General features: G+C 33.0%; 1 protein-coding gene across 1 annotated transcript; it reads right to left on the reverse strand.

The window, feature by feature from the left end:
- Positions 1–30,558: 30,558 nt before the first annotated feature.
- LOC149411689 (homeotic protein empty spiracles-like) lies at positions 30,559–108,257 on the reverse strand. The gene is made up of 3 exons (XM_089647020.1): positions 107,288–108,257; positions 65,043–65,215; positions 30,559–32,873 (listed from the first exon to the last, which is right to left on the reverse strand). Exons 1-3 carry the CDS (start codon positions 107,625–107,627, stop codon positions 32,643–32,645), a joined length of 744 nt encoding a protein of 247 aa, XP_089503146.1. The 5' UTR covers positions 107,628–108,257; the 3' UTR covers positions 30,559–32,642.
- Positions 108,258–144,179: the final 35,922 nt, after the last annotated feature.

Genomic DNA, 144,179 nt, shown 5'->3' on the forward strand with positions numbered 1-144,179 from the left:
AAATGTAAGTTGGCATTTGTCGACAGATTTTGCTCTATTTTAAACGAGATTTTTATTATACAGGGTTTTCCAATAAGATGTGTTATTTTGATATTCGATCGTAAAAGATCAATGGTTTTGTTGCTTGTGTGGCACGTAGCGCCGTTTTGTTGAAAGTAAACGTTGTCCAGATCAATACCATCCAATTCCGGCCATAAAAAATCATTAATCATCTCTTGATAGCTCAATCCATTCACCGTAACTGTTGCTCCAGCCTCATTTTAGAAAAGTAAGGTCCAATGACTCCGCCGGACCATAAACCGCACCAAACAGTCACACGTTGAGAATAGAGAGGCTTTTCAACAATAACTCTTGGGTTTTCCGAGCCCCAGATGCGAAAATTTTGCTTGTTGACGAAGCCACCAAGGTGGAAATGTGCCTCATCACTCAAGATGATTTGCATTTGATTCACTCAAGTGAATTTTAATAATTTCAATGCGTTGTTGAAGCGTGTATCGTGTATGTTCCATTTTTATTAATGGCGTAGTTTTTACTTGTCAAATGTCAAAAAATGACAGCTTCAAAAGTAACATCTATCGAATTAGCGGGCTATTCAAAATAACACCTCTTATTGGCAAACCCTTTATATTTTCACAATTTTCGCTTAATTATAATCTTTTTTTTTAATTAACCTACTCCCTCTAACATTCATATTTACATGTCTCCCTTTCAAACAATCTTCCTTTTCTTTTTGAACGCTTTCTAGCTTTAATTTCCGATTGAACTCCAGATGAGATAAGCCACGAACTGTCACTGCGCAGAAGTAAAGACACGAACTTATAACAGTATTATTGAAACCTTATAAGCGTTCGTTAATTGTGCCTAATTTTCTTAATCCACAATTTTAAAAATTAACAAATCTTTTTGTACCTAACTCACTTTAGAAGTAGTGTCTGTCTGTCCTTGTGTATTTGACTCCAGGCGTAAAGCTTTTCTCAAAAGTCTTATAATAAGCTTTGTAACTGAAACGCGACAATAATCTCCTTACCTGACAAACAAAGACTCATAAGCGGCCAGTTACCCTTGCAATAAGCTTAGAGGTTTAGGAACAACAGTTTGACAAAGGTGAAACCTTCCCTAGTAATGATAATTGTATTATAGTCTCAAATTTGCTAATTTCCAGGCGGCAAACTATAGTAAAAATCGCAGTGACTTTTGTAGAAATTGTCTTATACTTTTTGAGTTAAGCTTTGTTCTTCTGTTTGTATACTAATCTTCTATTATCCAAATCTAAGAAACTATTATCCTATGATCATGTTAGTAGGAAATTTTGCAGTTATTACTATGAAAGTTCAACCATGCTTGAAGTGTTTTGGAGAAAGGTGACTTCTGAGTAGAGTTGTCAATTTGTTGTTTGTGCTTTCTAGTTTCTAATATTTTGCAAATCAATTCGTTTTATTCTAGATGATCAAATGAGTTTGGTTGCTGAGTTGATAAATGATTGAATGAAAAGTGATTAAATATTTGCATCTTAATCAAAAAAACCTTCTGCTTTGGCCTCCTCAAGCACCATGTTTATGGGATTACTTCAAATAATTAATAATACCTCCAATCAGTGACTAATTGCAAACAAAATAAAGATAGTGTAAATAATTACAAGATAATGATTTTCACCTCAATACTGAAAGGACTTATTTCTGATCATTAGCGTTATCGCATCAACACCACCTGTGTAAAAGAAATTATTTAATGATAGACATAAAAAAAATAATTAATTAAAAGCAATTAACCGGTGAACACTTTCTATGCAACAGCTGACATGTCATTTATTTAAATTTCAAACGAAAATATAATATTAATTGAAACATTATTCAATTCGTGTGATGTAATTAATTATAAACACATAATGAAAACCATATACAGGGTATCTGGTAAAACACAAACTGCGCGAAGAAAAATGAGTACTGCTTGTCCATTTCCTAATAAAATATTAGTCGTTCTTAATACATCTGAACACGTGTTAACGCAGGTGGCCTTGTCCGCTTACAAATAATGGATGAGCGCAAATATTTTAATTTTTAAGAACACGTGTTCCGACTTCCTCATAACATATTCGTGCTTTACTGCTAGTTTGTTATGAAACTTGTTAATTCATTCGTTATAGTTCTCCAGTCCCGTTTTTAACAGGAAAACAAATAATTTCACCAGATTTTTAATAACAGTAAGTTTTCTCCACGTGTTTTTCTCTGATTCTGATTGTTATGAAAAAAAAATTGAAATATAATACGCAATATCACCGACTAGTATTTTGGAAATTAATAACATTATCAAATATTAAAATGATGTTTACTTTCAAAATTAAATGTTTATTTTTTAATAAAATTTGAAAGCGAATTTCGCCTCCTTTCAAAAACAGTGTTTAGTTTTTGGATACGTTCAGAAATATTCCATTTATTTGTACTTAGTGAAAAAGTGGAAATACATACAAATTCGGACACATATTTAAAATAATTTATTTTACGACAGATTATTCGTCCAATTACAGTACAATCTTCTCATTCTGACACTCCATTTAAAGTACAACCTTCTCATTCTGACACTTTTAACATTTACAGTACAATCTTCTCATTCTGACACTCTTAAAATTTACAGTATAATCTTTTCATTCAGACTTTCTTAACATATACAGTACAATCTTCTCATTCTGACACTCTTAACATTTACAGTATAATCTTTTTATTCTGACACTCTTAACATTTACAGTATAATCTTCTCATTCAGACACTCTGAACATATACACTACAATCTTCTCATTCTGACACTCTTAACATTTACAATAAAATCTTCTCATTCTGACACTCTTAACATTTACAGTGCAATCTTCTCATTCTGACACTCTTAACATTTACAGTATAATCTTCTCATTCAGACTTTCTTAACATATACAGTACAATATTCTCATTCTGACACTCTTAACATTAAGGACGGGTTGTTTCGGAGAATCTGAACAATTCATCAAATTTCAACGTTCATTTTCAAGTTCTGTGAAAGACTTATTCAAGTTCTGTTTTTATATCATTGTAGGCTAGTTGCTTGACAAAACTGAAATAAAAACAGAACTTGAAAAAATCTCTCACAGAACTTGAAAATGAACATTGAAATTGGATGAATTGTTCAGATTCTCCGAAACAACCCGTCCTTACAGTACAATCTTCTCATTCTGACACTCTCACTGGGGAAATAATTACACGAAAAGAGTCTTAGTGCTATTTAAAGAGGAATTAAATTAAATGCATCCATTGTTTCACAACTTTCATTCAACAGCCTATTCCTCGGGTCATGCAATGTTGTGCTAGAACGTCTATTCTGCCGTGTGGTATCTTGAACAAGTCATGGAGACTACTACAGCTGAAATTCTCGGACACGTATAAGGCATAGCATTCCGACAGGAATGGGCTATCAACAGAGTTATGAATTATATTATATCTAAGTATTGGAAGATTTGCATAAGGTCTGTTTTCTAAACTTAATCTATTTGCTGTTCAAGTAAGTCTATATGGTGCATGAACCTCGGATAAGTTCTGATATAAACGTGCCTAAGGATTTTTTTCTGGATTTCTCCATCATTTTCATATATTTAGTTTATTCATTGACCCCGTACAGGATGTCATCTTTGGGGATGCTGGGTGGAGGGTCTTTTTTAGTGAAAAGAAGGAGAAGAAGTTCTAAAAAGGAAATAGGAAAAAGAGGTGGGTAGGAATCTAGGGTTCAGTGTTACAGATAAATGTCCAGGAGTTACAGATAAATTATCTATCCCTCCCGTTTCGGCGCAAGGCGAAGGGTCAAGAGAGACCAGTTAGAGAGGTCAAAGGGTCTCCGCAAACCAGTCTCTCCCGATCCAGCACACCACGCAGCTGATGGGCAGGCGCATCCTGGACACACCTCACCCGATGAACCCGGGCACCCCTGCTAAATCAACAAACGTAGCGATCCGCTTTCGATCCATTCATTAAATGGTTCCCAGGGCTGCGGTGTTTTGCTCCTTATAAAGTCATCAGACATGGCTGCCATTGTATCTAGGTCAATAAACAAAGCCAGAAATCTAAAGGGTTAAAAGTAAATTTATTAACTCGTGAGAGCGGGTTCAATGGCGCCATAAATATATTTATTTTAGATCCGCTGACGTCACATAGTTGTCAATATCTCCTCGATTTCATCCCACGCGGTTTCGGATGACGTCAGAACCAAGTCGGTGGTTGCATACATTTTTCAATCATTTTTATTTATTAATAACTCAGTCCCATGAAAAATCACAGGCATTATAAATGGTTCCATGATAACTCAAAACAGTGACAATTCTACACACTTTTAAAAAGTGGTGTAACGTCATTAGAAACGATGAAAAAAAAATTTTACCTAACCTAACTTACTTAACCCAGTTAATAAAGTTTTTTTTTTCATCACTTTCCATGACTTTATATAACTTTTTAAAGTTGTGATGAATTATCATTGTGATGATTTATCCGGTCACCATTATAAATATCGTTGGATTGATAATATTGTTGCGTGTTAGCAGTGAAAAATCACAAAATCTGACCTGTCAAGATTAACCCTAAGATATTTAAACAAAAGAAATACACATTTCAAATATAGAATTAAATTTTAAATCTCAAATATTGATAGTTCGATCGTCAATATAAACATACCTATGTAATGTTTGATGTCACACGACGAAGTGAGCTAACTTAAGATAAGTAAGTAACTGGTTTTGCTCTCGTGGTATTAGGAAGAAATGACTGTACAAAGAATTTTCCCACCAGAATCAAATGTTTTTTTAGGATGAAAAGTAGCTTATGTCACTTCGTAGTCCTCCAACTATCCCAATGCAAAAATCATGTCGATCGGTAGCTCTGTTGCCACGTGAAAGAAGGACAAACAAACAACCAAATACACTTTCGCATTTATAATATTAGTTAGTATACTAGCAACAGAAGGAAAAAATAGCCTATTAATCCATTAGAAAAACTTACCGTAGAAGTGGTAAGATTTCGTTAAGAAGGGCAGCTGCTGGCTTTAGTCAATGTTGGTTGGCATTACCCAAGACGTATCAAACATTCGCTTAATTTATTCATGGCGCAAGCCAATTACTTGATTATATAAATATTTTTTAGCCGCAACAACTAGATAATTAATCAATCACTGATTATTTCTGTCATCCGGATAATTTGTCGTCAAATTAAAGTTAACAACATTACAAATATGTTTATAAACCAAGGATGGCGATAAGGTTTAAATTCCTGCTTAACACCATTCGCCTGTTTTGATTTATGCAAGAAAAAAACATGGCCAAAAAGTACCTTTTATTTTATTTTGTGGATGTTCAGGCATAAATATTTAAATTTTTTCCGATCATTTTATAAATAACTTAATTTGCCACATTATACAATAAAATAATAACCGAAAATGGATTCGTAAGTAGGAAATTTTGAACTTTAAAGCAGTTTTCATAGGCTTTATACATTATTTTTTTCTGGGCTTATAAAAGAACTTATCTAAAAAATACTCGATTATTTCAAAGGCCAAGATGTATTCTACTCGCAGTATTTAATTAAAGCATCTGAAACATTTCTAGGCGACTAAATTTTCAAACCAAAAACACATGATTTTGCATTACTATGTATGGCATCGCCTTAATAAGCCGGTTTTTGCAATGGCAAAAAAGACGTACATATTGACAGCTTATTCGACACCTCGGAAGTCGCGGCAAAAGTAGCGGCTTTTGTCAACAAGCTGTCGGAATCATACTCTGGCCGTGCTCGCAAATACCGCTAACTGGCCATTGATGACGTATTTCGTCAATATCATATTAACTGAGGCTTTATCGATCTTTGTACTAGACCTCCAGATCATGCATCCTATTGGTAAGTGCGGAATTTAAATAAATTCTAGCACATGTATGTCAGGGCAAAGCTGGATAACGTTCCATCCTCTACACCAAACCATACAGCAAGATTGATAGTTTTAATTAACTGTTATTGATTAATACAGGTAGGTACATATCATTAATTTATACACAGGAACAAGGCTACTGTCATAATGTGATTAATAATTAAAGCCATACATTATTAATTAGCTTAATTAATTCACGTTGCTGATTAATAATTTCCAGTGAGCTGTCAAGTGTCAGTATAAGTAGGCCAATTGCAAGTTAGTAAGAGGAAGTCATTTGATTTTTAATGATGCATAAATGTTGGCCAGCGTTATTAATTATTAAATTCTCTTAATAAATTAATAACGGTTTTTGTAAAATTCATTTCAATCTATTACAATGATTGATTTTGGGTTATTTTGACCAGTCTATATCCTCCTTCTATAACCAAGGTTTGGACAGCGTTACAGTGTCCAACATCAGGATGTGTAGTTGGGGTGGTGAGTGTTTATATATGTAGAATTGATACCATGTTACGCGCGTTAGTCCTCTTAGGGCTGGTATACCAGTATGATAATAATTTATATTATATATTCGGCGTTTTTTTTGGTGTAGCCATCTACTACCGCATACCAAAAACTATTAAGATTAGCCCCGTGACGTCGTTCCTTATTAATATTAAAAGTTGTTTTGGTGGAGTTTAATTGCTTTAATAATAAGAAGTGCTTGATGCGTTTTGAACGACAATAATACTCTAAACCACTAAGCTGACGGCCGGCATAGTCCAGTGGTAACGCATTGGACTTCCATTCCGAAGGTCGCGGGTTCGAACCCGGCGTGCGCAAATAAAAAATTTATTTGATTAATTTGTGTTATTTCACAATTAATTAATTAAAATAATACCTATATAGTATATTTGCGGCACGTTCCAGAGTGGAAGATACTACCAGTATCGCCCTGGTGTAAGACCACCATTCAGAATTGAAACGTTGCTCCAAATGGCTTTAGCCGTGTTTAGTGACTAGATCTGAATAGCCAGGTACTTCCTCACCTTCCTCTTTCCCTTCCCCACTTACCTTCAGCCTCACAACATCTCCCAATTGGGGATGCCATAGTGTCACTGGCTCCAGACGGGAGCAGTTGGGACTCTTGTGAGGTATTCACTATAAACAAAAAAAAATAAAAAAAAAGCTATTAAGGTTGTCAAAAATAAATATAATTAGAAAGTATGATAGACTCAAGGCATTTTTTATTAAACCTTTCAATGCGTAAACAATGAGGTAACTGTGTTATGTAACTATGTAGTTATAAAACTAAATAGCTGAAAATGAGTGAACTGGGTTCTGTAACTATATAGTTCTAAAACTAAATAGCGGAAAATCTGTCTTTTTGTGTTAGCAAATTATAATTAGTTATCAGAAATTTGTATACAAAAAACTAAACATCGTTCCGCTCGGTAGGGGTACGCGCGCGATGCGGTATCGATGCTTTTCGGAGTCCGAAATTTCGACGACTAGAAAATGAAAAAAAAAAATCATTTGACATTGAAGTATGCACAATTTTCTGTTACCATCGCATTTATTTTCAGTTCGCAAAATCAAATCTGGCCTGATATGATAACGCAGTGTTCTCAATACAAGGCGCCAAAGTGTTTTCTTTCAAACAGAAAAAAAAAATCGAAAAAATAATGTTGACATCGTAAGATCCTATTTTTAAAATAATATACAAATAGTTATCTCTTTTAACTAAATCTCGAAATTATGTAATATTCTCTTTGCTAATCGATCATTTAGTATGGAATAGTGGTATGGGGAGGTGCATCCCTATCAGCCATAGATTCACTATCCAAGGCTCAAAAATTAATCATTAAAGTTATATTGAAAATCCCCATAATAACAAGCACTGTAGATATATTCATCAAATTTCAAGTACTAGATGTTCGACAAATTTACACAAAAGCCATTTTAACTCATCTATATAAAAACAAAACAAGTAAATTATACTTATATACACAAACACACGGTTTAAAAGCGACGAATTTTTACAAATACCCAAAATAAAAATAACATTTGATCAAAGAAATTTCAAATACAGTGCCACAAAAATATAAAATAATCTACCTGACAAGATAAGACAATTACAAAATAAGACAGTTACAAAATAAGATCATTACAAAATAAGACAATTACAAAATAATACAATTACAAAAGAATACAATTACTAAATAAGACATTTAGAAAATAATACAATTACAAAATAAGATAATTAAAAAATAAGATAATTAAAAAATCTGAACAAATTTAAAATCTTGGCCAAACATTGGCCCATCAACAAAGGTCGTGCGATATTTACTCAACTCACACAAATCTAAATTAATCTCTAATTAGTTTACTATTATTGTCACCAAACACCAATACCAATCCGAATTACATAAATCTATCAAATATTTTTACTTCCAATTTATCAAAAAATGTACTTGTCGAAATTAACCTTCAAAATGTAGGTAGGTACCTATTTTAAAAACAAAATATTTGAAAACTAGCTTGTCTCAACGTGGTAAAAAATATGTGTTAACCCTAATAATATAGAAATAGCTGTTCAAATAATAAGTTTGAAAAATTACACCCAATAACTTTGGATGAATCATAAATAGCAGCAGACACATACCTGAACGGATGACGAACCTCGTGCTGGCACTGTTGGTGGACGCGGTGGACTCTCTCGCTGCAGCAGCTAGTCCAGTTTCTTCATCACTTAGGATTCTTGCTGCAGAGTCTCCATCTTCTATCTTCGTCGAACGTCACAGCGGTGCTACCAAGGTCTGTTATCTATGTGAGGATATTATGTCAACGCTTTATTAGCAGCAGACACATACCTGGATGGATGACGAACCTCGTGCTGGAACTGTTGGTGGACTCTCTCGCTGCAGCAGCTGGTCCAGTTTCTTCACCACCTAGGATTCTTGCTGCAGAGTCTCCATCTTCTATCTTCATGTCACCTGTTCCTGTTCTTCATTTTAGTTTACTTAATTTCACTTTATTTTGGTAATATTTATATTTTTTGTAACACCTGCATCAACTGTAAAGCGCCCCTGAGGTGATAACTCACAAAAGCGGCGCTATAAAAATTGTCCAATATTATTATTATTATTATTATACGGAAACTGGAAGGAACGAAATCTGTTGAACAAATTGTTACTGCAGAAAGCTGACAGACTGGTGGGCAGAGGTTGAACGTCGACTAGCAGCACAATTAATTGAAATTAATTTTCTCAGGAGGTGCCTACCAACTTAGTCCATTATCAGAACAATTTATGCTTATTGAAAAGGTCTGTAGGTACTTTAAACAAAAGATACCTACTTTATTGCGACATAATTATTTTATATCTTCGTCTACAATTGTCAAGATGACATGCTAAATGATCGAAGGTATAGTGCATTCCATAAAAATGATAATATTGTCACCTCCCCAATTTTGAAATAATATGTGTACGTGAAGATTTTCACTTGAGCTTGTTTTTTTAGTAAGAATGTCACTCAAAATTAAAAAAACCCACCCCTTATAAAGCTTCTTCCACTGCGACATTTATGCGTTAATAAATACGTTGTCTTTTTTACATTAGCTCCATACAGGAGTCCTTGAGGAAAATAATTTCCCTCAGGGCTGTCATCTTTGGGGATGATATGTGGAGGGGTTTTTTAGGAAAAGAAGGAGAGGAAGATCCGAGAAAGAAAAGATAAAAGGGCTGGGGTGGAATCTGGGGTCAGTGTGTCAGATCTCTCTCAAAAAATCTCTCCAAATCTATCCAATTAATAAGACCTAGGCAAACCTCATACTTTGATCCTTGAAAATGAGTATTGCTGCTTTATTAAAAATCCGTTAAAAACGGGATAGCAAGCCTTATAAAATTTAGTAGTACACAATGACGAAATGCGAAAATATTTTATTTTTTGTGAACACGTGTTTTAATTATTGTTTAAAAGGAAACCTGTCGGTTCATTTGTTAAAGGCATCCAGTCCAGTTTTTAATCGGAATACAAATAATTTAAAGAGTTTTTTTTTTAAATATAAAACAAAAATTATCAGTAAGTTTTCTCCGTGTAGTAATAACGAATAAATCATCAACAATAATAAAACACATTTTTTTAATTTTGGTTTGTTTATATTCAGTTGTTCCCTTCGGTATAATGAACGGAGAACAATAATTACATTACCCTTCTCCATAGGAGCTGTCAATTATTGTTATTAGGTCTGTCAGACATCTTTTTGAGAAGTTAGTTTATCGTCCCGCCGCTAGATGGTGTGTGGTGTCCATTTCGATTCGTTATCCAACTTTAATTGTTTAAAAGACTAAAAGGTTACATTTTTAAACGTCTCCGTGGCAAGGTGGTTAAAATCATTGTAAGAGAGTCTGGAATTCGTGGTTTCACTTGTTGTCCAAATCAACGGCTCGCATTGTGTAATTTAAAAAGTAAATGATTGCGAAATAATGGTCATTGATTTTAAAACCGACATTTTGGTTTGGTTAAAGAAATATTTGTACTCTAACGGAGCGAATTATCTTTTTATGCATCCTGTCTGGGGAATTCAATGCATGGGCCGCGGACAACAAGAAAACACGGGTTTTGAATGTTTATTCCCGAAAGCGTTTAGACATATGAAATTCTCTCATAGATGTGCCACTTCAAGAAGGATTATTTCGGAATGTAGTTATTTAGGTGTGATTTCGTTATTCTGAAGGACAAAATCATTGCTTTTCCAGGGCAGTTAAACATTTTAGATTTCTTTCTCAGAGCGCAAGCCGTAAATATCTTGATGCAGTGGGTATATAATTTTTAATTTGTGTGTTGTTTTCAACATGAACTAAATTGCAAAGATCTGTTACATATCGACCCAGCGTGGAATAATCCACTTATCGTGTACCGATACGTTGCTTGAACAGACTTTAGCTATGTTTCGTGGCCAGATCTGAATAAGGAAATTACTTCTTTACCTTCCTTTCCTCCATTTCTTGTTTCTCTCAACCACCTTGATTCCAGAACAATCCTGAGAAAAGGTATGTTATGGTATCACTATAAACCTAAATTTCTCAAAAATTGATTTCTAAATTCCCTTGTTGTCCATCAGCAGTTGGAACTATTGTTTAGTTGGTATCAAATAATTTCAGAGAAAGATTTTGTTACTTTTTCTGAAATAAGATTACTTATTTTAACTCTTATTTTTATTTTATCTTCTGACATCTCTAATGCACAGACGTAATGTAGGCATGTTGAGACTGGTATTTCAACGGAGCCTGCTCGAATGAGCTGCACGGAGAAAAAAGAGTACCGCTTTTTTTATGAAGGCGCAGTTAAAAATGTTCCTCCATGACCATTTTGTAATAAAATATTACTCATTCAGAATATATATGAACACGTGTTCACGCAGGTGCCCTTGTCCGAATAAATATAATGGACGTGTTGCGAAAATATTGTTTTATTTTGAAGAACATATGTTCCGACTTCCTCATAACATATTCGTGTTTTACTGATGTTATGAAATTAGTTCCGTTCCTCTAGTCCCGTTTTTACCAGAAAAACGTATAATTTGACCAGATAGATAAACGTATTATTTTGATAAGTTAATATTTCATTTCAGTTAGTTTTCTATACCAGTGCACGTACGCAAAATTCGACGGACACAGATTGAACACCCGATCAAAGTTGAAGTTGGCTTCAAGATAAAGAATCGTTCCTTCGATCCGTTTTTGTGTAAGTCGGCTCACATGTGGAACTAGCTACCGTCACATGTTTTCCTCCTTCATATAATCAAGGCCTAATTAATAAATCCCTTCCTACAGTTCCTACCGTTACCCGCCTCGCAACCCCTACCAGTTATCATTCTGTATATACAAGGTGTATCGGCACGTACCCGACAAACTTTAACCAGCTATTCCTTAGCACATTTGGAGTAAAAAATGTTATGGGCACTTTGCTGTCCGGTAACATTTTTTTTTAATAAAAAAATTATTATTCATATTTTCACCACATGTCACCAATTTTTTATCCTTTGTCAAAGTTTTAAAACCCGTCTGGCGATATTTTGTTCGAGTTTCGTTGAATAATGTACGTACGTACCTACATTGGCGCGCTTTTACAATCACAACTAAATGGCACAGCACCATTCGTCTCATTTTCAACTATTATTATTTAGTGTGTACGAAAGAGCGAGGACACTTTTTGACGCACTTGCTAATAACAGCTGTTGAACGCGAGAAACAAGGCAAATGACAGTGACGGAGTGTGGATTTTTTATTTATTTTTTGTTGTTAATGGAAAAAAATGTTACCGGACAGCAAAGCGCCCATAACATTCTTTACTCCAAATGTGCTGAGGAATAGCTGGTTAAAGTTTGTCGGGTACTTGCCGATACACCCAGTATAGTTCCCTTAGACTTTAAACTGTGCAGACAGCTGGCGGTCTTGTGAGGCGCACGGAGAAAAATTAGTGTATCGCTTATTTATTAAGAACCTCTTATAATTATTGGTAATCCATTTAAAAACGGGATTTCAGGCCGTTACATGAAAAACTTTTTACAAATTACAAATATATCGGAACACGTGTTAATGCACGTGTTCCTTGATAATATATAATGACCAATTTGCGAAAATATTAGGATTTTTATGAACACTTGTTTCGATATCGTGATAATATATTCGTAATTTACGAAAAGTTTATCACGATTACTAATAATTTGAACAGATTCTTAATAAATTGTGTAAGTTACATAACATATTGTAACATATTAAATTTATATAATAATAATAATAAGTGTCTATTCCGATATGTGGGGAGGATACATACAGCATAAAAATATTATCTAAAACAAAACGAACAAAAAAAAAAACAGATGAATTTTACATAAAACAGAATAGAATGATAATAATAATAATAGTAAGTTGAAGCCATTAGAGAACCATTACTATAATAGGAGCTAGTATTTTTCTGCGTCAATGCTGGATGATGGAGTGAGGCGGGATTCCATGGTGAGGATATTTCCAGAACTGCTTATCCTTTCCCCCATTCCTGCCACCCTGGATCTAATAAGGGCTGCATATCCAGGAACTCTCCCCTCCGTGAACCTACGGGAAGCGTTGCAGTATCTAGGGAGACAAAAAATTGTGCGGAAAGCGTTATTGAATTGGACTTTCCATACTACCCTTTTTGTAGTTTGCCCATAGTTCGCACGTGTACAACGTTGCGCAGAAGAAAAAGAAGAGCGTCCTTTTAACAGCGGTACTGCCAAGGCGAAATCTTCTACTGAGCATGTTTGATTTTACGCTGAGAGCTCGTCTTTGTCTATCGATATCATCATCGTCCATCAGATTACTGGTGATTATGTGTCCAAGGTATTTAGTTTCTTCGGACACCTTCAAGTTATATAAAATGCAGTATCTATATTCGCTTTCGTCAAAGCATGTTTAACACCTCTGCAAAACCAGTGGTTGTTCACTATTCGAGCCGTGAAAGCCCTCGCCTCAACAATTAAATGATACAAATCTTGATTTATATTATTTATTTACAGTTTCTCGATCGCTCGGATAGGGCCGTGGCCGACATTATTGGTTTGCCCATCGACGGCAAAGGAACGGAACGCCCTAGGAACAATTCACAAGGGACCTAAATCAATTTTTGCCAATTGAAATCAATAAAATATTCACAAGCAAAAATTGATTCCTTTAAATGAGAGTTTGATTTCAAAACGGAGAAAATTTTAGTGCTCGCGAAAATATGACTCATAATGAGACGCATTCAAGAAAATTATCGGTACAATATTGTATTTGTATGCCTTTCTCGAAAGAATTCAGTTTTTAAACGAACAAAACTATTTATTCACAATCATATTGTTTATGTACGGGCGCAAACAAATAATTTGTCTTAAGGCGATGCACTACGTCGTGTAATATTTTAAATTGAGCCGGTATCAATAACAACCCTTACGTAGGTGGCGATAAGGTTTAAATTCCCGCTTAACACCACCCGCCTGTTTTGATTTATACAAGAAAAAAACATGGCCAAGAAGTGCCTTTTATTTTATTTTCTGGATGTTAAGACATAATTTTTTTTTTCGATCATTTGGGTTCGTAAGTAGGAGATTTTAAACTTTAAAACGGTTTTCATAGGCCTTATACATTATTTTTTTCTGGGCTTATAAAAAGACTTATCCAAAAAAACTCGATTATTTCAAAGGCCAAGATATATTATACTCGCAGTATTTATTTAAAGCATCTGAAACTATTCTAGGCGACCAAATTTTCAAACCAAAAACACATGATTTTGCATTACTGCGTAGTGCATCGCCTTAATGTATGTACTTAGTATTTTTAATATTAAAATTATTTTTTATTTTGCTGTAAGTACTTAATTTCGTTATATTTACTTACTTTATATTTTTTACTTATTATTATTACTAACTTGTTAGTATTTAACCATTTTTCGTTTATTTATTGTTAATTTTTATTAACTTTGTTAATAAGTACGTTAATTATTGTTAATTTTATGTAAGAAAGAAAGGGACGCATACATGGTTTGGGCATGTAGAGCGAATGAGTGAAGAAAGGAGTGTAAGGAGAATATATGACGCAAATGTGAATGGTAGCAGAAGTCGGGGACTCCCGAGGAAGACATGTCATTACCGAATGAATCAGATACTTGAGTCGGACCATGTCAAGAGTCAGAATAATAGAAAAGTGAATGAGGCAAGGATTGTGTGCCAAGACCGAGTTGTTTGGCGGTCCGTCCTCTCTGCCTACCCCTGCGGAAAACGGCGTGATTGTTAGTTAGATAGTTAATTATTATTATTGCTATCTCTCTTGTCATTGGCAGTATGGTCACCCTATGATTATGGCTGATAAGCCAACACAGGTACTTTGTAATACTTATTTAGTCAGTAAAATGTTATCGTTGCCAGCTTTAAACTGCCCAGATGTAATTTTTTTAGTTTGAATAATTGTTGTAGTGCTTATTTTTGTAATAAATTTTGTAGGTGCAAATTTTTAAAATTATATTTAGTTACATGTATTTAAAAAAATATATATTTGTAAAATATTTAGCTGCATATCTCAGCACAGTAATTCCCTAGTGAGACGATATGCTTGTAATTTTATTGTATGGTACGATTTTTTTTCATAAATTAACAACAGTATATAATAAGGCGTCGTGAAAATATTAAATATTAATGGGCTTGGTGTGGGTCCATTTCAATACATTTGTTGATGCTGAGGCGGTTTTTTTCTCGTAAGCATTCAGAACATAGGCACATTGTGTTATTTTTATAAAGTTTGCGCGGGTTGTCATCGTGTGCTTGAAGATGTACGAGTACTTTATGAATATTAAGTCCACAATGACTCTGCGGGAATTTTAGTTTTCTTTCCTTCAAGGCAAGACATTAAACACCATTGGTGAATGGGTGTTTCTTTATCTTCTGCAAATTTCCTACGTAATTTGAAATTTTTATTCCTAATAGTTGCATTAGTATTCTGACGTACAAAGTACCAAATGTCCCTCAGTGAGCGTCTAATGACTACGTGAAATGATTGCCTCAAGATTCAAGACACACCATTCGGATATAAAATTAAATTCTTACAGAGAAAAGGCCTGGAACCTGAACTGAAACCTCTGACGTTGTGATACAAACCGTGGATGCCCTATTATTCCAAGAAGAAGTGTCAAAGATTGGGACTTAATTAAAGCAATCATCCCAAATCACAACACAACCACACATAATATCCAATTCCCATTAATTCCAATAATATTATAATCTTCGTCTTGAAGGACCGTAACACATATTGGTGAGTAGATTGACTGCGTTGTTAGTGGGTTGGTTTGTTGGTTCTTCGATCCGGACCATAACATGGTACAATAAGTTATTAGTCTTATAGTAACTTTTCAGATGTGATTTTTAAAGCAATTGGCCCCGCCACACATTTCTACATCGTTACCAAATGTTAATATCTTCGGTCGTCTCGAAGGACCATAACGCATGTTTACTGATAGGTTGGCTGCTTGGTTGGTTTATTGGTTCTTCGATCCGGATCATAACATGGTATGATAATTTATTAGTGTTAAAGTGACGCCACATTTGAGAGGCAATATTTCAAGCAATTGCGAAGGATGATAACGCATATTAATGGATGTTGGTTTGTTGGTCCTTCGAGCTGGACCATAACGAGGTATGATAAGTAAGTCGTGTTATAGTAACTCCACTCAATCGGACCAAATCACAGAATCATCATATATTTTCTATAATGACCATAATGAGTATCACCTGGTAGGTTGGCTGATTTGTTGGTCCTTCGATCCGCATCATAACGTGGTACGATAATTTAGTATTGCTATAGTAACTCGACTGCTAATATGTGATATCCACTCGTATTAACACAAAAATGTTAATATCGTCGTCTCAAAGGACCACAACACATATTAATTGGAAGGTTGGCTGGTTGGTTGGTTTGTTGGTCCTTCCAACCGGACCAGAACGTTGTACGATAATTTACCAGTGTTTTAATAACACCGCTTTTAATAAGTGATATCCACTGGTATTTCCATAGAAATGTTAATATCATCGTCTCGGAAGAACCATAACGCACATTGCCTGGCTCTTTGGTTTGTTGGTCCTTCGTGCCGGACCATAACGTGGTACGATAAGTTAGTGGTGTTATAGTAACGCCACTGCTAAGAGGTGATATTTAACTAACGAGACGCCGGGGGGCGCCTGGAGAGCGGGAGACTGGGACTACGGACCGGAGACTGAGGGGCAAGGGTACACTGGGTGAAATAGGAGGAAATATTTTAGTATTGAAAAAAATAATAATTAGAACAAGTCCAGTGAAAAAAATATTAAAGATATATGGAAAAAGCACAAGGATGCAGAATAGGTAATAAATGCAAGATTTATTTTATATGAACACAATAGTCCTAACTGTTCCCAACCATCTGGATCATGTGAGACTATTGTATCCCCAATTTGTGTGTGTTGTGAAGCTGGAGGTAGTGAGAAGATGAGGTAAGAGAGGGTCACCAAATATGGTAAAAGCTACTTAAAGAATATAAAAAAAAAACAAATAATAAAATACCTGAAAGAAAACATTAGAGTGAAAAGCAAAAAACTCCAACTAGTGAAAAGTTATAAGAGTAGAAGAACCCAACATGTCAAAATTAATCACCATACTAGCAAGCCACTGCCAATTACATACGGAGTTCCACAAGAAAGCATACTAGGGCCCGTTCTATTCACTAGTTACATACATGAGGCTGAGGAGAGAATGGATGGAAAGGATATGAAGAGCAAGGTTAGAAAGTACTTACCTAAATACGGCTGATACGATGGTCGTATTTCGACAGGGCGATACTGAGATTATAGGTGTTGCGGGTTCAATCTTCTTCCATCGTGAAACCAATATTTCTTTCAAAAAAATAATTATTTGTAAGGTTTTTCGTATTCCAAGAGTATTCCTTTAAAAAAAATCATCGACAAAATAACTAGTATTTGTATGAACTGTGATTGTTTATAATTTTCTTTTTTATAATTAACCTAAACCAAAATTCCCTCTGAAAGTATAATATCTGTAAGTAGGTACTTAAACACTTATCTACCTACTTAATTACTAACCATATATTATTTATATTTTCAGATAAGGAATTATACATTTTGTCTAAAGAAAGGTCACTATCTAAACGACAATTCTTTTTTCGAACTTTATTCAGGCAGGTAAGTACCACAATATTGAAAGAAGGTGAATAAGGATGTTAAAATACACACGACAATTTCGCATTTGAAAAATGAATCTTTACTGAACCATAGTCGAAGTTAGCCATCCAGTGAAAATAAAATTGCTTGAATAATAAATTGGATGCAGCAGATTTTCGAAAACGGAAACGGAACGTACAAAAAAAATTACAAACACATGAATTGCCAAACGGTCGAGTTAAAATAGTGCTTTGAAACGCCCAGTCAATAATACGTACACTGGTATTTAAGGTAAAAGATGGAAAATTATAGGTAGGAATTTGGAACGTATGATATTTGTGAACCAAAGTTTTCACATTTTTATAAAAATAATTGGACTAGTTACAAACATAATGGATTTCGCACAACAAACTCCCCTATCAAGAATCTTGTTTCCATGACGCAAAACCATTAAATCCACAATAATAACATTGATTACAACGCGTTTAGGATTACTGTACCATCCACGAATGCCCAACCATTATACAGTGTTATTAATTACATTTTCAGACAGGTTTTTTGAGCTAAGGTCTGCGTATAATATACTCGGACCAAAAGGCAGCAACCGCCGATCGTTAAAGATATTCATAGTCCTTTTTAAAACCAGGATATCCTCAAAATGGTTATTACGTATAATTATCTGTACTCCCTAATCTCGGGTTAAGCAAACTTCTTTTCAACTCTTTTATTATTTTTTTCTTCAATAATTTACGATTCAACGAAGCCTGTCGACGTTCTGTTGTTAAAATAATATTACTTGGATTTGTTTTTCTATTATTTTGAAGCTTTTTAAAGGTTTTAATGATGGTTTATGCTAATTTTCACACACTATGTTTTTAAGGATCTAAAATGGCCAACATAGGCGTGACGACGAGTATGAATAATATTAGTTATATTATTAGATATGATTTATGACTTACTTTGCACTCTTAATCGTCTGCAATCTTCATAGATGATGGCAGTGCGTAGTGCAATTAGTACTTAATTATTGTTTTCATTTTATGGATCCATCTAATGATATGAAGACATGAGTGTTTTGTTACAAATACAGGTGATTAATTTAAAAACATTTTTGTGATTATTCTACATCCCAATATCCAATTCAAATCGCATTTTCCTATACTAAAAGTCTTACCTTGGAAGTAAAAAGAATTTTAAACAGAAGACCAACGCTAGTTTTATTCATTTGTTACTAACACACATATGTCATTGGTTTTATGTTTCGAATTTTCGTCATAGTTAACCATTTAAGCCAAAAGAAGTTAATTAAAATTAACACGAACTTTGTGACGTTTTTCCCGTTACGGTAGTAATTTAGAAAAGCCATGTTTTTGTTTTTTTTTATAGCTTGTAGTCTTTCCTATGGCGGGAATTTTTTCTGCTCGGTTGAAATTCTTATTCCCGCAACAAAAACGATAAATATTTTGACATCTACTGATTGTGAGTTTCATCGAATTTCTGCCGTTATTGATTATTAATTTAAGGTGAGATATCAATAGTTTCTACTCAAATTACAAATATTATAACGCATAAAGATGTGACATATAATAATAACATCAGTTCAATTCACTGTTCACAGTCAGTTGACAGAATATCGTAAATAGATTTTAATGTTCATTCAAATTATCACTGGATTAATATTATAAATTATTTATTTATTTCTGAATGAATTTTAGTATAAATGTTATTTGTTTCAAACCTTAGAGATTATCACTACATTGTAAATGTGTATTTTGACATGAAACAGTTATTTGTATTACTTTTGTGTTATGTTTATTTTACCTTACAATTAAAAAATAGAGATTTTATCAAGCATTACATATTTTACTTATGTGGAAACAATAATGCGGGTGTAAAAGGGTTAAGAGTGCATATTATTTCGCTGCTCTTATCACCAATCTCGTGAAAAGTCCATTAAATAGTATCTAAAAAAATAATTCCCAAGTTCAATATTATCGTATGGTGAACGTAAACAGAGTTTGTGTTGTGAAAACATAACATTAATGGTTATTGTAGAAGGTTTACACCTCTAAACTAAAAGTGACCAATTGAATCTTCAAGAAACCAGCTGGAAACCAGGCAAAGTCTTTTTTTTTCCTTTCTCCCCATATTTCCTTGTGATATTATTCAATGTACCTGCGCGTTCAACACACTCTTCTGTCCTGTTCAGGGTGGATCAGTGCAAAACAAACGCTAAGCAGAATTCTTGCCTGAAAATACTATGCAATAATTACAATAGCGTATTAAGCAAGGTGGATATTTTCAGTTGCGAACATACCGAATACAAGAGGTCCATAAAAGAATATTTCTCTGATGGTTTGTGAATAATGTTATGTTTCTATTGTCTATATTTCTATTATGATTTGATTTATATCTACAACCTCTCTCCATGCCTTTAAATGTATCGATAAATGTTTTGTTTTCCATATTTTTGGTTTTATGTAATCTTTTGTTTTGTATAAATTTTTGATTTCATATTCCTGTCTTACAAATTTAATTTACTTATTCCTTATTATACTGTCTCAGTAGAGGTAAAGTCACAAGGAGGAAATCCACAATTGGTTTTATTTTGGCTTTATAATACTTATGTATAAACTGAAATAAATGTAAAGTGACGTTTTCCTGAAAATTAATGAATAAATAATAACACAATCGATTCAGCTTCTATTTTCATCTACATAAGGTCCATTTCAAATGCCAATCGGGCATTAAACAGTAGGCATTAGAAAATTATCACACTTTAAACATTTCAAAAACTTTTTAACACCGTAAATATTACCTAACCATCATCGCTTTAAATAAATATTAGCAATTTTAAGGTTTATAATTTGCTTGCGAGTATTTAATGATGTGTTAAGCGTTAAATTTATTAGCCTTTGAGACTTCAGTATTTTAGGTAATCGAGAGATGTAGTGTCGTGGTATGGCTATTGTGATGTGTTTGGGAGTAGTTTGATTGCCTTGAGAGGGGCTTTTCGTTTGAGAATATTTCTGAGAGTTTGAGATCCGTGGTATTGGGATGTGTTATGGTGGGTTTTAGAAAGGACTTTCGTTTTAGGATGAGGTCTTGAGTTCGAGAACCTTTAAAAAGGCTTTCGTTTAGGGATTTTTGTGAGTTAATTGCCCCCAAAAGGGTATTTGATTTTGGAAAGAGTTTGAGAGCTTGAGATGCTGTCTCTCGACCAGCACTCTAAAGGTCGCGTGCTCAAATCCCGGCGTTCTCAAGTATATTGCATTTGATTATTTTATGTTATTCAACAATTTAGTAATTAAAAATAACATCTATTTATGTAGAATATTTGCGGTACGTCCCAGAGTGGAAGAGACTCTCAGTATCGACCTGGTTTAAGACCACCATTCAGAACTGAAACGTTGCTTCAAATGACTTTAGCGATGTTTGGTTACCAGATCTGAAAAGACAGATACTTATCTATTTTCCTCTTCCCCATCTCCTTCCCCTCCCTCTACTCCCTTTCAGACTCACAAAATTCCCCAGTTTTTGGGGATGCAATAAACTCACTGGTTTCAGACGGTTGGGAGAATTTAAGACTCGTGTCCGGTATTAAAAAAAACAAGTAGAGTCTTGGAAAAGGTTTTTGGTTTTAGGAAATGCGTTGAGAAATGAAATGATTTTCGTATGTTTGGGTTCATTGAAATAATATTTTTTTACTTGTATAAAGTGAAGCAATAATCTTGCTGTGAAAAATCATAAATTATTTTGTTATTTCTGAACGAATCAATATTTTATTAAATTGGAATAACTTTTCGTTTAATAACTTTTGAAGTTTATACCCATCAATGTAATATATCATTGAAGAAGAAGATAATACTAATATATCAAAAGGAAACATGAAACAGAACAAGACACAGAAAAATAAAAAAAGGAACGGTCACAACTCGGAATCGATCCCAGGACATCTATCTTGCCCAATGGGGCTCCTAAAAACCAAAACAAAAAAAAATTGTTTTGGTTTTTACATTGATGTTTGGGGATGCTGTGTGGAGGGTCTTTTTAGGAAAGGAAATTCTGGAAAAAACTTATGAGGTTTGGGTAGGAAACTGGGGGTGAGTGTATCCAGGAGTGAGGGATGTATGAATCCATCCCTCCCACTGCGGTGTAAGGCGAAATTCTGAGAGTCTTAAAGGTCTCTTTTAACCAGTGTCTACCGATTAGGCCTACCACGCAGTAGGTGGGCAGACGCATCTATCACCAAGACCCAGATGAACCTCAGCCCATGATCCCGGGCACCCCTGATAAGTCACCAAACGTAGCGAACCACTTAGGGTGACCTATGGCACAAGTGTTGGTTATCCAACAATCGTACCTGCCTCCCAAATTGGCAATGTCGTGGTAAGATAGAGTTCCTGGGTTCGATTGCCAAGTGAAACGTTTTGCTTTTAATTTTTCTGTGTCTCGTTCTGTTTTATGTTTCTTTTAGATTTATTATCTTCTCAATGATTCACTATTCAATCAAATTAAACACATTCTTTGCACCATTTGTATTCATGGTTATATTATTATTAATTGTAATAATGCGTAGACTAAGGTTTCTGACATACAAAGCAGGTACCACCATAACACTTTATAAAATACGATGTTTTACGAAGCACTAAATAAACTAACTGACGTACGCAAAGTTTAAATAATAATTCCCTTTTAATTTATTGAGTCATGGCTAGTTAGTGAAGCGTCTACTAGCCTCTATTTACTTAACTGCTCGTATAATGATAACCACGGCATAACTAGTAGTTTAAGTATTCCACTAGTATACATAATAGCTGGGTGTTGTATAAAGCAGCATCGTCACAAGAGGTGGTTTATCTCTTTTTATTGGAATTGTTTATATAATTATCTAAATATCAAGCAAGAAGATTTTGATTAAAACAAATTTTAAAATTTTAAACATATCATTATTTTGACAAAATATTAAAACTTACATATAAACACAATGCGATTACAATAAGGAAGTTGAGTGAAAAATATTTTGACTTATAAAAAATATGTTCATGTAGATCAAAAAATATCGATTCTAAATATATAAATATATTTCTATATTATTATTCTTAGAATTAGTTAAACGTTCTTGAAAAAGCATTCAATAGCAATAGACTGTATACGCTCCACGATTGGTCGAAAGAATTCTGACGTCACATGTGTCGTGACTTGTACGTACAACGGATCACCTATGGTGCATCTCTTTCTATTACATGAGAGATGGTCGGTTTAGATGAGAGAGGTGTATAGGCCAAACGTTTATTTGGGTTTGTCAAATATATGTACGTATTTGTTGTTATTATTATATGAAATGGATTTCTAAAGATACATATTCGTATAGTGCTTTATAATAATATGTTGTTTATTGCATAACTTAGAAGTTTTTATTATTATACATGTCACATAACATGTGATACACTTCAGGCCGCCCAGAAAAGTCTCACAGTGAACTGGGCTGTAAACCGTTATTTTACTTTTGGTCTTTACTTTTCTGCGCGGTGGTCCTGAATTCGCGCGGGGCAATACCGTACAAGTACCGTACCGGGCGGGAAAAGCAAATATTCTAACTTAAAATATTAATTTAACTATGAAATCTTAATTTTCTTTTTTTTAATAACATCAATTCTAATAGATGGTTAACATTGGTAAAAAAATTACTGGAATTCCTTGTTGAAGAATTAAAAATTTTTCCATACAAAATGCTTAAGCGACGTGGTTTTCACAGTTCGAATGACGTCACACCCACACCCCGCCTCTAACCGCTCGGATTCCGCTCGTTTTGGCGGGCTTGATAAAATTTAAACTTTGAGAATTAATTTAATTATGAAAACAAACTTTAAAAAAAAAAATACCAGTATTTAAGTTTGATTGCATTGATAAAAAAATTGATAAAAAAAATAAAAATAATGGACTCAACTTCCTTATTAGATAAATTGGAAAAATTGTTAAGCCCCCGCATTCCCAATTTCTATAGATTTATAACAAGTTTTTTTTTAACTCTTTCAGTTATTAAGCTCTAAAAAAATTATACGTTATTTTTGAAGATACTATCGATACATCTGTTATGCCAAAACGTTATCAATTTAAAATTCCCTTGAAAGAAAAAAAAATCGCAAAGTAAGCTATGAAAATTTAAAAAAAAACAAGTTTTGTTTCAGAGATTTTTTGCTTAATATTTATCGTTTTTTTTAATATTGGCACGATCCTTCTAACATCCGAATTTACATATCTCCCTTTGAAACCATCTTTGCTCGCTTACTACGGGACCTTAATAGTCAATTAAATATTAGTAATCTATGCATATCTTCACCGATTAGTTTGAAGTTTTGACACAACTTTATTTACCTATATTATATAGATGTCTTTTGTGACAGGTAAAAACATCAATTGGACAAACATGCTTTTTTTTTAAACAGCGCCATTTGTTTGCATGTAAAAGCAACACGGGCTATTGTTTTTATATCTACACAGAAAAACTAAGCCACAGCAAAGTGTTGGGCGGTACAGCTAGCACGCAAATATTTTACCTAATGGATTTATTTTCAATAATATTTTTTCTTATAGGGGTATCTCTCTTCGCTTCTTTATTCTGTTGTTTTAATTTATAAAAGATTTTGTCACTTGAAAACTATATTTTCAATTTGGGAGGTGGGTATGGTTTATGGGGTATTTAACTAGACGGTATGATTTGAGATTTTCACGGCCAAAAGTATTAAAGTGATTTGTTTTTGGGGTATTATGCCGTGTTGCGCTACCTCCTTCTTTAGCCAACGTTTCGGACAGCATCGCAGTGTCCATCATCAGGGCAGATGTGTACACATCTGGGAAATACACGAAAATGGGTTCGTAAGTAGGAGATTTTGAACTTTAAAGCAGTTTTCATAGGCCTTATACATTGTTTTTTTCTGGACTTATAAAAAGACTTATCTAAAAAATACTCGATTATTTCAAAGGCCAAGATGTATTCTACTCGCAGAATTTAATTAAAGCATCTGAAAAATTTCTAGGTGACCAAATATTCAAACCAAAAACACATGATTTTGCATTACTACGTATGGCATCGCATTAAGATAAATATTAGAGTGATTTGTTTTTGGGGTATTATGCCGTGTTACGTTACCTGCTTCTTTAGCCAATATTTCGGACAGCATTGCGGTGTCCATCATCAAGGCAGATGTGTACACATCTGTGTACACATCAGTCTTTTTATAAGCCCAGAAAAAAAAATATGTATAAGGCCTATGAAAACTGCTTTAAAGTTCAAAATCTCCTACTTACGAACCCATTTTCGGTTATGATTTTATTGTATAATGTGACAAATTCAGTTATTTATAAAATGATCGAAAAAAATATATTAATGCCTGAACATTCACAAAATAAAATAAAAGGCACTTTTTGGCCATGTTTTTTTCTTGCATAAATCAAAACAGGCGGATGGTTTTAAGCGGGAATTTAAACCTTATCGCCATCTACGTAAGGGTTGTTATTGATAGCGGCTCAATTTAAAATACTACACGATGTAGTGCATCGGCTTAAAAAGTACTGTAAATTTAAATAGAATACTTTAGCAAATGACTTAAAATAATAATGAACAAAATGACACACCCCCCATACACACAAGGCTAGCTTTATTATGGTGGTACATATCACTTATAAAATAATATGAAATAATTACAAAATTCTATAAATTATGTAACATTATTTTTTGTGAATAAATATTTTGTATTTTTTTTAATGCTAAACCTGCCCTAAAGTATTTAGCGATTTTCCAAATTATTTGAAATTGTAAACTTTTAAATGCAAAGATAAACAATTGGCTTGGCTTCTCTTTTTATAAAACTGTTTATATTTTGTGTCTGACCATAATAGAAAAGATACATAGCGAGTTCTATCGGGTTGTGCCATATGGTGACAGATATAGCACTACGCGACCCGAGTGGTTAAAATACACAGACACAATTCTGAATCTTTAATGCAACACTACACCATACGTTAAACTCACAGAAACTTAAAAATCTACATACTCCCTGAAAAAATTACCCAATCTTTCATTAAAACCTGATCCAGTGTAATAAGTTTGAGGAGGTAGGGCCATCAATAATAAGTGGACTGATGGTGTGTCTTATATAAACACTAATTAATCTCTTCCACGCTTAGCAGCGAGGTTACAGATGATTACTTTTTTGGATTAATTAAATTTCCTATTCTTTATTGTCTGAACTCAAGTCGTGAGCGTCTGTTGAGAGATAATAATGTGATGATAAGTGAGTGAAAAGGATTCTGTGATACGATGAAATTTTTAACAAGCTTGTGAAAGATGGTGCATCCCAGTAGCGGCTCCTGATTTTTGGGTGTACCTATCAGAGTGCTAATATTACAAAAAATGGCATTATTCGGTTTTTTATAAAGATTTTTTTGCAGCGCACGGCCAAACTGAATATTCCCGAAAATCTTCATACAAAAAATTAAATTTCTGAAAAAAAAATCGTTTTGGATTAAGGCGATGCCATACGTAGTAATGCAAAATCATGTGTTTTTGGTTTGAAAATTTAGTCGCCTACAAATGTTTCAGATGCTTCAATTAAATACTGCGAGTAGAATACATCTTGGCCTTCGAAATAATCGACAATTTTTTAGATAAGTCTTTTTATAAGCCTAAAAAAAAATAATTTAAAGGCCTATGAAAACTGCTTTGAAGTTAAAAATCTCCTACTTACGAACCCATTTTCGGTTATGATTTTATTGCATAATGTGGCAAATTAAGTTATTTATAAAATGAACGAAGAAATATTTAATATTTGTGCCTGAACATCCACAAAATAAAATAAAAGGCACTTTTTGGCCATGTTTTTTTCTTGCATAAATCAAAACAGGCGGATGGTATTAAGCGGGAATTTATACCCCATCGCCATCTACGTAAGGGTTGTTATTGATAGCGGATCAATTTAAAATATTACCCGACGTAGTGCATCGCCTTAAACAACATAAAAAAGTCGAATTTTTCAAATTAAGCAGTCTATCACATTCAAAATAACGTTGGTGCATCCTGGAATAAAAATTATTGTTATTATTATAAAGCTTTAAAAAAATAGCTAACAGTAGATTCAGAATTATTCTATGAGCTAAGTCATCTAGATAACAGTATTAAGAGGAATATGGAATTTTTAAGAATATCAACTGAAACGATTATTGGCATATAATCCTAAGTTTGAAAAAACGTTTTGAGCGTTTGCTTGTCATAATCTGCCATATTTGTCGAATCATAAAAGTTTGGGTTAAATGGCTAAATCTAGGTGGATTCATTAAAAGTAAGCAGTTAATTATCTCATAATGAAATTATAATATGTTAAATGTATATACATAAAAGCTCGAGTGGTTAATTTTTTAATTCTTTATTCAACCCACAAATAACACCATTTGTGTATGTAGAAGTGTTTCCGCGTAGCGCGTATTAATCAGTTTAAGTATAATAATGTGGTTTTTGGTGTTTAGTTTTGGTGTAACCGTCATATACCAGATACTAAGAACAATTGTGTTAAAAGAAGGAGGAAACACAACACGGTACACCGAACAATTAATAACGATATAAATTTGAACTGTGTCATTATAAAAAATATTTTTCTTTAATCTATTGGAATGGAAAGTATTAGGAAGATAGTTTGACAACATTTTAACGTTATTTTATGGCATTATAAAAATTTTCAACTGTTTAAATAATGCTTAATACAGAAATCCAAAAACACCACATTCAGGAACGTATCATTTTGGCAGCAAAACAAAAATGACACATTTTAATCCGTTGTTGAAAATTCATTAGTCACCATAATTTTTTTTTTTTTTTCAAAATAAAACTTTCTAAAATAACGTATTCCTGCTACTCAGATTAATCCTCTATCTGTTTTTAATCATTGATAATACCACAAAATCACATAATTGCCGCGTTTAAAATAATATACCTAGTTAATAATTGAACTGGTTTTGGGTTATATTTCACATTAATAAAGAGCCTTCGATAAACACGAACTCGTGCGTAATTAATGACTTTTGGGAAATTTAATAGCCGTTATGAGTTATTAGGCTTCGTTTTGCAGTAATTAATGGCGCGATCTTAGCTTAGCCTTATAAACTAAATATCGTTATTTATTTTTAAAATAAATTTTCATTTCGATTTTTAATTTCAAAACGAATACTATTGAACAAATAAACTAATAGAAATGTATTATTCTTTGCTTACGTCTCTCACATGATCATGCATGATTTTACCACACATACGCCTCAGGGATCTCATTTCTACAGCATTCAGTCTACTTTCATCCTTCTTCTGCCAGTTCCAAGCCTCACTGCCAAACATCAGTGTAGGTATCACTACTCCATTGTGGAATTTTTTTTAGTACTCCATTAATACTTTTCTCATGATTTCCTTGTGAGATTGTTCGTTACTTTCTAATATTGAGTTATTTATTTACCATTTTTATTTGTTAATTTAGAAATATCACCTTTTACTTTAGACTTCAGACTTAGACCTTTTATTATATTTTCATGTTCCCATAACAAAATAAGCATTGAATCTATCAGCGCCATGTGAACCACCTTTCTATTTACTTGAAACTTGGTAAGAATATATTAATATTTGTATAACGTCTTCGACATAACTCCTGTAGAGTCTTTGTTACAATACTTCTTGTCGATGTAAGCGCCGTAAATAAGAATTGTTTTGAAAGATCGCTTAGGTGGCTTGGTCACGTACTACGAAGGACGAAGAAAATAGTGCCTCTTTTACTGCCTATTCAAAATTATATAAGAATGATTATAAACTTTCTTTGTTCTGTTTTCTTATTGTATGCAGTATTGTATCTACTGTTGGGTGCATGTACAAATCTTAAATACCACCTGTGTAATAAGTACCAATAGGAACATACTCCATGGAAGTATGTACTTAACCATTGGATATGTTGATGGATTAATCTAATAAGGTAAAGTGACTTAAAAATGACTATGTGCACCTTTCAGTAATTGGTTTTAGAGCCAAATTTGTTTCGAGAAAAATATTTTCAAAAATAGGGGGAAATCGGGGAAATGAAAATCAATAATTTATTCGACAAGACATGTTTTTTATTTTGTTTTTGATGTCTTAACAGTCCATTTTACCTTCAAAATATCATCATAACTACCAAAATGTACACAGCAGTATATCAAACACAAAAATCAAGTTTAACTGGATAGGTAATTCAGTTACAGCGAGGTTAACAAAAGTCGATAAATACATTTTCTTCAATATCGACTGAAGCATCTCTTTAGTAAACTGAACAATGATGTATAATGCATAAGTTAGGTTTAAGAAGAATAAAAATTACTCAATCTCAAACCTACAAACAGAATTTGCGGCAATTGATTTACGGTCGTTATTTCCAATCAAACTTAGCATTCGCTTAGCTACAGTTTTGGCTATGCTCACACGAACAACATCGCTGTTTCCAACGTGGTCTAGCGAAACTTTCGTTTAATCGATACATTTCATATACGGCATGCAAATCTGAATAATTTATTTTCAATTAATAAATTAGTATCTTTATAGTTTAATTTAATTAAGAAATCTATTTACTTTAACGTAATTTTTTGTAAATTTAAAATCATTCCGCTAAGTTAATCTGTGTTGAAAGGATGTCAGATAAAGTCAAATATCAACATAATAACTTAACTCAGCCGCAGCTATAGAAATATTGGAAACAACGAACGCAAGAAAAATTTCTCCTAGTCTCAGCATTGTTTGATTGTTCATCAAATCAATCTAGTGTATTAAAAATCAATTGGGAAAATTTTCGCGATGTATAATTTTTTATTACTTGATGTAAATTATGTTTTCATTGTAATATTACATTTTTTACAAGATATGGCTATTGATAAATTGATACATTTACTGAAAAGACAAAAATCGATTTTACAAATAACATATTGTTTACTCTCACAATTATTGTAATATTTATCATTAATTTGTCAATTATTTACAATTTTCATAAATTATGTTTTACGTGACGTAATTACCAAGTATTTACAATTATAAATTTTACGATTTCCTTGAAATACATTTAGTTTAGTTGTTTTCACATAACAATTTTCCTAAATTATTGCAATGGATGCTAAAAGAATATACATTTTTTGTAGGTATAATATACGCACTAGAAATACCAACAAACTAAATCAGATGGTTGTTACAACGACGGAAATTTAAACTCTTTAAACTCCAAATCTTCCAAGTACCTTAGCTATCTAGACAACCTATAATGCTGTTATTAACCGATAGGTTAACATTTTACGAATGGTTGACTATTAGCACTAAAGTATAAAAATCATATAAAACCATAAAATATCTAAACCATTGAATCAAAAATTTAAAATTAAAGTTAGTTTTGGCAAGACGAGCATCCTTAATCAGAATTCATATGAGAGTTTTTTTAACGATATTTATAATAAATTTAATGAGAATTTTAGTTATAGTATTTTAACATCCAATTGCAACAATTGATAATCACTGGGAATTCAAATTCACACTTAAAATTCTTTATTCATAAAGTAAGTACACATCGTCTATCTAAAGTCTTAAATATATTACAAAATAATATCTATAACGCAGAGTATTTACAGAAATGTCTTAACATTATTTGGCACTGTCTTATTTCCTAATAGTAATGATGAGTCCTTTTTTATTTAAAATACACAATACCTTGAAGTTATACAAATTTATAAAAAATTAATGAAGGTTCCTCTTTTTTCAAAAAAGGAATAACACAAAAATTAATGAAGGTGTTTCCTTTTCAAAAAAAGAATAACACACAAATTAATGAAGTGTTCTCTTTTTTCAAAAAAGGAATAACACAAAAATCAATGAAGTGTTCTATTATTGCAAAATAAGGAATGAAAACAATTCATGGGTCCTTTTTCAAAGAATACTTCGTTTTTAATTAAAATTTGAAAAACATTGTGAAATATTGCTACAGATTTATTTTCAGATAGTAATAAATCATTTTAATTTTGTTAATTAATTACTTTTATTATAGAGCTGACGATTAAGAGACCATTAGTAACTTATTTTGAATGGGAAAACATGATTCTAATGTGGGTTCTTTTTTCATCAATAAAAACCAATGGATCAGTGTTAATTTACTAATGGATCCTGCCATTTAAACAAATAGCCTCTTTTATCACAAAATTAATTGAAAAACTCGTTTAATTATGAGGATTGGCAATATATTCCACTATTTTCATTAATTAATTCCAATGGGTACCAGTACCGGACAAGATTATGGCAACCGGAGATGTGCCCCGGGCGCAGTATTTAAGAGGGTATCAAAATGAATTGCCTAATACAAAATAAAAAATTGAAAATAAAAAGATTAAGTATTTTAAAAATACAAATATGCATATTACCCTAATGAATAATCTGCAATTTTTTACGACCTCAGTGGCAAGACTGGTAAGCTCCTTGGCTTTGAATCAAAGGTCGCCGGTTCAGTACCCGGCACGTCAAAGAAAATATGTTTTTTTTAGATAAATTTTGAAAAAATAGGAATATTTGAACCAAAATTCATAATCGAACAGATATCCATTTAGAATCTAAATGTTGGCGTAGCTTAAAATGCCTTTTGAATTGTTTAGTGACAAGATCTGAAAAAATTTTCGAAATTTTTCATTCTGATTCGAAAGCATTTTTAAAATGGGGAAATGATACATTTTGAAATATCTTTTGGATTAAAGTACAATCTCACAGGACTCAAATTAATGACATTCTTTCTGTGCCTCCTAACCTTTCTGCAAAACGATAAAAAATGTTTTAAAAGTTACGATTCAAATAATACAGCCTGAAATATTTTACATCATTTAAAACAAGTTCTCTTAAAAAATTCACAATTTAGCATCCTTAGGAACTAACGGAAGAAAACAAGAAAAGTTTACATCATTATATACTTCATCAATCAATAGTTATAGGTAATATAATACACGTTTAAATAAATTATTTACTTTTTAATTACTGTTCAACAAACATTCCACAACGAATGTTCGTCAAACACGGTTTCACTCTATCAAGTGTCTGTATTGTTTATCAACTGTTTTGCAAATTAACTAAAATATCACTGGTTTTGATGGTTTTTTCTTGCACTGTCATGTTATGAATCTTCTTTTGTGAATTATTGCAATCAACTGCGGTTACTCTTCCCCGAAGTCGAAATCGCATATTAGAGATTTGGTTCAGAAGTATTCAAAGTATGCAGTTAATGTACTGTATATTGATTTAAAAATTAGGATTTTATTCAATCAAAAGGGTTTAGATCACATTACTGTACTTTTTTTATGTTCACAAATGATCTAATATCTAATTTTAAACCCCATTAGACGACGCCATATGCATCCAGCGTGTTTTGGGAAAGACCTATATCACCATATCGCTCGCCATACAATCCAATACTGACATGTCATAGGAGACAGATTATATGTTATACTTTTGGGCGTGATTTGCTGGCATGGCGATATTTGAAAATGATGCTACCCGTAAGCAGGAGCTGGGGTTAGATCAATTAGGGAGCTACCGTGGTCACGCGGCTGTCAGTTGTCAAGGTGACAGATCCCATTAAAATAAATGATATTCCCTTGTCGCTCCCACTCTAGACATGCCAAGATTGTGAGGGAGAGGAAGAATATAGCTTTGTGTGACACTAAAACATATAATATGTTTAGGCCACGCCCAAAAACGCTTGATGCGTACAGCGTCGTCTGACACAGGCTTACTTCAATAATTCCAAATAAAAATCTTGGATAAAACAAAATTCACAGATTTTCCGAGATATTAAAGTTAAGACAATTTTTATAAAATGTGCATCTTTATGATCGAAACCAAATAAATTCCAACTTTGTATTGCAAAACCCATCAATTATATAAACAAATTCATCACTTTTAAATTCAATTCATTAGCTATCTTCATCAACCTTCGTTTTCACTCTCTGTGAGGCATTCATCGTCCATTTCCATATCTATGAGTTCCTCTTCTTCTTCGTCGTATCCTTGGCTGTCATATCGTTGTGTTCCATCGTCGTCTGTACTGGATTTGGCTCCTGATCCTCCTTTGGATTGTCCAGATTGTGAGGACTTGGCTTCTTCTTCTTGTTGCATCCTTTTGTGTTTCGTCCTTCTGTTTTGGAACCACACTTTCACCTGAAACAAAGAGAACAAGATGATAAGTAAATTATTTTTTTACGTTACAATCTTACATGGCGTTGTAACTTCTGGTTTGTCTCAAAACTCTTTAAATAAATAAAATCTCCGGGATCAACAAAAGACTTTATTTCCCTTTTTTGGCATAGTAGTACATAATTAACTTTTATGTAAGTATAAACATATTAAATATTTCATTATCACTTTCAGAATACGCGGTTTTGTAGGTAATGAGACCATTTTTTAACTTCTTGTTGATCCTTCTTTCGCATTGGTACCATTAATACAGAAATACGAAATTATTCTTCAACCTCATTTTGCATATTGGTTTAAAATATTTAATTTCGTTTTATGTATATATTTCCAACACCTCCAGTGCCACGTGTTTAGAAGTAATGAGTTTTCAGTAGACCAGCAATGGTTCGTTAATAAAACATAAATGTAACATTGAATTGTATTGTTAATATACTATGTGGGTTCTTGGTGCAATTCTATAATTCAATAATAAGCTAAATCAGATTTTAAGTAATGAATACATTTTCCTACATTAAAATTATGTTTATAAAAAACTAGCAGACCCGATAATGCTTCGCTATGGCTATTGATTCACTTGAACTTGCCATGTCTACCTCGGGCTTTTTGAACTAATCTCTAAACACTGCTGGTACTAATAAGAACAAACTCTTTAATTTTCAGTGATATCGGCATTGTAGTTTTGAGTCTATTATAGAGCACACACATATGACCATTGCCTTTTATTTATATTTTATGTGTAACTTTTTTTTATTCGGTGCCCTGTTTTTATTTTATGTACCTATTTATTTATTGGACAATTTGTATAGCGCCGCTTTTGTGAGATATCACATCAGGGGCGCTTTTCAGTTGATGCAGGTATTACAAAAAAATATTAATACTACATACATTAAGTTAAGTAAAATGAAGTTCAGGAACAGGCGACACGATGATAAAAGATGGAGACTCTGCAGCGAAAATCCTAGGTGGTGAAGAAACTCTGGATATTGTTACTTTGTCTAATTTATTTTTCTTATTATTTATCTGATTTCTATTTTTTTATTTCAATATGGAATGTACTACATTTTACTACCCCTGAACTGAACACATCTTGGAATAAACTATATATTTTTTTAATTAACTTATTATTATCATCATCATTTCGTTATTATTATAATTTTTTTACTATGAAAACACTCGCATTTAGGAGTTTGCCAACCTAATTGTATCACTCTTTCATTTGAAATATCTACTTCCAGTTAACAAAAACTAAGAAGTAATTTTTCAGGCCATTCGTATGCTTTGATATCGGAGAATTCGCTATATTTAATGGTTCAGCTCCTTTGCACATAATTATCCGACTCCTATTAAAAATGGAATATCACAACATCGCAAGGCCTCGTTATAAATAAAACATTTATTTTCATCGGATATCAATAATTTTCAGCGCTGCCAATATTATTGCATACAACTGGTTCGCACTTCGCAACCCGGCGGATAGATGTAGCTGGCTGTGTTGGCTTCCATTGTACGGATGCATTCCGGTGGCAGCCATTTTGATTCCAGCTTTCCCGCGAGAAATAAAACCGCGGCAAAAGTTGGCTGAGGTACCTACCCACTCGCTCAAGGGACGGACTCGGATAAAACACTAAACCAAATTTGATAAATTTTTATTATAAAGTTTGTCACATTTTTTAAATATATATTTCGTTTTGTTTGCTTTTACCTTAATATAGAACAGATATTGGACTTGCAATAATTTTCTTTTGGGTCTTAACTGTTGAGATTGCAGTTTTAATAAGTTCCTGGCGTTGCCAGGCTTTACAAATATTTTTTGAAAATATTATTTAGACAGAGGCCTTCCTCTTGTTTTGAAGATCAATAATCTAAAATGTCATCAAAACTGTAGCTTTGCATAAAAATCAAATCCACGCCGAAGATACTATTTTTATATAAATATAAAAAGATTTTGAAACTCTTTATTTATATGGAATTTTCAGCATTGTTATCCGATATCACGTAAATATTCAGATATGAAAACGACAAAAATGAATTTACTCTTAAGTACGTGATTTAAATTGATCAAAATGATTTGATTTTTCAGCTTTAAAACAACTATCATTATCTTAAGTTTGTCAGCTTTTTACAATGTGATAGCTGAAACGCAATTGATTGAATCGACATTTAACAAGGAACTTTCAAATGTTAAAAATAAAAAATGGCGCTGAGTGGTAATTTTATGACTTTGACACACGTAAATTTTTGTGTATCAACTGGACCTAAGTTCTACAAGTTGGCGTAACGGTTTTCATGACAGCAGCGGTTTCTGATATTTCTTTAATTGTTAATATTTTCTCACCATTTAAAAAATTGTCTCTATTTTTTACTTGTAAATTCTTTAAACTAAGAAAAGAAATAGGAAACGCAATTATTTAACACTATGAGATGTCTATATTATTAAATAATCTGTTTGTCGTGAGGAAATATGTTGACGCTTTTAAAATAGTGATGCTCAGTGCACCACTAGTAACAACTTGTCCGCCCAATCCGGGTCTGTTTCAGCACTTATGTAAGTACTTAATAGCTCCCTCTGTGTGTGTAGTTGGCAAGTTCGTAGCAATTTATCAGCAGCCAAATGGCATGTGAAATGCACTGCTAACGTTTTTATTGTAGTGCAAATATTCATTGAAAGGTACTTTAAAGACATGCATATATATTCTTTAATATCCAGAACATCATACACAAAACACAAAATGTTAGTCAGTGTGAATAATGTATTTAACGATATTATATGTGAAATTAGATATACCAATAGAAGTTATGGACGTTCTAGGTACTCGTAAGTGTTAATTAACAATGTGCTGCCAACGTTTTTATTGAACTGCAAATATCCATTGAAAGGAATATCGTATAATTTCCAGAACATCATACACCAAATACACATTTTGGTAGGTATTCAGTGTATCAATACTGGATATACCATACACCTAGCAGTTATGGGTATTGTTATTGGATATTATTCGTAGCATTGGATATGCTTGTAGATGTTATGGATAGTGTAAGTACTCGTGAGAAATAAATGCATTGCCAACGTTCTTATTGTACTTCGAATATCCATTACAAGGTATATCCTTAAATATTCAGAACACCATACGTAAAAGACATATGATATGTATTCAGTGTGAATATTGGATATACCTGGCAGTTATGTGTATTGTTATTGGGTTTTATCCGTGGCATTGGATACATTAAATTTACGTAGAAGTTATGGATTAAAATACGGATACGTGAGCAACTTCAAGCGTTATTGAAGGCTATCGATTCGAATGTATATTTTATCGTATCTATATATCGGAGTTCACAAGGAATATTTTTTTTGATGCTGGGGTGAATTTGATAGGTAAATGATTTATTTGTTTTTTATTTACGGATATCTTTGACATTGCAGAATTTTGCATTGCATTGAAATTGAATCAATTCGCACAGAATTTATTTATTTGACATGGAAAAAAAATAACCAAAAATTCAATATTGTTTACATGTTGCATTTACATCCGGAGGTCGTGTGTTCAAATCCCGGAGTGTGCAAGTAAATTTTATTTAATTAATTTGATTTGTTTCACAATCGATAAAATCAAATATTTAAAAAATATTTGCTGCCCGTTCCAGAGCGTAAGATATCTACTCTCAGTATCCAAAAAGACCACCGTTTAGAAATGAAATGTTGCTTGAAATGGCTTTAGACGTCTTTGGTGATCAGATCTGAATAGAAAGGTACTTTCCACATTCCTCTTTCCCATCTCTTTCCAATCCTTACAATCCTCAGTATCACAATATAAAATATCTCAGTGTTCGTTTGATTACTTACTTATTAGTTTATTTTTAATATTCCTACGATTTTAGGATAGCCATTATTTGAAAGTCTATCAAATGCAACATTCAGAACAATGTACATATACCTTTGTATAGGTCTGTCAAATGCAACATTCAAAACAACGTACCCATACCTTCGAAGTTCTGTCAAATGCAACATTCAGAACAAAGTCCCTATACGTTTTCGAGCTCTGGAATCATAATATTCGAAAGAATCTTTAATTTTTTGGTCACTATATTACTAATAATCTGACGTTATTTAAATTCTTACTTCTCTTGATGGTATCTGGAAAAAAAAATCAACTCATAATAAACATTTTCTTTTTACTAAAATACTATAGGTATTATTTTAAAATGTTTTTTAAAACTTGTAAAAAAAACTGTTTTCTTGGTTTGGCCAGGATTAAATTTTTCTTCTCGGGAACTGGAGTCAACCGCGTTACCGACCTTCCCAGTTGCTTAATTCATACATTAATATTTGGCTAATTTATATAGCGCCGTTTTCGTGAGAAATCACCTCAAGGGCGCTGTAAATGTAAGTGCTCTAATTTCGTCCGATTTCAGAGAAATGAGAAATGATTGCAACCAAAAACATTTAGAATGCATTGTCATCGATAACGAGTCAGAAATAACAGTCAAGATAATAACAGAAAAAATTTAAAACAGAAATTTCTGGTCTGTTTAATTGTATAGTTAGTATAAGGAAAGAAATAGTAAAATTGGTAGTTGACTTAATAAATGCAATTTTAAATAAGAGGAAATTCAACAACGAAATAAATGATATGAATCAGTGGTTATGTGATAAAAGAATGATTCAATTTCCGACCCGTTAATCCATTACCGCAAATTAATCTTTTGATTTCATCATTTTATTTTTTAAACACTATTTGTGGTCAACAAAGTCGGAATTTCTCGATTTCCCACAATTAGTTTGGTTTTCTAGATTTAATGAATGAATCTAATTTTAAATCTGATCACGTATAAAGTGGCTAGTAATTTGATAAGATTCCAATACACTCACAAAAAGATGAGTCATTGACCAAATGGTTTTGCTTCTAATAGAATATTTGTTTATGGGTTTTCCAATAAGAGGTGTTATTTTGAATAGCCGCTATTTCGGTAGATGTTACTTTTGAAGCTGTCATTTTTTAACATTTGACAAGTAAAAACTACGTCATTAATAAAAATGGAACGATACACGCTTCAACAACGCATTGAAATTATTAAAATTCACTTGTGTGAATCAAATGCAAATCATCTTGAGTGATGAGGCCCATTTCCACATCGGGAGCTTCGTCAACAAGCGAAATTGTCGCATCTGGGGCTCGGAAAACCCAAGAATTATTATTGAAAAGCCTTTCTATCTTCAACGTGTGACTGTTTGGTGCGGTTTATGGTCCGGCGGAGTCATTGGACTTTACTTTTTTGAAAATGAGGCTGGAGCAACAGTTACGGTGAATGGGTTGCGCTATCGAGAGATGATTAATGATTTTTATAGCCGGAATTGGATGGTATTGATCTAGAAAACGTTTACTTTCAACAAAATGGCGCTACATGCCACATAAGCAACGAAACCATTGATCTTTTATGATTGAATATCAAAATAACACCTCTTATTGGAAAAACCTGTATTTAAATTTGTACAATTTCAATGTTTGAGGGGGGCACAAAAGAAAAGCAAGTGAGAGAGGAGTAAGAACTTTTGTAAAAATACTCCCTCTGGTAGGTACTATTCACTTGCGAAAATTCAGCTTTCCCCTAATTTGTTCCAGTTCAATACATTCGACTGGGCTACTTCTAGTGTTGTTTATTTACTGTATGAATACATCTTATAGCTCGATTGCAATCATTTTTTACACAGTTATTTATTCAATACATAAGAACTTAGGAATCAATTAGTTATTATAAAATATTTATAATTAGAGATAATATAAGAATCATTCTGGTTGATGACTGACTAATATTTAAAGAACGAACAAATTAGTAGAGCTATACTACTCAAAGCTCATATTTATAGAAAGTTATATATTTTGCTTGTAAGTACCTCCATATATATGTACGAAAATATAAATATATCATCTGAAGATGGATTCATACAGTTAATGCCTTTGGATAGCGAAATAGCTGTCAAGCGTAATAATATCTATGCAACAGAATTTTCTTATAAATAACTTAATTTTTTTATTTAAATAATAATAAACTTGATAGCATTAAATTTAAATAGTTATAATCATACATAATAGAACAGAAAAGCTGATTTTAGATCGTTGTATAACTAAATTATGAAGAATCTCTTCCAATTCATCGTAATCCGGTTAAAAACGGGATCGCAGACCCTTAAAGAATGAATTGATAGGTAAAATTGTTTTCTTTATTAAATATAGTGCATCTTCTTCATGCTTGTTTATTCTAGTCAGTTTATCCCAAAACCTGGTACGATTTTTACGGTAGAATGACTATTGTGTTTATATGGTCATTTTAAATAAAGTTTTAAGTTATTTAATGAATTTCTATACTTAGCACCATTTAGATTTCAAAAAATTAATATAACATTTGTAAATTTTATCGTGTCGCGTCATAAAATATTTCACGGTTTAACTGTCAATCTTCCTTACCACAGTTGTACGCAGACTTTTGCGTTTGCACTAACACAGTAAAATATATTATAGAAGTTTATAGTAGATTAGAGATACCTTCATCCACATTGGATTCACGGCGCTAGTGATAAGGAAAAATGGTTTGAAAAGCCTCTAAAATCTACCCCATGTGATTATTTGCGGCCTCCATGGTCAAGGGATACAATCGAGACAATCCGAAGGTCTCTGGTTCAAACCAGGCGTACGCAAGTAAATTTTATTTGAATCATAATATGTGTTATTTCACGATTGAATCATTAAAAATAATATGAGATATATTTTCTGTACGTTCCAAAGTTGGAGATACTCTGAGAATCTCCCTTGCATAAGACCACAATTCAGTATTAAAACGTTACTTGAAATGTCTTTAGCCATGTTTGGTTACCAGATCTGAATAGCCAGGTACTTCCCTACCTTCCTCTTCCCGACCTCCTTCCCCTCCCCGCTATCTACAGCCTCACAACATACCCCAATAATGGACGCCATAGTCGCACTGGCTCCAGATAGTAAAGAGCAGTTAAATACATAATAATAATTCTAGCTCCAAAGCTCGAGAATATGTTTAGTGTAGTTGAGTTTACATCGCATTTGGATCACACCCAGGCATCGTGTGTTCAAATCCTCGGCTAGCTAAGTCCTCCATCACAACACAAGCAATTATTTCCACTTTCTTTGGTGGTAGTAGGAGATTTTAAAATATTATACAAAAAAATAAAAAAAGATAACAGATAAAGAAATATTTATCCTTGCAATACTAACGTATGACCGCCACCTTTATCATTACTTTACTTATTCATCATTCGTTGACTATTCGAATAAATTATTAAATAGTCGCTCTCCTCACAATTATTACAGGTTTAATGTCATGTTTACTTTTGCATATATAATTCTGAATAATTACTCTGATTAATGACTTGAGCTCTTATTTAGCTCAACACGACGCTTGTTATTTTATTTTACATTATACACACAAAAATAATACCTTCGTTTACATTAACATAATATTTAAGGCTTCCTAATAATTCATATTAACAGGTAAAACTTCCATTATAAATAAAATAAAGCACTGAAGTGTTTTCATAAATAACGACATTACCTGATTTATATAAAATTGTTCTTTATATGGGGATCTATCGAAGTGTAGTTTTTACACATATAACGATATTATCTTAAATATGTGTGGGTCTATAAAAGATATAGTATTCTGCATTAAATTTACTTTGTGGTCAGATTGGAACCTGATCTGAAAGAAGCATTTAATGCGATTGTGAAAGCTGTAAACGAGATAGGCTTAAAAGCTGGTGTTCACACGCCTGTTTGCGTTTCACCAACTGAATTGTCACCACTCAAAGATGATAAACTTGTATTTGTATCATTGAGTGAGGATATTTAAGATGAAACCTTTTTCATGTGGCAAAACGATTAAGGCGATGCACTACGTCGTGTTATATTTTTAATTGAGCCGCTATCAATAACAACCCTTACGTAGATGGCGATAGGTTTAAATTCCCGTTTAACACCATCCGCCTGTTTTGATTTATGCAAGAAAAAAACATGACCAAAAAGTGCCTTTTATTTTATTTTGTGGATGTTCAGGCATAAATATTTCATTTTTTCGATCATTTTATACCTAAATAAATTACTTTGCCACATTATAAAATAAAATCATAACCGAAAATGGGTTCGTAAGAAGGAGATTTTGATCTTTAAAGCAGTCATAGGCCTTATAAATTATTTTTTTCTGGGCTTATAAAAAGACTTATCTAAAAATACTCGATTATTTCAAATCCCAATTTACTAATCAAGAGGCTTCTTTATAATAAACCTACAGGATGAAGGAGGGTTGGGAAACCTTACCATAAAAGTTTGTATAGGTAAAGAAAACTGGAGTAAAACAAATTGGCGTGGATAAAACCGAAAAAATTGGCGTGGGTTTGTAATAAATGAACTGGATTTTACACGAGTTGTAGCGCCAATGATAATCATGATGACGAATTCAAGAAAACATAGTTTTTTATTTATATTATATAAGAATTGAGTCAATATAACATCTGAATGAATTTCGTTAAAAAAAACTTGTGAAACATTACACAAGTCATAAATCACGAGAATTTGACACGTTCTAGCTCACATAACTAAAGTTGAAGAACATCGCTTAGAATAACAATGGATCCAAAAACTGACGTGATAAACCAGTCCTATTATATTCTCAAAATTACAAATGGCGGATCATGAAAAATAAATATGAATCACATTTACAATATGGTAACAATACAATTAATAATAATCACACGCATGATTGCTCATTTAACACAAGTCTTACAATGGAAGTCTCCGCTTACCCCGACGGAATAGTATCTATATATTAAGTTTGTCCATGTATGGCTGTCACATAATAAATACGGGTTTCATAAGCGGTAGTTAAGACTTAAATAAATTCATGGAAAGTAAGGGTTGATGGTGGGGTGAAATCATATTAATAGATATTATGTACGCTAACTCGCAAGGGGTTGTTAGGTACCGTAATATAGGGTGACATATAAATTAGGGGGTGACTTTGAGCGTCACCACTGAGAAATTATCGATTTAATTTTTCGGGAAACGTGGATACAATGACGCTTTGAAAATGTGTAGGTACTGTCAAATTAGTTGGTTTCTAGTTAAATTCAATCATATTGATGAATGAGTTGCGAAGTTGTATTTTAGACAATATTTTCCGAAGGTGAAAAACCTGATGAAATTAACGATCATAATAGTTTAGTGTCATTTATGTCGTAAAGTTTATCATTGTCTATCTATACGAGTATATATTTAATTGAATATTCGAACTCTATAAAAAAATCACCTCACTTCGAAAGGTGTCTTTGATCACCATTTTTAATTTTTATTTTACTGTTTTACTTTCCAATTACATTTAGGTAGTTTAAAAATATGCGATAAATATGACATCAAATTTTCGGACTTTTTTTATCAATGTTGAAAATCAATCAAAATATCCCCATTTTACGGTAATAAAACTAATAATGCAGGGGTAAAGACCAGTCTAAAGTGGAAACAACCCGTGTTCGAGATTTTTAACAGATTGAGATTTTTAGACTGTAAACGTCTTCCCAATTTCATCACATAAAACGTTTCATATATGCAAAAAAGGGTGACCGGATAAATCATCACGATGATAATTCATCACACCTTTAAAAAGTTATATAAAGTCATGGAAAGTGATGAAACAAAATTTTTATTAACTGGATTAAGTAGGTTAGGTTAAAAAAAAAAAAAAAATCATCGTTTCTAATGACTTTATATCACTTTTTAAAAGTGTGTTGAATTTTCACTGTGTTGAGTTATCATGGAACCATTTTTAAATAAAACACTGACGGATTATAATGTTTTTTGGGTACTATGCCGAGTTGCGCTACCTCTTTATTTAGCCAACCTTTCAGACAATATTACATGGTGAAACACTGAAGTTAAATGTGAGGATAGTAAGATTGTGAAGCGGAAGTTAGGAAGTTACCTAACAGGCTAATCAGATCTGAAAATCTCGTAAAACTACGAAATTAAATAACGTTAGTTACATAATAATATCAAAAATATCGACTTCTTTCGTATTCACCCCTCAAAAAGAGATCAATCTCTCTCCCAACCCCGCTCGTTTAAATCTTGCAGGGGTTGTTGGTATTGTTACCTCCTCCCTTATTTCATCAACCCCTGGTACATTATTATTTGATCCAATGGTGTGTATCCGTTGCAATAACATTCATTTCATAAATCTACAAACAGAGGTTCAAAACCATTCATTTTTTGATATTATAATTTTTCGTCAATTACAATTGAGTATAATTTATTTCCTCGATTAAATCGACGAAGAACGTATAAATGCTAGTTACCATTTCCAGGATATTTTGAGGATGCGCCAATCTATCGGCAGTTCAAAGACTTCTATCTTTCGTGTTAATACTTGGTTAAGTATATATGTTGTTAAAAACGTGGCTCATAAGTAGAGATATTTGTTGTTATTCATTAGCATCAAGATTTTGTGTTATTTTAGATTATGTGTATATAATAATATTCTGCATATTTATAATTACTAAAAATATTATGTACCTACATATATTTACATTGTAAATGAACATATACATCCTGTTACCAAACTGCTTAATTGTAGTTTAACGAGATAATATTTAGAAGAACAATAATTATTAAAAAAATATTTAAAAATGTTCTTATTTCCATGTCCTACATAACAATATTTAAAAATGTTCTGATTTCCATGCTTTACATAAAAAAAATTAAAAATGTCCTGATTTCCATGCCTTACATAAAAATATTTTAAAATGCTTTGATTGCTGTACATAAAAATAGAGAAAACATATCAACGAACCAATCTGAATTTTCAATTTAGTCTAGATCACGGTTACAAAGGAATTTTTGATGTGGATATGTTCTGAGACCCGTGAAAAAACACCTTTTTAAAAATATATAGAAAATATTGCCACGGCCGAGAATCGAATACCGATCGACGAAAGGCAACTATTCTCATCGTTTATATTACAGAATTTTTTAAGAACATCGGCTCAAATTAATTTTATTTACTGAAAACAAGACCTCTCAGACAAAGACTTTTATTTACTATGTGTTTCTTTGCGAACTGTCAAAGCGTGATAATTTTTGTGTTATTTACGAGTTTTGCTAAAAGCTTCATAACTCACGTTTTGGGAAACGTAGCCTCATTCTAAAAAATGTTTTGGAAAGATTATAAAATCCACTATCGCATTGTGTTGTTATACGTAAATATTTGCTTCTGAGTGGTTGGTTACTTTCAAATATATAATTCTCAATTCATACCAGAAATACACGCAGACTACCCCGGATATTATGGCAATTGCTGACACAAAATTACAAAACCTTTACGTGTTATTTTTTAAATATTGATAATATTATGTAATACGCATATTTTTAATGACATTAAAATATCTACAGAATGATTTTCATAAATAAACAGTATTAAATTATTACAACAATTAATTATAAGCAATAATTAGTCGCCTGAAATATCAATACAAATTGAAAATATCTCCTGAGTAAAAATAAATGCCGCCGACAGGAATTGAACCCGTGCCTTCTGATGTCCGGTCAGGTGCTCTGAAACCATTGAGCTATGTCGGCTTATTTCCAACCCGCCAAATGATTCAACATGTACTAGTACCTCAATCAACAATTACTGCTTATTATATTTTTCCCACATGTAAACAACCAACTTTATTTTTGTAGGAAAGGCTTTTGTAAGTGCTAAATTTCTCACTTAATGGCGTCGAGACATATAATATCTTAATTTATTGGTGAAATGTTTTTGACTTGTAAAATATTATTATTTTTTAATGATAAACTAATGTTTATAAGACCTTTCATTTTTTTCTGCCTAATTACTATACACCCTGGGGGAAGAACCTAATGTAAATAAATATTTTATTCAACTATATAAGCATAAATATTAGGCACCCAAGCATAATAAAACTTCATTTTTATATTTGCCACGTGTGTAAGTCTCATTTGTAAAAATTTCTTAAATCTTAATTAAAAACTAATCACATCTTAAATATTCAATGTCGAAATGGAGATATCTAGCTGAGTGAAATTTAATCAATGAAAACATGTTTTTAGATAACTTTCCGTTACACAATCATGAATTGATTTGTTACCTATCGAAAAGCAATTACAATATCCGATTGACATGACAACTTTTGGTCATTGAAAGAGCACGAAAACAACTTTATTATAGTCGTTATTGACGCTGTTGAACCGAGCTTTAACGAATTAAAGCCTCCTAACTGATTTAAATTCCTAATGAATAAGCCTTATGAATTGATTTTTACTATTATTTAATTTATTTACGCTAGGCAATATTTGAAAAACGCTTTTTGTTTTTTAATTGAAAAATTACAAACAATATAATATTACTTCTTCAAAACAAGCATAATCACTTTTTGATGTCATTTTAATAAAATAAAATAACAAATTTTGTTATTTTATAGATAATCTATTTAATAGGAATTATCAATATGTTTCAAAACTTGCTTTTGCGTCCAACAAATGGCGCTGTTTTTCAAAAAAGCATGTTTTTACCTGTCACAGGTGAAATTTATATAGTAAAGGTATATAAAAATAGCCTCGTTTTAAAATGCAACGTTTTGTCAAAATTTCAAAACAATCGGTGAAGAAATTTCGGATATTTAAGATTTTGAACAAACAAACGTACACATTTTTATTTATATAGATTTGTGCATATAAATATATACCTTGTGCATATAATTTTATGTTGTTCTAGAAATAATGGTTTCCATGAAATACTTTAATTATATCAATGGGTATTTATATTGTTTAATATTAATTAAAGAGGTCGTCAAAAATATAACGATTATTGATAACGTCTGAAAAATAGTTATTGTACTATATTTGAATATTATTTATTAACAAAATGAATCATATCTTCAGAATTGTAAGGGCAAAAGAGAATAACCAATTATTTGTCTCAAAACAAAACAATTTCAAAATGCAATTTTTAGTTTTTTCCAGAATTCTAATAAGTTACAAAGTACCTCTACCTGTAATATAATATTTAATTATCAAACAGAAATTATTTCTTCCTTTCCAAAATTTTAACTGTTGAAGACATTTAGACGACCCCGTGATTTTTCACGAGTCTGCGCTAGTCTCTAAAATTATGGGTGTAAACCTATTCTACCTTATCTTCGTGCATATTTTCTTCGATGTAATAAAAAAATGATTTCTGAATATTAATTATTTAGATATTTCTCTATCCAATCGTTCACATTAATTAATATGTAAATAATTTGAAATATATATATATTTTTTTTTAATATTTTGGGTCTCAAACCAGCGTTTTACCATTCCTTCGCTTTTAGCAAAGCAAACAACCATTTACAAAGGAAAACATTCAAAGTGGAAACTCTCCCTGGGCACTTTGCTGTGAAAATACAGCCTTCCCCCTCGCACGAATATGGGATACTATCTCAATTTAGGGCGACAGAGCGAGAGGGGTGGAGGGTGTTTGCTGCGTTTATAGATCTTTTCTGGACACTTAGGAGGAATTAATTAACCATTCAGTAGTTACCATTTAATATTTATTAATGCTATGAAGTAGGTATTTAATTTATTTGTCTCCTATTAAAAGTAACCGATATAATGCCACACATGTTAAATTTTTTTTCTTCATAAATTAAATCTCGGAAAAATGTGCGAAAAAACTCGTTTAGATGCCTAAAAACTGTAATTTTTTCTCTCTATTTTTATTATTTTATCAGAAACAAACAGAAAATAGATTTAAGGTTGTAGTTGTATTTATAAGTGTGTGTTGGTTGTGTTTTTAATGACGATAAGTAGTCAAAACAGGCAGATGTCTTAAATAATTGCGGATACTTGGATGAAAATTTAAAAAATCTCTTAAAAAATCAAAAATAAATCATTTTCTAATATTTTTTATTTATTTTATGTCAAAACTCATGATAGAAATGATTTAGCAACATTTAAAGCTTAGGATACCGAAAAAAACTTGTCATTGTGAGCAGCAAAATTGTTATTGCAAAGCTCCCTTATACTTAATGGAAAATTTAAAAATATATCAATAAGGAACATCTCGTTTAGAAGATGCTGTGCAAATTTGTATTTTGCGAAAACCCGTAGAAAGTTTTTCGAATAATTTTATTAGAAAAATGTACAAAATGCCATTTTCACAGTCAATAAATTGTCGTATTTCAAAAAGCATAATAAACCAACCCTCTGCTTAGAATGATGCTCTTTCAAAGTTCGCACAAAACCACCCTTTTGCTGTTAGGGCTACAGGGGATGGTGGCCAATAATAAATTGGGAGGGTAGGTACTGCACTCAATCCTCCACTGCGGGTAGCTACCAGCTAGTTAGGTACCTAGTATCTTCCTACTACTGTTAACAATGGGGTGGATTGGGGAGGGGGGAGTATAATGGGTGATGTATTACGCAGGGGAAGTGGGGTGATTGGGCGAAGGGTAGATTATACGGCTAATAAAACCATTCGTCACGAATTAGGGGATTAAAGATCAGTGGCGGAACCGGAGATCACTTTTAATTCAGTTTTTTTTCGGCAAGTTCAGTAAACAACATGCGCAGACCCGTGAAAAATCACGGGATATTATAATTGTAGGATTTTTTGAAGGCGGAAAGTAATTTAAAAATGTTTTTTCGTCTCGAGATCATTTTTTTTTTCAAAATATGAAATTTACATATCAAACCTATCGAATGTTAGCTTACTGGAAAAATTACGCTATCTGTCCAATTACATTACAAAAGTACAAGACACGTTATATTCATATTAATCGAACAAAATATGTACCGCTTCAGAAAAGGATAACCGTTCTAATATTTCTTATATCCACTGAACCCATGTAGTAGAGTGAAAACACGCGCGTTGTCCCTGTAATGTATCTTCACCCTATTAAATAATATAGGCATATGTCAAGCATTTGAAGAAAAGAAATGGACATTCTTTGTAATAGAGAACAATTTATTTTGGTACCTCTTTTATCACTTGTCTGATACGATACTTTTCCAATAAAATGTTCCAATTTTGAAAATAGTTCTACATACCAAGAACAACTAGATGTTTTATTTTTTTTTCAAATTTAGGTACCTGTTTGTAGATGATATAATTTTTTTGTTTCATAATACACCAAATTTATTTAACCAAAGGATTAATTTTATTTCACGCATCGCCCCTGGTTTCCTCTGTAACCGATTACCCCATGGAATTAATTGCATAGAATTATGATTTTATCTTTGGGATTTCATGCAATATTACGCCATTGTATGTCAATGTGCATCGGATCTGTAACCCATCACAACTGACCGTTATAGATTTTTTTGTTATAAACTTACCTACTCGTACTAACTGAAACATTATTACCAATTAGGGTAGGTAGAAAATATAATAGTACTTCAATGATACGTTGGTAACTACGAAAATATATGTAGGTACGTTAAATTTATTGAATCTGATCACTTTTAACCCACTAACTAAAGCTACTCGTTCGCAAATTAGCGTTTTAGGGTAGTATATGACCGGACTTCTATATTTTATAAAAGTATTATTTAATACATACATTTTTTGAGGTTAAAAAAAGTATTAATTCTTTCTAGTTTACATCAAATATTTATACTGTAATCCATTAATAACATCCTAACAATAGCCAAAAGGAGTTATTTATATTTCACGCCGCTATCATAACAATCGGTTTTACTTTTAAAATATTTTTTTATTGTATCAACGAGATAAAAGTGAAGCTACAGTTTTCTTATAAAATGCTAAAAAAAACAAATATGTTTTTAATTTCAATTTTTATTTTTAATGCTTGAAGTAAAAATGTGGTTAGAGTTTTTGAAAGCATTTTTCACGTTCAATGTTTGAATTTTATTATTTAGAAATGTAATGTTTATTTTGAATGCATGCAGCGGAAAGATAATTTTATATATTTTCTAAAACAGTATTTGTTTTAACAACAAATTAGATATAATTTGGCGCTCTTCAAATAAATTACGATATCTGTGGAAGAGTGCCTGATAAATAATGCCAAATAATTTTAGTCTATGAAATTATAAAATGTAATATTGTTTAAAATACTTGCAATGACGTGATATGCAGATATAATTATTAATCTGTTAAGTTTAGTATCGCCATGGTTAAGCATGCCTAGATTTTGCAATATGATGTTATGTGCAATGTAATTATCCTGACTTTTGATGTTAATTGAATAAACACAAACCTACAAGTCAACCTACAGAAGAAGTTGGATTGTTGGTGAATATAAGGGAACGAGTTAAAAATTATCACTAATGTTAATGGTACGAATAATTAGAATTCAATTTTTCCAACTTTATATATGGGAAACATGTACATCCCCAACTTCATATTCCTTATCTCATTCTCCTCCCCCAAGACATTAACCTTAACACCACACCCCAATAATGGGGGATGCCATAGTCCCGCTGGCTCCAGACTATGCTATGAAATGTTCTCCAATCGTGCTGTGAAGACATTACATACGTACATAAATTGAACCAAAATTACAGTTATATTTTAATTTTGACTTTTTAAAAGTGTCAATTATTCAAAACCGAACTATAATTAAACGATTTCGATAATAAGAGTATTTTTTTTAAATTATGGATGTTCACATTTTAAATTAGATACCAGTTAATTTAATTTTTTCACAAATGTCGATTTTACAGTAAAAATAATTTTCAAAGCACGTCAAAACGATTGAAATTTGACGGGGTACGGGTGACGTCATACGTTCCTCGGTTTTTCCGGCTAACAGTAAGGTCAGTCCTCGGTTCGGTATGAAAAAACCCAATATTAAATATTTTGCAACATTTCCGAAAAACGTGAATTCTTTCGAAATAATAATAACAAAGTTCGCATTCGGCTGGCCAAAGCGTGAGGTTGCGGATTAAGCGCTGCCAGAACCCGCCGAACAATGACAGGGCGTTTGTGGGTCTTACGGCTTAATCGTTTTCAAGTGACGATTTATTAATTATAAGTACATGTACAATAAAATTTATATATTCAGATTTATATGAATATAGTTTTAAGCTATGATAATTTTCATTCAAGTTTCTTATTATGTAACGTACAAAAATCATAGTTTCAAAAGGTTATTTTTTGTTGTGTCTATAATTACCTACCCGCTCTTACACGGAGAATATTGTGTACGGCTGATTTATTAAATCCTGTTAAAAAAGTGAACGCAAACCATTTACTAAAAAAAATTTTAATACATTCAGAATATATCGGAACACGTGTTGATGCAGATGCGTTTTTCCTAATAAATGTAATGACGAAATGCGACAATATTAGAATTGTTATGAACCAGTATCGCGATATCCTCATAACACATTCGTGTTTCACTGAGAGTTTGAAAAGGCCTGCAGTCCCGTTTTTGACAGGAATACTAACAATAATTTTAAAAAGTTAGCAATATTTTATATCAACAAGTTATTTTCGTATACGCACGAATTTTTCAAACTATTAACATTATTATACTATTTTGTGAGAAACTTTAAAAAAAAAATTACTAGCCCCACTATAATCTTGAATCGATCAAATAGCAAACAGGTACCCAAATAATTGATTGTGTATTTAGCTCGTTACTTTGTCGATGATTGATTGGTTGGAGTACGTAAATATTCAATCTGTTTCATAATCGTCTACGTAACAACTGGCAACACTACTTCTAAATCCGATTAATTTCAATATTACGATTTCAATCTACAATTATCATTATTGCAACACCCCCTTTATGGCCTTTAGCTATTAGAACAGAAATAAATTATCATAATATCACTTATTCAATAATCCATTATTACAGAGATAATTATATTGGCGCATAAGTTAAAATTATGAATTAATATAAGTTTGTTATTGGAATAAGTAGGTGGTTTTGATTGATGCATAAGTTTACATAAGTTTTTAGTGGAAAACCAAGTTGAGAAACCAAGTTTTTTACTCGAGCGCTTTGCATTTCGTCTGTCGGTAGATTTTTTTTGTGTTGCGTGTGCGGTGGTCAATCCTGGTCTATTTGACGGTCTCATTGGTCAAGGGGTAAGGCACCCGACTTGAAATCCGTTGGTCGAGTGCTTAAATCCCGATGTGCATAAGTAAATTATATTTAGTTGAATTGTGTTATTTTACAATTGAATAATTTAATACTCTCAGTATCGTCCTGGGGTGAGACCACAATTCAGAATTGAAACCTAGCTTGAAATGGCTTTAGCTTTGTTTGGTTAGTCTAAACAGTCAAGTACTTCCCTACCTTACTTTTTACCATTTATTTTCCCACTACCTTTAATCTCACAACTTACACCAATTTGGGATGCCATAATCTCACTGGCTCCAGACAATTGGGAGCAGTTGGGACCCTTGCATGATATTCACATAAAAAAATTAAATCCTGTCACGTTGATAGCTACGTTGGATAGCAGGTACCCTTTTACACCGCCGGAGTTCGCATAGGGCTTAAGAGCTGTCAAATCGGAATAATCAACATTAGGTATACTGTTCATAGAACTATTAGTATTAACATCTAACAATGGCATATCTGAGAATATACGTACTTTGTACATTAATCCAACTAAACTTACCAGTATAATCAAATTAAAATCATTAGCCAATCACTTTCTATGACATCAAATAAAATCCGAGGTAATAAAGCTAGAGTAATGAACAATTTCCTGCTGCGTTGGAACAAACAATAACAAAACTTAATGAATTCGATCTTCTCGTAAAGGTAAAATCAATAGCCTTAATTTAATAGGTAGGTAATATGCCTCCATCTTACATACCTAATTTCTGAATTGTAATATTAGTAAGAAAGTATTCAGGTAGGCAGTTAGGTACTTCTATAGAGACATGTGGCTAGACAAATTTTCAAGTTGCAAAATATTGGTTTTTTATTTTAGATCGAAAAACGTTGTTGATGTGTTTTCAATAGATTCGTTCGGACACTACACAACGTACGTGAACCTTTCCCAATGAGCAAATAGATAATTAAGCACTAAATATAGCAAAATAAATTGTGATTACAATTATCTAATATGTAGTAGGTACGTAGTATTTATGGCACATTTCAAAGTGGATAGATTCTCACTCTGACGAATGAACACAATTCAGAAACGGCTTTAGCCATGTTTGGTTATCAGATCTGAGTAGCCAGGTACTTCTCCACTCCCCTTCACCTCATCTTATTCCCTTCCACATACCCTTAAGCATCCAACATACTCCAACTTATTTGCTATTTGGGAAAATCTCTCGTGCGTTGTGTGGAATGTCTGAACGAAGCTAATAACATCGTTATATTATCAACAATGTGAAGTTATTAATCAACAAACAAATCCGGTTTGCGAAATGATAACAACGCACGTTTAAAAATTGAGACAACTATTTAATTTTTAACATGCGTTCCGGACATGAAATAAATAAAATTATCAACACAAATATTAATCCACGTCATGTAACTATAATCATATGTATCTAATGAAATCTTTACAGTTTCTTAATTTTCCGTAAATTAATTATGCCCGTCTGTTGTAATTTATTGGCGAATAATACTAAGCTTTCTTATAAGGCATTATTTGCAACTGAATGCTTTATGTAGAATCTAATTAAATTTTAAAGCCTTTGATAATTAGCAGGCTTTAGTTTTTAGCATTATTCTGCGGCATAATTCATTAATAATTGAAATAGTAGTTACATACTTAGGTACCTAGATTCAATTAAACAATAATTCGCACAAGTAATGCGCTTTATAGTGTCGGCAGCATTAAACGTTGAATTAATGTAGTCTGGGGTTAAGAGTAGAGTTTTTGTTCTGTCATTTTAATAAGAGCAACTTTGAAATTTGTTAGATGAATTGTATTCATAGCAAAAAAGGTTTTATTAGTATCGAAAATTATATGTGTTACTATTTTATGATTTTATATACATGGATATCAATTTATTAATCAATGTACTAATTTTTTAAAGAAAGACAAACACTCCCAAGTTACGAATAATCGGACAATATTTGAAAATTTCCTACTACCATCAGAGCAAGCGGAAATAGTTGCTTGTGTCGCGATACAGGACTAAGCCAGCCGAGGAATTGAACACATTCAAGGCCCTGACGTTGACAAGTCTGGCATTTCTGGACATTGGTGAATGGAACCTATCCATAATATGTGGAGTGTTGATTGAGGAATAGAAATTCATTATTTCTGAGTCTGCGGGGAAGGAAATTGAAAGAGATGAACTACAACATAGTAGGGGAGTCAATCATATTGCTTATAATGTAAAAAATGCAAATGAGATCAAAGTTTTTCCTACGTTTTTACAAAGAAGAAAAGTTTCATTTAACTTCAAGTTGAATCGCCTCATTCTAGCCCTAACCTCCAAGCGATTCCCCCTAAGAAGCAATTCTGTACGGATTCAATATGATTAATGTGAACATCATAGAATGGAGATAAAATATAGCAGACATATTCTAAATAGGGCGAACCAACTAATATTTAAAATAATTATTACAAATGCTGAAAACAATAACGAGCCAAATAGATTGCATATTTCAACATCTATTAAATAATAAGTTTTATTTTATTATTTTAAATGTAAACTCAGATTAATGATAACATATCAATCAGAAGTATGGTTGGAGAAAGGACCTAAAACATTTTCATTCTGATGGGTAATCCATTTGTACCCGAATGTTTAACTAAGATTAACAGCTAATGATTTAAATGACGTTGTGAGGTGAACATATTTTGTTGATAAACACATCTTGACACCAAAAGGTGTGCAAATTTCGTTACAATAAACTCATCACTCTTTTTTTCTTCTTACTTTACTTACATTCTTACTTAACTTACTTTACTTACTTACTTACTTTCCTACTTAATTACTTTATTACTTACTTACTTACTTACTTACTTACTTACTTACTTACTTACATATTTAAATTATTATTTTTTGCTGTTTCTACAGTTCGGTAAAATATCAGTAATGTGAAAGACCGTTATGTTGCAAAAAAAAAAATATTTCGATTAAATAAAAAAAAAATATACATTATTCGTGTGGGTAGGTAGGTACCTACCTACCTACCAACCTATTTAATAAACATGTTAAAGGATTATTAAATAGATTTATCATTAAAGAATTATTAAACAGGTTAATTATTAAAGAATTAGTAAATAGGTAGGTAGGTACCTATGTAATAACAGAGTTGTCTGGTAGGTGGGTACTTAGGTAAGGAATTCAAGCAAATCTTTCGCAGCTAATTTCCAATTAAATTTCGCGTGTAAAAACTTACGTGACTCTTATAAACTGAAGTTTACGTCTTGATGAAAATTCAATAAAGAAAATAATCAATGCCCTGCATAATCTACTGCACAAGGCAAGTAAGAGTAAAGCAACCATTTACAGTCATAAATACACGGTAATTACACAGGTAAACGGGTCTCCATGGACTGCCGCCATTAAAGCACATTTATTAATAAATTTATTGTAATTTTTCTGTAATTATTTTTAATAACGCGTAATGACAGCGCTGTTTGCATAGGCGGCAGCCATCTTGTTTAAGTGGCAGAGGTTCGCAACTCGAATCATAAATGGTGTTTACATGCATCTAAATCAATCATAGGGCGTAGGTTAAAGGTAATAGGTAAGTACCTACACAAAACTGTTGAAAATACACGTATCCAAAAATCAATAACTATAAAACTAACACTTGCTTGCAAAAACCCTCAAATTTGCACAATACCTTCGATTTTACAGATTTTGATCATTTTAAACGAAATTCTATTTAGATTGTCAAAAATAAGCGAACGCGACAAAAAAATAAAGTTTAACTATAATAGTTACTTTTATAATATGCTTGTAAGCCCTGCCACTATCATATTAAGGTTCTAGGATTATTCATGCAATGATACTCCAAGATTGACTGCTTTGTTTATTGTTCGCCGAGTGCCTAGATCAAAATAATACATGGCCTTTTATACTACTATAATATATCAAATCAAATCAAATCAAAAAAAATTTATTGTAAAATAAAAATTACAAAAGGTGTAGCTTATGGGTAGACCCCATTTCTTCCAGCTAACCACATTTATTTAATTACAATGTTTATATAATATTATTTGTTTTATTATAATAATTACAATGTTTATACAAATAAAATAACAATATACCAATGAAAAAAATAAAAAAAATACAAATATATATACCAATAAAAATAGGCGTTTCATTTACGTGAGGTATTCACTCAACGCTAAAAAAAACTTAACTCAACTATTCTGTCTCTACGCCTGATTTTATTTTCCCACAGTTACCAATAGTTCCCAACAAGTTTAGAAGAAGAAACACGATTACATTTGGTAGTTTTACATTAAGTTTTTTTTTCTAGTTTATTTTGTTTAGGTTGGCCGCTTCTGCATAACAATTTTCATCATTATAATCCTGGACAGACAAATAAAGAATTTTCTGGAACCCTTCCAAAGCGCCAAAGGTTTACTTGGGAGTTTACTTGTACTACGAGCTTAAAGCTATTCCCATCTACGCACACTATAATACACATAATGACTAATACGTGGATAGATATAATGTAAACTTATGTAGATAAGCAATTACGTTAAGTGTATATTTATTGCAAATGTAACCCTATTATGGTATATACGAGATACTTAACGAACGCAAGTGGCTATTCTACTTTCATATGAAAATTGAGATTAAAAGGCATGTTGGATAAAGCAGGCATATGCTTGGAAAATTACGATTAGTAAAATGATACTTCACAATTTTGTTTGTGGTAGAAGGACTTTGAAATTTTTGGAACCTTCCATATTCAGTCTGGAACCAACAAATTGAAAATTTCGAATGTTAATTGGTGTATCGAAATGTTTTGAATTATTTTACCGATAATGCAAGAAATTTACATCGATATTTTAATAAATATGCAACCCATAATAGATTATTCAAAACAGTATTTATAATTCATGATTTCCGAGTTGTTCGCTAAATTGTTAACTTAGAAAAGGGTGCAATGGTTCATGGGGTGAGGTTTATCCTGCACCACAATAAAAGGAATAGATCCCTATATATGTTAGTCCTGGACACGCTGACCTCCAGATATTCCATATATATCCCCACCCATCATACCTTTATACTTACCAGAACTTTTTCTCTATCATTTCCTTAAGAATACCATTCACATAGCATCACCAAAAATGACAAGCCCTGAAGGAAATTATTTTCCTCGGGACCTCCTCCTTAAATATAAAAATGCCTTATTTTGGTTAACTAACCGCTGCCTATACAAAATCAACGTTACACAAATCATTTTATTATGTTTTACACCAATTTATAAACTCCTTTATGTAGAACCGTTGTTCTAAACTACTTATAAATAACACTTTGGCGCAAGTAGATTACGAGTGAAATTATTATTCTAAATGGGTTATTCTGTATAATTTGCTTGTAATGCTAGCATATAGGTACATAATGTTAGCATAATAATGTTAGCCTGCAATATTAGCTTGCAATCTATACGATCGTACTAGAACTTGTTTACTCTCCCATTAGTCTTGTTTTACTAGGTTTTTTTCGTAAAAGTAAGTGCCTCATAATATCATACTTAGGAAAGAGTTGTTACGATTATAAAAAAATAACTTGTTTGTAGCTGTGCAATTCTTTAATATTATGATAGACATGAATTCTCTAGAGTCTAGATATATTTTTTTCAGGTACTTTCCACCTCCTTCTTCAACATCTCCTTACTCTCCCCACTGCCTCCAGCCTCACAACATACCCCAATTGGGGATGCCTTAGCCTCACTGGCTCCCGACGGTTGTGAGCAGTTGGGACTCTTGTGCGTTATTCATACAGAAAAAAGGATGTATTTAAAAATAATACTCAGCTGTATTACGTCACTAATTTAACAGAACATTGCAAATAAATTGTTGAATTATTTAATGGTAACAATTGTACGTGTCTTCGTTAATCAATATTAAACATCAATTAAAATATCATCACTGAGATGTATTAAATAGATATTAATTATAGTATAATCAGATGCATTAAATAATGAAAGAACATAATACACAATATTGAGATGTTTTTATTTTTGTTAATTAAAACAGAGAGATGTTATAATGATTAATTATGAAACGACGATTACTTACTTCCTCTTTAAATTATAGCAGAGAACTCAACCAAAATATAATATATCAAAAATATTTATTATGAGAACCAATACGAAGAATTTTGTAGGTGAATAAATATAGGTAGTAGTACAGGGTATTTATCAGAGTGGGCATTGTGAGCAGTAGAAAAAATAACCAATTAATTGATTAACAAACTTAACACACAGGTGATAATTTTTTTCAAAGAATGGCTAAGATGCTTTTTCAGAATTAAGTTTGGATCAACCAAAAATATCAACATAACCTCTTCATTTATGTCAATTACAGGACATATAAAACACTTTATCGCTCAATTGCATCAAACAAAGCTAACATAAAGTGATTTTTACTTCATTGTTAAAGTTGTTACACCTCATATTGGAGATACCAACATTACCAACAGATGGCCAATGAATGCTACATTTGTGATTTGTATCAAAAGGCGCGGCCTTTTTCGCCACTAACACATACGAGTCTTTCCTTGAATGCGCATTGTGCACACATGTACAGTTTTTTGTGAGGAATACGTTCAAAATTTTAATAAAAGCATGTGTGTCATTTTGCGCACTTAATTCCTACTTTTGACACATTATTTTAGGGCATCGATGCGGGGATCGCATCGTTGCTAAAATATCGCGCGTATTTTTGATTGATTTTTTGTTATAATTTTAGAAATTATAATATTATTTATATTTGTATGTGAGTAAGGTAGTGCTGGCAGTGCTTATGTGCTTATATGGAATGCACGCACCTGAACACAGGCATGTTAGACTTTGTAACTTGTAACGTCGCCAAATAAAAGAGAGAATTATGCAGATAACTGCGGTAATCAAAATTTCCCCCCGATTCAAAAGTCGCCCCGTAATTCAACGTTGCATTAAAAATTAAACAGCGGCTTACGTCCAAAGTAAACCATTATATTCGAGGCATTAGAAATTGTTCTCATTTCCAACTATTAGATTGAAATGGATAGGAACTAAGGTCAGTAGAATGAGGAATATAGCGGCATAAAGTGCCCATAAACCACTGTAATATTCTAATTTTCCCCGTAAATATGACGTAAGCTTTTCCTGAATGTTCGCCATTTCGACTAGGCTTCTACGCTAAAAGCCTTATCGGTGAATTAATTTGTTACCGAGGCACTAAAGAGTAATAATTATTGCTGCACGTTATTTTTACTAGCTTTTTTATAGCAGTTTTTATGGTATTCAATTACCACATAGCTCTAGTTACAAGAAAAGTAAGTTTGCTTATCTAAGTTTAATCCAAGGCTTAGGTACTGAGTCGGGAGTTTAAGCATATTTAACTAATTAAATAACTAAGCATCTGTTTCCCCGCTGAGGTACACAGAAGGGATGGACCACCAAACAACTCACTCCTTGCCTCATTCACATTCATACATACTTTTCTATTATTCTGGCCCGACTCAAGTATTTAATTCACTTGCTCGTGTCATGACTTTCTTCTTCTACCATTAACACTTCTCCTTACACAGGTTAATGTGTAAGGAGAATATATGACGCAAATATGTTCATTTGCTTCACATGTCCAAACTATCTAAGCATGCCTTTCTCAATCTTACTATTGTTACGTTACAACTGCATATTTATTGATTTATTTTAATATCAACGGTATTAAATATACCATATGTAATAAATTATAAACAGTGACATCAGAAAATATACAATTAACAGAAACTCTTGATGGATATAAAAAATTAGACATACAAGTACATGCAAAACTTATAGGTAGACTAGGTTAGATTCGTATTGATTGAAATATATGATACAGGATTTTCCAATAAGAGGTGTTATTTTTAATAGCCCGCTATTTCGGTAGATGTTACTTTTGAAGCTGTTATTTTTTGACATTTGACAAGTAGAAACTACACCATTAATAAAAATGAAACAATACACGCTTCAACAACGCATTGAAATTATTAAAATTCACTTGAGTTTTCAAATTCACTTGACAATTCACATGATTGAATAAAATGCAAATCATCTTGAGTGATGAGGCCCATTTCCACCTCGGTGGCTTCGTCAACAAGCAAAATTGTCACATCTGGGGCTGGGAAAACCCAAGAGTTATTGTAAAAGAGCCTCTCTATTCTCAACGTGTGACTGTTTGGTGCGGTTTCTGGTCCGGCGGAGTCATTGGACCTTACTTTTTGAAAATGAGGTTGGAGCAACAGTTACGGTGAATGGATTGCGCTATCGAGAGATGATTCATGTTTTTTTCTGGCCGGAATTGGATGGTATTGATCTAGACAACGTTTACTTTCAACAAGACGGCGCTACGTGCCACACAAGCAACGAAACCATTGATCTTTTACGATCGAATATCAAAATAACACCTCTTATTGGAAAACCCTGTAGTATAGATACATGATATAATATATTACAGTAGCTAAAATGTATGCATTTATTTTCAGTTTTTGGTTGAAAGTAGGTAAGTGCCAATCAATCTGTTGGTTCACAGTATTGACTATTATTATTGACCCAAGTTTCCTCAGTTGCCCCAGGCAGTTCATTTTATATACATATTTATTTGACTTTTTAAGTAAGTATGAGTAGACTTACATTTTATTGGTCATGATCTAAAAGATATGATATTAAAGCATTTTTTTACCAAGCTTCTGTGCAGTTAAACAGATACGCTACATCTAGAAGATATATAAATCCTTTTGGTTAATTTTGCAAAATAAGAAAATGATGACCTACGAAATTTCTTGGCTAATATTCAATTTTACTAAGAAATTGAATTTATATTATATATTAACTTTCGCCGGCGGCTTCGTAAGAACATTTTTTGCCTATAATAAACAACATAAACTATCATTCCCATGAAATGTTTTTCGGGATTAAAAGTAGCCTTTATCATTTTTCGGTTCTTCAACCATCCTTATGCAAAAAATCACATCGATCTGTCCGATCGCTCGGTTGCGACGTGAAATAATGACAAACAATTCGCATTTATATGTAGGATTGCTCCTATGCGTAGGTACCCAGTTTCGTGACTTAAACTTGTAGAGAAGTATCTGATATACTGCGTTTATTCATAAAAAATAATTTATTTATTAATTTACGGACAATATGTCCATTAATGTTTTAGTATCATATTTAATTTCTCAAAATTTCTTTATATGCTCAGCGAGTGATACTATATAGTTCATGGAAGAATTTTCTTTCGTTCTTTGCTACTGGAATAGTAAATGAAAAATTATAAGTTCACACCGAACTTTGTTTTATACTACCTACCGACACCATGTATTTTTAAACGAATTTTTTTATATGTATAAACACTAGGGGAAAAAATTCGGTTTACGGGCGAAATTCTTAAAAAATAAAACTAGTTATTTTTATACTAACTTTGGGCCGGGGAATCCGAATCTGGAAGAATTAGGTTGCGGCAAGCAATATTAACTGAATTACACGACTTTAAAATTTCGACGCACAAACAATTTAACTGGCCATTTTGAACGCTTTCTGACAATAAAACTAGTTATCTTTATACATCTTTATACTAACTTTGGGCCGAGGAATCCGAATCCGTAAGAATTAGGTTGGGGCAAGCAATATAAACTGAAATACACGACTTAAAAAAATTCGATGCAGAACAAAATACAATACCCCATTTTCGACACGTTGACAATAAAATCCATAGAAAAATAACCAAAGATATTACATACAGTGTTACCAACTCTCAAAAATATTTATTTATTTTGGTTTGTGATAGAAAAGAAAGTGCCCCCTTCGTAGCGCCTACTCGCGTCAAGGCAAGAAAACATCCCAGTTTTCAAGTAGTTTAGCGGCTACGCTAGGTTTGTGTAACATGGTTTGTGATACAAAAGTGAATAAAATGTATCTGAATACTTTACGTAAATGAATTAATGTTTGCAAAATTAAAATATAAAATGCATATTTTTTCGTCTCCCCCGACATAAAAACTCACCTTTCGTGATAATAAACCTAAATCTAACTGTTTGAATAAGAAATATTACTGAAATTATAAACATGTTATTTTACGTTATTGATATTATTGCTTACTAGCAACACTTAATTTTATATTGGTGATATATCTTTGGTTATTTTTCTATGCATTTTATTGTCAACAACTTGTCGAAAATGGGGTATTGTATTTTGTTCTGCATCGAAAATTTTTAAGTCGTGTATTTCAGTTTATATTGCTTGCCCCAACCTAATTCTTTCGGATTCGGATTTCCCGGCCCAAAGTTAGTATAAAGATGTATAAAGATAACTAGTTTTATTGTCAGAAAGCGTTCAAAATGGCCAGTTAAATTGTTTGTGCGTCGAAATTTTAAAGTCGTGTAATTCAGTTAATATTGCTTGCCGCAACCTAATTCTTCCAGATTCGGATTCCCCGGCCCAAAGTTAGTAAAAAATAACTAGTTTTATTTTTTAGGAATTTCGCCCATAAACCGAAGTTTACCCACACTAGGTTCCCAAAGGCTCAAACAAGTATACCGAATTTTTTTTTCAACACATTAAAAATATCTTTTACCTGCATTTGTGAAAAATCACAGGACTCTATATTTGTAGGATTTGTGGTATTTACCGCAGGACTATTGCTTTTCAAAAATAAATTTAAAATAATATTTTTTGTTGAAAAATTAGAGAAACGTCAGAAATTTACATTTCAAATAAACACCGCAAAAAATTATAGCAATGCAATACGCATTTCAAATAAAGAATTATTAATTAAATAAAAAATTAAATAATTTGCTACCTACTTACTTTATCGCTTGTGTGAATTAACCGCAAAATCATCACTTCAATTTTGAAAATTTCATAGCAAATTTGAGTTCATTACTTACTAATATTTCACATCACATACAGCATCACAAACAAACGAAATTACTAACGTAATAATTTGTTCGTCAAAAAGTGACCCAATTCGTTTAATTTATAGTAAATGTTACCGACATCTGTTACTAAAACCCCTCCCAAAAGGCAGTTTCACCACTCCCGGAGGGTTGGAGGATTGGAGGTTTAGCCACTTGGCCACTAGAGCGGGGCGTAAACTACCCCGCTGGGAAAAACGCACCCCTAAAATTAAGCCATTTCTTGAACTCGCGGAGATTTGATCGATTATACCTATTTTACCCCCAGATAGGAATATCACAAGGGTGAAAATGTAACTTAATTTTGTGTTTTTCTTGCTAACTAACCGGTAAGTTAGACTTTAGTAGTTTTAGAAGGCGGCTGACAAGTGAATTTATAGCTAGATCCGTGATTAAAATATACTCTGCACCTAAATATTTGGAGAGAATGTAACTTTTTTTTTTTTGTTTTTTTTTTTTGTATTTCAATGCATGTATTTATTAACGATATGTGTATCAACACGTCTTATTTATTGATGAAAGTTTTTAAAGTAATAATGGAGATCTTGAAGGTCATATGAAGAGCAAATGACAATCACTGTTGCATCCGAAACCACTTACGAATTACAGCAACTGATGAACGTGAAAGTGGACTGTAAATAATTTAAACTAAACGAAATGAAATGGTGTGTGCTGATATTGGGTGTAGGAATAACTATGTATGGACAGAGATAAAACAGGATAACCAATCACTTACCACTCTATATCTGCGCCGGAGCGCACAACACAATCACAATATAGTGATTTCCGCCGCGATACATTGAGATAATTATCGTCATAACAAAACGAATAAGTACTTAAACGATATTATGTACTTCCAAGATAGTCAATTTTCTTCTTTTTTACTTTTCAGTGTGATTATGTACCCAAAAAACACGAACATGTTGCTTCCGAGGTAGTCCTAATCCTTCTAATATTTTCAAAACAAATGCACTTGAATTTGCACTAAGTTCTGGCCATTGTTCCAAATTTCAAATACTTTTCCAGCAAGGTGATGGTTAGAGATAGTTAGGAACTGGATAAATGACATCCCGGTAGGAACTAAGCATATTCCAATTTCAAAACCAAGCAACCACTGTGGCAAATCGGTAAGCTAGGTGGGTTCATTATGTATCTAGTTCTAGAATGAAGGACTCTGATTATCTTCCGGGTGCTTGAAATGCCTATCAAACTTAATATATCCCATACTCCAGCTTTAAAACATCCTATTAAATGGCAACACTATCCTACCGTTGGCTTTCAGAAATTAACTAAGAATTCTGTGCGGCAGATACCAGATCAAATAAAGGCGATGCACTACGAAGAAATGAGAAATAAAATCATATAATTTTCGTTTGAAAAATTGATAGCTTGTAAATACCATAGATGCTTTAATTAAATACTGCGAGTAGAACGCGTCTTGGTCTTTGCTAAGCACCAAACAATTTTTTGTTAAATATTTTAATAAGCCTAGAAACAAATACTGTATCAGGCCAATATAAAATGCTTTGAAGTTGTGTGAAGTGTTTATTGTAAAATGTGGATAATAAAATTCTTTAGATTTTGATCTAAAAAAATTGATAATTGTGCCAGAATTTCATAAAATAAAATAATAAATAACAAATAACAAATTGCACTACAATGATTCTAATAAATCAGATTATTCATTCAACCTAATGCTTCTATCATTCCAGTCCAATAAAATACAGAATCCACTGTGAAATCATCCCCTATTCGTAACGTGGTCCCTCCCCTCTCGCTATGCTCGCAGTTAGTTCGGTTCCCGAGGGGACTAGTCTAGCAGACTAGTAGAGCGATGTTAACAGGCTGATGACATGGCCACACCCCCTGAATTAAGCTGTCCCCCTGGTATCTACAGAAAACGATTTGATTTGTCTTACAAGGTGGTGACTTTGATGGTAGTTTTTCTGATGGGGATGAAAATGATGATTGGTTGTTCAATTGTGATATGTATAGAAGTGGATATTACACTTCGGCAATTAAGATTATTATGACATTTTACTAACCAAATAACGTTGAAATGTTTGTGAAAATGTAATAATTTAACAGATTTATCATAATAATTTATTGTCATCGAAGAGTAGGTATTTGTCAAATTTTTCACAGTATCTACACATAGGATTCGTGTCAAAATATGTTTTAGGTCAATTTTGAGATTAATTTCCATTATTATGCCTACTAGGACAGATACGTGAAAATAACAGCATTTTGTGATAATTGCATATAAGTATTATTTTGTTGATAATTATTGGATTTAAAAAGCGCAGACCCTTCAAAATTCACGAAATCTGGTAAGTGACGGTTACACCAAAACTGAACTCCGATAACCACACTAATTAACGCTTGTGACACAGGAACACTTCAATATGTAAACACACATTCCACTACAATCCACAAATATACCCATTTGGTGGGTACAGTAACGGTGTCCAAAAAAAAATAAAAAAGGAGAAATCGCAATACAACATAACAACCCAAAAATTAATCACATATAATAATTCAAATGGTCCAGATAGGTAAGTATACTTTTTTTACTTCTACATACACAAACACCCTCTTCTGCACATCTGCCCGGGTGATGAACACTGTAACGTTGTCTGAAACATTGGCTAAAGCACGAGGAAGCACAGCACGGCACAATAACCCAAAAATTAATCATTGTATTATTTTTGAGCGTGAAAATCTTAAATCGTATCTATTATTTTTGTATAAATTATACCCTGGTACTAAAATCTACAGCAAAATTCCATTCTAATTCATTCAAAATAATATTATAACATTTAAATCTCAAATAAAAGGCTAGACACAAAACACAGGGAAATCAGAAATAGAAAATATGTTGACACCAAATACATACTGAAACCAAAGCACTAAAAAACACCGTGTATAATTATTTCAGAAAATAATATCAATACCTCTGTTTGTTACGAAAAAGGAAGATAATATCTTTAGCATTTATTATCATTAATTAAATTAAAAAATGTTATTTACCTGCGTTTCCGTCAAGCTTAAAGATTGTGCTAGTTGTTTCCTCTCGGCTCCGACTACATAGTGATTCTTCTCGAAGGCATGCTCCAGCTTCAGTAGTTGTGAGGGAGAGAATGCGGTGCGGATGCGTTTTGGCTTCCGGAAAGGTTGCAGCAGGAAGCCCGGTATGTCTGGTCCTGGGAACATAAAGTTGGCTATCATTACAGGTGAGTAAACCCGCTTGTTCCAATGCTTGTTTGTCACTAATACTAACATCAAATCATAACATTTTAAAATAAAAAGTATGTTATAAATAAGTACGTCTGTTATGGGTTGCCTGATTTTTTATTTTATTTTTTATATTAACTCCACACAGGAGGCCCTGAAGAAAATAATTTCCCTCAAGGCCTATGTCATCTTTGGGGATGCTGTCTGGAGGGTCTTTTTGTGGAGAGGAAGGAGTGAACACGGGTCTTGAAAAGTCTCATGTTGTAGGAGGGAGGAAACACAGAGGCCGGCAGTTCGTTCCACAGCCGAGCTGTTGAACTTAAGAACGAATCGTTGAAGCGACCCGTTCTCATGTGACAAATGTCAATCGTGTACAAATGTTGGGCGCGCGTTTGGCGTGTATCCCGACTACGCACCGGTGCCGAAGGGATCAATGACGCTAGTTCCTCAGAGCATCTTCCATTGTAATACTGATAGAACAAGGACAGCATACCTACCTGACGCCTGTGCTCTAAAGATTGCAGTCCGTTTGTTAAGATTGGGGAATCTATCAAACGGACCGCCCGTTTTTGCACAGAGTCAAGGGTTTTTTTCAGGTATTTAGGGGCTCCGGACCAGAGATGGTTGCCAAATTCGACAGTAGGGCTCACTAACATTACATGAATGAATTCAATTAAGATTGCCCAAAAGACAATCCAGACAAAATTATGCACACATTAAACGTCCATCAATGCAACACTAACTCAAAACAAAACATATTTATTCACTGCGTTTCATATATTTTTAACACTCCATACAGTAAATTCGATTTATTCGACTAAGCATCTTCAAACCCAAAATCAATAAATAACATTTACACGATACATAATACATTACTCTGCACATACTACAAATATGTACTTATTTAAAATACAACAAATAAATAAATAAAATACATTGACATTGCGAAAATACATTGAAAGTGAAACTCTACAAATGAGCTTCCCTTTAAAAGCTTCTTCGGGTAACGCCCGAGCTATCGAACACCTAAAATTTCAACAAAAAGCTACCAGGCTAACAGAAAGGTAGAACGCATATAAAAACAAATCCAGAGAATTTCAAAAGCATCGCGCGGTTCGCCCAAAACACTACAATTAAGTTGTTGCAAACTTGTTCTATTGAAATACTTCGCATTTCTTGAACACGAAGAACAACGTTTTGTACGAAATTTTGCTCCTCCAATCTTTTACGAAAACACGTGGAAATCGGATGCCATCCAAAAGGCTTGAATTGATTTTTTTACATTAGTAAAAATTTTTTTAAATTTTGTCTTGCGGCACGTGTGTTATTAGACGGGACAAAATGTAGCTCTGAATTAGGCAAATTATTTTATGAACTTCAGAATGAAAATGACGTGATTATTTGTGTGATTAGGTAATGTTTTGTCAGTACTCACTTAACTGATTAGTATTTGCGGTAGATAGGTACCTACCTAATAAATTACTGTGTGGTAAACCTCAATTACCACATGGTAAGGTTTTTATGAAGATACCGAGAAAAATAGATATTCCGTGATTTTCGTTAAATATTATTAATGATGTCCTATTTTATATGGAAGTTATCTTTTGTATGGGGTGTTAGATATTTTAATTTCTTAATTATTATTGCATTTGTATTTCTGTTAATATTTATTGCAAATAAAAAAATAACGAAAACAGATGTTTCATTATGTTTCGCTGAGAAGAATAACACTGTTAAAAAAATTCCCTCTATTGTTTGCTTTGTGTGTACCCTTAGATAAATAACATCATTAATGTACCACAAAATAATACATTTTTTTCCTTAAAAAATTAAAGTTTTAATATAAAAATATGGTGATACATTCCTTTTTCCCCAAGACGAAAATATGTGTGCGGACAATTTGTAACAAATTTGACGCCGCACATGCGCAGACCAAAAAAACATCTTTCGTAGGTACTCGTAGGTACCTATTTTACTTACTAAAGAGTTTAAGTAAGTAAAATATAGTGAAATTATTTATGCATAATGTAGTAAACCAATGCACAAGAAAGAGCGTGGCGCTATAAACACTGGTGGATTAAGGTGAGCGGACTTGGTCGTTGTTTCAGCAGACCACTAAACAAAAGATTTACTTAATTTTAAACGGTGGACAATATATCAATGTTGTCATTAAATGGAGAGCCACGATATCGTGGATGACGCTTGTATCGCAACAATAAAAAAATATTTGTTTATAATATCAATCATCAATTTGTTTATAATATCAACCATCAAATATCAATGTTTATAATATCAAAAATATCATTTGTTTATAAGCAACCAGAGTTTTATCGAACACAAAACTCACATAGATGCATTGCTTGTAAACAGCATGTATTAAAATAGTAGGCAGAATAGAAAATTAAAGAAAGTTAATTTTTTTAAATTATACAAAAATACACCATTAACCCTTTCGATAGTAAAACGTTTATAATCTTTTACTATAAATACGTATGCAAGACAAAGGGATATTCCTCGTTTACGTTTGGCGACGACTCTCGGAAGTGTAGATGTATTTATGCGCCAATACCTACACACCACATATGTGTTTGTCGTTTGGGTCATCTTTTATTCAACTAAATAAATAATAATTATAGAAGAATCGTGAACAAGGCTTTGTTGTATCAGTTTTTCTTTGTCAGAATCGATTTGTTTGATGCTTAATTCGAAAGCTGCTTGTTCTCAGGTAGGTAATTATTTTCAAAATTGAAACAAACTGTGAAGTTTTGAAGAACCTAAATTGTCCAAAGTAGTTGTAGAATGAGACGACAATACATTATCTTGCATATAGAGTAGCGCGATATCACTCATCCTTTTTTATACCAGACCATCATGCAAGTTAGACAAATACGTCCGTATTAGTAAATTTTAGTATTAGTGGTCATGTTCTTAAAACTATTCCTACAGTGTGCCTTTCCCAATACAAATCTAATATTATAACACTAAATACACTGTTTATACAAAGGAATGACAAAACTTATAATAAAAATAACAGCAGGACAGGACAAAACAAAAAGATTTAAACTAAAACATAATATAAAACAGGAGGCAGTTTGTGCTCAGAAATGAGAATCTTCTGAGCAGACATTTTAAAAAAGGTACAATAAGGAGGCAACCGAAACCAAACAATTACCGGAAGTTTAAGAATGTGGCTTATTTTAAAATATTAAAAAGAAACTAAGATTTATGAATACTAAGATTTTTGAAATAATTTTGGTTTTAAAGCCCGTTGAAATTAAGCCTAATTTTGGAGATTAGTAAGAGCTGGGGGAAGTTTATTCCAGATGAGCGGGACTGTTACGCGAAAAGAGCGATCATTTAAGCCACGTATTCCGAATTTCTACCGATATATATATTTTACTTGAAAACATAAAGCTTTTAATTTCCTAATGTATAAATCAAATCTATAAATAAATGTTATTTTTAAATAATATAAAATTCCTTCGGTTGGAAAAAAAATCATAAACATGCTTCAATTTTTTTAAAACATAATTTGATGTTATTTAACATGTTATAGGTATAAAAAATCACAATGTATTTTTGCTCTATTTTAAACGAGTTGTGTTTTATAAAATATTTTCACAATCTTCTCTTCTAACTATCGTTTTTTTAATATTAGCAGACTTCCTCTAACATTTGTATTTACATAATCAAGCGTAATGAATAGGATTAAGAAAGGGACGCTTACATGGTTTGGGTATGTAGAGCGAATAAGCGAAGAAAGGAGTGTAAGGAGAATATATGATGCAAATGACATGGCACGATCAAATGAATTAGATACTTGATTCGGGCCATGTCAAGAGCCAGAATAATAGAAGAGTATGTATGAGACGATGTATGAATGTGAATGAGGCAAGGAGTGTGCTCTCAGCCTACCTCTGCGGGAAAACGGCGTGATAGTTAGTAAGTTAGTTGCTTCCCACGCACTCTTAAAGAAGAACAGAGTGTTATAATTAAATAATTGTTCTGTCACCTAGTAACCTACCTCACATACTAAATAACATTGGCGCAGCCGGTAGTTAATACAAGTTATAATTGCTATTGTATGGCATCCACTCTCCTTCTGACTTCTGACGTTCCTTTGCATCACAAAACAACGTTGAACTTGTGTAATTTTGTTCAACATATAAATCTATTGGTTTAGTGCGCCCGTAAATTTGTACGCATATTAAAAAGCTGGCTATCGAGTTAAAGTGTAGTTTGTTTTATCTTTGAGATTATTAGGTAGAAAGCTTTAACGTTAAATGTACGAGACGGATACATGCCTTGATCGGTGTTGGTTTATACAGTAAAAAAGCTATAGGCGTCTCTTTCTAGAAAATTATAGCCTTAAAAGTGTCGCAAATGATCGCGATAATTGCAACAGCATATATCGTTATGTAGAAAATGTCGCTGAGAAATTTTTTACCCCTGTATGAATAGGGTACTAGATTGTACTTTATGTAGGGCGCTTTGACATTAATTCTCTTGTATTATTCCAATGATTGCATTTAGCATACTTGATCATGCCAAAACTTACAGATAATTCTACAAAACATTATTCCTTATATACATAAAACTGGTTACTTTGATATAATGTTAACTTTTTGAGTTGCTTTCATGTTAACGTTCTGTAAGGGAAAATTTACAACGTTGTTTTTTTATAGTATAGCTATAAATTGAATGGATAACGTAGTCTTAGGAAGAAGTGGTGCTAAAGTGTCATTGATTTATGGTTTAACCCTAATTGACCCCTTCAAGTATATCGCAAATAAATCACATAAAGAAAGGGAACCTTTTAAAACAGTAAACTGCCTGTTTATTTTTGATTAGGTAAGTAGGTACTTTTCTTAACTCCTCGTGCTAATTTATTCTCTTTTGAAAACAGCTCATATAGGTCTCACAGAAATCGTTTTATCTAACTTACTGTCATGGTGAGAAATATGATCTAAACGATGGTAGAAAGAAAAAATACCACGCTTTATATTTTAATCTAGAAGACAACCACAGAAAATTTAAAATTAAACCAAAGTAAATTTTTTAGCGATACGTAAAATTTCCTCAAAACTGTGATAATTTTTTTTATTGTTTTAATTTTTTATATAACGCAAAATAGGGTGAAGTGACAACATCGTACATAATACATTTGACTAATAAAATGTGCATATATTTTTGAAGTGAAACTTCTTTACGCGCGTCATGCAATTTCGAGGACCGGAGTAAAACCGACTCATGACCGAAACGAAAATGCGGGTACCCCCACCACCGATTAAAGTTCATTTGATCTAGTCAAAGTTTTGAAGTAACATATAAATGCTTCTTAGCTCATCCCGACAACTGGCGTTGGTGGTGTAATGGTCAGCATAGTTGCCTTCCAAGCAGTTGATCCGAGTTCGATTCTCGGCCATCGCACATTATTTTTTTGTTTTTAACGCCTTTTTCATTCAATATCTTATTTTTTAGTAGGTCAGAACATTTTTTAAAAGAAAATAATATTGCAAAATAATAAAAACACTTATCTCACTGTGATAAAACATTACTCCGCTAGAGCGCGCTTTGCGTTATTGTGTTGGATTAAAATTATTATCTAATCCGTATATTATGATAATTGTATTACATTTATTTAATTAATTTATTTATTTTGATAATATGTAATAATTTACAGAAAAAAAAATTAAAACTATCTCCCTCTGATAAAATATCCGTTCGCTAGAGCGCACTACGCGATCTTGTGTGGGATTCTATTTCTGTACATTGTACATTATTTTTAAAAATATATTATATTTTGGGTGTGATGTAGGTAACATTATAAAACATAACAAGCTCTCATATTTTCAGAACCTACATAATATAATCAATTTATGCGGCTTTGCTTACAGTTGGTGCTCAGCGTGGTTGGCTTTCAATCAGTTAAGCGAGGTTCGATTCTCGGCTGTGGCATTTTTGAAGTGAAACCTTGTTGAGGTGGGGGAGCCGCTCACGAACGTTCTCTCTCTTCTCTTCTTTCCTCTCTCTCAGACACCAGCGAACTGCGCCACGCCAAGCATCAGCTGAAACTAGAAGTTTCACTTCTGTCTTGCGTAGGCTTGACACACCCACTTTTTTCCTTTTTTTTTTAATCAGTAATTTTAGTTAGATAAAACGTAAGGTGAACCATTTTTACCTTTCTATGTTTACATTAAAAAAATTCATATTTCAAATATTATATATTTATTTTTATTTGGTTTTTAGATACATTCAGAAATATTCCATTTATTTGGATTTTATTGCAAAGCGGAAGTTTTCGGACCTTCTGACAGAATATGCTCTAGACTTGAGGGGTTAACAACAGAATAGTTAGATCAATAATTAAATTGACAGTCCGTCGCGGGTTAAATCATCTTCTAGCTAAGTTCTCCATCATTTCACATGCAATATTTCTCGCTTGTAGTGATGGTAGTAGGACACAATAAATATTAGGCAGATTATTCGATTGGAAATGTAAGATTTCTTTAAACAATTAAAAAAAATATATGGTTATTTTAATTTAGATAAAGCGATAATTATCAAAGTGTCGGTAAGAATTGTCATCTTCAAATATAAAAATAACTTAGCAGACAAACGTTTCGCCTGATACCTATAGGAATTAATAATAATTTTGTATGACGCAGTTTTGTTTACTCAGTTATTTGAGACAGACTATGGCATCCCCAATAAGTGGGATAGATTGTGAGGCTGAAGGTAGTGATGGGGGAAATCGCTTTTAATAACTTTATATCACTATTTAATGGTGTGTAAATCGGCACTAATATAGAGAAATATATGCATAACTTTTTTTTTAAATAATGCGAACCCTTATAATCTGAAAACTATGTGATTATTTCGTGTAAGTAAAACAAACAAAGGCTGTGTTTTTACTGCTCCAATTCAAGTGACAGGTGTTCCTAACACGGCTGAGTACAAGTAACGAACAACTAACATACAAGCTGCTAATGAATGCATCGCATGAGGTTATTAGCGCGTTCTTTATAATACGAAATCCACACGAATTGAAACAGAATTTAAAAGACAATACATCAACAACTAACGACCATTAAAGTGCTCACTGATTGCAGAATTACATATATTATATTATATTTAGAGTCTTTATCCCAGCAAGACATCTGCTAAGGATTTTTAATTGCTGAGAATTCAGTGAACGCTTGGTTGTTTCCCATAATGTGAACTGGTTTTCACTGACGCTAATTTATTTAATGGTAAAATTCGTGGAGGCAATTATGTAAAGGCAAATTGGAAGAATCAAGGAAACTGAAAGCTCTTCCTTGGCTCTATCCCTATGTTAGGATTTTTCTTTTGGATTCCCACCCCAAATGCGTTTTTTTTACGTTGGCTCCACACAGGAGGCACTGAGAAAATTGATTTCTGGGAAGGAAACAGGTATGAGTTGTGTGTAGGAACCAGGAGGTCAGCATGCCCAGGAGTGACGGACGTATGAATCCATTTTTCCCATTGGGATGCATGGGTCGATAGTCCTGTTGGAGAAGTCAAAAGCTCCATCAACCAATGTCTCTCAATCTGGCCCGCGCAGCAGGTGGGCAGACGTATTCGCCAGATGCCTAGAAATCCTAGACAAACCTCCACCCAAGAACCCGGGCATCATGCTAGATCACCAAACGTAGTTAATCACTTGGCGTGAAATACGGCAGAGGTGTTGAACTGGTGCTGATAAACCAGAATCATCTCCTTCACGCAATCCTGCGCTGAATGGAGAGCCGTGGACGTCTGATATACTTGATCTTAAATTTCTGATATTTCTGTACCTGAGAGAGTAAAGCATCTACCCGTGGCTCTATCCTACTGATTTCCTCTTGGGAATGCACGAAATGAAGTATCTACGGGTCAGAAGGGATGTGCACTGTGAGTTCTATGGAGTTATCCGGTCACCTGCACTGTGCACTCAGTTTCACATCTCTTCAGACTGACGTATATGAACCAAAAACTCGACTATCAAGGGGAGCATTCATTTCAATTCTCCCGGTGTTTATTTCCGCCACCGACAACATAGACTGTAGTATCTCCCAGCCTGCAGGACTAACTTGTCATTAGTCATTCCGGTGGGGAGAGCTATCGAGAGAATCAATTTACATGTATTTAACATCAGTTAATCATTGATATATAAACAATATCATTTTTAAAATCATTATTATCTATTAAAATGAAAAAATAAAATGATTCCATGACAGTGGATCTTCTGACTGTTGACTCCTCGGATAATTGATCCCTTAAAGTATTATTTCTTCCACACGTCCTCATTGGTAAAGTAATTATGCAAAGAAGATGCAGTACAACAAAAGCCTATGCACTTATATCTGCAGGCGTCTTGAGTGGATATCCGCTACCCAAATAGTTTTGATAACACTAAAGCCGTGTCTCCGAATTCCGAATGAGTATGCAGTTAGGATATACGACCTCATTTTATCAACAAAAATAATTCAACACCTTTTACATCCAATTCTAAGAAATATTTTCTTTCAAATAGAGTAGTGGACGAATGGAACAAATTTCCACAACATGTCATCGATTCTATAAAAATAAACCAATTTAAAGCTCAATTTGGATTATTATTTGGAGAGAAGAAATGATTAACTAATTTTAAATTTAAAACAACTCAATTACTGTTAAACTTATTGTGAAATCAGATGTGAGCGCATCAGCAGAATGCTGTATGATCATCAAATAATAATAATAATTTTAATAAGTTATTATTTCATACAAAAACACGTGAAACCAGAACTAATCATCAGTTTCTCTAAGATAATTGGATAAAAATATACTTATTTCGTTGAATATAAACGATAATATTTATTGTATTGATATTGCTGTGAGCTTTTACGATGTTTTTCGGAATTTATCTTAGTAATTTAAATACAGGTGTAGGGTTTCAACAATTATTGTGGCCATAGGGCTTTTATTGTCATAAATTGACAGTCACCTGCAAAAATACTGTGGAAACGTTTTATTGTCGAAAAAACGGCTCCTGAAAAATTCTGCTAATTGTCGTAATGGCTTTATGGCCATAATGGTTCTATACATGAACAAAAAGAAGATGTTACATGCATTGATGTGTTAGGGTTAAATATAGGGTTTTGAGAGATGTTGAATGAGAGGTGTTATTTTGATATTCAAAGAAAAATACCATGATTTAATATAAATGATCGAATATTTATTTCATTATAAAGAGGAAGGTATGCCGTTAATAGTGAAAAATAACATCAGTCAAATGACCACCACGACCACGCCTACAGGACCATATCCTTTTCATGAAATTTTCCATAACCAAATCGCAAAGTGGCTGCCTTATGTCCTCGATAACCTCACGAATTCAATATTTGAGGTCTTGAATCGACGCTGGGCTGTTGGCGTAGACCTTCTCTTTCACGTGGCCCCAAAGGAAGAAGTCACATAACACCTCTTATTGGAAAACCCTATATGTATACTAACTAACCATCATGCCGTTTCTCCGCAGGTGTAAACAGAGAGGATTTACCGTCAAACATCTCGTCATGTATTTAACATTTGATTGTGCCATGTCACTTCCTTAATCTTTGATACTCATTATGCCTTATATTTTTTCCGAATCTCCACATGATTTTTAAAAGGTCCTACACGGTTTTACCATATATGCGCCTCAGTAATCTTATTTAACCGTACAGATTTTGTATATACGAAACTAATATGTCCGAGGATTTAAATAATTAGTCACACATCTGTCCAAGGTATTTTGAAAATGCGCCGAATAAAAGGATATTCGAAAGCTCCTACCAATTTACTATTATCTGGTATCAATTGAGCAGATACGACCAATACGAAGTCGAGGACGCTTGAAGAAGACATGGCACGATTAAGTTAGTCAGATACTTTCTATGTCAGAAGTAAGAATAATATAAGATAATGAGATGAGTGCCAAGACCGAGTTGAGGATGTTCGTCCTCTGCCTGAACGTAAGGACATGCCAGTGGTCCATGTCTTTATTATATTAAAAATATTGGCACTACTGTCAAAACCCAAAGGCGATAGAGAAGAATACGTTTACATGGAAAAAACGCCGTGAACGTTTTCTCTTGAATATTCTCTTTCTAGCGATGTTCAGAAACATGAAAAATGTTAACATGTTTTCTTTCTAACGATATTCATAAAAATGAAAACTGTATACATATTCTCTTTCTAACGATGTTTAGAAAAATGGAAACTGTCAACATATTCTCTTTCTAGCGATGTTCAGAAAAATGAAAACTATTCACATACTCTCTTTCCAGCGATGTTCAGAAAAATGTTTACATATTCTTTTTCTAATGATATTCATAAAAATGGAAACTGTTTACATATTCTCTTTCTAGCGATGTTCAGAAAAATGAAAACTGTTAACATATTCTCTTTCTAACGATGTTTAGAAAAATGGAAACTGTCAACATATTCTCTTTCTAGCGATGTTCAGAAAAATGAAAACTATTCACATACTCTCTTTCCAGCGATGTTCAGAAAAATGTTTACATATTCTTTTTCTAACGATATTCATAAAAATGAAAACTGTTTACATATTTTCTTTCTAGCGATGTTTAGAAAAATGGAAACAGTTAACATATTCTCTTTCTAGCGATGTTCAGAAAAATGGAAACAGTTAACATATTCTCTTTCTAGCGATGTTCAGAAAAATGAAAACTATTTACATACTCTCTTTCTAGCGATGTTCAGAAAAATGAAAACTGTATACATATTCTCTTTCTAACGATGTTTAGAAAAATGGAAACTGTCAACATATTCTCTTTCTAGCGATGTTCAGAAAAATGAAAACTATTCACATACTCTCTTTCCAGCGATGTTCAGAAAAATGTTTACATATTCTTTTTCTAACGATATTCATAAAAATGAAAACTGTTTACATATTTTCTTTCTAGCGATGTTTAGAAAAATGGAAACAGTTAACATATTCTCTTTCTAGCGATGTTTAGAAAAATGGAAACAGTTAACATATTCTCTTTCTAGCGATGTTCAGAAAAATGAAAACTATTTACATACTCTCTTTCTAGCGATGTTCAGAAAAATGAAAACTGTTAACATGTTTTCTTTCCTACGATATTCATAAAAATGAAAACTGTTTACATATTTTCTTTCTAACGATGTTTAGAAAAATGGAAACTGTTAACATATTCTCTTTCTAGCGATGTTCAGAAAAATGAAAACTGTTAACATGTTCTCTTTCTAACGATATTTATAAAAATGGAAACTGTTCACATATTTTTTTAGATAAACGTACGTACGTCTTGTTATATTAAATTACCACTATTTTTATAACTCTATTCAATGCCATCTTTAATTAATGAAGCAATAACAGTAGAACACCTAATTATCAACAATTCGTTAATTTCGTTATTGGGCAGGCAGTAAGTGCTCACATAAAAAAACTCAGCTTGTGAATGAAAACAAGTAATGCTTTGGTCGTTAACGAGCCAATAAGACTTTATTTACACGTGTGGTGGTTTAACTATTAGCATTCACCTGGTTAATAGGTGTATAGGTAAAAAAAACTCGTAAAATTTGTTGAATAATTAAGAAACTGTCGGTTTAATTTTTTAATAGTTAACTTAATAATGTGATAACGAAGTAAGTAAGACATTAAACAAAGTCATTTTGGACATACTGTGTTTATGTTTTGTAAGTCTTTGCATGAGGTGGGTACCTACTATCTTAGATGAAATGGGTACCTACCTGCACGGAGAAAACTTACTGATAAAAAATATTGTTAATTTATTGAAAACCTCGTCAAATTATTCGTAATAGTATTAAAAAGAGAATTGCAGGCCATGAATGCATGAATTCATAGGTATCCTGATGAACTTTTAGTGGAGTTCAAATGTTTTGTCACGATGTCATTATTATATTATTAAGACAAACGCATGAACAGTCCATGGACACGTGTTCCAATATTATTAACAGTTTACTGAAAGTCATCAGCCTGCAGTCCCGTTTTAACCAGATTACCGATAATTTGAAGAGATTTTTAATAAATCTGCAATTCTCATTTTTCTCCTTGTGTAGTTAGGTTTGTAGGTACCTACTTACCTAACATAAAAGTAGAACGTTTTTTAAAGTTTAAGTTTAAAACAAAAAAAAAGTGTTCTGAAGTAAAAAACGTGCGCTGACTTTATCTGTAGAAAGGCTATGTGTGCAGTATAATAACGCTTACCGCATGATGTTTGGCCTTCCCCTATACTGCAGTGCTTCCAACGTGCTCACGGAATGACAAGCATCAAGTTTTGCAGCCCTTGTAAGAGCCAGCAAGTAGCAGGTTTAAGGGACAGGACAAGCAACTTCAAAAATGTCCAGACTCAAGCATTAAGCAACACAGCACACTGGAGAAAGTTGTTGGCCCCATCAATCTAATGATTAACGTATTTTTTATTCTTAGTATTTTATGTACTTTGTGGGATGTGCAGAAATACACAAACCCCCTCACATTCCGAAATAAAAAACATTATTATTATCTAATATTATGCCTTCCTAAAAAGGGCGCTCAAACTTCGGCGAATACAGATAATTATGTTACTATGAACCAGCGATCTATAATATCAAGATTTGGATACAAAAAAAATAGAAGGAGACAGCAATGATGATGACCCAAAATAACACTGAAGATATTTTACAGAGGCAGCCAGGACTCTCCAAGACCTTACTTTAAAAGATTTTTGTACTACATTATTCTCAATTAAAAGAAAATTATGTTTAACACAGGTAATAGCCTAAAAACCCTCATCAAAACGTGAGTCCATTATTTGGGGAGGGGATACGTTACCGTCTTGAATAGGTACGTTTATATATCGTTTAGGAAAATATAATCCCCACTTATAATAACAACACACCGTTGTTATATTAATAATCTTAAGTGATACACACCAGAAGGCTAATACAAAACGTTTAGCTCATAATCGTATTATTATTAAAACGATATAGAATCATAATGATACGCCCTTAGGTACAAGTTGTCTAGATAATTTGGATCACAGATGCCTTTTTTTTATCCCAATTGATTGTCAAGTGTCAAGATAAGGTGATTGTGGAATGAATGACGACATTCGCACACGATAGAAGTTTTAACATATATGTTTTTCAGGTAAACAATGTGGCAGCAATTGCCTGTTCGCGTACGGCAAATGGAGGATGTTAAAAATTTGTTTAAAAAGAGAAAACTACGGTTTTGAAGTAAACTGATTATCCATGTTTTAAAATATAATTGAAAACTGACCAAAGTTAGCCACCAAAAGAAATCTTTCAGATCTATTGTGATATCGCTAACTTCTACGAAATCAATTTATATTCTCTTGGTGTTATAAAAACGTTACGAGATTGTAAAATGATAAAATCCTCAATTGCCAACTTGCCTTTTTAGGGGAGACCGAGGCCGGTTGGCGATGGGGTAGGTAGGCGAATTCACCAACCCGCCCCGATGGCATGTATATTGACGTTTATGTGTGCTATTTTTGATTTTAATATTTTTTAATTAACTGTGTTAAGTGTGTCTACTCTGTTTTAAAATCTACACACACTGTTCACTAAACCCTCTTTTATTAGTATTCTTATGTAATAAAAAACCTTCTTTTAATTGCATAATGGTGTCCTTCTCGAAATAAGTTTTCAATAATATATTACAAATATTTTTATAATTATTTTTTTAATGTTTTTTTCACTTGAATAAAATAATTTAAAAAATAGTATGTTGTTATTTTATTAACAATAAAAGCTTTCGACAACTTGCCCCATTGTCTTCGCCAACCAACCCCGTGCAAGGAATAAATGGGCGAATGCGAAATGCTTTATAAAAAATATTCTAGGATTTGTCTTTCGTAGGTGTCCAAACTTGTTCCTAAATAGACGATCTTTCATACTGATACCAAATATTGAGTTTTGATTATTCGTTTTAGCTTTTATCCATGGTAACATAAAAAAAGTTCGCCCACCAGCCCCGGTCTCCCCTACGTATAGCAAAATTAAATATTGATCTATTACTAAATGATTACTCGTGTAAAATTATTATTTTTATTATTAATAATCGACATCATTTACATTTTACAGCATTGTTTGGTTTTTAGTATGTTACCCAGCATAAAGATAAATAACATGTATTATATTAGCGATTTGGTCAGTAGGTAGGTACTTACTTATCTGCTTTTATTGTTTTTGAAATATGCTTCTAAATAATGGATAATGGTAGTTATAAAGCGTAGTAAAAAAATGATTGTAGCCTCCGGCAATATACGTTATATTAATTTGTTCAATATCCAAGCATCGTAGTCATAAATAAATATGTAGATTCTATATTAATAATGTGCTCATGTATATTGGAATGGAAATTTAACAAAGTTCAGATTCGAACTCAGAATGCATCCATTTTTATGCGAATTCTGTTGAAAACTGTTTAAACGTTCCAAAGCCAATGGGACTATGGCGTCCTTAATTGTTATATATCGTAAGGCTGAAGAGAATGGGTTTAAGTATATGGTAAAGAGGAATGTGGGGAAGTATTCGGAAAATCAGATCTGTTCACCAAACATAGCAAAAGCAATTTTTTCTAACCTTTCAGTTCTTTTCACTTTGATACTGCGAGGTCGACGTATAAAATAAGTAGGGTGGTACCTACATTATAAAAATTGAATATCTGAGTTGTAAAAACAAATATTTTCCTATCCTCCTCATTAGGAGATCCTGTGCTCAGAGGAACTAGGTTTTGAATGAAGGGTTTTCAGTAACTTCTATGGCGTTGTTTTTAAAATGCTTGTAATTTCTTTTACCGAAATATACGAATAAATTTGATAATAATTTTTAATTTCCACTCCTTACCCACCATTCCGCAAAGTTAAAAACGTTCCCACGTACCTACTGGGTGGAAGTTTTTATTATATAACTTTTTTATCTGAAAATTCAGAACTTGTTTTTCCAAAAGTAGTGTTACATACTCTTAGTATCGTACTGGTTATACATTCCTATTCAAAATTGAAACATTGATTTAAATTTCGTTGGTGGCAACAGGTATATCCCAACCTTCCCCTACCACATCTTCTTCACTTCCTCACTTCCTTCAATTTCCACAATATATCTTTTAATAATTGGCGATGCCATAGTCTCACTGGCTCCGGGCAGTTGGACTGTTGAACGGTATTTACATGACGTAAGTAAGCTCGTACCCCTGTAAGTAAAGTGCTAATAATGTAGGAAGCTAAACGAGACGTACGTTTTCGTACCTACCTATATATCTTGCGTTAGATTAATTATCTTCAATATGTATATATTGTCCCCTACAAATTCAAAAACTACTAGACAAGTCAAGGGTGTTTTAGATAGTGGTTTGAATGGTAGGAGAAGTCGGGGACGCCTGAGAAAGACTGTCTACAGTGGAATGAGACATAGGACATAATGTATTTTTAAGGCGATGCACTACGTAGCAATGCAAAATCATGTGTCTTTGGTTTAAACATTTGGTCGCCTAGAAATGTTTCAGATGGTTTAAATAAATACCGCGAGTATAATACATCTTGGCCTTTGAAATAATGGAGTATTTTTTTACACAAGTCTTTTTATAAGCCCAGTAAAAAATAATTAAATAGGCCTATGAAACTGCGTTAAAGTTCAAAATTTCCTACTTACGAACCCATTTTCGGTTATGATTTTATTGTATAATGTGGCAAATTAAGTTATTTATAAAATGATAGGAAAACATTTAAATATTTATGCCTGAACAACCATAAAATAAAATAAAAGGCACTTTTTGGCCATGTTTTTTTTCTCGCCTAAATCAAAACAGCTGATGGTGTTAAGTGGGAATTTAAGCCTTATCGCCATCTACGTAAGGAGTGTTATTGATGGCGGCTCGATTCAAAATATTACACGACGTAGTGCATCGCCTTAACTGTAACAATGTAGATTTCATGATAATATATAAAGTGAAAGGTTGAAAAAGTCGGGGACGTACGAGAAGGACATGATACGATCAAGTGGAACAAATACAACAATATTATTTCCAAATGCACCCAGTTGTCAGGTACTCTAGAATTCAAAACCTCAAAACTTTACCCTAAAAGTCCCCGAGGAACGCCGGGTACACTACATCTAGTAACTTATACAATTAGGTATTATATATACTGGATTTTAAGCTGCCTAATGACCCGTTTACTGAAACTGCATCAATCTAAATGGCCGTTGTAGGTATACAACAATTAATATCGCATTAACCACCTGATGAGAAAATGACTTCGCGTCATAAAGCCTTTTTGGATGCTGGTCATTTATTTCCATCGCAGTAACGTTTAGCTCAAACCCTAAAATGAACGACTTTTTCGTTAACTAGGGGCGATTCTGAATTTACTATGATTGTACTTAAGCTTAAAATTTTTTTTAAAAGTCGTTAATTTGAGGACATTTCGGTTCCATTTTAAGATATGGGATTGTCCTTAGCCTTAAAATTTAATATTTTTACCTTAACTAGGGGCGATTTCGGTTCCACTTTAATATATGGAATTGTCCTCAACCTTAAAATTAAAAGATTTTTTCGTTAACTAGGGGCTAATTTGGTGCTACTTTAGGTCAAGGAATTGTCCTTAACCATAAAATGAACATTTAACTTAGGGTGATTCATGTTAAACTTGAGGTTAAGGAATTTTCCGTAACCTTAAAATTATAGATTTTTTCGTTAATTGTGATTCTCTTGTATGACAGCGAAAAGTCGTTAATTTTAAGGTTAAAGAATATTTTGTAACAAGTGTTAGGTTCACTAAACCTTACCACTTGTCTTCAAACACAGTATTTTTTTCAAGCAAACAATCAAATAGGTAGGTACTTTTAGTATCGCCCTAGAGAAGGACAAGCAATCAAATTTAAAACGTTGTAAAAGCAATTAAAGACCTGATTATCCATGTAGGTACTTTCCGACCTGCATATTTTTCCATCTTCTCCCTCCTAAGATCTTTCAGCCCACAGCTATTAGCGAAATGGCATTGCCGAAACTTTTGTACAGTACTTAAATTCATTAGACTTCAATTTTTTATTTATTTTATCTGCACAACAGCTGCCAAAGGGTTAAATATCGTTGAAATAATTGCCTTTAATACATACATAACGTAGTTAAGTTAATTATTCAAACGTGAACGATTTGGCCACCGTATCCAATGGAAAATTTAATTAACTTTAATATTATTGCTGCCATTAAGGACTCAAGTACTGATGTTAGTTCATTACGAAGGTCGATATTAAATTATTCTCAAAATTTTTGAGCATCTGCTCGGTGTTATTTGTTGCCCCTTCAGTATTTTTAGGAATAAGGTAGATACTTGTGTATATTACCTACCCCTTTCCATCGTAATACTCCGGAAGAATCTATTTAAATCGAATTTATATTCATTGTTTATTTAAAAACGAATTATTGTTCGATAAAAAAATGGGGTTAGCAAAGGCTTGCTGTATTAAATGAAAACCTAGTTATAAAGTGACTGGTACGTGTGCGGTACCTATAAAATCTAGTTATAAAGATACTGGTACGTGTGCAGTACATATTGAACCTAGTTATAAAGTGACTGGTATGTGTGCAGTACTTATGATTATAGTTGTAAAGTGACTGGTACATGTGCAGTACCTATAAAACCTACTTATTAAGTGACTGGTCCGTGTGCAGTACCTATAAAACCTTGTTATAAAGTGCATGGTACGTGTGCAGTACATATTAAACGTAGTTATAAAGTGACTGGTACGTGTGCAGTACCTATAATTATAGTTATAGTGAATACCTCACAAGAGTCCCAACTGCTCCCGTCTGGAGCCAGTGAGACTATGGCATCCCCAATTGGGGGATGTTGTGAGGCTGAAGGTAAGTGGGGAAGGGAAAGAGGAAGGTGGGGAAGTAACTGGCTATTCAGATCTAGTCACTAAACACGGCTAAAGCCATTTGGAGCAACGTTTCAATTCTGAATGGTGGTCTTACACCAGGGCGATACTGGTAGTATCTTCCACTCTGGAACGTGCCGCAAATATACTATATATTATTTTAATTAATTAATTGTGAAATGAGTTTAGTTATAAAGTGATTGTTACGTGTGCAGTCCCTATAAAACCTAGTTGTTAATTGACTGATATGTCTGCATTACCTACCTATAAAACTTAGTTATAAAGTGATTGGTATGTGTGCAGTACCTATAGTTGGGTTGTTATGTGCTACAGCCTACATGGTGTAGATTACCCTGATGATTATCGACCTCAAATAGGAGAGAGGTACCTATAGTCAGAAAAAGGAGTTAAGTGAAGAAGATTTCTCTGTTTAAAAAAGTTAAGTACCAGATAGCTCCATCGGCACAATTGATATGAAGGGTGGATTTCAATTGCCTCCGTAATTAACAAAAAACTAAACAGCGAAAACCACATTAATTTCACTAATTATTATATTAAAATACTGACCCTAAGAGGATAAATACTTGCTACACGATATCACTTCTACGTATACAAACACCGCAATCTATACATCTGCCCCGATTATGTACACGGTAAAGCAGTTCGAAACGTTGGTTAAAGAAGGAAGTTAAATCCAAAAATTAATCGTCAAAACACCTTTGACCGTGCATATGACTAATGTTAACATCATCCTTTTTTTAAATTATTTTGTGATTCAACCGCTTTGCCATGAAATATATATTATGGAGTTCCTCGAAACGGAGTTACTTAATTAATTGGAAATTAAAAAAATATATATTTGTCAGGACACGCCCAAGAGATTCTAAAAGCTTTTAACTGACAACTGGCAAACTGACAAACTGGCAGCCATAGCCAACCCAAAGCCTGTCAGTCTAGCAGCCAAGCTACTTCTGGCTTGCTGTTTACTGGTTACTGCTAACTAGTTCCCGGTTAACTCGTCTACGGCAGGAATGGTTAATCAAGTTAGTTAATTACCCTAGTTAATAGGATGACGTTTTAATAGTTTTGAAACATAAATACTGCACGCAGCTGATAATCACACGGTTACCGTAAAGTAATTATCAAAATTGAAAAATATATTTTGGTAGAGTCTTTATTTATTTTTATATACCTCTTTGAATTTCACTTATGATTTCGTGAATGGATGAATGTATGCAAACTTTTGAAGTGGAAATTAATCCACTTCCAACATCCGATTGAGCTGAAACTCGATAGATAGACTCGTTATCAATAACAAAGCATTCTTTGGTGGCAACGCATACACAAACGGACATAAGAGATTTAAACATACATACAGGAATAAATGGAAGTCTTAGTTCAAGAAGTTCAATTATTTGATCAAGTTAGTGACTCTGAATGTAGTGAATTCACAATATCTCAAGGTTCAGTATTAGGCCCTTTGTTATTTATCATATGTTAACAATGGTAATAATCATGTTATGTTAATTTATATAGCGCCGTTTTCGTAAAAAATCACCTTAAGGGCGCTCTATTTAATTGCTGCTAGTAAAATTGAATACTTGGATGGAAGTGAATAACATGGGCAACACAGATATAAACAAACTAGAAAACTGGTTATTTTTTTTTTTTTTTTTTTTTTTTTTTTTTTTTTTTTTTTTTTTTAGTTTATTTAGGAAACATACAGTTTTACAAAAAATAATTGAACATAAAATATAGAACATGATTTAAACCAGTTAAGTTCCATTTATAATATTTATAAAAGCTATAAATTAATAAAAAGTAATAAAGTACATAGTGTGTGTGAAAAATGATTAAAAAGAGAATACTAAACAATACAGAAGTAATATTTTTAACTTAGGTACATAATAGTACCTTTCAGTTTTGATAAATGTAATATAATAAAATCTGAGATGGATGTATTGTGAACATCGTAATTTTATATAATATGTAAAGTACCTTTAAATTTTGATAAATATAATAGTATATAAGTTTAGAGAAAAATTGTAAAGAAATAGTAAAAGTGATTAGGAAAGTAGTAATGATAATAAAATAGTAAGAAGTATGGAGAAACAATTTTAAAAAGAATATGTCAAGAGATTTTTTTTAGATCTGCCTCGCAAGAAATCCGCATCACGGGGGAACCATCATTTTTTCTTAAAAATATGTTGCCGTTTTTTGTCCATAAATATTGGAAGTGGTTTTTAGTCTTCAGATCCCTTGCTTTCTTCAGTAAAAGTTTATTAGAAGGTGTGAGGTGGTCATTGAGGAATATGCGGCTTGCTACTCCTGGAAGGCCGATGTCTGCTGTGGTCAGGGTCCGGTGGCGACGGGCAGCTGTCAATAAAGCATCCTTGCAATCCCGCCGAAGAAGACGTACGATAATATTGGAAGTAGTTGTGGATGTTGGTACAACTTTTGGAGTTGTAGTTGGCCATGGTCGCACTCTTTGGATAAAATCAATGTCATTTTTTTGTATTTGGAATCCAACCTTCTGGGATATATTTTCCACGATATTAAGAAGGTTTTCACTTTTAGAAGTTGGCACTCCGTGAATCTCAATATTACTCAGTCTATCAAATTGTTCTCGTTGATTATTTTTGGTATTTACTTCCTTAATAATCTCCTTTAAATTAATAATTTCACATTCGAGAGGGTCAATTTTAGCGATTTTACTGGTTAAAGTTAGTACTTTGCCGTTTAATGTTTCAACTTCCGTAGATAAGAATTCTACTGATTTTATAATGGGTTCTAATTGTTCCGTAAATTCCTTTAATTTTGTGTCAAGTCTACACATAATGTTTTTTTCTAACTCCTTAAATTTTTCAACGATGGTTTTTGTAAGTTGGTTTACGATTTCATTTAATTGTAAAGGTTCTTCAGCGCCTTTGTTTGCCCTCGTATTCTTCATTTTGGAATGTCGAGTTTATATTAAATTTATTATAATGATATGAGAATATTATTGTTATACCTCCAAGAATTATTGAAAGATGGAGCTAAATAATATTATTATTATTAGCTTTGTGTTTGCGCCAAGAGATGTCACTGTAGAACTGTTTTTAAAAGAGTTGTTAAATTTTATTAATTTAGAATTTTAATAAATTGTTCGTTTTAATTGTAGTAATTCAGCAACTTTTTTGTTATTTTATTGGAGTTTTTATTTTATTTTTTCTTGATTACAGTTCACATTCAGTTCATTTGGTGTTTTGTTTTTTGTTTTTTAAGTTATGATCACTTAACCTCACAAAATGTCGCAATGTTACGGCGTGATTTAATAATTGTTATGGTTTATTATGGTTTAGTTTAAGTTTAAATTGTTTTAATTACAGTTAACTTTCGTTGCTGTTGTTATTAATGGATTGACAACTAACATAACCTCGAAACATATAACAGAGTGTGGCGATTAGCACAAAATTATGTTTATTTTAGTTTTATCACTTTTGTTCACTGTATTGGGATAATGTATATTGTTGAATTTAATATTTTAATTCGAGTTTCACAAATAACACACTTTACATATAGTTTACTAGATTTTTGTAGGAGCGAAATTTGTGCTTGTTCACTGTTTTAGTATTGTAGTATTATTTTTGTTATTGGTTATATAAATTAACCTTTATATCAAACCAGTTTTACTGTCATTTAAATCTAGAAGTTAACTACAGAAGAACTTAAATCTGCATCTTTGTGAAACCAAAAATTCCGAACACAATTTAAAATTTAGAGTAATTTTAGTTGAAAAAAAACGTAATGTGGGCCATTTTAAATTTCTTTTTATGTTTGCATTCGAAATTTCAATCTATCAAAAATTATATTTTTGTTAATGATAATACTATTTGAACGCGTATTTTATTTATGATACTACATTTAGTAAGCGTATCATATTAATGATAATACAATTTGAACGCGTATTTTATTTATGATAATACAATTTGAACCGGTATTTTATCACCTTTCAAAGGCAGTTTTTATTTTTCGGATACGTTTATTTGGATTTTATTGCAAAGCAGAAATTCTCCGAACTTCTGTCATAATATGGCCGAAGCCTGAAGAAGTAATTTTTACTGTAAGGCATTTTATTAACACCTAGTATGGATCTAGTTGAAAAATGCAGTTCAAAATAAGACACGTAATCTTGGGTAATTGATGCATTCCATGTCCGTAAGTCATACGGGGATAATTGCATGATTAAGCTTTTAGATTAGTGATTAGAGTAGTAGGTACAGTTTCTCGTGAGACAAGTTTCAAACCCCTCTAATCCGGAGTTCACAGTTGTATACGGTTCAAATAATACGTAATTAGGTTATCAAAAAACTTTAAACATTTTGACCTGATTTTAAAATTCTTTCAATACGTTGAAAGGTTATTTTAACGTGGAACATACAGAAACCAATTATTATGGTAGGTTTTGAAAGTGAAATTAGTAGGTAGGTGAAAAAGGTTTTTGAAAGTTGCTTAAAATGGCACTAACCGTGTTTAGAGACCGGATATGTATAGTCAGCGCGTTGAAATCTTTCTCTTCCCCATCTTCTGTTCAACCACACTTTCTTCAGCCCAAAAATTATCGAGGGTGACTTAGTCCAACTGGATTCTTTCATATTCATACATCGTCTCATGCATATTTTTCTGTTATTCTGACTCTTGGCTAGACTCAAGTATTTTGCAAGAAGGCAATTTAAACAAATGGTTGAGCGGTATGAACATCGCACTATAAACGTGAAATTTAAAAAAGGACAGTTTAAACAGTGGCGGCTTGTGACTTTTGGATGTAGTATTGCTATTGTTACAAAAATGGTATTATTGATGATGTTATACCTGAAAACGATTTTTTCGAAAATGTGATATTTTGTATGAAGATTTTCAGGATATTTCAGTTGCCGCACGGATTTCCTGAAAATCTTCATTAAAATTTTTTTTTCAGCTACCATATCAATAATGCATTTTTTTGTAATATTAGTAAACCCAAAAGTCTGAATGTAATCCTCCGTATTGCTAATTTCTACTGATTTATACCACATTTCTCATTAACTCTTTAAGATCCAAAAAAAAAGTTATTTTTGAAGATAATATCTATACATTTGTAATGCCGAAACGGTAATTATATGAAATTCCCTCGATAGAAAAAAATCTAAAATAAATCTCCGAAAATTATTAAAAATACGTTTTATTCTGTTATTTAATATGTTAGAGGCATGAAAAAGTTGACAATGGATCTTTAAATGCAACTAAAGCATTTTTCGTTATTTATTAAATATTTTCATCATTTTTGCTTAATTATAATTGTTCTCTAACATTTTTATTTACGTATCTTCCTTTCAAGCCATCTTTGAACGCTTACTACGGGGCGTTAAACAAATCATTGAGCAATATGAACCTCGCTTTATACAAGTCTTTATAGTTTTCATTAAACTGCTCTGATTCTAACGAGGCATTTTTAATCACCAAGATAAAATCACTGACGAAGTCTGCATTCCTCAACAATAAAATGCTCAAAATATTATCATGGCTGAACCGCTCTAATAGCTCCGAAGCCCAGGAGGTCGCTAGTAATCAATAAAAAATTTATATAAAAACAAGCACCGATTTATCGATTTCGGTAACTACACAGCTAGCAGTGAGGTGCAGGCCATATTGATGAAAAGATGTGCCTATCTTCAAAAAAATATCGAACCCTAAAGAGAAATTAAAATATATCTAATTTAAAAAATGAATTTCTCATTTATTAAGTTGGCCACAACAGTCACCGTACGATGAAAATAAAATGGTGATTTTCTTATATTCAGTGTATGAACTTGAAAAACTACAAAAAAACTGTTTTTACACGTAATATTTAATAAATCATTGAAGAGAAGGATAATACAAATAAATCTAAACATTGAAAATAGTTTTTTTTTTTAGTAAATAAAATTTTATTTTTTACGGGATAATTAAAAAAAATGACTGATGTCATCCATTCTCCATCTAACATCCTTGCCTCTAGGCAATATCTCTAAGCTGTAAATATGTAGGTATAACTACCACCTATCAGCTATGTTATTAACAATATTAAATGCTAACAAGGAGACTGACTTCATTCGATAATTAGGACCATTAAATCAACAAATTGGTTCGCCGTGCGGCGTTCTGGTCGGGCGATTCAACAAAAATACATTTTAATCAACTGATATAAAACGCGTAATAAAAACTGTCTAAAAAAACATAGTAATAAAGTTTTCTGGTCGAGCGATATTTAAAAAAATTAAATTCATATTTAGTTACATTATGTATATATTATGTACTTACCTAATAATTACTTTTATCTATATATCTGCTTTTTCTTTTCCGATTTTATGTCTTGGTTAAATCTTCCTCATAGGAAAAACTAAACTCTTCCACACACTTTTCCACAAATGATCATCTAGTCAATCAACATTATGCAAGTGCATTATATAAGCAAAATATATACAAAAAAATACAAGAACAACATGTCAACTCACCAGAGATCATATGGGAAAATAATTCACCGACTCCAGATATTTTCATATCAGATGGTTCGGCTCGGTAGAACTCCTAACAGGGCCCATAAATCCTACTGATCCCTCAACATAAATATTTTAAAAATCTTTCGTTATCCTACATGTATTTAAAATGACTGACTTTTGCATTTTTAAATATAAATTTTTTGATTGATCTAATACGCCTAAATTTTTAATGAGAGAGCTAGGTATAATGCCAGTAGCCGAAATTTTTATTATTATTATTTCCTATACAAAACACATATTATCCTATGTATACGGAGTACATAAAATTTCATTTACAATATTTATGTAGGCATATAAAACAAAATTGAAAAAATGTTTATTACCACATATAAAGCTTTCTGTTCGTATCCCTTCAGACCGTATCCCAAAATCAAAAAACTGTTTTTGGGGGGATGAAATATGCTTTCAAGTTTTATTATTAAAATAAAATTTGTGATATATTAAAATATTGAAAGCAAATATAATAATGTTTTAAAAATGGCTCACCTTACAGTTTTTTTCAAATTGTCTGACTTTCTGATAGCGTCATTAAGAAATATAAATACCACAGAGGCCTAAGGTGTTAAAACCAGAATAATTTCATTTATTGTCGCAAACCGGTTTCGCTTGAATCTACATTAGTAGTTACCTAAGATTCATCGAGGCAGCATAATAGATACGTGCTAATCACTGATAATAAATGGATAATTACTTTGTATTAACTTTTCTGATCTCGTTACAACAGTTATAAAATATTTCGTGATGTTAATAGCAACATTGTTGAAAAATGAAATAAAATAACAAAGTATTGCTTTACAAATAAACATGAATAATTACTAGCAATTATTTAAATTACTCTTAATTTGCATTTTATGCATTTTGAGATGCATTATTACAAAATTATCATGTAATAAAATTAACTCATCAACTAATCACTCAATAAATGCGATCAAATCATTTCACATTATATGTTTTATCAATGTAGCGCCCTTGAGTCACAAGAGTTGAACAGTTTGCAAAAATTATAGGTAGGATGTGCCTATACAAACAAGGTACAAGGTACCTACCTAAACAATTTTTTTTTAAAAGGCTTGTAAAATTTAAAACACGTTTAATAGTAAGCCTCTTAGGGCCGTCTGTTTCAACAGAATGCTAAATCGTGAGCTAAGTTAAAAATTTAACTGTCAGTTAAAGTAACAAGGATGTTAAATCGGACCGCGCGCTGTTTCAAGTGCCTTTATGCAAAAGTAACAGTTACTAGTGTGTCCAGTCTAAAAAGCAGAATATTCCTCGAAATTACGTGGAAAAACGCACGGCATTATTTTTTGGTACGGCCACACCGAAGATTAAATATTATGAGCTCAAAAGTGACTCAAAATACAGAAGTTTGTTGTGCGTCATTATAACCTCTTCTGACTTCTTGTTTGTTATTGTGTTCGAATTTTTTATTTCAGAATTTAATTTTTACTTACATGTTGAAGATCGATTTATAGTTTTAGGAATAATTTCTTGAGAGTATTGGAGGGGCTAGTTTCCTTTGATTAATAATTCCAACCAAACTTTGTTAAAAAAGTAATATATTTATTACATAGTTTCTTTTCAATTATAATATGTATATTGAAACATTATATACAGGGTTTAATATAATAATAAGTTTTATACCAAAGTTTATGAAAAAAGATATACTTTTATTACATTGTTTTGTTCCTAGAAAAATATTTCTGTGGGTATTTAAAAATAAATGACGACCTGTTATAATATATACGATATTACACGGAAAAAATATAATTTACTTTCCAGTAGTCGTAATATCTCCCTCAATTTGATCCGTCACAAATTATGTAAGCTTTTTCGACATGCGATACCGTGCCAAAAATTCGGAATCATCCCAAATGAACATATTATTAACACGGGGTCGAAATGTTTTTGGCTTTCGCTGTAAAACATATTGCATGACGAATTCATCTTCACTACTGTCATCTTCGATAATATTAATCATGATTAATAATCGTTTCGTAACAACACTCAACAGAAGAACCTTACGTGTAGAACTGTCAAATATGTCAAAATGGCGGAGTAACTCGAGAATCGCGAATAACTCGCGAGTAACTCTCGGATTTCGGGAAGTTAAAACAAAAGTTAAAAGTGACGTAAAACCAGGAGTTAAATTGATTGAAAAACGCATTTTGGTGAAATTTAACTTTAGCATTTACTTTTATTCTTACTTTTACTATAGCTAGCGTTGAAACAGACGGCCCTTAGTGTATGGTGATAAAGCTACCTTAAAATTATCTCGTTTCACTAACGAGGCTAACTAAAATGAATGTTGTAGTTGAATGTTTAAATTAGTGATGTAATGGCGTAATAATTTTGCTTCAATCGTACCTATCGTTAAAACTATTTCAACTAGAAATTATAATCGTATTACGGAATTTGTAACTAATAATGATTCAATTGAACTTGATGTTATAATAATTGAACAAATGTGTAAGTAATAATTGACGGCCGGCATAGTCCAGTGGTAACGCATTGGACTGCCATTCCGAAGGTCGCGGGTTCGAACCCGGCGTGCGCAAATAAATTTTATTTGATTAATTTGTGCTATTTCACAATTAATTAATTAAAATAATATATAGTATACTTGCGACACTTTCCAGAGTGGAAGATACTACCAGTATCACCCTGGTGTAAGACCACCATTCAGAATTGAAACGTTGCTCCAAATGGCTTTAGCCGTGTTTAGTGACTAGATCTGAATAGCCAGGTACTTCCCCACCTTCCTCTTTCCCTTCCCCACTTACCTTCAGCCTCACAACATCCCCCAATTGGGGATGCCATAGTCTCACTGGCTCCAGACGGGAGCAGTTGGGACTCTTGTGAGGTATTCACTATAAAAAAAAAAAAAGTAGTCATGCAAGGCACGTTATTTTCTGAAAACTTTGATGTTATTTTTTTATCAGTTTATTGGTAGGTACTCTCAACGGGTATATTGCCAATTTCAATTCTTGAGTCTTTTCAAGATGTTAGCCACAGAAAAAGTCGTAAATTGCAGCCTAAGACCCGCTAGGTGCCGACGAAAGAACGACCATTTTCAAGAAACGTGCGGACGGCGAAGCCCCGGTGTTTTTTGGACCAAACCATGGTAACGTCACCGACTGAAAACGGCACGACCCTCCCAACAAAATGGTTCCTACCCCCACCACACGGGATGTAACGGCCCTTCGAAACTGAACTATCTGTTTTACTGCGTCCTGTATCTAGAGAATCGCCTTTTTGTATACCGAACTGAAAATTTTTTTCTGAATTTATTTTGTTATTTTCATGGGTTCTTATTAGTATAATTAATAATATTCTTTCGACTTCCATTTTTCAACACGAGTAACAAATTAAACAATAAACTTCCAACCCGCCCCGCGCGCGTTAAGCAACAATCGACCAATTATCGTTCGCCTTTATTGTCGCTGGTGTAGAGCGGGGTGCATTGTGCCGCCGGGTGACGTTGAACTGCCCCGATTTAAATGGCTTGAGCCGGTTTTAATTCGTCTATTGTTAACGTTAAAAAATAAACATTACGACCCTTACCCAATAGGCATAATGTGAAGTTAGTTGAATTGGGTGTCATAAAAAAGAGGAGTGCTCAACGGTTAGAAAATAAATTCACTGTCATCTGTTTTCTAGAATCATATGAAATTATTGTAATATAAGTATTTCAAGAGGATATCTAGAGGATTGACTTGCATAATGGTCATTGAAGTGACACCTTGTCCCTTGTGCCAAAGCTATTAATTCGTGACACTGCGATAAAAACCTACTTTAAAGCCTTTGTTTTTAACTCTTGACAGGCCAAGATGCCAGACAAAACGTCTGTAACCAAATGGGTCTTCCGACGACCCCATGCATTTTTCTGTATTATGGGCTCTTAAACTATAGAAATCCCAATTATTCAGTCAATTATTAATGGTAACTTATGTATTTGCGCAGAAATACGTAAAATACTAAAATGATATGTCAAGTATTTAAGCAAATATAAGGAGAGTAATAATTTTGGGTACCTACTACTAACTCTCTCACTTGGCTGCGGGATAGTTAATACCGTATGAATCATTATTCAGCAAAAAGTTGAAATATTTACTTTATCAGTCATATATTGACAGGTAAGTACTGTAACCTAAATAATAAATCTCTGCGTACGAAGCAACAAAAAACGATAAGCTCTTGGATCATTAAATTTGCATGACTTTTCTTCACACTATTTCTATGTCAACACAACTATTTTCAACTTGCAACATATTTTACTCTAAGAAAAAGTAAACTTATCCCTGAGAGAATCACTAAAAAAATTATAAGAAACCTTATTATTTTGTAATTTTGCAAAACTAAAAGAAAGGCATTAAAAAAGGGATTTAAAAAAAATGAAATAAACACGAGAGAAAAAAATGTTTACCATTTCTGCTACTTTTATGTACTCGTCATACTTCACACACACTGACACACTTTCCGTAATAGGTATTCTATTACTTACTTCATACAAAAAAAAACTGTTCCAATGGACTCAAAAGCCCAACATGGGTGGGAATAAGCTCAACTATTCAATTGTCAAAAAATATAATTTATTCAGTTTATGAATGGTAAAAGTCATCTTTAGAAAAAAGTCACTCCACGCAACTCAATAGCACGCCCTTTACGATAAAATAACAATAATGGACTGCTCTATATAAAAATATGACAATGGATTGAATAATACGTAGGGGTATGATATTTATTATTAGGTATACTTACAGTAAATGTAGCTAGGTTGGTATATTTCTAGTTTTTAGTACACAAAATAAAATGAAGTTTTTTTTTAAATAATTCCTGCGTGGGTTTAAAAAAACGATAGGATATCGTGAATTCTGTGTTATTTTATTTTATTTTTATACAAAGTAAATAGTAGACGAAGATTGGATGATCCGGTCTATTAAGATCTTGTCATTAGGAAACGATAAATAATCTTATATCATGGCAACACTGTTTGTAACATTGTTTTGATAATAAATTATCGAGGGTAGTTAAGTACTTACCTTCAAGATTAGAGGAAGATTTGTAGAATTTGTCTATTCAATTGTTGATCTGCTAGGTAAGTATGTTTTTGTATTTATAGGTATTACATTTGTACAGCGCCTTTGAGATGAATTTTCACAAAAACGGGGCTAAAAAAATTATTCAATTATTAATATTAGGTAGGTATTATTACTAACAATATTATCACAGTATTGATGCTATTGATATAGGCAGGTAGCTACTGAACCTATATAGGTAGCTTCCTATGCGTAGGTATGTGTAAATATTAGGTAATAAAATGCATTTTTAATCCTCTGGTAGTTCGGTATTTCTACTTACGAATGCACAGATTATTGGGTATTTTCACTGTTTTTTCATACCGAAAATAATGGAAAAAAATTAGTACAATATATTTTATTTTATTTTTATGTTGACGAATAAATTTTCTATAACCATTTAAAAACGGCCATTTTTGATTTGCCGCCAAAACGTAGTGTTCGTTTTTAATCTTGAATACAGGGACGTTGACGTCACGCCGGGTGACGTTGGTGACAGCAGTCTTGTATCCTGTCTATGACGTTGTAGCCAGTTGGAACCGTTTGTGCGGTTTTTAAAATCAATAATTATCGAAGTACAATGATTAATCAGAAAAATAATATTTAAAGTTAAAGGGACGCTAAAAGCCAAAAATGTGTATATTCTTAGTATACCTTATATTATAGGTAGGTAATAGTCATTCAAATCGCTTGACAAACGGAGTCTAGAGTCAGTCGATTTAAAGCACAAAACTGGCTTTTATTTATTTTGTAAATAATTTTATAAGAAAACAAAAAAGTTCATCAAGTGAAACTGTCACAGATAATCTTAGCTATAATACTGTATTTTTTTAAAGTTGTTTCCTTAACGCGTTCATACATTTGTATTGAAAAAATGTTTTTTTTGTAGTTTACATATATATTTTTGTTGAGTAATTTATTTGTATTCTATTCAAGTGAAACGATAGAAAAATGCTATTCGTAATGAACACCAATACGTTATAAAGATTAATGAAAATAGTATTATTATTAGAAAATTATATAATAGCTTCGCTTTAACCTTCCAGCGGGCGCGCTGTCGTAAAATTTACGACAAGCGCCCGCTCAAGGGAAATTTCTCAACGCGCCCGCTGGAAGGTTAAGATGTCACTCAATTTTAACGGTATTCAGTGTATAAGTAGGTATGTAAAAACACTCTATTAATGCGGTCACCTATGAAAGTACATATTTCTGCTTTACTTACGTTATCGAAAGGCAGTTTTTATTAACATTAAAGTCAATTTAATGATGATATTAAAAATATATGATTGTTTCCTCATGGTCCATGTCATTTTTGGGTATGTGGCTTAGATATTTATTGTTATCAAGTTTAATCTGTAGAACTCCATTTTAATTTGATTTTTTTATATATTCAATAATATTATTGAATATATAAAAAATAAAAAAAATAAAATATTTTTTTTTTAAAATGTAGTTTAGAGTTTTTTTAAGGAAATAACAGAGAGAAAGTTTAAGGAAGGAAACGGGTATGAAGAGTGGGTATGAAACTTCAGTCAGTGTGTCCAGGAGTGACGAACGTATGAATCCATTTCTACCACTGCTATGCAAGGAAATGGGTCGATGGAGTACAATTGGACGGTTCAAAGGGTCGCCTTCAACCCGTGTCTCCTGATCCGGCCCACCACGCAGTAGGTGGGAAGGCGAATCTGCCATCAAGACCCTAAACAAACCTCACCCCATGAACCAGGCACCTCTGCTTAGTCCATAGTACAATTAGATATAAGCAGAAGGTATCTAGGTACCTAAGCCCATTTGATCAAAATGCATCTAGTTTCAACCCAGGATAAGCGGGTTCAATTCCTGTGCTAGCTAAGTCTCCCATCTTTATACAGGGTTTTCCAATAAGAGGTGTTATTTTGAATAGTAACAACTACCGCTATAGATGTTACTTTTGAAGCTGTCAATTTTTGATATTTGACAAGTAAAAACTACGTCATTAATAAAAATGGAACAATACACGCTTCAACAACGCATTGAAATTATTAAAATTCACTTGAGTGAATCAAATGCAAATCATCTTGAGTGATGGGGCCCATTTCCACCTCGGTTGCTTCGTCAACAAGCAAAATTGTCGCATCTGGGGCTCGGAAAACCCAAGAGTTATTGTTGAAAAGCCTCTCTTTCAACGTGTGGCGGAGTCATTGGACCTTACTTTTTCGAAAATGAGGCTGGAGCAACAGTTACGGTGAATGGATTGCGCTATCGAGAGATGATTAATGATTTTTTATGGCCGGAATTGGATGGTATTGATCTGGACAACGTTTACTTTCAACAGAACGACAATACGTGCCACACAAGCAACAAAATCATTGATCTTTTACCATTGAATATCAAAAAAACACCTCTTATTGGAAAACCCTGTAGTTAAAAGTAGTAAAACGTTATTATCTACAATATTTACACAGTAGGTAGTAGTAGTAGCGCCCTTGAGGTGATTTCTCACGAAAACGGCGCTATATAAATTAGCCAAATATTAAATATTATTAGGTACCACATATTTACACAGTGTTTACACATATTTACACAGTTCCCTGTACAAGCAACTTATTCAGCTTATAATAATGGTCCTAGTAGGAATTCTACAAAAATTTTCACGTCCGTCATAACCCGGGAATAATCAAATGTTTTTGAAAACAAAAATACATACACAGGAAAGATGATCTGCTTTCCTTTCATTAGTACAAAATCAGTTTTTTTACTAATCCACGAGAGTTAGGAAGAACCTGCGTAGGTATATAGTCAAACTTGTACTTGTCAAACGTTGATAACATAATTGAATTCATATTAAATACGCACAAGTTTCAAGAAATGTAAACACAACAGATTGATTGTAAGAATTGAGACGCAATTGAAGCTGTAATCATCTACAAAGACATTAAGCGTAAATTACTTCGGAAATGACATCAATTAGTAGCAAGCGATAACTGGCTCAGAACACGAAAGATAAAGAATTTTTTTTTAATGATTTTGTAGTATTGATGGAAAAACTTTTTAGTTGTTCGATTATTTACATAGCGCCGTTGAGAAAAATCAATCTCTCAAGGCGCACTTTATTGGTCTTAATATAATTCACATCATTTGTAGATATTATTAGGTAAATCGTAGGCATTTACGTACCTATCTTCTTCATAAGCCGGGAATACACATGCCTGTAGCTGGCACACTTGCATGCAAGCTCCTTGCACATGCCAGCTACTATCATGTGTATACGCTAACTTGCATGCCTGTACCTGCCTTGCAAGTAGATTGCACAACATTTGATTTACTGGCATGCAAGTTGAGGGAGGGGACGAGGGGGGCTATGAAACCGGCATGTGTGAACGTCGTGACAGGTACGGGCATGCCAGTAGCTCAGTCTCTCATTAAATTAGCCACACATTGTACTGCCAATTGCAATACGATGATATTTAATTCACTTCGAATGTTTTCCATTGCCAAAAAGCTTGAGACTACTCAGTCTCAGAGTGATTTGAGATACGTACTGTCTAGTGACTGGCATGTGTATACGTCTTGCAAATACAGGCATGCAAGGACGCAACTTGCACATGCAAGTTTAACTTGCATGTGTATTCTCATTGCGCCAGTAACTTGTACATGCCATTAACATGCATGCAAGCTACTGTTCCATTTTACAGGCATGTGTATCGCCGCCTATAAGGTAAGTAGATATTATATTATTTTTTCGAATTACGCATGGAGAAAACTTAATGATTTAAAATACTGTTAATTTATTGAAAATATTCGTTTTCATGTTAAAAACAGGACTGCAGGCTTTGAACGTATGAATTGACGGTGTTACTAACAATGTATCAATTGAAAGCGAATATTTAGACAAGTTCATACAAATACTGATATTGTTATTTATATACTGATGTCATTATATTTATTAGGAAAAGAACACGGGTTTTTGATGTATTCTGAATGACTAATCAGGAAATTGGCATGGTAGATATCACTTTTAAAACAGGATCATTTTTCTCTGTGCAGTGTTTTTTAATTGTAATGTGTCGCACAAGGAAGGTTAAATAAAGACAGAGGTTTGTGTAAAATACATAATAAGGGCTTCATTAGACTTAAATCTTCCTAAAACATTAAATAACATATCTACTATCCATGAGCTGTAAGAGCTTTGGCTTGACGTAAACAGATCACTGGTTTAAAATACTAGGAAGTGCAAATTGAAAACTTGATTACATAAATTAGGAACCTATCAATCGATCTAGTGGAATATGTTATATGAAACATGCCTAAAATATAATAAAAATATTTTTTTAATTAATAAATTGTGAATTAGCACAATTCAATTAAATGAAATTTACTTGGGAACGCCGGAATAATAACCCTCGACCTTTAACGGATTGCTATTTACTTGTAGATATCATTTTAATTCGTTAATTATCATCAAAGTACGTACAGTTACAAGGAATGCACAAACATTAGGTACTGACAGTTTTTAAAAAATGTAACTTCAAAAATATCTAAGTTTTATCTCAAAGCATGCCGAAACAATTTTTAATGCATCTCATTTAAAAATCACAGAAATTCTACTAAGTTCATTACACATTATTTAATCTTCTCGGAAAGCCTAGGTAACAAATTCTGTTTCGTCTCAATCCCGAAGTCATCTTATCTGCCCTTCTCAATTAGCATTATCCCAGACTTATCTCAAACAATGGTTTAGCTACCATCACAATAGCCATAGACAAACGTCACTTAGGTAGAGGAACAAAGCTCAAGTTAATGCATCCTAATGCTAAGTGGGATATCTACCAAGATACTGCAGTTGCTTAAACGGATTATGTTATTTGATTTACGATGCGCCCGTGAGATTCTTTGTTTATTGTTTATGGTTTTGAAAATTTATATTATCTGGGACCTTACTAACTCCTGCTTCTTGCGGGTGGCATTTTAAGTAACAGCCTCTCTGATTTGTATTCATAATTGTTTTTGATAATTTATTGGCTGGGAATGGTTTAAGTATTTTTTTATGAATATGGCTGGGTACTTTTTTGTTAATTTAATTAATTCATATTTGATCCATTGCTGAATGAAATATACTATTTACTGCTTTCTTTGGTGTTGTGGATTTGGTTGAACCACACACCATGACCAAAATCCACAAATTCTATGTTTCTAGATACTTGTAGGTAAGTAGGTTTCTACTTTTTATGTAGGTAGTGTTTATTGAGCTTTGAATATATATTTCAATTATTTTTCGGACATCATAATTGGAATCTAAAACTAAGGACGGGTTGTTTCGGAGAATTTGAACAATTCATCAAATTTCAACCTTCATTTCCGGGTTCTGTGAAAGTCCTATTAAAGTTCTGTTATTATATCATTATAGGCTAGTTGCTTGACAAAACTGAAATGAAAATAGAACTTGAAAAAATATTTCACAGAACTTGAAAATGAACTTTGAAATTTGATGAATTATTCAAATTCTCCGAAACAACCCGTCCTTATTGTTTAAGTGTGCCGTTGAATATGATTTTATTAGTAGGTACCTACCTACCTAAAAGGAGAAAAATTACAAATATTGAATAGGTATAGCTAATTTATTAAGAATCTCCTAAAGTTATTCATAATCCGGTTAAAATCGAGATTGCAGGATCTTTTGATAGGTTTCCTAATAAGCTTGCAATAAAATGTGTTATCGCGTTGTCGGAACGCGTTTTTATGAAAATTCTAATATTTTTGCAATTCGCCATCATAGTATATGTATTATCCTATATATTATTCCGATGTATTACGAATTCACTAAAAAATTAGAATCAGGAAACGACTTTTAATCCCGTTTTTAATCGGATTACCAATTTTACTTTGAAGAGATTTTTAATAAATCAGCAATACTCATTTTTCTCCGTGTAGGTACCTATTCAATAGTGATGTTTAATAATTAGGTAGGAATGTATCTACCTTTCTACGAATAAGTTAGAACTTTGAAAAATTTGGTAGGTACCTACCAGCCCACTGATTAAATGGGTAGGTACCTACCTAACTAAAGAGTAGAGTGATTACCTGTCTAGCTATATTTAATGAAAGTTGCATTATATCTACCTATCAAATTAATCAGTAGGTACCTAGTTAGTTAGATATATTTACCCCTATATTAAAAGCATGGATGTCAAGTCTTTTATGAGTGCAATCTTCAATTATACTTGTGGCAGGTACCTACTGAGAATTATATGAAATTTCAGATCTATAATAAATACAAATAGATTTAGGTAGGTATCCATACTTTGACAAGAATTAAACCCGCATTTGATTAATTCTTACTAATGAAGATTATTTCGGCAGTCAATTAATCACTTTTCACTATTTTAAACACTCAATGGCGGTATAATATACCCCTGGTAAAGTGACAAAGTTTCAATAAATTGCACAGAATTGGGTACCTACCTACCGACATATATTTAAACTTCGATGAAAATTGTACACGTGTTCAAATAATAGATGTAGTAATTAGGTACCTACCTGCTTATATAAGTAACCCATTCGTAGGTAGGTACCTACTACCTACCTACCTATTATTTTTATAATTTGCCACTATAAACACTCAGGCGGTGAACTCTGACTTAAACCAGGACATGGATACCTCGTTTAACTAACTAACTAACTAACCATCACGCCGTTTCCCCGCAGGGGTAGGCAGAGAGGACGGACCGCCAAACAACTCGGTCTTGGCACACACTCCTTGCCTCATTCACATTCATACATCGTCTCATACATACTCTTCTATTGTTCTGACTCTTGACATGGCCCGACTCAAGTATCTGATTCACTTGGTCGTGCCATGTCTTCCTCGGGCGTCCCCGACTTCTGCTACCTGGTTTACGTCAGTAGATTTCTATTAGTAGGGAAAAGTCTTAACAGCTTCTTTCTGAGAAATCTGAGACGTCTCCTATAGGGGAAGGGAGGGCAAGATGGAAGGAGCGGGCAAGATGGAAACTATCTACCTATCGCCAACCATGCGACAAAGTGCCCGTGTCTCTACGCACACAGATATAAGCGGCCATGTTGTATTTATGTCCGGTGACTCGGTTCGGCTCGCGCCACCAAGCAACTTCCACGCGTGTTTTGTATTTTCGCGACGAATTCTTACAAAATCAGTGGACTTTAAAAGTGTGATTACGCATAGAAAGTAAGTAATACTACCATTTTGTTTTTATAAACACTAACTATAAGGAATAGATTTATGAATCGATATTTAAAAAGGAAAAAAATTGAAGGATTTTATAAGAAATTGATATTATTATTGGAAGTTAGCTTGTGGGCAAGATGGAAAATTGCATTTTAGGGCAAGATGGAATAGTTTCCATTTTGCCCGCGTGCAATTATTTTGATTTCTGTTTTAATTTTTTTCAACTAATTGAGAATGATTCTCTTTATAGATGGTGTTCAAGTATATTACAAAGAGAAACATATGATCTTGAACTAAAGCAACAATGCAGATAGTGATGGACGAAGCTGTAACTACTACAATACGCGCAGCTTACAGCTACAAATATTTATTGAGAAAACAAGACCAACAGCAGATAGACTTGTTTTATTAATTCCAGATAGTCATGTTACTCATCAAAATCTAGAAGCTTTAAATTTAGCTCGAGAAAAATATATATTCATGCTCAGTATTCCCCCCCACCAAGCCACAAGCTGTAACCATTGGACGTCTCTTGGAAGTGGCTTTTGAGCAAGCCCTGACACTTTTCAAAAGAATCATCCTGGAAGAAGATTAAATCAGTTTGATATAGCTAGGCTAGTATGAATCGCCTATGAACAAAAGTGCTACTGTGCAAAATGCCACTAGTGGGTTCAGAAAGGCTGGCATCTTCCCATATATAGACATTTGTTTACAGATTTAGACTTTGCATCGGCCACTTTTTATGAAAACGCTCCAGTAATTGAAGGCGAACAAAATTTCATTGTGACTGATGAGGGAGACTAAAATGCCGACACAAATGATTATTCGTCAATAAACGTCAATATTGTAGACAATATTACCAATGAAACATCTACTGTCCATGATGGTTATGAAAAAAAACAGGATGAAGAAGTGCAACTTAATTTTGATAATACACAGAATACGATGTGAGAAGACAGAATATTTAAAACAAGTTTAGGTGTACCTCGTACTAAATTTCTCCAATTAAAATACTTCCATCACCAAAAGTTACTCCTACAGTAAAGAAGCGAAAATTGAGATGTAAAAAATCAGAAATCCTAACTAGTTCTTCATTCCAAGAAATTATATAAAAAATAATATACGTATTTACCAAGATCAGTCATTTATGCAGCGGAAACAATTGAGTGACCTAAGAAAAGAATTGGAAAATAGAAAATCTTCTGGTGAAACGGATATCACGATAAAATACATAAATAATAATCCGTCGATAGTCAAATCGAACCCAAAAAACTAAATTCTAAAATAAAAATATTTTATCAAAACGTACGTGGACTAAGAACAAAATTACAGGACCTGAAATCAACCTTACCTACTCTGGATTACGATTCTTACGCTTTCACTGAGACATGGCTGAACAAAAACATTGATACTACGGAATTGGGTTTCTTTGAACACACAGTGTACAGACAAGATAGAAGCAATAGCAATAAAACTAGAGGAGGTGGTGTGTTAATATCCGTAAATAAGAAATTCAACTCAAGAAAACTCAAATGCATCTACACTCATCTGGAACAACTATTCATCATGGTGTCTACCAATAAGGAAAAAATTATTGTTGGCTGCTTATATATACCCCCTTCTTCTGATGCTCAATTATACAAAGACCACTACCTCGAAGCTGAAACAATACGAAGAAAATTTCCAGATGCCACTTTGATATTAACAGGAGACTACAATCTACCTAATGTAACGTGGGACACAGAAAACAATAAAACTTCATGCACGGACAACATCAATCATGGTTCCCATGATATAATCGAGATGTCAAATTTTTTAAGTCTCCGGCAGTTAAACTACGTCTACAATGTTAACGCTCGTCTTCTCGATCTAGTGTTTTCCAATTCTTCTTCTGTAAAAGTATCCGCATCTGCTGAAGATATTCTCCCAATCGACAAGTATCACCCTCCTTTAACGATCGAATGCTACAGTTCAAAAATAGAAAAAAATCCATCTCCATCAACAAAATTAAACTTTTTCAAAGCTGATTTTAAGCAAATCACAAATCTTCTATTGTCTACTGACTGGAACTTTCTTGACTTTGAAGAAAACCTAAATGTAATGGTAGACAAATTTTACTTAATTTTAAATAATGCAATTGAATTGTTTGTACCCGTCACTAAAATCACTGTGCACAACTACCCAAAATGGTTTAGCAACGACCTTATTAAAATAATTAGAGACAAAAAAATTGCTCATAAAGTTTATAAATCGTCACGTGATCCTAAAGATTATGTAAAATTTTGTGAACTAAGAAAGACAACTAAAAATATGTCCAAGTTATGTTACAAAAGGTGTATCGAAAACTGCGAAGAGTTGGCAGCAGCTAATCCTCAGAACATTTATAAATTTGCGAACATGCTCAATAATAATGACTCTAGTATTCCGTCAAACATGTATTTAGATAATAAAATGGCCGATACCCCCCAAGAAGTCGTCAATCTGTTTGCTGAATTTTTCAGCAAAGTCTATGATACTGCAAACAACTCTCCATTATTCGATACAACTACAGCTAACAATGACAACAAGATCGATTTTAGCCAATGTATATTCAAAGAAAGCGATATTAGAACTAAATTAAAATCCCTTGATATTAATAAATCGGCTGGTCCCGATAACATTCCTCCAATTTTCTTATCAAAATGCTTATCAGTTTTAACATTACCTCTAACTAAACTTTTTAACTTGTCTCTAAAAATTGGTACCTTTCCACAAAAATGGAAAACCAGTTTTCTATTTCCAATCTTTAAGAAAGGAAATAGATCAGATATCTCTAACTATAGACCTATATGTATCCAATCGTCAATCCCTAAACTATTTGAATCTGCTCTGCTTTCTAAACTCTCGCCTGAGATTAACAAAGTTATTTCACATCGTCAACATGGTTTCATGGCAAAAAGATCTACTTTTACAAACTTGATGATCTATCAGGAATACCTATTTAATACAATGCAAAAGCGTCTTCAAACAGACGTAGTGTATACTGACTTTAGTAAGGCATTCGACAAAGTCTCACATAAAATTCTCATACATAAACTTAGTGCCCTTGGAATAACAGGGAATATTTTGAGATGGTTTGAGAGTTATCTGCATAAAAGAAAAATATGTGTTAAACTCAACTCACACTATTCACACCAGTTCGAAGTCTTTACCGGCGTCCCACAGGGGTCTCATTTAGGACCAGTACTATTTTTATTGTTTATCAATGATATAACTACGGTTTTTGATGGAGTCATGATTCTCTTATTTGCAGATGATCTCAAAATTTATAAAACCATTACAAATATTCATGACTGTTACGTACTACAATTTAATCTTGTGAGGCTACAAGAGTGGTGCACCCACAATGAACTATTTCTCAATATCGATAAATGTCAAACGATAACTTTTGCCCGAATCAAAAATCCCATTACGCATCAATATAGCATCAACAACATTTTCCTAAAAAGAGTTGAGAATATTAAGGATCTTGGTATTATTTTTGACAGGCAACTAACATTTGTTCCTCATATAAACGAAATAACCAACAATGCCATGAAATGTTTGGGTTTTATATTAAGGACAGCGAAAGATTTTAAATTAATAAATTCCTTCAAACTGCTATTCACTGGTTTAGTTAGAAGTAATCTAGAGTATAACTCAACAATCTGGTCTCCATTTTATAAGATTCACCAATTAAAAATTGAAAGAGTGCAACATAAATTTCTGCGATTTATTAATTATAAATTAGGAATTCCAAACGAATATCTTAATTACACTTTCCTCATGAACTTACTAAATTTAACCGATTTATCATTGAGACGCACAGTGTGCGACTTAGTATCTCTTTTCAAAATTTCGAATGGCAGACTGGACGCCATTGATTTGACGAGTCTTATATCGCTCCGTGTACCTACGCGCGACACTCGACAGACCGCTCTATATAATGTTCCCATATCTGCTAACAATTATTTTCAAAACTCACCTATTCAAAGACTTCACATACTCGGTAATAAGTATAGCTCAATTGATGTTTATCATCACCAATCAGTATACAAACTAAAATACAGTATACTAGAATGTTTGTAACAGATTCATAATTTTTTTTTTCAAACGCATATTTTATTGTTTCATTAACTAAGCTTTGTTTTGTAAAATTCCCAATCGGGCAAAATAAAGATTGATGATTACAAAGATGGTTTACAACAAACTGTAGTGTTTATCTTTATAATAATAATAACAAACTTACTTGTCTTGTGTGTATTACCTACTTACATTATTGTACTCTTGTAACTACACTATATTTATATAAACTTATCGAACTCATTGTCCAAATTCCAATAACTATATACTTGAATTGTATCTACTTAACTACCTACCTATATCTGTTATATTTTTCTCAAGTTTATGTATTAGTTTAACCTATGTTCTGTAAAATATTCAACCGACGTACTTTGTACAATAAACTTTGCTTGCTTATGTTTATAAAATAATAACACCATAACAATAACCCTACACATTGTTATGTAAGTTCATACTCAATTGATTATGCTATGTAATTAAAATATTTTATAATGCTACTGAACAACAAAACCCATAACATGTATATGTAAAAGCCTTCTAGGCGTTAATAAAATGAAATAAATAAATAAATGAAATTATTGAAAAAAATAAGGAGCTGAAAGCGAAACCAAAATTATTCCTTAATCCGGTCATCAATGGCAAGGAAAACAAAGGAAAGGGCAAAGGAAAGGGTAAAAGAAAGGGGAAAATGACAGAAAAAGATGAGAACATACTACAACATCCGGAGCAGTCAACACAAGACGATGTGTTGTGTGTATTATGTGGAGAAGCATATGTGGAACCGCCCACAGAGGACTTGGTACAGTTTCCACAGTGTTGTGGTTGGGCACATGAACTATGTTCAGACATAGAAAACGGTTGTCTTTTATGTGTCAACTGTAAAATGTAAGGATATCCTATTCATTCCATCTTTCCCTTATAAGCTTTCCATCCTGCCCTCAGGGTTAGGGCAAGATGGAATATTTTCTGTTTTTGTTTTATGGGTCGTAACAGATTTTATACTCAATTTTAATTATTTTTAATAACTCAATTTTATAAGCATGTAAGATCTCTCTGAAGACTTATTAAAATAAATTATTGATATTATGTTGTTATATTTTTTTTTACATCTTAACGTTAAGCCTTCCATCTTGCCCTCCCTTCCCCTAAGTCAATATAGGTACCTAAACAAATCACACTTTAAAAAAATTTAAAATCACTAACCTCCTGGAAATCTATGCGGAAAAATCCTTCCATGTCTGCTGAGTAACCATGGATACAGGGGATAGGAATCTCTTGGGGGTTGGGGTGGCATTGGTCTATGAACTAAAGCAGCCAAAGCCGCTCCTTGCAATTGCGCTAGCAATCTTGGTTCAGTCAGGCAATTGGGTGGTGCTGCAGGAACAGCAGAAGGTCTCAAAGGCACCCTCCTGGCAAGCTCGTTGCTGTTATCTCTGCTGTTATTGTTGTTATTGTTGTTGGTTGACTCGCCCACGATGCTGTCGATGCTGAAGCCGATCTTCGGCTTCGGAGCCATGATGGGGGTCGGCGCTAGCGGCATCATGCTACTCTGCGGCCCGTAGGCCGCCCCGTATAGAAGTATCTTTAAGCCTCGATTTTCGCCCCCGGTTGATTTGGATCAAAACACAGCGTTTCGAATGTACTTAACAAATTTCACGATTCTAACATTTGGAAAATTAAAAAAAATAATATCCAACTATAAAATTTCGCTATAAATTTATAATTTAATTTAAATTAACTGTCTCGATGTAATTAATCATTTGTCAAATATTGTAGTGATAAAATGTGTTTTTTTTTAAATTAATTATTACTGTGTTAATTAAGAGCACTATTAAGTCATCTAATTTAATGTTTCACTTTTTATATCACTGTATTCACTCAGTAAGCCGTTTTTCACAGGGTTCACGCAAATGTGTCACTTTTGTATTTAAAAAAAAACTTCGTTTTTGTTTATATTAGCGATATTTTATAATTCGCTGAAAAATTCTGGGTTAAAATTCGAATAACAAACGTCACTCAGCAATAGATAATAATTATAAATTGCACGAAAAACATAACGTGAAAAACTTTTAGAAGTGTGTTTTGTTTTATTTTAATTGTATTATTATAATAGCTGTCAGTTGTTCGTTTAGACTGAAATCCGCGTCGATCGAGATAAAACATACGCTGCACCGGTTCTGGAAGCCGACTGAAAGCAGATCGCTACAGTTCCTACTCTGCCCCCCTTCATTTGGCCGGGAGGGCTTGTCTTAACGCCCATTGGTGTGAATCTGACACACATTAGTGGCCATGCCAACACGGGGCTCTGCTCCGATTGGTCGGGGGCGCGGCCAAAGGGAGACACGCCCGTAGCGGTGTAGTGCACTGAATTATTTCTGAAATAATGTTTTTTTCAAGTGATTTGGGGTGACTTTATTGCATTGGATATTGAATGGTTTTCTGCAATTTTTCAGGATTTTTTGAAAACTTTTATTTTGTTAATAGGGTGTATTTTTCCAAGGTTTTTAAAATTAAATGATATACAATTTTTTTTTTAAAGAAATATACGAATAACCTGACAATGTTTGAAAATTTCCTACTACCACCACAGTAAGCGGACAATATTGCTTGTGTTGAGATGGAGGACTTGCCTCCCGAGGAATTGAACACTCTACGCCTGGGTGGGACCTAAACGCAATACCAACTCGGCCACTGACCGGAAAATTCTATAATTAATTTACAGGAATTTTCACCTTGAAGTAGGTATTTATTCAAATTTCTTGACAGCTTTTTTTAAATCGGCGTTTTTTTCAAGATATAAAAATAAATTTTTAATTAATAAATTTTGTGTGACTATTTAATTTAAAAATTGTACCTACATACAAAATACGATGGTGAATAGGTATATGTAATAGTAAATTGTATTTCTTAGTCCTTCTCAGTAAGGTGACCAGTGCTGAGGTGAACTAAAATTATTCAGTCCACTTTTATTTGTTTTCTTTGCGGTTTTAATGTTTTTCAAAGTTTTTTCTCTCTTTTTTGATATCTTTCAGCCAGATTTTCATTATTGATCTGTTATCATTAAACTTTTCTATTCGCTTTATATCTGGGAGAAGAATATTGTGAAATTTTGTAACTAGATAGATGTAGTTTATATATTTGTCCGAATGTGGTTTTATAATATTCATTAATAGTTACTTAGGAGTAAAATCTAGTAGGTACCTACCTATTTGGGTTATTTTTATAGTGAATGTTGTTTTTATTATTGTTGTGTGATTAAATAAATTATGGTAGTCACATAAATAGGTAATAATTTAATAATAATAATAATAATGATTTATTGTCTTCTTTTCTTAGTAACATAGATACCTATAGAGATAATGATATCCTCACTGGGATCTCCCGTGCTGAGGATTTCATTTACATATTATAATTTAATTATAAGAAATTAATATTACAACAAAGTAACATATGAATTTAATTATAAACATATATCATGAAGTATAATTTTTTTTTTAAATAATTTTAAAATAAGTAAGATAGTGTTTTTTTTGTAGGTATAGTTCAGTTTAGTAGATTCGGTTTTAGTCTGTGTTTGATATCAGTATATTTTCTATTTCAGATCTCCCTATATTAAGGGGGTATTTCACTATGTCGGGCTAAATATCTGACTAGCTATCCGTTGGCTGGATTTAAAGATCAGAATAACTTCATTATTCAACGGCGACCGTTTCACCATTGTTTCTAGATTCCGGATAGATAACACTCGAAATAGTCTGGCAACATCGCAAAATGTTTGCAGTTACTCTATCTACTGCCACGGCTGTCATGCGTCACAGTCCGCACACCGCGAAGTGTGCATTTTTTTGGTTATGTTATGTTGATTATCAGGTCATTTTAGATAGATTCATGTCGAATTAATACATTCTTTCTTATTTTGAACACAATCAAATAATTCAGGATGGATCATACAAGCATTCAAATTCATTCTACAAAATTCGACTCACTTCTCAGCTGTTAAATTCGGAATGTTTTGACGCCATCTTTGATTCGAGGAATAGCGCCTAACGTGAGGTTCGAGCACTGATTAGTCAAATCTAACTTTAACCCGAGCGTTAGCGTTATTCAGATATGGTGAAAATGAAAAAATGACTATTCCGCGGATTAGTGCTTAGTCAGAACATAATCAGAGATAGTGAAATACCCCCTAAGTATCCCAGCTTTTTATTTGAGATTTAAATGTTGAGATTTTTGAGTGAGAGTGGTATTTTACTGTAGAGTTTAATACTATGATATAAGAAGCTTTTTTGCCTAAAAGTTGTATAGGTAAGTAGTTTTTTGTTGGATAAGTTTTTGACCACAATAACTATGCGTACCTATAGGCATAGACAGTGGCAGTTTTCTATGTAATATTGCACCACTTTATAGTTTAAAAAAGCGCCCGTACGGATGAACTTCCCATCACAAGTTCAGTAAAAAAAATCCATTGATATGAAAACGGCCCAGCGTGGATTGCAGAACGCACAAGGGAGCTAAAAAAATCTATGGTAGGTACATTTCGTACAACATAGTCTGATCCGAACGGTGCTAGAGGGTATCTACGGGATGAAATTCCGCGATAGCTTTGTTGGATTCGGAAAATTACCGAATGCATTCGGGTGACACTATCTGCTCAGCGTGTGTTGACTTCGAACCCAGACACTTATTATTAATATCTAAAAAAATAAAACTACGCGTATTAGTTAAAACACAGTGTTATTGAATGGACGTATTATTTCAAGTTTCTAGTGTAGTAGGCACTTGTCGATTAAAAAAAAAGATCCCCAATGATTTAGACCACGAATCGTCAAACGTCACAGGCAATTATGCCGTGTAGCGGAACTGTGTAAATATGTGTAAACACTGTGTAAATATGTCGTACCTACTGTGTAAATATTGTAGATAATAACGTTTTATTAATACAGGGTTTTTCAATAAGAGGTGTTATTTTGATATTCAATCGTAAAAGATCAATTGTTTCGTTGCTTGTGTGGCACGTAGCGCCGTTTTGTTGAAAATAAACGTTGTCCAGATTAATACCATCCAATTCCGGCCATAAAAAATCATTAATCATCTCTCGATAGCGCAATCCATTCACCGTAACTGTTTCTCCAGCCTCATTTTCAAAAAAGTAAGGTCCAATGACTCCGCCGGACCATAAACCGCACCAAACAGTCACACGTTGAAGGAAAAGAGGCTTTTCAATAATAATTCTTGGGTTTTCCGAGCCCCAGATGCGACAATTTTGCTTGTTGACGAAGCCACCGAGGTGGAAATAGGCCTCATCACTCAAGATGATTTGCATTTGATTCAATCAAGTGAATTTTAATAATTTCAATGCGTTGTTGAAGCGTGTATCGTTCCATTTTTATTAATGGCGTAGTTTTTAATTGTCAAATGTTAAAAAATGACAGCTTCAAAAGAAATATCTACCGAAATAACGGGCTATTCAAAATAACACCTCTTATTGGAAAACCCGTATAAGAATGAATTAAAATGATTATTGCTAATATTTTAACAATCTCTTAAAATTATTCGTAATCCGGTTAAAAACGGGATTACAGGCCCTCAACGAATGAATTGATAGGTTTCCCAAAAAAAAATAGTGAAATACCAATTTATTATCACATTCATAAAAATCCCAACATTTCTTTATTTATTTATATATAGTACGCCTAAAAAGGCTTTTACATAGAAGTGATACATGATGCAGTACAATAAGAGAATATGTATTATACAGGAGATACTGACAGTAAATAGATGTAATCCATTTTAAAGAAGGTAAAAAATACACACTTGTAAAATTGTGATTACAAGTATAATGAGAAAATGTTGAAAAATATGAAGCAATATTAGGTATATATTATCAAGCCAAACTCTGGTGCATGAACACGTTTTCCGATATATTAGGAATTATCAAAAAGTTTATGAAGAAACGGTCTGTAGTCCCGTTTTTAACCAGATTAGGTACCAATAATTTAAAGAGAATCTTAATAAATCAGTAGTAGGTATAGTGGAATGGGGTGATTTTCAGGATTAGGTATTTTCGCGTCGAGATTAATTACGCAATTTCGTTTAAGTAGGTAGATAGTAGGTATCTAGGTACATTTACAAAAAGTTATTTTATTTTTATTTATTTTTACATATTAAATGTAGGTATTACGTAGAGAGGGGTGATTTTTTCAGAAGAATGAACAAAAACATATTAGAAACAATTTAAAAACATCAGATAACATAGCACTAGAGTTACCAACGGTGTGTAATCAGAATTAATAACAGAATTATAGCCTGAAATCAAAGATATTATCTTTGCCAGAAACCGTGTTATAATTGTCACAATAATAAATACTAGAGAACCTTGATCAAATAATAGGATCATGAAAGTGAATCAACAATATTTCAGAGCTCTCCAAATCCAACTAATAATTTTCAAGTTTAAATTTTTAAAAAAAATTTAAAATTCTTCTGTCACTTGACTTCAACAATTTCAATGAATGTAATAAAAAATCATAATCTATTGATTCTAAAAGAATTCTAAGTCTTAAATGAATACACCTCAATAATTGCATTGTATTTTTTCAGTGATACCTATTAACGCAATTATTAAATACAAGGTTACCAAATTACATTATAGAGTAATTGAATTTAACACTTTAATTAATACACACGCCGTGCATTGTAATATATGTTTGCGTTTAAAAAGGTTTTTTTTACAATAAATCATTTATGATTATAAGTAGCTACCTGCTGGTAGGTAGGTAGGTACCTACTAAGTTACCAGCAATATTCCACCTAGATATATAAGTAGGTAGGTATTAGGTATACACCTATAACACCTACTCTGCATATTTAAAAAAGAAAAATATCTATAAAAAATTACCTACTGAATAAACACATAAAAACCAACCCTTTTCTCGATGTTCTCAGGTAAGTAGTTACTTAGATAGGTACCTACTCTGAAAAACTCAAAATTGTATCAAATGTTTTAAAAAATTCCCCAAAAAATTCAAAGAGTCGGTACAGAGTAGAGTAAATTACAAAAATATGTACATTTTAAAACTGAAGAGGTATACACATATATATGCTAAAAAGCTGTGCCTACTTTAAAAAATATAATAATAATGTATTACACAAAATAATAATATATTGAAAAGGCAAAAAATTTCTGATTAAGACGTAATTTCTGTCAGAATGTTGTACTTAAGTAACTTGTATGACCATTTATTCCGTTGGCCGCAATCAACGGTGGTGAGAGCAATAAAATGGATATTTTAAAATATCCAACAATTATTATTCATACCAGACATAATTTTTTTTAAATTTAATAACAGAGCGTATGTTACCTACGTAATTTGTTTTTCAAGCCCGTCAAAGTCCACCCTGGTCAGAACGGAGTTATTAAATAAGTATACCGAAACACTGGAGAAACTAACCCTTATCATTAATAGGTAGGTACTCTCCGATTGATCATATTATCTTTATCCAAACTACCCACCTATCTGCTTTGTAACAGGTAATTATTGGGTTTTAACTCATGAAATAGTGTCATCAAAAAGCAGAAATCCTTTTCCGAAATACATTTTCAAAATCCTTCCGAAACCTTTCGAACCTTTTCGAAATACATTTTCCCGACAGTCGAAATCCCGAGTACCTACGTATCCTGTAACCGGACAACTCGTAACAGTGACAATTCAACACACTTTTGAAAAGTGATATCATATTTTTTGATTATAAATCGTTCTTCGAAAATATGTTATCGTATAACCATCTACCCTCTCTGACACATAATAACTACCCACCCTTAAAAAATAAAAGACATTTAATATCTTTATAATCTTAATTTGATAAGTTTTTGTTTACAGAAATAGTGTTTTTGTAATTGATTCGTTCTTGTGCACTAGGTAGGTACGTTATTTTTTATCAGAAACTTTCTGATACACGATATAAAACAGTATTTTGTAATAATAATAATTTGATAATTTGTATAGCGCCGTTCTGTGAAAAATCACCTTAAAAACTTAGTATGATTTTCTAGGCTCTAACTAATTTTATTATTTCCAAACAGATACAGAAAACATAGATACCTACTTACCTTAGCAGGTCACTTCAGATAAACACACTTTTACTAGAAATATTAACCTTGCAGAAGATACGAGAGGAGGGGGAAAGATTAATAGCAAAAGTGGAATTGATATTTTTTCAAAGACGGAGAATTTAGGTCACTTTAGGGATGGAGAATTTTTATTAAATGACATTAAAAAGCTAACAATAATAATATCAGAAAAACCAATTAGATGAACTAATTGACTCAAAATTTCAAAAAATGTTTTTAATTGAGTAATATTTGTTTTGTTGAACAGTTTGAAGAGAATAATCACTCGGGTTCAATATTTTATGATAGGTACCTAATCTTTATATGCATATTCAATTAACTGTTAGACATGGTTACTATTAAGATAACTCAATTCATTTGTGAAAAGCTATATTTAAAAAAAGTCACAAAAGATAAATATCTATAAATTTGAAAAAAACAAATATTTTCACAAAGTAAAAAAAACTTTACATTTTAGTACTAAAATAAAATTATTGGTCAATAATAATTCCCGTAATTACCCCTTCCACTTTGTCCACCCCTCCCTCAAACACTTATAATATTTTTGTATTTATATGTCAATATTTTGTGTAGTAGATCAGTTTTTAATATTCTCCTGACGAAGGAAGGGTTCTTCCGAAACCGGTAGAGTGAAAATAAAACTATAGTGGTCACAAACAAATTTATGTGTTTTTATTATAAATTATGATGAGCCACAAAGTGAATGCTTTTTACAATTACGTAAAATTATTGGTTTTAGTAAAAATAAATATTTTCTTTATCTTTTTAAGTATCTACATACCAAATTTAAGTATCAACAAAACAAATATTACTCAATTAAAATATTTTTTGAAATTTTGAGTCAATTAGTTCATCTAATTGGTTTTTCTGATATTATTATTGTAAGCTTTTAAAGGTCATTTAATAAAAATTCTCCATCCCTAAAGTGACCTAAATTCTCCGTCTTTGAAAAAATATCAATATATTTTTTTTAATATACCTACCAAAATAAATTAAAGATAATAAATGCATACGTTCTACCTGGACAAAAAAAATTGGTATTAAATCCGAAATAAAGTTTTTAAGATATCACTGCAGGCATACCCAGAAACATTGAAATAAGATAATACTGATTTTGTACAATATGTACCTACCCCTAGTTACACTTTTATATAGATGTTGGTCAGTAGATATTTGACTTTGTGAAAATTTATCATAATAACAACAGGTTTATATATTGATTTTTTAAATGTGAATAAACCATTTCATAGATAGATACTTATACGCGACCTACGGCTTGCTAGTCGAAAGCCTTACAGCTATATGTTATTACTATTTTTAATATTTTTATTCAAAACAGTAATTTCAGGTTCTTCATTTACAAAATAATGTTACAATGTAAATAATATTTTTATGTTTTAAAAAATATATCATGTACCTACTCTCATAATTATTTATCTATGGATTTATAATATATAGAATGTACCTACTCTCATAATTATTTATCCATGCAATTATTAGAATAGGCATACCTATGTCCTTAGGGTTATCAGTTATATTGTATCTACATAGGTAGCTACATTTTTTTAAAGTTCTATAAATAAGTAGGTAATTAGGTACTTTAATTTATTTATTAATAAAACGCCTAACTACCCATCCAGATTTAACGAAGGTTCCTGCGCACCCATGAAACGAAAAAACCTACTCTTCCAATTACGCCGATACTTGACTGCTTTTTTAAAAGGCTAAGTAGCCACCTACAGACCTGCTTATATCAACACTTTTCTCAGCACGATTGAAACTTCATCCCCAACTTATCACAGTTACAAAACATGGACACACCACCCAAAAAAAGCACCAGATCAAAACAAAACATCCCTTAATTCAGCCATTCAAATAATTCTTCCCTTTGTATTGTTTTCATTAATTTAATAGGTCGGTTGCAATGTTTACTTTTGAGGCTCTGAATTCACAGCTTCGGGCGTAGAAAACAGTTTTCCGCAAGCGCTCTTCTAACACCAATAAAAAAGTTATTTTCAAAACCGAGCATCGTCTTATTTAGTCATATGAGTAAAACTTCCCTTTTTGTTTTACCGATTATTTTACTAGATTCATTTACAATGTTTTCTTTTAAGGCTGTCTTCACAGCTCTCGGCGTTGAAAAGAGATGCAATCTTGGGTAAGAACGAATCGGTTGCTTACGCGAATGATCATTGTGTGAGAAGGAGATAAAACGTATTTACATTGTGTGTGAAAAAATGAGACGGTGAATGTGTACTTTTTCGGGAACGCCCACCAATTTAGTTCTTGTCGAATTTTGTGGTCATTCATTAAAGTAATACAGTGCTTACTCTGTTAAATTGGGTGGCTTTAATTGGTTTGCAGATTAACTGGACGCGAAAAAGCTTGCCAATCTGTACTTCATAACGAGAAAGCTTGTTTTATCCATTTAAATGAGAAACAGCCTATAAAAAAACCTTGTGGAAAATACGTCAAAAGTACACTTAAAAATTATTATACTTACCTATCTACTTTTATTTAAAAAAAATAACGTTTTCGGATTTCATTTTCAACTCCTTTTCCAAATTATTGTGATTTTTTTTTCGTTTCTCCAAGTTTCCTGGGAGTGCAATGTACACTCAACTTCCTTCAATACAAGGAAATTACAACACCTGCATAAAAATGGCATGTTATCATTATTGAGTTCCAACTAGAACAATGACTCTTTTCGTAAATTAACCAAAACTGAAATAAAATCTTATTCTGCGAAATATTCGTAAAAAACAGGGAGAGGCACTTTATAAAATGGTGTGAATTACTTGTGAGAATTCTAAATAAGAACGTTTTGGAATTTATTACTTTTTACTGGGTGGTTTCTTATTGGAATAGAGATTTTAATCTTATTTAAAATTACGATGAGTTGTAAGTAGGTAACCTGTTTGGAGTAAAAATACATGATATTTAAAATAGATCTACAAGGCCTGTTTTTGAAATATAGCATCTTCAAGAGTAGTACCAACCCACTATCTTAGAGTTCTTCACTACCAATTTTATACTTAAACGTAGAAAAATGAGTGTTGCTAATTTATTCAAAATATCTTCTAATTATTTGTAATCCGATTTAATCAGGATTGCAGGCCGTTTCCTGATAAACTTTTAGTAAATTCTTAATATTACACAGGTCCTTATATACACTGATCTGAGGCAGTCAACTCTTCGACCAACAACATCATCAGCTGTAGGCAGACTGATGGAACCTAAGCGCAAGCCAAATACTAAGTTTGGTGATCGCGCTTTCGGAGCATCTGAGCCGAAGGGTTGGAAAAAACTTCCTTCGGAAAAAGTCCAACAGAATTCAGGTCTAAACTAAAAACGTACTTTTTTAAGCTGCCATACCCTTAAATTAAATATTCCATTCCTCAGAGAATGTCTAGAAAACGAAAGAAGAACACGTGTTTATTCATCAGCATGCCTTGAAAGGATTTTTATGAAAACGTGTTCCGACATACCTACCTAGTGATAATACATTCGTGTGTTACTAAAAGTTTATTGTGAAACTTATCAATGCGTTCCTTAAGGGTCTGCTATCCCGTTTTTGATCGGCTTACGAATAATTTGAAGAGATTCTTAACGATCTTCAATATTAATCATTTTTCTCAGTGAAGGTTGGTATTGGTACCTCACTAGGTAGGTAGGTACCTACTGCAATAATGAGGAACACAATCCATTAAAAAAATATACGAGTTTATCAATAGTTTTTGGGTCTCTTTTAACATTAAATAACATTAAGTAAAATGTCAGCATTGGTTCAAATATGATCGTGGACAGAGTTGTCAATGCTTGTGACGATTAGGAACACAATACAAAATGTAACATACACAACCAACTATCAGACACACTCACTAACCAATAGTATGCAAGATCTAGGCAACAAGTTTGTGGGTACTATTGATATATTTATTGACTCCATTTATAGAACTAAGCGTAATCTATACCAGCACTTTGTTGGATCCTACAAATTATAGTAGCGTTAGTAATGTAGTTTTATTAATTTGTCTTATATGTAGCATTGTTCTAGTTTCTATGTTATTATATTATATTATATTATTTTATGTTACTGTTACATGTTTTACATGTAACATATATATTACATGGCGCATATATAGTTCACAGTTTCATGTTTATTTTTTCATTTAATTCTTTTTAAATTTTGTGTTTAATTTTCGATAGCTAACTAGGTATATTCCATTCGAAAAATCCATGTAAAAGCCCAGCTGGGCGTAAAACAAAATAAAATAAAATTACATTTTCCATAAAAAGATTTTCAAATTCCCCCTAAAATCCTCACTAGTTCCCTTACCTCCAAAAATAACCGAAATTCTGTTGAAATCAGCATTTATTTTTATATTATCTAGTCTTTTTTTGGATTTTCTCTTTCATAAAGGCTTTAAAAAAAAAATTTTTGGCAGTTTGCTATGTACAAAAACAAAATAAAGCGCGTTCTCAAAATTATTGTAAATATTATTTTTCAATATGGTTGGATAATCAAGAAATCCCCATAATCCCCGCATTTCCCCCACAAAAACACTTCTGGCAAAAAAACCCTATTTTTGAAAAATCTTAGAAATACTCCGCAATTTGTGGAATTCTCCACGAATTGGCAACCCTGATGAAGAAAATTTATACCATAGATTTTTACTGACCTAGACTGGTTTTTGTAGCAAATTAGTCATATCTACCAACCAAACGGAGTCTTTTAATTATGTGTTTTTATTTTCATTTTTAAAAACGACGATTTTTGATTTCTACGTATAATAATATATAATTAAACTTAAATATTCAGAATCAACGTTTTTCACTGCAGTCAATTATTGGTCCCTAAAACTAGATCAATTCTGGTTCAACACTCCTAAAATATACAATACATTGAGAATCGATAAAAAGTAAAAAAAACACTATATACTTTATCACTGTCTATGTACAACATTAGATATTTGAAAGGAGACGCGAATTTTTTAAAGAATACATGAGAAAATTCACTCTGTCATTCTTTCTTTTTCATACCACTAAAGGCAATGTGACCATAAACATTTGTGAATCAGCGTTTGTTGATCTATATGAATATATAATTTTTAGCAATAGTATTTTTCACTGCAGTTCCTTATTATTTATACTTCAAAACCCTTGAAAAATTCACAGCACGCGGAAATCCATTGTAAAATTACTTTAAAAGATTCAAACATCTTTAATATCTTCCACTTTTTAAATTAAAAAGTTGATAAGTATGACTGAAAATTGATCATGTTTTAGTTAGTTTCTGAACTTTAAAGTAATTTTTTTGTTTGTAGGTATGTAGAATGTCTAAAAAGGCGTTTTTATGGCTGAGAAGCTAATGGAATTGCAACAGATTGGATGCCCTTTCTTTTCTTCATGCTTCAAATATCCGTGGTACCGACCTATGTTTAAAATTATTGTCTTATACCACTACTATATTTAGATGAAACTACACTGGGCAATGGTACTCTTTGTACCAGGTGCTAAAGTCCAAGCACATGCGAGCAATTTCGTTGCCGCGACAGTTGATACGATTTGAAAATCCATTCAATTTTTAAAAAATGTGTTTCTACCATATTTCTATCATAATGGATTTGTCCCCCCCAACTAAAATTCCTCGTGTGCGCCTGGACAAAAGATTCTGGTAATCGAGCAACTTTTTACGGCGCATTCTTGCTGGCAATTCTATTACTATCTTATTCTTTCACCGATGAAGTAGCCATAAAAAGTTCCTCGTTTACCAGGACTATAAGACATTATTTTGTGACCCGAGTAGGTACCTACCTAATAATTAGATGGGTAATGGGTAGGTACCTAATACGAATAACAAATAAACTGCAACTATTAAGGTACCCTATATCCCAAGCAAACCATAGACTACAATCCCCTTTCAGAGGCGTAGGAACCTACTCAAAATTTATACAGCCTAGGGACAAGACTTACACAAAGGAGGGTGTTTTTCATTTCTTAAAGAAACCAATATAACCAATGGCCATAGGCTATGCTTAGAATTAATTGCCTTAGATCATCTTTTAAAGATCAACTTCACTTTAGAATGATTTGTAACTTAATTTGTACATTTTTAGTGGCAGAATGGGCTGGTTAGGTTTGTGGTTGAAGTTTAAGTACATGTCATTATTATCATCATCATCTAATGTTATTTGAAGAGTTTTTTTTCTTGGAAAACCCTTTCATTCGTACCAGTTTCTCGCTGTCTCTCTTCGATTCCTTACAATTGCCACCAATGTTTACACTACACGATAGATCGTCGTCCTGCAGTCTTTACCAGTTAAGAAACCATATTTTATCGTTCGTGGATAGGTACTTATATTATCAATCGGGAAACACGCCATACGCGCGCCTAACATTTGTCTACGGTTGACATTTGTCACATGAGAACGGGTTGCTTCTACGACGTCCTTGAGTTCAACAGCTCGGCTGTGGAACGATTTGCCGGTCTCTGTGTTTCCTCCCTCCTACAACTTGGGTCTCTTCAAGACATATGTTCACTTCTTCCTCTCCTCAAAAATACCCTTCAGATAGCATCCTTCACGATATTCCTTAAGGGAAATTATTTTCCTCGGGACCTCCTGTGCGGTGTTCATATAAAAAATCTTTTATGTGAAAAACGATTACGTGTTTTGTAAAGCACTTATCAAGATTAATTACTTTGTAAATTGATGCTCCGTGGAAGACTACGCGAATGTGAATAGTAGAAGAAATCAGGGACGCCCGAGGAAGACATGGTACAATCAAGTGAACCAGATACTTGAGTCAGGCCACGACAATAGTCGGAATAAAAGAGTAGTATGTATGAGACGATGTATGAATGTGAATGAGGCAAGGAGTGTGCCCCGAGACCGAATTGTTTGTAGGTCCGTCCTCTCTGTCTTCTCTGGGAAACGGCGTAATGGTTAGTTAGTTAGCGAGTTTTATATATAGTTTCTTTATCCGAATGTGGTTTTATAACTGTCCCCGAATTGATGGCGTGATTTTTAGTTAGTTAGCGAGTTTTATATGTAGTTTCTTTATCCGAAAGTGGTTTTATAACTGTCCCCGTGTTAACGATTCCCCAAAAACGACTTAAGTAATGTGTCTTATAATTTTCAATAATTGTTTATGCAATAATCTGGAATATGCATTTATCTTCAATATTACACTAAAAAATATTTTTTTTCATTAATGGGATGTGGGTTGGAGAGTTGACCAACGCGTGGTAAGGAGACTGGAACGTCAAAAGTTGGTATTGTAAGTTTGATCGGATTTGTAAATTTGTAGAAGTGTTGGACATGCGATTGTGTTTTTAAAATTTGCCTGGGACCGCTATGAAACGTTCGAATTACACCGAAAATCCTTGATTTTTTTGCAAATTTTCCGTTAAATTTTTTTTGTAATTGTTCTATGTTATGTTTTGTCAAGTTTTTTTTTTTAATGTTCTTTTGAAACTAATGGGCAAGTTTCCCTACCTCACGGTACATGTCTCCCGCCCCTTGAGGAGATTTGACACATATCCACATTTTTTTTCTTTTTTTTTTGGTCTTTATTTTATCAAATGAGAAAATATTTTACGTTACTGAATAACTGTGTAAAAAATTGCAAATAATGCTTTCATCCCGTCAGAAAATATTTATTCCTAAAAACCGGTTCAAGTATCCCGGACTTCCCTACACAGATATAACATTGCCTAATTTGTTGTAAAAGTACATTTGATTAAATTTGTATGCATTGCCGAAATTCTTGTAAAATCACTGTAGATTTCAAAGAATACGTATTATTTGCCATTTTTGTATTCAGACAGTGGCGGCTAGCTCTAAGGAGCGTTGGAGCAACGCACTCTCAAAATTTCAGTTAATCTAAAAATAACAATTATCAACCGATAATAGTATCATCGAAAATCAAAGCAAATAAGTGTAATCGATGAAAAACTATAAAACTATTAAGTTAAATTCAACCGCTCGAAGTTTTGCTCTTTATGTCACATATCATAAGTCATGTGGTGCGAGCGAATTCGATATCGCTCATCGATAAACGTCGCCCGGGAACATCAATTATCTATGTGCGCAGAGCGTGGATGTCGACCATAGTATTAAAATTTCTTCGAAACGTGAACAGCGCTCGTTGATGCCTCAAACTCTTCGGTGAGATGGCGCCACTTTAGTTTACAGTTTGCATACGGATCATAAGCTCCAAAATTGCCAATTGCTGGTATTTCTCACCGATAAAGGTTTATCTGATCTGACATAGGGATAGATTGGCAATATTTTAAGCGTACTATCCATTTTTGAAAGTAGAAGCCGCCACTGATCGCTCTTCCCTATGGGCGAATGCAGATACAGATTTCGACAACTCGTTCTACAATACAACAAGTTGAGATTCTCGCACATAGGTGGATTTGTGCCTGAATCGATACATTGCGGTTGATTACATTTGAAAATTTATATTTTAACAAAACAATCATCTACGCGTTTTTAGTTAATAAGTCGAGGATATCGAGTGAATTAAATATTCTTCGGTTCAGGTCAAGATTAGAAATAACTGACTAGTTTGCATAAGATGTATGGCAGGCTGCCTCGGAACAGGAAACCCTAGTGAGGAGGACTATGAAAAAAATTGAATGTATACTTATATTATACTTACATTATGTACAAATTTTTTCATTAAAACTAATAAAACATGACGTAAGAATGACAACAAAGCATGTGTGGCACAATAATAGTAAATAGAGGTGAGGGTGTGTGGGGCTTCATTCTTTCTGCCTAACCCTGGAGGAAAAGACGCGATGGTCAGATAGTCACGTCGTGGCTTTGTTTTTTATACAAATTTATAGTTATTCTGAGATAGTTGACATTTTGCACGCTTGATCTTCAAAACAAGATGAAGGTGAATGTCATCATGAGATTTCGAAAAACCACCCATCTCTTAAAGCAGAATGCTGATACTTCTTGACGATATTTTGAATTGAATATTAAAAAATACTGTTAATACTTACTATTAAGCCCAGAAATCAGCTAGATGTCTTATAAAATTTAACAAGCATTTCAAAAACGACTTCACCACAACTGTAGAAATGTATAATTATTATTTACATAGGTACAAAATATCACGATTCCAAAAATAATTGAACACCTAAAACAAATTTGATTACGACACTTAATTAAATAAAACAAAATTACGCAGGTAGGTACCTATCAAATTTAATGATAATAACACCATCATTTCCTCTTCACGATTTTTAACACATTAACGCCCAGCGTATCATTTCCTAGCAATCACAGCCGGGGAAGAGTCAACACTTTCGGTCCCGGCCAGCGCTTTAAAAGTGGATGGAGCGAGTAATCGGCTGTCTAATGTGTTTTATCTTTTATCCTACGTTGGATCCGATGTGGCTAATCATAGGGTGCAGCGGAGGGAGGGGGGAGGGGGAAGGGGAGGGACGGAGCATGAAGTGGAAGGAGGAAGAAGTCGTGAATGTTGGCACTCCGAATTATCCACTCATCGAGTTGAATGATCGCCCGCAATTGGCTCTTTACGCTATTTTATTACGTTTTATTTAAAAACTCAGTTTATTAGAAACCTTAGTTTTTTAGAAAACCAACTCCAGTAAAATATTGGCAATATCAACAACTCTGGTCGCTAGAGATACTAGTGTAGCATATTGACAATGACATTCCTTTCAAAGTCGGCAAATCGAATACATTTAATACTTGGTGTCGGTGTTTTGTATTTTTTTATTTAATTTTTTTAACAATATTGATAAAAAAAATATCTGCCAATGTCCGAAAATGTGGGTTCTGTGTGTGCAGTTTACGGAGGTAATAACTACAAACAACATAACACTCCTAGTCGTTTTCCAGGATACCAAAAAACAGTTAGGTATCAGGTTAGTTAAAATTGTGGAAATAATTAATAATGAATTAAAATAAATAATAAACATGGTTAGACTCCTCAATCTATGATCACGAAATAGTAGATGATCGATATAATATTTACAGACGAGATAGGGACACATCGAGTTCTTTAAAAAAATCAGGTGGTGGAGTTCTAATAGCCATAAAGAAAGAAATGACATCTATCACAGTCCCAACACACAGCTCAAAATTTACAGAAGATTTATGGATTAAATTTAAATTAAATGAAACATCTAGGCAAACCATCAACTTATGTTTGGCGTACTTGCCTCCAGATACACCAACCGAAAATTTCACAGATTTTTTCGAAAAGTGTCAAACAACATATAATAATTTATCATCAGAGGATGTAACAATAATAATGGGTGATTTTAATGTACCATCTATTCAATGCCCACTAAATGTCAACGAAATTCACACCAGACCAGTCATATATAATAGCCATAAATCAAAATCCCTAGTAGACTTTCAAAATTTGACTGGACTTAATCAGTTCAATCATGTCTCTAATAATATAGATCGAATTTTAGATTTAGTGTTTTCCAACCATCACCTGAAAATTCAAATTGCTTCACATGTGCTATCTAAAGTTGACTCCTATCATCCTCCCATTGAGTTCGATTTTCTAATGTCTAAATACAGACCCTTACCCACCAACCCAGATCACATCAAATATAACTTCAAAAAAACGGACTACACTAAATGCAATGAAATGCTATCACTAAATAACTGGAACGATCTTAATACTCTGAATTGTAATGATTCCCTACTACACTTTTACAACTTATTATGGCTATCAATTGAAAAACACACTCCGCGCTTAAGAAACAGCAACAAAAGGTTTCCAATTTGGTTCAGCAGTGCTTTGATCCACCAACTTAGAGAAAAAGAAAAGTTTAGAAAGAAGTGGAAAAAATACAAAAATCAATGTGACTATGACAGTTTTTCCATCTTGAGGGCTAGAGTAAAATTATCCATACGTACCTGCCTTAAAGCCTATGTAGATTCAATAGAAAATTCTCTCCCTAACAGTATCAAAAATCTGTCAACCCTCATTAAATCGAAAAGAGTTTCTAATTCTCTCCCAAAAATCATGCATCTCCACGAAAATTCAGCATCAAATGGCAAAGAAACATGCGAACTCTTTTCTACTTACTTCTCTTCTGTATTTAGCTCACCATCTAATTCTAAAAGTGACTCTATACTTTCTTTCCCACTCTATAATTATCCACTATCTCATATCAAAATAACCCTAGACGAGGTCAAGGTGAAGTTGAACACTCTCGATATCAATAAGGGTTCCGGTCCAGATGGTATTCCTCCACTATTCATTCGAAATTGTGCAGATCAACTTGCAGCACCTTTACACAAATTATTCGTCAAAAGTCTGAACGAAGGGGTATTTCCAGATCTGTGGAAAGTTGCCCACGTCATTCCGATCCATACGTCTGGCAGTAAAAACGATGTAAAGAACTACCGTCCTATCAGCCTTTTATCTTGTTTTGGCAAAATATTTGAATCCATTGTATATAAAGACATATTTAATCACGTAACACACATACTTAGCCCTTTCCAACATGGCTTTGTAGCTAAACGATCGACAAACACTAATTTAATCGAGTATATGGACTTTCTGTGTAAATCAATGAATAATAAAACACAAGCAGATGCCGTATACACCGATTTCAGTAAGGCTTTCGACAAAGTTAGTCACCCTATCCTAATGAATAAACTGGATAAAATCGGCATACACGGAAATCTGCTTCGTTGGTTAGAATCATATTTATCAAATAGAAGTCAATTAGTTACTGTTAACGGTTTTAACTCTTCCCCAATATTAGTTACGTCGGGCGTTCCACAAGGATCACACCTTGGACCCTTGCTTTTCTTAATCTTCATCAACGACCTTACATGTAAACTCCACTGTAATTTTTCTCTATACGCTGACGACCTTAAGATATATAAAGTAATTAAATCTATGGAAGATTGTGAACTCTTACAACAAGACCTTAACACATTATCTGCCTGGTGTATTGACAATGAAATGGAATTGAATATAGCTAAGTGCAAAGTTATAAATTTCACCAAGAACACCAACAAAACTCTATACTCATATAGCATATGTGGTCACAATCTGGAAACAGTTGAATCGATCAAAGATTTAGGAATTATATTCGACAACAAACTAACGTTCAACCAACACATAGAATACATTGTAAATAAATCAAATAAAGTACTAGGTTTTATTGTAAGATCAACTAAACTGTTCAAGAACCCTAATAGCCTAATAATTCTATTCAATTCGTTAATCCGTAGTGTTCTTGAGTACGGGTCAACAGTCTGGAATCCACATTACACGACACAGATATCCCGACTTGAATCTGTCCAAAGAAAATTTACACGGATTTTGTCTTATCGATCAGGTGTCTACCATCTTCTAAATGGGTATGAACAAAGACTTACATATTTCAAATTAGAGAGTTTAGTTAAAAGACGAAATATAAATGACCTCTTAATGCTTTACAAAATTGTGAATAATCGTGTTAATAGTAACTTAGTAAATCAAATCACTTTTTACGCCAGGCCCAAATATACTAGAAATATGAACATATTTTGGACAGAAATTTTTGCCAATAACACTGGATATTTTAATCCTATGTCTAGAATGTCTCGATCATACAATGATCTTGCTAAAATACACACTGTCATAGATATTTTTGCAAATAATATAACGTGTTTCAAGAAATATCTCCACGATTTCTGTACTTAAAAAAAAAGAAAGAAAAATAAATAAATAAAATACTTGTTTAGTGGTTTAGAATTTTTTTTTAATATGTACTCTTTAAATTTTTCTACTTATTATGTGCTTCAATCTTTGTAATTAAGTTTTATGTTTTCTATAATAAATACTGTTATTGTTTTACATGTTTGCTTATGTGAATGTGCAAATGTGATTGCTGCAGACACATTAGTCTAGGGATATTTATAATTGTACTTTTTTATTTTGTAAACCTTAATTAATGTTTTTATAAATATCCTGTTTGTGTCTCGAATAAAATAAATGAATAAAATAAATAAACACCCTGTAATATTAATTCGTCCTAATTAAAGCTTACATAAATAGAATTAATGATAATAATTGTTATGTTTATTTATAAAATATTTTATTATCTTTCTAAATCATCAAATACAGAGTTATTAGCCGTTTTAATGTTTATTTAATTTTTGAGCAAAAAGAACGTATTTAGGTTACCCATTTTTTCAATTTATATATTTTAGCAACGTAAAATAAATAATAAATATATAAACCACTGAACTGTATGAAAAAAAACAAAGGCGCACAACTCATGCAACTAGGAGGCGCCAGTGTAGCATATCGCTATCATAATGTCAGAGGTTTACGATATTATTAATAACCTAATGAAATGGCTCTGGCTTACTTAACAGAAATGTTCCGGAAAATACTAATTCACGATAGTCAACCCTTAGGTCAGCAGCCTCATCAGCTAAAGAAGAAGAAACTAAAGCGCACACCAGATACTAAATTTTGTGAGTGTGCTTTCGGAGTGTCAGGACCTAAAGCATATAATGGACTGACACATTGTTTAATAATTATCACAGAGTTAACAGTCTGTCCATAAATATGACTTACTAGTTGACGTGTACCCAGCGTTGCTGGGGGTTATCCTTATGAATTAGACATATACCATAGCGGACTTTTCTGTAGGACTTTCTAAGATATACAATTCCGTATTACATTATTTTGATATATCTCATAAGGTTTAGCCAGCGTTAGCAATGTAGTGCCCGAAAATATATTTTTACCACTTGATTAAAAATCATCGACTTTTCTCTACTTTCTTTAAATATAATATGCATGTATCATATATGAAAACCTTTTGGAAAAAAATTCAAAATGATAGTGAAAACCTTATCAAAATCTGTTCCCCCGGCCTAGAAGAACTAAGCGCACAAACAGACAGGCGCGAATAGCGACTTTATTTTATACTATTTAGAGATAACTCATATTTATAGACAGTCATATCCATACAGACAGAAACTTCTCACCTTCACAGTTGGCGACTTTGTAAATAAATAACTATATTTTTAAAAGTTTTTGGACCTCTAATTATGTCTGTTTTATCTTTAGTTGAGATTTTTTCGTTTTTCAACATATGCATTGTTACGTAATACAAGTTACCCTATAAAAAGGATGCACACTAGCCCCAATTTCCCCTCACTAGTTGCGACACACGCGACCAGATGGTCGAAATACGTGATCGACTTGGACCACCCACACTGCTCGCGGTCAACACGGGCGGCCCTAAGCGCGCTTCGGCAGTGCAAATCCGACCTTGGTCTTAGCAACACGGTCGCTCACGATGGCGAAAACCCCTCGCGGGCATGGCTTGCATGATTACGCAATAACGGACGCGATCTCGTTCCAGTTTAACTAGATACATTTCGCCATCAAACTAGCAGTCATGTTTATTATCTCGGTTCGAACTAAACTCAATGGAGTCCCGTTCTCGTGTAAAATCCCCAGTGCATATTACCACACCATCAGTACCGCTGCTTTCTAAGCGCGGGAAACCTGGTTCAACATGATGTACCACATCTCAAGGCGAATCGTAAGCTTTCAACCTTCCCCCTTTTCTTGTGTTCAATTCTCGTAAATTCATGTAGAATCCACGCTTTATCTGGTCGTCACAAATTAGTAGAGAGAGTTAGTAGGGAGATCTATGTCAACCTGTATTTCTCGAGACAATTAATATACCTTGTGCCTTACTACCCATGTGTTATTATTGTGTGATAAACCTACCCTTTGACCTCCTAACCGATGGACGAGCCTGATGACCAAAGAAGCTGCCCGCCCCTGATAGTACACGAGCCTCATCTCTCTACCATTTTATCTGAGCTTAGCCAATTTAATAACCAGGTTCGATTCCCGGTTTAACCAATACTTAGCACTGGCGCAAAAACGTGGTTTTTTTTGGTAATTAATCGTCCATCGGGAGGTCAAATTGGAAATAATCTTGTACTCCTTCACTCTGTTTTCATGCCTTGTTTTGTATTAACCTTTGAATAACAATGTTTTCTTCCAATAAATCTTAGCTATTCTACAAACCATCGCGTCAAATTTAAAACAACCGTGTCACATTAAAACTATTCGGTGTTAAATTACAAGTTTTACGAATCGTCACTCGACAAAATTTTAAGTACCGGTATTCCATCACAAAGTGCGCAATCGACGTTTACTTCTTTTCGGACATCTCAAACATCACATAGTGATCCAAAACCACAATGGTTTACTTTCCAAGTGCAACTATTAGAGAGAATGAACTACAATAATCTACAATTCAACAGTTTCAAATCTTGTACATGATACAAAATAAATTCCTTGTTAGTGGAGCCATAAGCCAGCATCGTTCTGCAAAATACATAGACAAGGAAAACTAACGCCCTTCTGTCATTTGATAATTCCGCTTTATATGTAATAAAGGTGGGTAGAGTATCCTTTTTGAAAGAAAAGTCTTGAAAGCCGACTTACCCTTTACATATAATTGAGATTCGCGATTGACGTAAACCCGGACCCTCGGCGCTTCTCCGCAATGGCCTGTCGATTGTCCAAAGGAAAGGGAATCTTTACGAGTAAATAACCAAACACTGGTTCTGCTTAAATTCAGACAATATGTCTCGAATCACAAACAACCCTCCAATTAATTGTTGAAAGAAACAAACAATACTCTCTCGAAATCTGCACTTTGAAATTTTTTTTTCGGAAGAAATTTTTTTCAAAAATTTTCTTCACTCATCTAGGACTTTGAACTTTTTCGGAAATTTTTCAAAAACGCACAATCTCAGGGACTTTTCCACTAAAATTGCAAGGAGACCCCTGGCCGTTTTTTTCTCAAATCAAAGACTTGGAAATTTTTTTTTCAAAAATTTCCTTCACTCATCTAGGACTTTGAAATTTTTCGGAAATTTTTCAAAAACGCACAATCTCAGGGACTTTTCCATCAAAAACACAAGGATACCGCTGGCCATTTTTTTTCCATAATTGGAACTTTGAAATTTTTCGGAAATTTTTCAAAAACGCACAATCTCAGGGATTTTTCCATCAAAAACACAAGGAAACCGCTGGCCATTTTTTTCCATAATTGGAACTTTGAAAATTTTTCGGAAATTTTTCAAAAACGCACTATCTCAGGGATTTTTCCATCAAAAACACAAGGAAACCGCTGGCCATTTTTTTTTCCATAATTGAAACTTTGAAAATTTTTTGGAAATTTTTCAAAAGCGCACTATCTCAGGGATTTTTCCATCAAAAACACAAGGAAACCGCTGGCCATTTTTTTTTCCATAATTGGAACTTTGAAAATTTTTCGGAAATTTTTTCAAAACGCACAATCTCAGGGACTTTCCATCAAAAAACACAAGGAAACCGCTGGCCATTTTTTTTCCATAATTGGAACTTTGAAGAATTTTCGGAAATTTTTCAAAAAGCGCACTATCTCAGGAATTTTTCCATCAAAAACACAAGGAAACCGCTGGCCATTTTTTTTTCCATACTAGGACTTTGAAAAATTTCACAAAATTCTTCACCAACCATCACAAGCAAACCCCTGGTATTTTTTTTTGAAAAACAGCCAGCCACACACTCAGATAATTCTTTTTCTTCTCACAAAGTTTAAATCAACTTCCACAAAATGAATCCTCAAAACAACACCTTAGGCATAATAGCCAACATCTGCTCTCAAAGTACTCAAAGTTTAGAAAAGGAATTAAAAGACAGGAATATTTCTCCTTTCAACAAAACCAAAAACGTCCTGATTAAATACGCAGCATTTCACAACAGGAAATACATAAAAGGGCTGCAATTTCAACCCGGCAGTATAATTGCTGACACAAACAGATACAATCTACGCAGGAAACATGTTACCTTTAAGGAAAACGACACAGTTTGGAGACGCAACAACACACTTTCACAAGGTGCTTTGTACTTCTCTGCAAAACTAGCTCCTCGCTTTGTTAAAGCAAAAGTGCTGAGAAAAATCTCAGATGTAGTGTATACCCTATCGGACGCCTCTGGTAAACACATCGGTAACTACCATGTGAAAGATATTGTCAAACTAGGAAGCGTGGACACAATAGACACCACCTTCACTAGGTCACCACATACATAGCTAACAAAATTTTGGCTCTACCTTTGTCCCACGAGATTTGGCCCTCGTGCAGACAAACAGCATGTCTCATCGCGTAAGTTTCATAAAAACTCGCATTTCGACCTCTGCAAGGTAACCTTCTCATTTTTCAAAAAACACAGAAGTGTCAACTGTGGTTTTTTTAATCATTTCTCACCCATACATGTACTACTATGCTCTTTTGTATAAACCTTTTGTTATTTTTGTTTCTTTGTCACACCTCACCGTGTAATGTATATAAATTGTACTCATATTTTGTACGTATCTTCTCTGGAATTGACGTCATTCCAGTCAAGAGACTTTTTCCACCTCCAAAACGATTGATGCTCCCGGAGTCATGACCCTGGACATCAGTTGTCAGTCGTCACCATTCTGACACTTACGACACTAAATATATAACTATTTTTTGTCTTAACTACCACAAAAAGTCACGTACAACATTATATGTAATTTTTTTTTTAATTCTCTCATGTTCTTTGTTTTTCACATTGTTTTTTCACATTGTTCTTTCACATTTGTTCGTCACATTTGTTCCATTGGGCTCCATCGTACATAAAACAATGACCCTTTGCAACATACACCCAATTGAGGTGAATTTTCTACCCCTGTAACTTGTAATCATAATGCGTGTGTAAATTCCAGTTTGGTATCGTCATTTGATTCATGTTTACAAAGGTGTAACAAATAAAAGTTACAATTACCTTTTTTTAAAGTTTTTTCAGTTTTGTCTAAAAAATTGAATGGCGCTCAATATTCCCATTTGCTCTAATTTGTTGTTTTTTCAGAATTTGATATTGACACGTCAATTCTGAAAAAGGTTGTTGTAAAGAAGAACAAACGCCGCTTTGTCCTCCTCATCAATAACAATAACACCTTTCGGTCACATTGAGTATGTAAAATCTTAAGATCTCAACTTTCTGACCCCAATTTGTTATATTATGTACTATATTTTGACTTAAATGACATTAATTTGCCTTGTCAAATACACCGAGCCAGGTCACTTATATTAAGTCATCCTGTGTCTCTAGGTGCCTCTTGTATCTACTTGTAACATAAAGTTCACAACATTCGTGTTTGTGGCAATTTTGGCAACACCAAGTGTGTTCCCCGTTTTGTGTTTGGTCATTTTAAGTAAGTAAAACCCTAAAAAAGGTCTTAAATAAACCACTACAAACCTTTTTGTAAGCAAAGAGTAAGTAAAACCGAGTAGGTCTCTTTTGCTATATGTATGTCTTGTCTAAGACATCCTTATAGGCATATGTTTTGTATTATTGCCAACTTAAAGCATAAACCCAACCAAAGGTTATGCCATCTCAACATTTTGTAAGCAAAGAGTTAGTAAAACCAAATAGGTCTCTTCTGCTATACTGTGTGTCTCGCGTAAGACATCTTTAGGCATATGTCTTGTATTATTGCCAACTAAACACATAAACCCAACCAAAGGTTATGCCATTGTCCTTTTTGATAATACCAATAGCCACTACTTGATTGTTTTTGACATTGTGTATGTATCTTTTTCCGGTATTGAAACGGTACTTTTTTATTATTGAACGTTGATATGTTATTTTCATGATACATGAGAATGTTACAATATCCACCATGAGACGAGGGATCGTTATAAAATCTAACGCTATACATGAGAATGTTATAATATCTACCGTGATACGAGAAGTTCGTTATAATTACTTTTTTACTGGCTCACATACACTGTGGCCAAAGAGATAATTTGTTCCATAAATGGTTATAAATATCTATGTTGTACCGTCCTTTCAATACTAGGGTTCTTTCGTAATTCGTTCAATTTCTACATGAGACGTGGAAACGTTATAATATTTACCATGATTCGTGCGAACGATACAATATCTTGTTGTTGTTTTCTTTAAATAAGTTGACACTATGTACTTGTTCTACCAGACGTAGATCATTTTACCCTGACTTGTCGCCCTTAATTGGGACCCTTTTGTATAACTCATGACACTGAGGGAAATGTCCTTCACTGTAGTGAAATTTTTTGTTCTCTTCAAACAAACATGAAGCTGTGCATTCAGCAAATTTTTTTACGCTAACTGATACCTGTGGACTTCTTGTCAAGCGGACCCAAGAACCATCCACTATCCATTGACCATGGACTAGCCATCAGCTTCACTGTTGGTTATGAGGTATCGTGTCGTGGGAGTTAATTAAGACAGTGACACAAAACCACCTAACTCGTTGTCTGGGAGACGAATAAGAAAAACTCCCAGGTTTGTGAAGCTTGAGCAAGGGTCTGTCATGTTCTCACAAACTGTAGAAGATTAAAAACGACCCCTAATCTTTCACCAAATACACGTGAAAGATTAGATTGTTATTACTGTGTATTCTCCTTCACCTTTTCATCAAATTCATGTATATTTGTAAAGAGTTAGGAAATTTGCTGGTTGATATATTTCGTCCTCACATAGAGATCGAATTGAGAATTAGCTCAGTCACTATCAATTTTCGCTGCTCAAACCCTCCATCCTTCACCCTTCCATCAAACTCATGTATATTTGTAAAGAGCTAAGAAATCTGCTGGTTGACCACATTTCGTTCTCTGAAAAAGATCGAACGGAGAATTAGCTCCATCACCAGCAGACCTTCTCGCTCAACGCCATTTTTTCCTCATCCCTCATTATTCTTGAGGTTGATTTCATGAATCTGGAAGGTGTACCCTACGCACATAGCGTATCGTCTGTCTTTAAGACAATCTTTATCCATGAAATTTGCTTCAAATATTTCCTTTTTCACCCCATTCCTAGGTAATCAACACATTTCTTGTAATTTTGAAAGTCGTAAGTTGTTATCGCTCAAGCGCTAACACCGGCAATGGAAGGCCAACTTCTTTCAGAAACTTGGTGTTACTACGGCACAACCACCTACCTGTACCTTGTAAATCAAATAGGTAACCTCACGCCAGTCGTGATAGTTTTTTTTGTCTCCCCAATCTCGGGATACTCATGGTATAGTCAGCATAATAGATCTCTCTCTACTCTCTCCTCTCTAACCAACAACGTTTTTTTTGTCTTTTTGTCTTTTCTCTTGAACACAATTTGTTTCTCTCCAAACGTTTTTTCATCATTGGTCTACCAGGCAGGTAAACTTCAAGAATTTTGACTATAATAATAACCTGTCCCCGGATTAAAAAGAAGACCAGCAGCCCTCCTCATCACCTGCAAGCTGAGCTTCACTTCTTTGCCGCCTTCACTTCCATCACTCACTTCTCTCCAATCTCTGCGTACCAAAAAACACCCGACCGCACCCAAATTAGGTGTGAGTCGTACGTGCAGTTGCAAATCAAGTTGTCTCATCATTCAAACCACATTCAAAAGAACCAACCTCAGAGCATGCCAGCTCAAGGTTAGTTATGTTCCTGCAATCAACTACCTGCCGTTGTGCAATCAACTATTTGCCGTTTGAGCAACAACCACTTGCCGTTGTGCAATCAACTATTTGCCGTTGTGCAATCAACCACTTGCCATTGTGCAATCAACTACTTGCCATTGTGCAATCAACCACCTGCCGGTTGTACAAATCAACCACTTGCCATTGTGCAATCAACTACTTGCCGTCGTACAATCAACTACGGGTCATTGTACAAATCAACCACTTGCCGATGCGCAAACTCAACATAATAGCCATCACACGCATCAATCATCAATCTACTCACTGGTATTACTCCATGTCTTTACCAACTTCACTTCACCTTGACAACCACTGCTCCACCACATCAGCATAATGGAATTCACGCTGGTACAACATCAGAACCCGGATACTTCTGGCCCTCAGCATCACCATCTCTCAACCACAACCAAGAAGCACAGTTCAATTTCTATGGCCCTAGTGATACTTGAGTGCAATCTCAAATGGGTCAAGTTACAGTGAAAGTGTAACTTTAATAACTTCAGTGAAATTACGTCTACTTGGTACTCAACGAACACTACGCTCTTCAAACTTAGCTTACAGACCAATGAAATTTTAGAGTCAGGTTGTTGTCTTTTCATCACTGCATAACCTTGTATGTTGTTCTTGTCATCACTGCATAACTTGTATGTTGTTCTTGTCATCTCTGCATAACCTTGTATTTTGTCTTTTCACCATTGCATAACCATATTTTTTTTTTCTCTTTGTTTTTTTTTGCAAATCAACACTGTTTTTTTTCTCTCTCTACTCACCTCACGACAAGATGAAGAGGATTTTTAGTGCCTAAAGCTTCATTACCACGTCGCCTTTTACTGGCGGAGGGGGAATGTGTTACGTAATACAAGTTACCCTATAAAAAGGATGCACACTAGCCCCAATTTCCCCTCACTAGTTGCGACACACGCGACCAGATGGTCGAAATACGTGATCGACTTGGACCACCCACACTGCTCGCGGTCAACACGGGCGGCCCTAAGCGCGCTTCGGCAGTGCAAATCCGACCTTGGTCTTAGCAACACGGTCGCTCACGATGGCGAAAACCCCTCGCGGGCATGGCTTGCATGATTACGCAATAACGGACGCGATCTCGTTCCAGTTTAACTAGATACATTTCGCCATCAAACTAGCAGTCATGTTTATTATCTCGGTTCGAACTAAACTCAATGGAGTCCCGTTCTCGTGTAAAATCCCCAGTGCATATTACCACACCATCAGTACCGCTGCTTTCTAAGCGCGGGAAACCTGGTTCAACATGATGTACCACATCTCAAGGCGAATCGTAAGCTTTCAACCTTCCCCCTTTTCTTGTGTTCAATTCTCGTAAATTCATGTAGAATCCACGCTTTATCTGGTCGTCACAAATTAGTAGAGAGAGTTAGTAGGGAGATCTATGTCAACCTGTATTTCTCGAGACAATTAATATACCTTGTGCCTTACTACCCATGTGTTATTATTGTGTGATAAACCTACCCTTTGACCTCCTAACCGATGGACGAGCCTGATGACCAAAGAAGCTGCCCGCCCCTGATAGTACACGAGCCTCATCTCTCTACCATTTTATCTGAGCTTAGCCAATTTAATAACCAGGTTCGATTCCCGGTTTAACCAATACTTAGCAGCATAACGAAAGGCATGACTTTCCACTGGAAATTTTTGAAAAATAAATCTTATTTTTTTATAATAAACTAGTTGATGTGTACCCGGCCTTGCTCGGGGACTTAAGAATGGTTTGAAGTTAAGTTTTGAGGTTGTGAATTCTAGTATACCTGAAAACTCGGTAAATAATAATGTTATTCTAACGAATCGAAAAAGTTCACTTTTTCATAAGTTTTTGTTTCCCTTGATCGTGCCATACTGTACTCTAAAAACTACATTACATCGACATTTATTCGACTTCTTAGGGAGTCCCCGACTTTTTCTACCGCTTACCACTGTATAACACATTATTACCATCGGAAAAACTTATATTGACTTTTATTCGACTCCGTAACGTTATATTGACTTTTATTCGATTCAACATCGTTATTGATTTTTTACGACTCTATCACGTTATATTGACTTTTATTCGATTCAACATCTTTATTGACTTTTTTTCGACTCTGTAACGTTATATTGATTTTTATTCGACTCCGTAATGTTATATTGACTTTTATTCGACTCCGTATCGTTATATTGACTTTTATTCTCCTTATAAATGGGAATAATTGGACAGAAACATTTAAGAAAGCAGAAGACACACTAAACAGGATTAAAAAATGGCTAGACTACTATTCACTTACACTAAATGCTAATAAAACCAAATTCATCACTTTCAAAATAAAAAATACAAAAAACTCTGAAGAAAACCATAACTTGAAAATTCATAGCACGCATCACTTAAATGAGCATTGTAATTGTCCCTCATTAGAAAATGTTGACCATATAACGTATCTAGGTCTAAAAATAGATGGGAATTTAAAATGGACCAATCACATTAGCTATTTAGATAATAAAATTAAAAACTTAGTTATTTTTTCAAAACTATCAGGAATGTGCTCATTAAAAAAGACTTAATCAAAATCTACATGGCTCTCTGCCAATCACTGTTAGAATACGGTATTATCGGATGGGGCAGTGCAAATAAAAACATACTAAATCCACTTATCAAATCTCAAAAAGCCATAATGAAAATTATACTGAAAGTTCCTGTAAGAACTAGCACTAACGAAATCTTCACCAATCTTAACATCATGTCTATTAAACAACTATATTCTAAAACTATACTCATTTACATTCATAAACACAAAACACAAGAAATAACAACAAACACGTACAATAGAAACACTAGATCTCATGATCAAAAACTTATCCAACAAATAATTACAAATACAACTTTTGGGCAAAAAAGCTTCTTATATCACAGTATTAAACTCTACAACAAAATACCACTCACACTCAAAAACCTCAACACTTTAACATTTAAATCTGAAATAAAAAGCTGGATACTTAACATAGGAAGATCTGAAATAGAAAATTTACTGAAATCAAACACAGACTAAAACAGAATCAACTGAACTATACCAAAAACAGTACCTTACTTATTTTAAAATTACTTAAAAAATATATATATACTACATTATACTTTGTTGTAATATTAATTTCTTATAATTAAATTATAATATGTAAATGACATCCTCAGCACGGGAGATCCCAGTGAGGATATCATTATATCTATGTGTTAATAAGAAAAGAAGACAATAAATCATTATTATTATTATTATTATATTATTCGACTCCGTAACGTTATATTGACTTGTATTCGATTCAACATCGTTATTGACTTTTTTTCGACTCTGTAACGTTATACTGACTTTTATTCGACTCAGTAACCTTATATTGACTTTTATTCGACTCAGTAACCTTATATCAACTTTTATTCGACTCCGTAACGTTATATTGACTTTTATTCTACTCCGTAACGTTATATTGACTTGTATTCGATTCAACATCGTTATTGACTTTTTTTGACTCTGTAACGTTATACTGACTTTTATTCGACTCAGTAACCTTATATTGACTTTTATTCGACTCAGTAACCTTATATTGACTTTTATTCGACTCTGTAACGTCATACTGACTTTTATTCGACTCAATAACGTTATATTGACTTTTATTCGACTCAGTAACCTTATATTGACTTTTATTCGACTCTGTAACGTTATACTGACTTTTATTCGACTTAATAACGTTATATTGACTTTTATTCGACTCAGTAACCTTATATCGACTTTTATTCGACTCCGTAACGTTATATTGACTTTTATTCGATTCAACATCGTTATTGATTTTTTTTCGACTCTGTAACGTTATATTGACTTTTATTCGACTCAGTTACCTTATATTGACTTTAATTCGACTCAGTAACCTTATATCAACTTTTATTCGACTCCGTAACGTTATATTGACTTTTATTCGATTCAACATCGTTATTGATTTTTTTTCGACTCTGTTACGTTATATTGACTTTTATTCGACTCAGTTACCTTATATTGACTTTAATTCGACTCAGTAACCGTATATCAACTTTTATTCGACTCCGTAACGTTATATTGACTTTTATTCGACACCGTAACGTTATATTGACTTTTATTCGATTCAACATCTTTATTGACTTTTTTCGACTCTGTAACGTTATATTGACTTTTATTCGACTCAGTAACGTTATACTGACTTTTATTCGACTCAGTAACCTTATATCGACTTTTATTCGACTCCGTAACGTTATATTGACTTTTATTCTACTCCGTAACGTTATATTGACTTGTGTTCGATTCAACATCGTTATTGACTTTTTTTCGACTCTGTAACGTTATATTGACTTTTATTCGACTCAGTAACCTTATATTGACTTTAATTCGACTCAGTAACCTTATATCAACTTTTATTTGACTCCGTATATCATTCCAGTGCAGAGATAATGCGTTAAGTCAGGAGTGGTTTGAATGGTAGGAGAAGTCGGTTGACTACTTTCTAAACTTTAAACAATCCTAAGATACTAATAAAAACAAACTTTGATATTTTCAGCAAAATCAGTCGAGTAGTTTTTGAGTCTATATGAGACACACAAACAAACATTCATTTTTATATTTAGGCTTATTTAGTTTAAATTAAAACATTTAACATTTGATTTAAAATTTGACAGCATGCTTACGTCCTAATAAAAAACTAGTCATTCAGAATATATCGAGAACACATGTTATTTTTCTAATAGATATCATGACGGAATGCTACAATATAAGTATGTCAGTATCAATATCAGTATTTGTATGAACACGTGTTCCGCCGTTCTCATAAAATATTTGCTTTTGACTGATACTTTGTTATGAACTTATAGGCCCACAGTCCCATTTTTAACAGGAAAACGACTAATTTCATCGAATTCTTAATAAACTCACAGTATTTCGTATAGGTAAGTAACATCAAAGACCTATTAATCTTAATTTATTTTGCGTATTTCTGGCACTTTTTTCTAAGCCCTAGAATTTTAGTCTAGTTTGAATGCATATTTTTTGTTTTTTATCTGTTCTTTAATCACCAAAGCCGTCAGCTTATTTCACTATCCCACTGGGCTTGGAGTCAGTACTTACCCGGTTAGAAAACAAACACTAGCGGTGCAAGGAAAACACGTCGCTATAGCCAAACCCACTATGGACCAAATTTCGAGGCTTCCGCAAATACAGCACGAGAATAATAAGATAATGGGAGAGAGGGGGAGGGGAGACGGATAATGCGAGTTCAGAGGGTGAGAGAAAGGGATGCAGTGGGTACTTTGTGGAATTGGCGAATGCGTTTTCAGGCTGCTCTGCACAGAAATTGAAAATGAAGTGATAGCCATTTTGCTGAATTTTCCTCATTTTATTTTAAATAGTTGTGATAAAATACGAACGAAGCAATGAAAATTGAATAATTGCCAAAGACTATGCATTTGAATTTTATTGGTAATTCATTAGTTCTGAGCCAAATAAATTAGGTATATGTAACTTACGTATTTGGTCACCGCATTATAAGGTTTACTCAGATTCTATTGAAAAAATACAGCACAATTGTTGTTTTATATAAATTATAAGTGATTTTAAATGTTCCTCTGATTGTGCTGCAAATGGGTATTACTGCTTTTTTACATTTTCATTGCGGGGCCGATCAGTATTTTTGCCAAATCAACCAGATTTTTAATAAAGTCCTCTATCTCCGTCTAAATAACATAGTAATACGTCAGTAATCCTTGTTAACACCAATACTGCGGTATAACGGCCAGTATACGCAGTACTTATGCGCATGATTATGTGTAACGTTTTCTACTAACCTGTTCTTATCCTTCCCTATTATCTATTATGAGTAAGATGGTTTCTGTCTACGAAAAAATTAAATGTAATAAAGCTGTCCAACAGAAGTTTGGTATCTGATGTCATTTTTATGTTTAAAACCATTAATTTTCTTATTAACAGTCCTGCATTATCGCAATTTATTTCATTTCATTTTCCTAATAGAGTCACACGAACTAAAACAATATTTTACTGCAACAATAATGTCAATACCATTTCGTTAACAAAATTTCTCATTCAAACCACGTATACACAGCTTAGGTAACCAATATGCAGAAGTAGCAGATATTTTTAATGACACCGAAAGAATTTACAATGAAACATTTCACATATTTTTAAAAATAGTTATAAGTTAATATATTTGTATTACAAGGGTATAGTATATTGTCCTCCACGCTTGGAGTTCACCTGTGTTGTGGAGGATTGTTGTTTATTCCTTAATTATCAGGTGACCTGCGTAGTATATAGGGAGGTGTGTGTTTAATGTGTATCTGACGGCCGGCATAGTCCAGTGGTAACGCATTGGACTGCCATTCCGAAGGTCGCGGGTTCGAACCCGGCGTGCGCAAATAAATTTTATTTGATTAATTTGTGTTATTTCACAATTAATAAATTAAAATAATATATAGTATATTTGCGGCACGTTCCAGAGTGGAAGATACTACCAGTATCGCCCTGGTGTAAGACCACCATTCAGAATTGAAACGTTGCTCCAAATGGCTTTAGCCGTGTTTAGTGACTAGATCTGAATAGCCAGGTACTTCCCCACCTTCCTCTTTCCCTTCCCCACTTACCTTCAGCCTCACAACATCCTCCAATTGGGGATGCCATAGTCTCACTGACTCCAGACGGGAGCAGTTGGGACTCTTGTGAGGTATTCACTGTAAAAAAAAAAAAAATGTGAGTGAGTGTGTGTTTATGTATGCACATTGAACATTTTATACTATTGATATGATGACACTTTGAATTTGGGCAGTGAATCTGAAAAAATGTCAATGTTTGAGTTTAGATAAATAACATTTAGAGTATGAAGAGCTCGGTTGATTGGCGTACTAGATACCTACTGCATTATATTAGTATATTTACATTCTTTGTAAAAAATGTTTTTTGCTGTATTTAAAGGTACTTACACCGTAAACAAATAAATCATATAATTTTTTTTTCATCGTTGCATCTGGTTTCAAGATTTACGTAGGTACTATAGGTAGGATCTTATAATATTTGGCTAATTTATATAGCGCCGTTTTCGTGAGAAATCACCTCAAGGGCCTATGTATCCAATTAATGAATTGGGTTTGAAATATTATAGATTATCATATATTGTAACTCTCATCAAACCTGTAATTAAAAAGATACTAATAAAAAAAAAAATTAAAAAAAAATGTACGCATTACAAATAAAAATAGGGTAGGGTAAATAAAATCACATTTATTTATTTATTTCATCGTGTTCTCTAATATAAATAAGTAAATAAAGATATAAATAAGTATGAATAAGTCGCTTCAATGTGCATAACCACAATTTGAACAGCCTTGAAGGCAGAAACAGCTGTCACAATAGTAAAAACTAAAACAGTTGAAGATTTGTGAAAGCACTACGAAACAACATTTGCAGAACTTAATAATAACACCATTAGACTTGATTTAATTAATTATTTTTTGTTGTTATTTGTTTTGACTAACATCTGAGTTACATTTTACAATATTCGCAATTTCTAACAGGAATTCACATCTTTGAAGATGTTGTACGGACACAGACTAAAGCTATATGGATGATCGTCTTGGGAGAGAAAGGGCTGAAAATTGGTCTTTTCAGAACAAGAACAAGACAGACAAAAACAATCTCTTGAAAAAAAATCTCTCGATTACATCACACTACATTAAAACCCCAACTACTTCCGAAATGATAATTGATAATATTTCTTCGGAGCCACTGTAATTAGAATAAACACAGAACTAACAAACTAACTATCAAGCCGTTTCCGCAGGGGTAGGCAGAAAGGGCGGACCGTCAAACAACACTGTCTTGACTCATTGCCTCCTTGCCTCATTCCAGAATGTCCATCTTATTCAGCATTTCAAATTTTCCTTTTGTTATTTATATTCTTTTTCGTCACATTTTCACTGATTCCAACAACACTGAGACCCTTTTCGGTCATCGTATATAAACACATGCATTTTTAATATCTATGAACTGACTTTCTATCCTTTTTAAATATATATGAACTGACTTTTTATCCTTTTTAAATTTCCATGAACTGACTTTTCATCCTTTTTAAATATCTATGAACTGACTTTTTATCCTTTTTTAAATATCTATAAACTGACTTTTCATCCTTTTTAAATATCTATGAACTGACTTTTTATCCTTTTTAAATAACTATGAACTGACTTTCTATCCTTTTTAAATATCTATGAACTGACTTTTTATCCTTTTTAAATATCTATGAACTGACTTTTCATCCTTTTTAAATATCTATGAACTGACTTTTTATCCTTTTTAAATATCTATGAACTGACTTTTTATCCTTTTTAAATATCTATGAACTGACTTTTCATCCTTTTTAAATATCTATGAACTGACTTTTTATCCTTTTTAAATATCTATGAACTGACTTTTTATTTTTTTTAAATATCTATGAACTGACTTTTTATCCTTTTTAAATATCTATGAACTGACTTTTCATCCTTTTTAAATATCTATGAACTGACTTTTTATCCTTTTTAAATATCTATGAACTGACTTTTATCTTTTTTAAATATCTATGAACTGACTTTTTATCTTTTTTAAATATCTATGAACTGACTTTCTATCCTTTTTAAAAACATCTACATCAACATATTTGAATTTTGGTTTTGTTTTCGTGAATGCAAATCTTGGAAATGGAATTTAAACCACTTTCCAACATCCGATAGAGCTGAAATTCGGCAGGTAGATTCGTTGTCAATGACGATGCATTCTATTAACTTTAAGTGGCAATCAAGTATACACTTCCTTTTATCAAATTGGTTGACATTACAGCATCGGGATTTGGTAATATTCAATATAATTTGGTTATAATTATATTTATATTTAGAAATTAAATTTTAGTTGATTTTTTTAATCATATCCTATTCGTATTTTCTTCAGGCATAAAAAACTCTGTACATTAGGTTGCTATGAACCACTGGCTTATCTAAAGGTCTCCTATAGGGTATAAAAGTGTTTCTATCTAAATCTGATGTTTTATAATATTACTAAAAGCATAGTTGCCTAGTATTCCAGAATGGCTGACAACCCACTAAGAATCCGCTCCAAACCGGCCACATAGTTGGTGGTTGTTATTTAAATAAACAAGACACGACGGGCCCATTCGCCATCTTTGTTTATTTTTTATTTCCCGCCGTAATTCATCGATAATTACACCCCTGGGGGCAAAATTTGTAAGTAAACTGCAAATTAACAACCAATCGAAGTATGGACAAATGACGGTCATTAGATTTAACGTTCCATTCGTGATGTTTGAATATTAGCGCTTCT

This window comes from Hesperophylax consimilis, chromosome 25 (genome assembly GCF_061612785.1).
Source record: "Hesperophylax consimilis isolate HC1 chromosome 25, BYU_Hcon_1.0, whole genome shotgun sequence".
Lineage (NCBI taxonomy): Eukaryota > Metazoa > Arthropoda > Insecta > Trichoptera > Limnephilidae > Hesperophylax > Hesperophylax consimilis.

Bases quoted from the DNA above. Each gene is read 5' to 3' on its own strand.
- LOC149411689 (XM_089647020.1), bottom strand. From the start codon at position 107,627: ATGATGCCGCTAGCGCCGACCCCCATCATGGCTCCGAAGCCGAAGATC. The intron at 65,216-107,287 runs GTTAGTGATTTT...TTATGTTCCCAG, and splicing joins TCCGCATAGATTTCCAGGAG to GACCAGACATACCGGGCTTC. The intron at 32,874-65,042 runs GTAAATAACATT...TCTTTGTTTCAG, and splicing joins TAAGCTTGACGGAAACGCAG to GTGAAAGTGTGGTTCCAAAA.